Raw genomic sequence first — 144,179 nt, 5'->3', positions numbered from 1 at the left:
TATACAGCTCCATATACATACAACACGAAGTCATGTTTTGTGCAGTTAGTAGATCAGATCTCCTCTGTGGTTTGTTGGCTGGGACATTTTTGAATACCAGTGTTTTTCAGCCGCTTGTCTGTGTGCAGTGGCTTTTATCAAGGAGCTCATTCCAGCCCTAGTGGCTCCGAGCCAGACGACCTTACACTGTAAACAAGGACAAAAAGACATTTTAATTAGCACCAGCAATGTGATCCTCACAGAACCATGAGCCCCTTTCATACAGCCTGTTCAAGACGGGAACGTTGTGCCTTTCTTCAGACTCGCCATTCCGCACAAAAGGTATGAACATGGCATTGGGGGGCATTGTTGTTCCGGCAACTAGCCGCCAGTGGAGGTGGTGACAGAGCTGGATCGCACTCTGTGTAAAAGGGAGAGCCGGCGTCGCAGGCGAGACACCCCACATATCTAAATCACACACAGGGGCAGCATTATGCTGGCTTTGTTTGGTTCAGTGTAAACAAGCAAAGCTGCAAAAATGAGGGGTCTTCGTAAAGGCAATGTAGCAAGATCTCTGAAGTTTAAAAGAGGCTCTAGAGAACACTTTACCTTCATGTCTGGTGTGTCCTGCTGTGCAATGTCTTCATGTACTTTATGTGTGTAAGCAGGCCAACAAATAAATTAGTGCATGTGTGTGTGTGTGTGTGTGTGTGTGTTTGCAGCTTGAGATTGTATATATAAAGCCCTCCATCCCTTGGGCACTGTCAGCCCTTTCAGACAGTCCATGATAATCATCCATCGTCATGATGAGGGCCAGCCAGGGAGGATTAAAGCAGACCATAAGTCGTCTCCCCAAACACCATCTTTCCTTACAGGAAGTAACGTCTCCTGTCTGTTAGCCTACGTTTTTCTGCCCGCTCTCTACCAGGCCAATTCTTTGCATGTGTCACATTAAATGGGGGTTTAAGTGAGATTTGCCTGCTGTGTGGTTTCTTAGACTAGCATGTCTGTCAACCTGATACTATTTGTGTTACTCTCTGTCTACTACTTATGGTAGTTCTTACTGTTGTATACGTTGGCACACTTGCAGTGAGAGCCATTAAGATTGGGATCATGTTACATTTAGTTCTTCCTCCCATAGACAGAAAATGAATTCTCAGCTGAATTCTGCCTTTTTTTAATCCTCTCCCCTCTCTCTTGTGTTAAACTAAAATGCTGAAGGTAAGATCCCAGCCCAGACACAATCTGAGCTTTTCAGACTAGATCCCTGTCTTTGTGCCATAGACAGCATCAGGCCATGATAAGTTACTGGGACTGTCAAAGTCTGTTAAATGCAGGAACACTAAATGTCGTGCTTTATTTCACTCCAGCAGTATAAAGTATAACTTAGACTCATTCATGCCCGTTCACTTCTGTACAAAACTCAAAGCAATAACTTAATCACAAAATCCTAATTCCTTAAGAATGAATGAGTATAATCAGACTTGCAAAGCACAGAGATCCATCAAGATTAATGGAAAAGCTTTGTGCCGTGGCCGACTTAAGTTTGGTGTGTGTGTGTGTGTGTGTGTGTGTGTGTGTGTGTGTGTGTGTGTGTGTGTGTGTGTGTGTGTGCGGGTGTGTGTGTGTGTGTGTGTTTTAGAGAGACAGAGAGAGAGAGAGAGAGAGGACAGAGATAGTGTGTGTTAGATAAAAAGATTATTTGTAGCATGTAGGCCAAAAGTCACTTCTACTCAACACCATGGACACACACACACACACACACACACACACACACACACACACACACACACACACACACACACACACACACACACACACACACACAGATTCTTCTTGTGCCACTCTGGCCCTGGTACTGCCATCTGGGAGGTCTATGGATGTGACAGCCATTGTGAGAAGTTGTGTGGATACTGTTGTGGTTATCCTCTGATGCTCAGACCCCATATATTTGAATTTTCACCTCATTTGATTGATTCATGTTTCTCCATTATTTTTTCAGTCAAAGTTAATGTCATTCATTTCTGAATCATCTGAGACATACATTATCTATCCTCTTCATTCATGCAAATGTGTGTTAGTGAAGATCATTTGTGTGTTGAGATCTCATCTGTGGCTTTAGGAAAGAGGGCACAGGAGGCTTGTAGCAAGGCGACAGTCCAGATGTTGTTGAGCTCCCTACAGAGCAGCACCTCTTCCCAAGTCAGGACAGCTCTGTACACACAAGCTGCTGCTGCCAATTTGCATATCCGCTGCCGACTGGCCAAAGTCGAGAGCAGGGTGGAGCTATTTAAATGCTCCAGATGCAGAGTTGCAGAGATCGAAGGTGTACCTGTTTTAAAGAAAGATGTTTCCAGACCAAGTGTGGGGGGTCATGTGTAGAAAAAATCTGGATGCCATCTGATTGGTGAGGCAAGGAAAATAGGTGCACTTTTGTAACGCAGGGTGCTGTGGAACTAAAGAAGTGACACTCAGCCCGAGGAGCTTTCTGAGGCCTTTTCACTGCTTTCTGTCTCCTATTTCTGCTGTCTGGTGAAACTAAAGAAATATCGCTGGTTGTGAAGGGATAATATGGCAGCAAATTCAGAAACTAACAGTGATACAGAGGTATGTGCTTGTTGCTTTCCTTCTGGCTGACTCTGCAGTAAAGACTGTGTGTATCTGTGTTACTCCCTCTCTGTTTTTCCTTAACCTTCCAACATAGTCATCTGTGGCTGCATGTTTCCTCTGTGCATATACTGAGTTGTATGTGCAATTTAGATTATCCTCATAAAGCCACACGAGCTGGACCATTCACATGAATGCATGTGACCGGGTTTTGTGCTCAAATATGATTTTGCACAAGTAACAACAATTTTCTGCTAAGCTACTGAAAGAATTTAGAATATCTGTTTTCCACATGACTGCAGAACATGGTGGAGTTGATTCGTTTCTGAGCTTTTCCCTGTTCAGTTTGTAAGATGTTAAAACACACATGTATTGATACGTTGTGACAGCTTAATGCATTGAGAGTGTGGTGAATGCCTGCCTGCAAGCACCTTTAGGGTACTGGCATCTTTTTGAATTTCCTTTGACTTACATACCCTGTTAAACCAGTCTTATTAGTGTTTTATTTAGTTTTGAATATTTGGATTTTTGGTTGTGCGGAAATTTGCATGAGCTCTATAGCTGTGGGAGTGTGTGTGTGTGTGGGGGGGTATTTTTGGCGCTCTCTCTCTCTCTCATTACTGAGCCAGCATTACACAGAGCCCCTGCTATAACTATCCAAACAACCACAGCATTCACACAGAGTGCACATGGCTCACTTCACCACCTGCTACTGGCCTTGCCACAATGGGAAACCTCACTGGTATTCAGCATGTGCATTCCATAACTTTCACTTTTTAAGGAGGAATAAACATAGAGCATTATTTCTGGAAAGAAGGACCACATTTGTATTCATGCTTTTTCTTGAAAAACTGGACTAAAATTCAAGAGGAGCTTAAGATCACAGTGTATATCAGATGGTAAATGCAACCCCACTATGTGCACCATCTCCCACCCTTTACCAGCATACAGTTATGTAAGCATTCCTGCCAACACGGGTGAGGTCTGCCAAGCAAAAAGGATTTAGCATTCATTGAATAATAGCATAGTAATTATTGTAGCTGAATTATAAACGACTCAGTCGACTAAATTTCCTCTGAAGCTGAAATTTGTTATCATCATAGAAGGTCAATAACAACATGCTGTACAGTTTCATTATGACTTTTGGCAGCATCTGATTGCATTTCCCATGTCATACAGGGAGCGTTTGAAGTGGGCTTTCCCCCTGAGAGCTGTGTTTCATGCAACAAATCATCATCCATCAGCGCTGTGGCAGCCCAACCCACTACCACGATCCAACAGTAACAAAGTTGCATAGTCAACTACACAACTTGTTTATGTTGAATTGGGTTTCATGTCCTTCAATTGTTTCTCAGGGACTGTATGGGTTAGCCCTAAAGATTTTAGTCCCATTGTAAAATATGTCTCTCTGACATACTCAAAAGGTTACTTTTCATACAGTGGCCTCCTTGAAAAGCTTTGACTGAAGGACAACAAAGGACATCATTAGTTTTTGTTATTGTGCAGCAATCTTACATTCGCTTCTCAGAAGGCTTATTAAATTTCATTAAAATGATTGAATGCATTGGTCTGGACTGTATATGCAATAAACGGCTCTCCGGTGCAATTGTTGCTTTAGCCCCACTTTACTTATTTCACATGACAAACAGGACATTCCAGTCGAGGATATGTTGGACTGGGCACAAGCTGGAGGTCAGTATGGGAGTCTCTTCAGAGGCATCAACACACCACAAGCACATGTTTATCAGTATTGCAGGAAATGCCAAAGAAGTAGCTGTTGACAAAGTGAGATATTTTGTCATTACCAAAGGCTGAATTTTCCTGTCCACATACCATTGTTTAATTTCCCCTGTCTGATTTATTTGACTATGTAGAAACTGTAAATGGATTTTTAAATAATGTGAGGAAGTCTTTAAAGTCAAGTGGGCTTGAGTTGTTCTATTGTATATGAAGGCTCATTTTTTCACACAGTAGTTCCTGAGCCTCTGTGTGTCATGCCTCTTTGGACCTGAACCAGCCATACTGTGGTTTCACCTGGTCTGAGGCTTATTCATGCAGTTTCATCACTGACAAACTCTGCATGGCATCACTCATGATAAAGGTTACTTATCATTGCTCATGATGAACTAACCCTCAAGAGGAACTGAAATGTCACTTGGGCCAGTTATGGAAATTGTAATTGGTTCAGGTCTCAGCTGAGACTCATTCCAGTGAGAGACTGTGTGGTAGCCTAATGGAAACGTGTGTAATTGATGTCAGAGCCCATTACGTTTTATTCTAGTTATAGAAGGTTGTTTTCACGTCATCTAATTAATATTGCAGAATGAGGAGACATTTCTGTAAATCTTACACAAAGTTAGGCCACAGTATTATGTTGTAAAAGAGGTCAGGGTATTTGGGTGTTCTTTCCAAACTTTGAATCAACTTTTCTTTTTTTGAAGGTTTTTAATATGATAATGAATAATTTTGGGATCTTTTACTGTGCACGGTATAGCTCAATCATATGTTGCATGAGTACATTGATTTATCGGCTTCACACATGATAGCCTGACTTTGGTCTTCTGTTGGCTGTGGTCCGGAATGGGTCATGCTATTCAGCTTGGACAGGCTGACATATAACAAATACCTGCCATTGAGTCTTGTTAGAAGGAGTTTTCGTTGATCTCAGTATGTTTTTAAAACTGTTGGGCAGGGAAAAGACAGAAACATTTGACGATATTCAAACATCCTACAATTAGCACTTTTTAAAGCCAAATCACTTCATCCTGCACACTTTAATTATAGAATTCTAGATTTTGGTCATTTTTGAAGAGTCAGACTTCCACATGGATTGCAGTGGATCTTTGGAAAACAGGAGTTAAGGGAGTGACGCAAGAGAGAAGTTCAGTGGAATTAAATGCAAGTACTACTGCCTCTGTGTGACAGCAGAAACTCAAATGGCTTAATTAAGTTAGGATCTGGACTGGTAGAAATAGCTGCATGTTGAAAAAACACAGTAAAATCTGATCAAATCTCTCTTCTTTTTTGAAGATTTAAGTGTAATAATTTTCCCGTAGCCCTTTCCCTGAAACAGTGAATGGGAAGACAAATGTCAAACCCTGAGCTCCTCCTACTTCACACAGAAGTGTGCCAGGAACACCAAGCAGCTACGGACATCATGATGTCATCGATTAAAACTACACTCCATAACAAACACTTTTGTTCTTGAGCTGATCATCTTGAATATCTGCTTTCTTTTGAAATTAATTACAGCTTCTTTAGGTTTTCTTCTTCCAGCTGATTTGAGCTGATTAAATATAGAAACTAAAGAGTAGAGGTGCAATGATTAGTTGATTAATCACTTAGTTAATCAATAGAAAATTTATTGGCTGCCATTTTAACAGTCGAATAATCATTTTAGCAATTTTGTAAGCAAAAATGACAAACATTACCTGGTTCCAGCCTCTCAAATGTGAAAATTGGTTACGTTACGTTGTCATACAAAATAGGAAAGTGGATATCTTTGGATGTTGGACTGTTAGTTGGACAAAACATGACATTTGAAGACATCACCTTGGTCTGTGGGAAATTATAACAGGCATTTTTTAAAATTCTCTGGCATTTTATAGACAAGATAACTAATTGATTAATCAAAAAAATAATTAGCAGATTAATCAATAATGAAAAAACATTGTTAGTTGCAGCCCTAATTAAGAGAAGATAAATATTTTTGGCTGCTTGTGCAACCAGGCAGGTATATAAAAAAGAGAGATCCAATTTACAATGAAATACTTTCCCTGTCGTACGCCTTAAAGCATTTTCAGCTGTAACTGTGGTTTTTTTTCCCCCCAAAGACTTTAATGTCAAGGATAATCATATCATGGAATGATGGCCTGGCTGGTTCAGTTGGAGAGGAAAAAGTTGCACCATGTTCCAGTTTTGACTTGGTCCCTTTTGCTTTACAAAGCTGCTTTAGAGTGCTTAGTGGAAAGAATCTGTTACCTGCACAGAGTATTACCTGCCTCTTCACTTAGATTTAAAGACAGTGTAGCCAGATAGTATGTGCGGCTTAGAGAAGAAAACTGTGACCAAGCTCTAAAGCTAGGGTCATGTTCAGGAATGCTTAGGAAAGTGATTGGACTTCTGAATATGATGAAAAGCATAGACCCTCTCCATTAGAAAGTAACAATTATGTAAATGTATTTTTTAAGTTTATAATGTGCACACAAAAAATTAAGGAGAAGAAATGCTGGAGGACGGGCAAAGTGTCATGAAACTGTTCAAGTTGAATTATCCCAAACATTTTGTCATCAAGGTGGTGTGTGTGTGTGTGTGTGTGTGTGTGTGTGTGTGTGTGTGTGTGTGTGTGTGTGTGTGTGTGTGTGTGTGTGTGTGTGTGTGTGTGTGTGTGTGTGTGTGTGTGTGTCTGTCTGTCTGTCTTGAAAAAACACCCTGTAGAGTAGCAGAGTAGTAAGTAGTAACTTACTCCACACATTTGCATATGAATGAGGAAATCTCCTTAATGCTTAATGTGGTATGTGAAGACAAATACACAGGCATATAAATAGTTTAGAATTAATTAATGTATTAGCTTAATTAGTGAACTCATTAGCATAGCAAGTTATGTTTAATGTATAATTTGTGATTATGACGGGGTGTTGAGCAGTTTAAGTAGCTCAGCTTACAGTTTGGTGGATACACAGGTTACCTTGCTTTACAGTTTTTTCTTTTCTGTTATAATGCCACTTTACCTTCAGTATATGCTTTGTTGGGGTGAGCATCAATGTTTTAGTACGTTGTAGTGTGTATTAGAGCTGAAATGATTAGTCAAGTAACCCATTAGCCAAATGACACACAATTATTTGGCAAGAACTTTTAAATCATTTTTCAAAATAAAATGCCAAACGTTCACAGGTTTCACCCCACTGTCACCTAAACAAGAGAATCGTGGATGTGAATTGTTTTATTGTCTACAGCTCAAAGCTGTAAGTGTTAAGTAGATTCAGCATTCGAGCCTGTACTTCGTGTTTGGGTCGGTGTGTAGCCTGTGAGCGGTGACGTGTAGCTCATCAATTCTGCTGATCAGTTCCCTGGGGCACTGAGTGGCTCGATGGGGCTGAAGGACACTTTGTCCTCTGGGATAGAGGCGTATAAATGCTGGAGCCTCTGCTCTCTGCTTCCCGCTGCCCGCTGAAGTGGGCATGAAGAGCAGTTCAAACAGAGGCAAGAAGAAGAGGCTTTACACGCTGGTAAAAGGTCCCACAGGTGAGGCACTGCAAGAATGGAGGTGAGGCCCTGCATGGAGGGATGGTGTTCTTGGTTTGTGATACAACTTTTATAATCCATTTTTCTAAGGAAGATTTGGCTTGTGCTTTAATGTTGTTTCTGTAGTAGCGTGAGCTGTGATTTTAGCAAGAGATTACAACTGATACTGCTGAAAGTCTGTTTTTATGCACCAACATTAAGAATGAGACTATGAAATTGAATGACAAACTTTTGTGCATATCTGCTCCAAAGTTGTCAGAGCTTTGCGAGCCACCATCTCTTCTATGTAGGTCACAGCATCCATCATGTGGGACATTGATCTCTGTGCTTTGGTTGTAGCACAGGAAAGCAGGTCACTGATTTCATAAACTGTGAAACTATCAATTTCCTCTCTGCCCTTAAGCTCTAAATACCAGCATAATTAAAACGTTCGACCATGGATGGAGGACATAGCAAACCACAAAGGGATGACAGAGAATATTTTTTTAAGATTAAAAGAGAAGCTTTTTAACTCTGGTTGAACATTGATGGAAGGATATCCAACTTGCATCAGACTTTAAGTAGTTTCCAGTGAGGATAACATATAAGGGAATAAATCAGTTAGTAATTTTTGACTCCAGAATGGCTTAAGAGATAAATGAAATCTCAGAAGTGTGTCCCAGTGTGTTTTACTTTGGCGTTTGAATTTTCATGAAAGTTTGAATGATTCTCTGCATTATGTAACTGCAGCTAAGACAAAAAGCCTTATCTGCTGGTACTGACATCGGCTGGAGTGGTGCATTTTTTTAGTGGTGCTTGAAACACTAACTAGGATGATATCAGAGGAACTAATAACATGAGGCAGTGCTGTAGTGGCAGGAGGCCAGGTTGAGCCAATAACATGATATTACAGACGTTGGAAACAACTGCCCTCGAAATACCATTATGCATCAGTCAGTCATCTTGCTGATTACTCAATAAAGCAGTTATCTTATCTGTTCTGCAATCTTACCATTTCCTGTGGTAAATGGTACGTTCTTTCATATGTCCTTACTTTGCTTTTATTCAATCATTTAATTTTTGTTTCATCTTCCTTCTTGTTTTCATCTGTTTTGCATGAACACATCTACTCCTCTTGTCATATCCCTCCCGTCTCTTGAACCTCATGCATCTAATTTCCTCATGGCGGACTTTCTGGGGGTCCTTCTCCTTCCTTTCCTGACGTGCCCCCCCCCCTTTTTTTTTTCCTTTCGCATAAATCACTACATATGCATGCTCCCTTCTGATTGGAGATTGCAGAGTGCACTCTTGCCCCAACTGCAATGGAGGACAGTGACCATGAGGCTCACTCTTCATCAGACGAGCAGGACTCCTGCCCTGCCTCCCCTAATCACAGCAGGGACCATGATGCTGAGCAGGTACTGGTGACTTCCCCAGAAAACTCCTAACCTCCCCATTTTACACCCTGTCTGGTCACAGTCTTCGATTGATTTCGTCACAGCAAACATACTGTACAGTTACAGAGGACAAAATCATGATTCAAACACAACTCAACTTAACTTTAACTTTTGAGCCTTTTAGGTATTTTTCCATCAGACCAAACGATGGTACTCGGTGCTTCATGTGACCTGTCACAGAAAACCATTCTACTTTTACCACTCAGCTAATGTATACTTCATGAACATAACATGAGTGCAGAGTCACAGTATGGCCCCACAGCTGAATTTAAATGGCCTCATTGCTTTCTGAGGGTCACTGCATTATTTAGCTTTGTGCTCCACTAGCAGGGAGACAAGTATGTGGTACTGGGAGAGCTGTGGTAACTGGAGTCCAGAGTTGCACAGTAGCTTATGCTTCAGCGTAAGTGTAACCTCTTACAGGAAAAGCTTTACTTTATTTTTTATTCTAGCTTTTTGACAGCTTAGTGTATATTATGCCTGGAAAAATGGGGATGAAGAATACACTATGTACCTAAGGACTGATATAGTCCTTAAATAACAACCATAAAGAAAGTCTTTTTGCCTCACATTAGCACTGCAAAATTTATGAATTTATGCAATTTTCTTTGTTTGACTATGTGATTTCCACTTAAAATCCCTGAGTCCCTATGTGCAATCAATATTCACCAATGTGAATCTTGCTTCAGTAAGACAGTCGTATCTTTTCATTACTCTGTCTGCATCTCCTCTATAGAATTTAAAACTAAGCATTATTTTCCTTCTCCATAAAATATTATGACCGTTTCTAAAAGCGTGCATTTTCTGCTCCCTGGATCTCTATCCCTTCCCTTCTACATCGGCACTGTGCCTTTCCTCTTTCCTCTACCTATCTTTGCATCCACCCTCCGTTTTTTTTCCACCTGTTCCTCCGCACCGCCTCATCTGCCTCCTTCAACCATGATGTCTCTCTAGCATTCAAGCCTTTCAGACGACTCAGAGGTGGAGAACATTATGCAAGACCCTCACTACCAAGGAGGGCATGGTCACAGCCACCACCATGACCACGACCACAAGCACCACCATTACCATCATGGCCCTGAGCCTCATGATGCAGACAGGGAAGCTGAGGGCGAAGACCGCCCCCATACCCCATCTTATTTGCGTCCCCCTGTGGCAGGTAGGGCGCAGTCGGATTCAGGTTCAGACCCCAGTTTGCCGCAGAGCAGAAGTGTGGAGTTTGACTTGTCGTCCCCCATCAGTCCCTCCAGGCCCAAGAGCCCGTGGGGTCGATTTGACCCTTACAACAACAACGAGGTAATACAAAGGATCAGTCCAACAAACCCAGAGAGGATGGAGAAGATCTCTGTGGTTTAGTTCTGCTGTCAAGGCGAAGTAGTCTGTGTGCCGTAATGTGTTAAAAGTTCATCTTCAGACTGATTGATATAGCTCATAGGATGTGACAGAGCTTGTGCGAGATTCTATAAAGTCTAAAACTAATATGATGCTTTCTGCACTTTAAAAATAAAAGGTTGATTTATGCATATTTCCTTCTGGTGGAACAGGTTGTGTTTGATGCTCTGAGATGGTAGCGTTGCTTATTGTTCTTGTTGCGTTGTTGACTTTATTTATGTGTAAGAGTGCTTGTGGGAAAGTTGACATACCGTGAATGGGACAACCAGGTTTTTTGAGTGGTTGATAACAACATTGAAAAATAATTTTTACACAGTCATATCTACATGTTAATGTGTGCTTCCCTGATGTATTTGTTTATCTTTTTCTGCATTTTTAGGACCAGGACAAGGAATATGTCGGTTTTGCAACATTGCCAAACCAGGTCCATCGCAAGTCAGTCAAGAAGGGATTTGACTTCACACTCATGGTGGCAGGTAAATCCTTTTCCTGATCTTGAGCTCAACCTTTGACTTTGAAGAGACTGCTAATCACACAGTCTTAACCTCACTCTTTTTGTCTTTGTTGTTCTTTGTTCAAAGGGGAGTCTGGCCTGGGAAAGTCCACTTTGGTCAACAGTCTGTTTCTCACAGATCTTTACAAAGATAGGAAGCTGCTCAATGCTGAAGGTGAGGAAGCCGCAGCTTTTGATATATACTGTATTTTTTTCTGTTTTGTTTGATATATATTTGTTCTACAACATGTCATGGCTGATATTAAAGACAGGGGTCTGTTTGCATCTGTCCTCTAGAGCGAATCACACAAACAGTAGAAATCACCAAACACACAGTGGATATAGAAGAGAAAGGTGTCAAACTGAAGCTCACCATTGTGGACACCCCTGGATTTGGGGATGCTGTAAACAACACTGAATGGTACATGTCAAACATCTCTTCACAGAGTACAGCTGGATAACCTCATTTCACCAGCTCTACCGTGGTTAAAAAGTCATGTTTAATAGTGGAGCTATTGCCTCAGAGACTGAATGTCCTTTTGTGTGTTTTTGCTGTAGCTGGAAGTCAGTGGCTGACTACATCGACCAGCAGTTCGAGCAGTATTTCAGGGACGAGAGCGGCCTCAACCGCAAGAACATCCAGGACAACCGTGTACACTGCTGTCTCTATTTCATCTCACCCTTTGGTCATGGGTATGACAAAGCTGCAGTGCTCTTCTAGGGATTAGTTACCCCTCCCTCTCTTTTAATGGGGAAAATTAACCCCTTTACTGCAGTATGAAATCTTCTGTGCTGGCATTTAGATCATAATCAGCCTCCAGCAAAGAAAGCAGAGGAAGCTAGTGTTACCATTTCCTTTACTTTCCCCTAAATGACATACATCACAACAATTTTCATGTCTATTCACGGCCTTTTTTCTGAGCACACACAGCCACTGCGTAATTGAGATTTATCGTAAATATCTCGTATTTACTTGCAATCCACTCAGCCCCATAAATTGTTAATGCAGCGGGCTCTTTCCCAGAGTTAAAGGAATTCTCCACTGCCTTCAGGTGAATTTACATCTGGTGCCGTGCTGTGGCTCAGGAGGTAGAGCGGGTCGTCCACTAACCGGTGGTTTGATCCCCGGCTCCTCCAGTCCACATGTCAAAGTGTCCTTTGGCTGAGATACTGAACCCCAAATTGCCTCCGATGTATCATCGGTGTGTGTGTGTGTGTGTGTGTGTGTGTGTGTGTGTGTGTATAGAAAAGTGCTGTTTGTATAGAAAAGCGCTGTGTGAATGGGTGAATGTGTTATGTAGTGTAAAGTGCTTTGAGTGGTGAATAAGACTAGAAAAGCACTATATACGTGCAGTCCATTTACCATCACAATTTAGTCTAATCAATTGTTCGTGCTGAGTGCTGATGTGGTACTTTTCAGTGCATTTGTACACATGAACTGGTCCAAGTTACTGTGCTCATTAAGGAACTAATATACCATTAATGTGAAGTAATGCTGCGCTTCATTTTTCAAAGTCACAGTGGTGGAGAAACCGCTCCCTCTGTTGATGAGTTTCAGTCATTACTCATCAGGTATCACACCGAGAGGTTCATCAGGATTTATGGAAATGTCTATAAACCATATGAATGGTTGAAATATCACCTCATGTTAAACGACTCTTGACTGTTAATTTTTTTACATATAGAGAGAGTATTGTGTTTCATTGTGTATGCGTTGTATGTCTTTTAGTCTTCGGCCTTTGGACGTGGAATTTATGAAAGCTCTGCATGAGAAGGTTAACATCGTCCCCGTTTTGGCCAAAGCTGACACACTCACCCCAAGTGAGGTCAAGAAAAAGAAAATCAAGGTAAGTCAGATCTCAATCAATAAACCGTCGATCTGTACATGTGTTTCATCCCATAAATGAAACTGAAATCACACTAGAGAGATGTATTAGTTTCTTCGTGAAAAAAGATCATCACTGATAGTATTATCCACACTTTTACATTAGAAAGACGTTTTCATTCTGTACTTGTATCTATGTTTCTCTGCAGATCAGAGAGGAGATTGAACAGTATGGTATCAAGATATACCAGTTTCCTGACTGCGACTCTGATGAAGACGAGGAATTCAAGCAGCAGGACCTCGAGCTGAAGGTGAGAGCCACAGCTGCCAGGTGTTCTTGTCCCTGCTCTTTCTTTCCATTTCTTTTCTGCAGTCTATGGTCAGTACCACACTTTTTCGACATGAACATGGGTTAGGGTTAACAAGCAAACGTGAACTGGAGTTTTTGCAGTGTAGGGGGGACAATACACAGCATCAGCTAAAAACATCTGAAAACTTAATGGATCGTTCAAAAAAAAAAAAAATAGACCTAGCACCAATAGCAAGTATAACATGGTAAATGTTCATTCTTTTCATTCTATTTCGCAGGGTTTGAATTTTTAGACACAAAACTCTTTTATTGTCCTGATCATATCAAAAAGGATGACTCAATTATGTAGTGTTGTAGTGATGTTAAAATGAATACACGGTCCATATAATGCATGAGCTTGGTAGTCAAACCCCTACTGACTCTCACCACCCTTCTCACATCATAAACTGACAGTGAGGATACAGTCAGTGTGCCAGTTAATCTCTCTTTGTTTCTGTCCTTGAGTAGCCTCTGACAAAAGCATTGTGTTAACTGCAGCAGATAAATAAAATACGGGAATAAAAGATAGAAGAATTGAAAAAACGAGGAATGGGAAGATTTGAAAATGAAGCAAGTCAATGTTTAATGTTTGAGAATTGGGGTTAAAAACTATGAATTATTGCTCCAAATGAGATTAAGCAGAGATTAGGGAGAAAAGGAAAGATGTTGGAGAGAACAGGACAAAGACACTGAAGAGGCAAGTGTGGAAAGATAAAAACAAAATAGCCATAACCACATCTGCACAGATCCATCCCTACCAACCGACTCATCTACACCCTCAACTGCCAGGTATTTTTGAAACACCTTTTTAATTTTATGACCCTTTCCGTTCTCCCCACAAGGAAAGCATTCCCTTTGCGGTAATTGGCAGCAACACAGTGGTGGAGGCCAAAGGGAAGAGGGTGCGGGGCCGTCTGTACCCCTGGGGCATCGTAGAAGGTAGACCCTTTCTCCAAGTCCATCCAAAGTTAAAGTTTCATTTGTAGTATAAACATATTTTTTTTAAAAACACACAAAACAAACAATGCCAGTGCTTGTGTGTGTTCATCAATCATTTTGCCTTTTTACATTTTCAATATTAGCAGCGATTTAGTATTTGCAGTCTTTGAAGAGTGCCAGATATATTGTTGAAACCGATCTTCGCACTGTGGTTTGCAGTGGAGAACTCGGCACACTGCGATTTCGTGAAGCTGAGGAACATGCTCGTTCGCACGCACATGCAAGATCTCAAGGACGTGACCCGGGAGACCCATTACGAGAACTACAGAGCCCAGTGCATCCAGAGCATGACCCGCATGGTCGTGAAGGAACGTAACCGCAAGTATGCTCACGCTGCAGCAGGGGACGCACACAGATACACAGAACTAAACTCTGCTTGATTTGGTGGATTTCACAGACAGATTAGAAGAATGAAATGTAAGAAAGATTAAAGAAATATTAGATATCAAGATAAAGATATATCAGACACTAATTACATTTTTGTAGAGGTGGTAGTGAATTTATTAAACAATACGTTTTATTTCCTTAAAGATGTAATTCTTTATACTTAATGGGTTAGGAATTATCCTATATTTATCCTCACAGGCACATACAGTTATCTGGTATTTTTGGTTTATGTGTTAATGAGGTTTGTCAACAGCGTCAGTTGCACAGAGTTCAAGAGCTGATTACATATCACTTACTGCCCAAGGCAGATTTAAATGACCGTACATGTTGTGTGTGCCGATTATAGTTTTAGAACTTGTGATGATTGTAATCAGTGGAGTTTCAGCCTTGAAAATCAGCCGCAGCTCTGGTCTTGACCTGGTCTCTATTTAGGTAGTTTCCACTAAGACACTGATGCCTGGCCAGTATTGTACAACCATTCTCTAAACAGATACACTGCAGTGTGTTTATCTGCTACCTGAAAGTTATGGCAATTTGGGGAAAATTTGTCTTTTTCTGTGTTCAGCATCTTACAGGTAACGTCCTTAGAAGCCATGTGTCAGGCAGCCGAACACTTAACAACCACAGCTAGCTCATAACGTCAAAGCCGGCTCCATCTGTTGTGACACCTGCATAAAATATTATGGATGTAACTTGATACCGGGATTTGGCCTGAAGTAAACATGAAAAATGAAAATGGTGCCTCTTCAAAAAACCAACTGTAAATATTAAATGTTGCACTTCTCTACAACGTTTATCTCGCTGCAGTAAACTAACCAGGGAGAGCGGTACAGACTTCCCCATCCCCGTGGTGCCTGGAGTGACGGACAGCGAGACAGAAAAGCTCATCCGAGAGAAAGATGAGGAGGTACGGCACGCAGACCATGAACTGGAGTCACATCGTCACCAGCACGGTCATGACCACAAGTCTGAGCAAGGCTTTGAACACCATGAGAACTCAGACCCTCAGGCCGACCCAGAGACTCACTCAGATCAGATAAAAGATGAAGCCCTCTGACTGTCTTTAGCTCACAGATTTTGCTTCAATATAATCTCTGTATGAAGCACATGCAGTTCATGTTTTCTGAAGCTGACAATGAGTAGCCTCAAAAACATGAACTGCCGTAATTATGTATTCAAGTCTCTACTCCCCAGTCCGCGCAAGTCCTCTGGACCTTTGACTAATGGGCAGGAAAAGAGTTTGCCACATAAAATGAAGGCACTTAAGTCAAGATGAATTCCATTTTATATGCGCTCCGCCCGCTAGCAGCTGCGCACATACAATTGCTTCCAGGTAACTTCTCATTTTGAGCAACAATGATATTGGAATCCCTGAATATGTTGAATATGTTGCTTTGTACTCATCATAAAATGAGACCCTACCCAGGGAGAAGAAGTCAGAAGAAGTGTTAATCCTAGGAGGTTACCATATACAGAAAACTGCCACCTTTTGTCCAGTTTTTTATAGACCCAGATCTAACCCTGATGCTAAGCAATATTTCATAATCCCTCGTTTGAAAGAGTCAGCACTGCTTTTAGCCCTGGGTTAATGAAACCATGGCTGGTTCAACACTGCCAGTGCAGTGCAAACACCTAAGGAAAGGTACTGATATTGTTAGAATTTGACATTTATTTTCAGTACCCCAGCAATTATATTCAAAGGCTAAAAAAATAGTATGAAATAAGATATCAATTGTTTCTTTGTCAGAAAAATCAACAGAGTAGGTACTGGTTGGAAGGAATATTCTTAGACGAAATATTATTAGTTGAAATATTATTCTTTGTCGGTTCCTAATATTTTAATTCTTCACATACACTATGAGCCCAGTCACTGTTATTATTTTCCAGTTAAGGTAACTGAAAATGAGCTGAGGAGGCATACATCATTGTACATGGAGTTAGTTTTCATTCATTTCAAGTTCTTTCGCTCTTCCCCACTAAATCCTTTTTTTTTTTTTTTTGTCAAATAAAGATATCATTTGTCCTCAGTTGTTTTTTTTTGTTTGTTTATTGTGTGTAACCAACATTAAAATGTGGTTAAACATGATAATGTTGCTGTATCATCATACTATCTCAATATGTGTTGGAATGGCGGTAATGGGTGTGGTAGTCAGCTCGTATTCTGTACTACACAAAGTACGATCACAGCACAGCACAAACAGTACAATACAACAGCTAATAACTAAAATTACCAAGCAGCAAATGATTGTGTTACTTGCCTTTCACTGGTTTCCACCAAAAACCAAACATAAATCGTAGCTTTATGATGAATCTAAAACAAAACAGTTATGAGTTTGATTTGTTAACAGCTAAATGATCTTTTAATATCCTGAAATGCTGCTTTTGTAACAGTAAATATTCTGTGGGGTAGGTGAAGTGGAGCCAGTGCTTCCCCGCAGTGTGTCGGCACAAGTCACGTGATCTAGAAAGAACACACTCATCTCCCGGGTGTTATTGACTTGTTGTCTGTGCAGTCATGTCTAAATGATCAGCCTGTCGACTTGTTCAGACCTCACACCGCCACCAGCGTGAGAGCGGATGTGTAAAGCTGTGGCTGTGTCACATCAAACCGTGGCGCTAACACTTGTCTCATCTCTCCTCACAGTTGCGGCGGATGCAGGAGATGCTGCAGAGGATCCAGGATCAAATGCACACTCAGAAAGACGCCTACTAACACAGGACACCAGTCACGCTGTACACTTCTCTCTCTCACTGGGATTAAAAAAAACAAAAACCCACACCCAGGATACCTTGATTCCTCTCTAGAACATTGACATCCCTACGTGTCCACCCAACCACCGCTCAACCTCATCAGCAGCACGTTACACATGGATCAGGGACCTGCGAGGAGGTGGTAAGACGATCTGACATTTGCAGCTTCACGACTCCCTTTATCCTCTCCAGAATCTCTGACATTAGTGGCACCACTGCTGCAAAACACTCAACCCTCCTCCACCCCACTGTTTTCTGGTCTGTCAAAAGAATAAAATCATTGAAAAATGGACAGGTTTGATGTTTGAATAAATCGGTCTCTGGTTTGAGGGTTAGTTCACATATCTGAACTTTATTTAGCCACATGATCACGGGGTTATTGTTTTTTTTTTTGTTTTTTTTTTACACGAGGTCTTATATAAGGTTTACATCTAAGTACTGGTGACCTGCCTAGATTTTTTATAAGCACGCTTTTCTGGTGAAAGTGTTTATTTTTATTATCCTTATAGATCAACATGCATATATACTGTCATAATTTAATTTTCTATATTACACTCAAATATTTTTTCTACAGTTTTTCATCTTTTACTGTATTTGTTCTTGGTTTTATTTAACTACACGCTACAACACTGCTGGACATCATGTATGGAGGATTTATTTATGTAGAGGTTCCTGTTTGCTTTGATTTGAATTTTGTTTCATCGGTGTCTGCATGTTTATCGTAGTTGCCACCTCCGCTTCCTGACAGCATGGATGTTAGCGGCTCTGCTCCACGTCAGCCAGTCTGAACTCACATAAGAAGCCACCACATACTGGTTTCCACATCAACATTTAAAATAATCTAGCCTTTTAAATGACAGAGGAGTCTTTCATTATTATTTGGAGAATTCCCCAAAGTAGAGTTGTTTCAGAGTCATCTCATACGTGGTTGTATGATGACAGAACCATCCACAGGTCACATGTGAGAGCTGATGACACCGGTCGGTGGTCAGAGCCGATGACGACTTTGATAAGACAGGACCCTTGATTTGCATGAGGTGAGTGTCCAAGGGAAGGGATGCATCAGAGGCCATGCAGTGTATTTATTTTTGCATGTGTTTGTGAAGGTTACTCAGATTGCAGATCAATGTAGTGATCATAAGGTTATTTATGGGCAAAGAAAACATGTAGCTACTCAACTGTTGGGGGAAATATATTGAGAAGAGGTGGAATTTTTTTTTTTTTTTTTTGCTATAATGGTGTCCTCACTTCACGGGAAGTCATATGTTGGATGTGTGCTAACCTTAACGTTTATCTTATAACCAAAGCCAACAATGACAAACTTAATTGTCCTAAATTTTCCTTTTCAAAGTGTGAGTTTTGTTTTGTATTGACATGAAGAATATCGTTTTGGAATAACTTATCAAAGCCAAGAGTAATGATCAGAGCTGTTTAATGAACTTGATTCTCTTGCTAATCATTTCTATGTTCCGAGTACAAAGGTACAAACCTTTACTCTCTTTTTTTCAAATCAGATGACTCTGCCATGTTGTGTGACCTTTGTTTAAAAAAAAAAAAAAAAAAAAGAACATTCCTTGAGCTTCTGTCCCAGAGTCAGGTATTACTTTTTCTTTCTTTTTTTAACTCGTTTGTTTTATATTAAATTTGTCTTTTGTTGTTATACTTTTTGGAGTATATTTATGTAATAAATTTATAAATGAAATGCAGATGGAGAGGACAATATGTACAAATTCTAATATTGTAATAAAATATGAATATAATTTCATGTCTCCATCAGACAGTGGGTTTTGCTTCATGTGTGAAAACTTAAGCAGAATTGAAAACTGTGGCTTGATTTTAATAAACGAGTTTAGTTTTTAAGCTGTCACAAATTTTAATGAACTAATCCTAAACTAGAAAGGGGAACTCAGTAGAGCGCACACCTCTGCCGATGTCAAACAACATACACCAGAGCTCAGAGACAAAAAAATCAGATTCATAGTAAATGATCCAGATCTGCCCCAAAATGTAATGGCTTCCTCCCAGGGCCATGCCCCATCCCTCCGCCAAGTTTGGCACAAATCAGTTCAGTAGTTTTTGCGTAATCCTGCTGACGAACACACAAACAAACAAAGAGACACGGGCGATTACATAACCTGCTAGACAGAGAGAATGAGATTTTCATCATTTCAAACTTTGAGGTTGTATGCCTCCACCAACCAGTCAAGTTGCAGTTTAAATCCATGTCTGTGCAGGCTCATAATATCTGTAGAAAAGACTTTGAAGGAATTCATTAAAAGGTGTTAAGTGTATCTTGTCATAATTAAGGTATGACTTCTTGAGTTATGGGCAAAAACGTGTGTTGTGGGGTCTTGACCTTTGACCTTTGACCACCAAACGCTCATCAGTTCGTCCTCGAGTCCAAGTGAACGCTTGTGCCGAATTTGAAGAACTTCCCTCCAGGCGCTCCTGAGATATCGTGTTCATGAGAATGGGACTGAGAGCCTGAAAACATTACGTCCCCGGTCATGACTGTCTCCAGCACGGAGGCATAAAACCGTTGCAGAGGGGCTCGTCGTCAATGTCTGTGCGCTGCGGGGGTTGTGAGCGCCGCCACGGGGGCTATGTTTTCACCGGTGGCTGTAATTTGGTTTGTGTGTTCGTCAGCAGGATTACGCAAAAAGTAATGAACCGATTTGCACCAACCTTGGTAGAGGGATGGGGCATGGCCCGCGGGGGGCCCATTACGTTTTGGCGCAGATCCGGTTTCATGGACGGTTCCAGGAATTTTATTTCAATTTTAATAATTTAATGTCACCACTAGCAGATTATTTTATTTATTACAAAGAAGTACAGCGTCAAGTCAAGCATCTGCGGATCTGCTCGTGAGAGGGTGTGAAGCCAATGAACCACTCTGAAAATCAGCCTTGACCATCGACTCTTAAATAAGGCAGTTGTCTTCCTTAAAAACTGTCACTAACATATGGTTTCCGTCACAAAGCATTAACTTCCTTTTCCAAACTATGAGGCACCCTCGGAGGACCTCTGACCTAGGGCCTCCATGTAAACACAGCTCTACCTATGTGAACATACACCTCAACTGTGAGTCAGTTCTTACCGTTATCTTTTAAATATGAATTAATTCTTGCCTGGATTTTATACCCAATACTGAATTAACTGAAGAAACACATTTCTCATCAAATGTTAAGGCAAACAACGTTGGCAGAATTTCTGAGGTGTCTTAGGTAGCTTATTAGGCCAGGTCAGACAACGATACCTAGCCACCGATTCTGTTTTTTGCACCTCTTACTGTTATGAAATGGTGATAGATATTGCTGTTAAAGCCTTAACACTGTTACCTGTGAAATTAAGCGAGGGTCCCTATCATCTTTGATGACACCCAGCTGGTCAGGATAGTTAGATACCTGTCAGATCCCCTCCACAGTGACCCCCTCCCTGCTAGAGTCTGCAATTAATCTGTAATGACAGCGTGTTTTTTTTATAGGGAGCAGAAAGGAAAAAAAAGGAGACACAATGGCGAAGGGTAGAAGGAAAGGAGAGGCAGAAGGAAAAAGGGAGATAGGAAGGAAGGACATAAACAGTAAGGGAAAGGGAAACAATGTCAAAAGATGAGTGAATGGGAAAAGCACAGGGAACTGGAGGGGGAAGGAAATCACAAGGAAAAAGGAAGTAGAAAGGCAAAAGTAAAAAGATGGAGAAAGAACAATAGGGAAAAAGGGGGAGGCTATGCATATGACTGAGTGAGAGGGACGCAGGAATAGGGAAAGTAGGAGAGAGAAAGAAGGAGAAACAAGCAAGGAAGGAAGTCAGGAAAGTAAGAGACAAATGAGGGACGGACAGTACGACGGACAAAAGCGGGGCGTGCAAATGTCAGTTGGTCAGAAAGGAGCAAGAGGAGAGTCGGAAGAAATAAAGTGAGACTTGCAAATGGAGGTTCTAGCAGTAGTTAAAGGGCTGCGTAGGTGCTTGAAATAACAGTAATAGCAGTAGTTATATCAGGAATGCAGCCAGAGTTGGAGCAGTACTTGGACGGGAAACTGAGAAAACTCACAGACTCAAAAAGCAGGAGCATTAAAAACCGTTTATTTTGTCAGCAGGCATAACACAGGGCACCAACAGGCGGAATATCTGCAGGTTATAGGCGGGCAAAAATCACAATTACAGGCAGGCGGATTCAGGCCAAACAAAAGGGCTACAATGCTACGACTAAGAGACACAAAAGGAACAGTGTAAAACAACTAGGCTACTGTGCAGATCTAGAGTGTGAACACTTTGGATAAGAGGGTAGTGAGGATCGTGTCAGCAGGCAGGTGTGAGGTCAGGTTACTGGCAAAGGCAGGAACACAACCAGGACAGCTGGTGGGCAGGAGAAGAGGAGCAGGGTCTGAAATGAGGGCAGATGTTACTGGACAGATAAACCAGATGAATTCTGTTCCTCTCTCAAATGTTGATAATTGTGAGGGTGAAGTATTGACAGAGAGCTTTTCATAAAAATATCTTCATATATAGATCAAATGAAGAACAAGCACACTAATGGACGAATTGTGGTTCTAAGACAGGCCACAGTAAAGGCTTTGCCAAAAATGAGGAAAATGACCTTGGAAGAAGCAGTGAGACAGGTTAGATGTGACCAGTTAGAGGGAAGGTAAGAGAACAACACTCATTTTTATTTGAGGAAGAATTCGAAGATTAAATGAACCAAATTAAATAAATGAAGATGTGATTGTATTTCAAAAGGTACAAATAACTTTTCTGCTTTTGGTTTGACGGGAGAAGGGAGATTGTGGCAGCCGCAAACGAAATGGAGAAGCATGGACTTGGAAACTGAATTTGTAGCCATGTTGTTTTTGGCAGTACTGTAAAACTGAAAATGCTATTTTCTTGCATTTTCACTAACAGATTAAAGGTTTCACAAATCTGAAACTGTGTTTTAAAGAGTCTTTGGCTTGTCTGGGATTACATATTATGTCGTCGAGATTTATTATTAAGTGTAGTGGTTTTTGATTTAGACCTGGTCCAATGTGGTGTGTGTGTGTGTGTGTGAAGGGGGGTCTCCCTTTCTTTCATAAATAAAGTTTTCACAAATTTGAAAGTGGGTTTCAAACGTAATAGTATCAACTACAGTGTTAAATACCCTTTCAAAACTGTAAGAGGTGCAAAAAACATAGAAAGTCGTTCAGTGTTGAAGGTAAAGTTTCCCTTAATTTTCCCCTTAACTGCTGCATCAGAAGCGAACTCCAGCGTTGTGGCCAGTACCATGTACGACAGTAGTGTGAACAGCAGGGCTGCAACTAATTATTATTTGATTATTGATTAGTCATAATGCAATAGTCTAGTCAAAGAAATGTCAAAAAATGCCCATTACAACTTTGCAGAGCTGAACATGACGTCTTCAGACGTTGTGACTGAAACGAGTAATCGTTGGTTCATCCTTTGAAGATGAAACGCATCTCTTCAAACTGATACATGCGACCTGCGTGTCTTCTGTGCTGCCAATGAACTCTTCCTGAAGAGAAACACCTTTGAATAACTTTTTTTTTTTTTTTATTTACTCTTATTTTATATTTACTCTTGTTAAATCTGTTTTTAGAGAGGTGTTGATTCAACTGTGTGATCTTTTTTGGAAGGCGTAGTCTGTTCTGCAATTGTATTGAGTTTCATATATATATATATATATATATTTATTTCATCTTCGATCATTGTTTCTCCCATTTACATCTACGTATTAGAATCACTTCAGTATTATTGACCTCTCAAACTCCAAATACAATACTGTCTTTGTATGGCTGCAATACAAAATAAAAAAAGAATAAAAATGCGGGTTCAGACATTTGTAAACATAATACAATTTATTAAGTTTTTTTTTTTTTATAAATTTTTAAATTTGACATATGTTGCCCAGCTTTTTACATAATACAGTTAGATCTAAATGCAGCCCAATATTTACAGGCTATATACAACTTAGACTTTCTCCATAGGGAAAACAAACAAGTATATTGTTGCTTCTTCAAGTATTTGAACCCCTTTAACTTTTACACATTTTGCTTTGCTACAATATGATTTCATAATGCATTTGTTCAGGATCATTTGCATAAACACTGAAGGTGAACAAAGGGTTGCTTTATCTTTGTACTTAAGAGCTTTGGAGAAAAAAAAAAAGTCCTCGCTGTAATCATATTGCATCAGAACAAAATACAAAAATTAAGGGGAGAATACTTTCCAAAGTGGCCGAATGTGATATCAACATGGGAGGAGGTCTGTGTAGTCATTACCCCATATACACAGCACTGTACATGGTCCCAGGGAGGAGAAAAAAAAAAAACTATTATAAAAGTTACACTGAACAGAAGAAGTTATTCTCCAGATGAAACAAGCAACAGCAAATCTTAAAAAACACAGTCAGTTTTAAATGTTACACTTTACATACACATGATGCTTCAATATAGTAATCGCATTTTCTTTAAAAACAAAAGGGCTAAACTTCTGGTGAGTGAGCTACTCTGTATCCTTTCACAGGTCAGTACATTCAGATTAAATTAGAGCCCAGCATGTTGCTGTTCCAGCAAGTGCTATGCTAAACTGTAGGTTTACTGCTCATTGAGACTAACAGAAATTCATTTTCACAGTGCTAGCTTTGGAAAAGGATGGTATTTGGAAAAAAAAAACAAAGAAAAAACCAAAAAAAAAAAACCACACACATTGATTGGATTTGTCAGCTGCTGAAATCGCTTTGTATTGATCGCAACCAAAAGTTATGGATGACAGAGCTTCAGCCCTGCACCAAACAAATCTTAAATTCCTACTGCAACTTGTCCAAGTTCGCAGAGCACAACAGACGGCACTGCTACGAGTCCTCACTTTCAAAATATTAACTACATTAACACAGCCATGGCATGCATTGACAGCATGCAAACACACATCCTACTACCATTTGTTCTACAAGACAGCATAGAAAAACATTTTACTGTATTTCATGGACCTTTTTGAGGTTTTCACATTCAAAATCTCAAAGCACTCAACTCAGACCGAGTTTTTATCTCCGACACGTTTAGTATTTCAACACACCACCGTCTGCTGTGGCATTTACATGTAGGGGCCATGTAGATGTAGAAACTGATCCTATTTGGCAAAAATATTTTTAAAATATATTAGCAGCTGTGACAAAACAAAAACCTTATCCTAAAACACTAACTTGTACTTGTGCTCAGTGTACAGTCGCTAGTATGTCTGCAGGACAAATACTACAGATAAGTAACAGATTGATTGTCCTTTAATACCAACGCTAAAAACCAAACCCTGATAAAACTGCATGTTTTCTTACTTTAAGTGGCCGTTGTTTCAATCACATCGATAAGCAATATACTTCATTGTAGGACTTTTTTTCATCGTCACAGGGATAATAGTATTACAATAAACCCATACAGCCAGCAGGTGGAGCTACTGCTGCCGGTGTCATCACTGAGGACTGCAGCTCCTGTGCAGGAGGTAGTTCAGGCCATGATTTAGCTCCAGCCCTGCAGCATGTGCCTCTGCTAGAGAGGAGGGGCTCTATGAAATCACATTCCCAATGTGCTGGCTATGGCTGGTCCAGCACTCTGATCTTACAGTGTCACAGCTGTCAAAAGCCGATGTAGCCTCTCCAGTACATGATCCGCTATTGGTTAATCCACAGCAGCCGAAGTGATATGAGGGAGTCTAGCCATCAACCAACATAAACAGTCTCACAGGACGCTGTCATGGACACTGTACTAGCAGTGCAGGATTTCCCAATATGAAGCTGTTTCTGTAAAGCTCATGTGAAAATGACTACTGCTCCTTCATCTTCAATAACAAATGTCAAGTGAGGGTCTAAAACTGCAGATCTGCCCACCGTGTACTGCCACACACACACACTCACACTCGACATGACGACTATCAACCAACATGCAGCCTGGCATATCCCAATTTCCGGATCAAGATTTCAGGACTCTGTGGTAGTACTGAACGGGGTTTGCAGTTTGTTTTAGGAATGTTCCCGGTTGCGTTTCAACAGCTGTAATGCTTAATGTACTGTAATGTACTCTGTGGAGCAGCGAGGTGTTCGGCAGCTCCCCTGCCGTCGCTCTGGGCTTGTCGATGACCTGGTCTGAGGCCTGTGGTTCTCCCCTGCCGTCAGACATATTTGTCTGCAGCCCGGTGGTCCCGTTGGCAGTGTTCAGGCCAGTTTCAGAGTGCTGATGGGGAAGGAGGGCATGGTCACCATTGTCACGGGGTTGAGCACCGTCTGACCTACCAGCTGCGGGTGATGAGCCACCATTTGGGTGCTCACTGCTGTCTGCTTGCCAATGATGGTGGCAGCTGGTTGGCTAGGTGTGGTGCCGTTCATCTGGGGGTGGGCGTGGTTTAATGTGTGGGTGATGTGACCAACCACAGCTGGCTGTGTGACAGCCACTGGTTGGGGATAGAGGGCAGGTAGATGTTGGCTCAAGTGTGCCACCGGGTGAACGGTAATGTGGCCGATGGGCTGGTGGCTGGGGGCTAACTGGACAGAGCTGGTGGTGGTGGAGGGAGCCAGGTGGGCAATGTGTTTGGGGCCCCCTCCCTGGATGACGTGGTTGACTGCTTGGATGACTGAGGGATGGGAGACTGAAGCATGGGCAATAACTGTGGGGTGTAAGCTGGGTGTGGTCACCATCTGTGTCTGGGTGGGAATCAAGGGCTGACTGGGAGTGCTGGATGTCGCTGCTGTGAGTGCAGGTGGAGCTGAAGGCTTGGACACTGGCTGTGGAGGAGTCACTGGCAGCGGCTGAGGCTGGTGCAGACGGGCTTTGTGCTGGATGGAGATGTGTTGAGTGATGAAGGAGGTAGTGGTGGTGGGGGGTGTCAGGGTTGGGGTCTGAGCGGGTGTTGCAGTCTTGTGCAGCTCGGGTTTCACAGTTTGAGGCACGGTGGGTAAGGCAGTCTGTGCTCTCGGTGCAGTCTCTTCATCTAGGTCATCGTCCATAATGTCTTCACCCTCTGCAACAACAGATGAGAGAATTAACTCAATTACTAGATGCAATGTGATTTCGCACCTAGATTTTAAAAAAATAAATAAAGAAAAAAAATAAATTGTTTGGCGCTGTTTTTTTGTTTGCCAGTCAAAAACTATTACAAATTTACACAGGAATGACATTACCTTAAATATATTCTTGATATTTCTATAGGGGCCAGACTGCAGAAGTCCCTCCCTGACTGTCAGCCTACCTGAGGCAGTAGAGGTCGAGGCCTGGTCCTCTTCAGGCTGCACTGTCTGTCGGAGGACGCGGTCGATCTCAATCACATCCATCCACTGGCTCAGCTCATTCTTCAGCTCTGCTAATCGCTGCTGCGTGGCTATCTTCTCTCTGGCCAATCGCTCCATGTCGTGCTCATACTCCTTCTCTTTCCGCTTCAACGTCTGAAAGGAGAAAGGAGAAAAAGATGTTAAAACTCTGAAGTCACTGGTTTGTAAAATCATGAACTGAGTGACTTCACGATACTGTGAGGTGACACCGATAAATGTACACCAAGTTAACGGTTTATTAGGTTCACATGTACAATGTCATGCAATAATCCAATACAACAGCCCCACAATAAATTCTGTCTTTGTGAAGCTGTGCTCTTGTTGACACCGTCAGAGAGGTGTTGACGGAATTCCAGCGATATACTGGTTTATGTGCTCCTTGTGAAGTATGTCAACGCAGTTGGACAAATCACCAGAGGCGCTTTTGAATATAATGGATTGGACTACAACCTCAAAATGTAGCATTGAGTTGACAAAGACCACAAAGACAGGGTTTTTTGCAGAGCTGCAGGGCTACATTAGGTGTGACATGTGTTGATAAAACACCCCCACTAATTTACAACACCTCAGCACTCGTACTTTACTTGAATATAAATCCATCTCATGCTACCTTCTACGTCTTTTTCACTACATTTCAGAGGGAAATATTGTACTTCTTATACCACTGCATTTATGTGATCATTTAAGTTACTGTGATATTGCAGAGTCAGATTATTACAAAATATAAATCGACAAATAAATGATGTAATATCACATATTAAGCCCCCTGAATTATAAAAAGCAGTTAAAAATCAGCTCCACCTTTAACAGCTGCAACATTTTTGATGCATATGCAGTAATTCATCAAATTACAATTCAGTACTAAAATATACACTCAGTTGTCAATTTATTAGGTACACCTAGCTAAAACTAATGTGGTCTAATACAACAGTCCTACAATCAATCCTCCTTCATGAAGGTTGTAACGTTCAGTTTGTGTTAAAATAGTTTCAAACAGATGTTGATTCAACGTTATGGATGCATCCATTTTGGATGCTGCAGTTTGTTATGCTGTTGAATTGTTGTGTGTTAAATGGGCAGTATTTTCTATTACTTCGTCCACCCCATTTTATAATCAGTGAGGATGTAATGCAATACAGTTCAACAGCATCGCAAACCACAGCCTCCAGATCAATCAAAGTTGAATCAACACCTCTCTAAAACAGTTTAAACTAAAACTGAACATTATAACCTTCAGGAAGGAGGACTGTGATCCATATCTATCCATTATCCATTACTGTACTGTACTAATTGTATGAACTATATCCATTACATTGTACTCCATCTTTTTTGTTGGATTATTTGAACAATAACATGATTTAAAGGGCTCCACTGCAAAAACAGTATCATCATCCTCCTCACATAGACACGTAATTTCAGAAAATTAAACATTAAGCTTTAGTCAGCCACTAAAGGAAGAGTGAGTTTGTTTCATTACTTCATCTATAAAATCATGTTAATTCACTGTGGTTCCTGTGTGTTTACTGCTCAACAACAAAAGGCACATCACCTCCAATAAGCCTCTGAAAAAGCCTGTGCAAAACCCATACTGATTAATCGGGAATTTGTCCGACAAGTAATGATTTAAAAATAAACCTAAGACCAGTGCCTGTGTGCAGGGAGCAAAATAACAGAGCTAGAGAAGCATGAGGGAGGGGGGAGGAATCCAGTATGGAAAGTAAGAGGTGCTTCCTGGCAGTCGCTCTCTTTGACCCATTTCCCTCAACCCGTCAGCTGACACAAGGCAAAACCAAACAAACTGAGCTGGACTTCCCTGTACACAGCAACAGGAGGAAAAGTTTAAAGTATGAAAATTCAAAAAAAGTCAAGAATTATGTATATACAGACCAACACTAAGCACCTAAAATACTCACTATGCAGACTTCTTATTTCTAAATAAACATCTGAGGGAAAACCAACAGGATAGAGTTATGTTGTTACGGATTAGTGCTTTGAAATCAAACACTTCATATAATTTACTGTCAACTTCTGCTTGGTCAAACTATCCAGCACACTCTCTGGCCTCAGTGAGAGACGTTCAGGGACATGACAGTGTGAAATGTGTGACCGGCAACCTGATGATTCAGGATCATAAAACCCTGAAGGGTGGACTTCCTGTTAGTGCTCATTCCACTCTGTGTGTGTGTGCTTTTTTTCATATCCCGGTGGGGACTTAAAGCTGACTACACACTAACTCATGGGGACTCATGTCACTTGTGGGGACAAAATTGAGGTCCCCGCCGGTCAAGACTGTTTTTGTAGGGTTGAGGCTTGGTTTTAGGGTTCAGGTTAGAATTAGGGTAAGGTTTAAAGTTAGGCATTTAGTTATGATGGTTAAGGTTAGGGTAAGGGGCTCGGGAATGCATTATGTCAATGAGTTGCCCCCACGGGGATGGTGAAACGTGTGTGTGTGTGTGTGTGTGTGTGTGTTAGTGAGAGTTTGAGAGAGAGAGAGAAAATATGAATGTGAGAATATGAGTCTGAGACAGAGGTATCCCTGTGTGGATTTAGGCTTACCGTATGTTTAAGTGTGAGCAAGATTGCTGGTGGCATGGTCTGTGCGTGCATCTAAGGTACAATACACACGCACAAAAATAGTAATGGGGGACAAAAGGCAGGCCTTGTGTAATTCGGCACCTGTCTCTAGTCCTTATCCAGGATTACAAATGCACGGGCCAAGCGGTCTGTACTTGGGCTGCGTACCACTGTGGGTGCTCACGAACACAAGCATGCAGGTCGCACTAACATCAGCGATAATAGAAAAAAGAAAATTCTGCAAGACGTCTAAGATGTTACTTACAGTTTTCAGGTGAATGGCCAAACCCGTTGTAGATTTGTGATATGCCTGTTTCCTTTGGCATATCTGGCACTGGACTTTTGGGGCTCATCTTCGCAAATTTGGAAGTTATTCCAGATGCTTGACTTTTTCAACATCTTCCTAGCGTAGTTGTAACTTGTACGCCTGTCTGTGGTCACGTGTCACTGCCCAGGTGTCTGTGCTAGGAACATTAGACGCACAAAACTGTGACTAAGATTAAATGTCCTTGTCTGAAAATAACTAATAATTATTGTTGATGCATAGTGAATAATGTTGGATTACTATTTCTTATTTCATGGGCTATTTGGGATTTTTGTGGTAATGCATATATAATAATAATAATAATAATAATAATAATAATAATAATAATAACTTTTGTAACTAATAATAATAATAATAATAATAATAATAATAATAAACTTTTGTAACTAATAATAATAATAATAATAATAATAATAATAACTAAAAAAAAACCCTGCAGCATTCGAATACTGATTTGGACGTCGATTACTAGCTTTGAGGCCGTTGGGTCAGCCCAGGAAATTATAGGCCAATACTGATAGATATTTGTTTAAAAAAAATACAGTATCGCTTAACAGTTTTGATGTGTATCCCTCAGATTTTGTTTTCTTTTTGTGACCAAGATACATACTGAGCAGGACATTTTACAGCTGAAAAATCCCATAGTCAGTGCTCTCACGTGGACAAACTATTTGTACAAGTGAACTACTTCCAAATTACCTCCAACTTAGTTTGGCATGTCAGTACTGCAATTTCTTGTTACCTCTTGGCTGACATATACAAAGTTACCGATATCTGTAATGAGCTAATATCAACCCAGCAGCTTTATCGGTTTTGCTCTACTTTAAATGCTTACATCCAAATAGGGACCAACACCAAATGAGAATCAAAATGGTCTTCACTCAGTGCAGTTAAAAAGATGAATATTGAGGAAACACTGCCACGTCATTACTCACTGGTCAAGTTAAACACAAATATTCAAGCATCCTCGACACTGTCATTCAAACAATAAAGACACTAATTGTTAAGGGGCTTTTTAAGCATGGTACTCCAATACTGTAGATATGCACTCATTTTACAGTTTAATGAACAACACAAATCATAGACATATACTCCACTGATTAATGAACAACATTTGTTCCTTACCACGCACTTATAAACATCTGGACATAGATGTATAACTCAGGACTAGTCATCAACAGTGCCTCTCTGTCAACTAGAAGAGCTGAGAATACCCATATTTCAGTCTGAACACGCTAACAGTGTTGTCGGTCTCAACACATGATGTACTGAAATGCCCCCATCTTTGGTTGTCATGGAAACAGCTGAAAAACCCCTGAGGTTTCCTCAGTAACCTAAAAGACCACGCACACCTTCATGTGCCAAAAGGTGCCATTTAGTTTTCCCTGGCATTGTTTCAACATGTAAAGATTTAACACTCAATCTTGGTGTAATCATGAAATTTACTATTCACATGCATGGAGAGTAGACTTTCTGACATATATACTAAGCACCTATCTCAAAAAGATTTTCAGCAGGGCAGAAGGAAATGATATAAAGAGTGTACAAAATGTGACACGTCAACCAAAAGACTGGCTGCCTCCCTTTTACCCTAATGTATTAACAGGCAGCTGTACATGAGTGGCGCCACAACTGTGCGTGCCACAAACTATGACTCATGGAGAGAGAAAACGAGACAGGAGAGAAATGCTCCACAAACACCAAGACCCACTGAACTCTCCCTGTTACAGTGCTGATGGTGGACAGAACAAACACCAAGCTTGTCTCTTTAGAAACAGCGATCAGAGAGCAGAGATCAACCATGTACACCTGATAACCAAGTCTGTAGCAGATGGATCTCACATGACTTCATCACCCTCTTAATCAAGTCACCAGGCCGGTAGGACGTGCCAAGTACCTTTTGTTTCTTCGCACATGGCCGCACCCACTGAGCCTCCAAAACTCCACCTTCCACAGAGACAAGGCAACACCACGGCCTTGTCTGTGTGTGTGAAAATCTAGATCAGTACAGGGATAGGCTGCATTGTGTGTGAGCGAGTGTCTGTGCTTGCATGTGTAAGGTAAACACTGCTCAAGCGCTGTCACAAGCAATGCGAGTGCCGAGCACATGGCCCCACAGAGAACGGGAGAGGGAGGGTGGCAGATAGCGGGGGATTGAAAGAGTGCAATACAAGCTGTACTCACTGACTCACTTTTGCAGCAGCCAGAACAGACGGCACAAGGCTGGGTTTTCTTAAAGGGCCAGGAGCTCAGGAGGCCACGTTGTGGACACGCTGCTCAGCCTGCCTGACTGATCAGACTTCTGCACGGAAGTCTTGTGACAGTGTGGTAACCATAAACCCTTGTCTTACCATGCCTTCAGGCTGGAACAGAAAGCTTCACGTGGTGTCTGACTTCAACAATAAAAGTCTTGTCTGTGGAAAAAATACCTACTTTTGCAAATCATTCCTTGTGTGCAACCTTGTGCTGCTCATAACTGACCTGATTACTTCATCTTGACTAAGAACTAACTGGCTGATAGTCTGGACCATGCTGCAATACAGTCAAAGATTATTGTTAGACTGCTCTGAGGTAACTCTGACAAAGACAACAAATCTGCACGACAACTAATATAGCTGAGTTGTGGTTCTCATGTCATGTCATGTAGGTGTTCATAATGCAAAAAAAAGAACAACAGAGCAGGAAACAACCCTGCTGATTAAGATATTTTTCTTTTTCCACTGAAAATCATCATTTTCCGAGAGGATGATGCTATACATAGTTACGTACCACAGGAAATGTTATGGTCAATTGTCTGGTTTGACTGTGGTGTTGACTCAAAACCAGAAAGGAAGAAACTGAGTTTAACTGAGACTTTCATAAACCTAAGTGAGCTGAGACCTTAAAAAAAACCTTGAAATATTCAAGAAAAGGGACCTCGACTGCCAAGGAAGACTGATTATTTTTAATGTTCAAGGCTGAGTGAACACTAAAATGTCAAAGCAATCAGTGCAGCTATGTTTTAAGGCTAGGCTTCAAAGGAAATATGCCATTATGTGCACAATGAAATGTCATTAACCAACAGTGTAGGAAATATTAAAACAGACATCCCCTCTTTTTCTAATCTTATCTGTCGTCAGTTTCCCCACTAGATGGCACAACATGCTTCAGACTGGCATTTGGGGACAAGCAATGGAGGAACAAGTTCAGTCAGCTTTGAGGGGGAAATGAAGCGCGAGCGGAGTAAAATGAGCCTTGTGTTTACCGCTCCATGTTCCCTCCCTGTTGCTGAAAGCTAAACCCGGTGGTACGACGAGTCCTGCCTGTTGCAGTGCTGGGCGGGGGCCCTGCACGGGAGGGGGGGTGACGTCACGCGGTTCGGGCTAGCCATGTGCTTGCTGCTCATGTGGCCTTAAAAGCTCAGAGAGGCAAGATGGAAGGAGGGAGGGAGGGCGAGTAAAGGAGAGGCGCTGTAATGCATCAGGAATTATTTTACAGCCCCAGCTTTTGCAGTGCCACTACAGGCTCAGGGGAAAGCCTTTAGAAAAGAGATGTAATACATTTAAAGTAAAAAACCCACACCGATGTGTCGCTCTGTTAATTTAAAAACTCAGACACGGCAAGGAAACAATATAATCTGTATGCATGCATTCTGGTCAAAGTTAGTTGCTGAGTCACTTGCGCTTGAAATGAAATGAGGAAGTGGAACTTGAACTACATAGCAGTTGGCCCAGATAGTCACTCTTTGTGGGAAACTGAAAATTCAGCCACAAAGGCCACTACTACCGAGGTACTCATTTTCAAATTAAAACTAGAGATAACAGGCAAGATAAATCAAATGAAATGTGATGCTGAGCCCAAAGCCTCTTATTTGAACCTCTCCTCAACTGAGTATTTTTGTGTGCATGCTGCTTCTTTGCTGCCAGCCCAGAGGAGGGCAAGGACAGGGGCGGGGAGAGAGGTGAATGCAGGCAGGAAAACGTGTCTGTACAAGCCATGTCAATATGTCACTGTGTACACGGTTTGTTTGTTTGTTTGTTTGTTTGCTTGCTTGTTTGTTTGTTTTTGTGGTTTCCCATCACTTAAAGTTCCTTTCGCCTTTTACTCCACCCAAAACAAAACAACACCAGCCTGGCCAGTGAAAAAAGGCCACCTTGTGACCGTGGGAGCAACAAAACTGTTCTGACCTACAATAGATAAACGGTTATAGCACCTGTCTTTGCTAAGAATTTAGCTTAAATTGCTGCACAGTTGTCTCAGCTCTGCTTCAGGAGCTCAGTTTTTGTCAGCATGTATCAACTAACATATTTGAAAAGGCACATTAACTACTGTATCCCTTGTCCGTCTCAACTGTTGATAGGAGATAAAGGGAGAATGATCAGCCTGCCAGTCGAACACAACACCCTGAACACCGTGTTGCTTAATCACACAGAGAGGGGCCAGAGGGAGGGAGATTGGGTGACGAGCTGTGCACCCACGCTGTCCTAGTTTCCCTCAGTATCCACGCGCAGAGAGGAATAACCAGATTGCTTCTACTCAGAGCATCAGATCAGCAGCACACTGTCCTCTGCAACATTGACATGAGTAAATCTCCACCACAGTTGTATCATTTTAATAATTACAGCACAAATACACACAAACATATGGTAGCCATTCTTAAACTGCAACACCCAATGCCAGCTTGGACCCATGGGTGAACTTGTGTCTCAGATTTAAAACTGCCACTCCACAGGATCTTTCTATTGGAGAAGGAAAAAAAAGAAAAAAAAAGACCCACAGTAAACACTATGACGTGCTAAGCAGCACAGTCACAGTCTGAAAGATTTAAACTAGGCCAGTGGTGGATCTTTGCACTACCTGTTTACAACCAGGATGCTCTCCCACTGAGTGCCTGACTCAAGCATATGGTGAGTCATTTGTGGACATGACAGACATTCCCAATATTAAACAGAGTCACTTAACAGTGGCACAATTAGGAAGTGTTCACAGTTCCTCAGTAAATTAGGATCTTAACACAGAAACACAAAAGGCCGAAACTGCTACAAAAAGCAGAATGGGACTAAAGCTGAAATATTCCCCAAACATTTTAATTCAAATCTCACCGTCTGTAGTGTGACTTTTGGTAGTAAATACTTATTAGGGACATTTTTTTTCCTGAAACTTAGATTTAAAAAAGTGGGGGTTGTCCTATATTTTAGGGCTACTCTTTTACAGAGTGCAGCCTTATTAGGTTGCTAGGCTAGTGAGTGTCTTTGAGTCCATCGATAGTGAGTCTTTCGGAGTTAATCAGCCTGAAAAAAATTGTTTTGTTAGTCCAGTTTAACCCGCAAGACCTTCTGAAGACTGGTGTAACATGTTCTGCGGCCGAGGAAAAAAAATTGGTAATGAGTGAAAATTAGTTCTTAGTGTCTCCCGATAGCTTTACTGCAGAAATCAACCAGGGAGAAAATCTATCAAATAGCCAAGAATTACGTCTTTCACACATGATGAACTCAAAAAGACTTAAGTATGACAAATGTTAACAGTCAGAGAAATAATTATGCGAGAGGAATGAGAGTGAGAGGAATCAGGTTGCTACAGAAACTCAGTTAGCTGACTAGTGGCCACTGGGAATGTGAGCTGTCTAGAGACGTCCAACTGAACAAAGATTTTGGTAAACAGCCAAATGCAGCCAAATGCGGTTGCATTGTCAGTTGAGAATGAGAAAAATTGCAGATCAAATCCATTCAGTATAAGTTTTGTTTAACCAATGTGCAATGGCGCACAGTGCGCTCACTAACAAAAATGTGAAGGATTACTTCACATAGCGCGTGACATAGCACTCACTTCATCAGTGAGTATATTTGTTTCGCCTCTCTTATAGCTAGTGTCTGAGTTACTGTGAAAAACAATAATGGTCAAAATGATGTAAAAATTATGCCATAGATTTCCGCATGCTCCTAGACTGATGGGACAACCAATTTGGCATCTCTGGCCTGGCTCTCACATGGTTAAAGTCTTACTTATCTGAAAGAACACAGTGCATTTCCTAAAATACTACTGCATCAATATTTTCTGATTTGAAATATGGAGTACCCCAGGGCTCTGTTCTTGGCCTTCTGCAATTCTCTCTCTCTATATTTCACCTCTTTGCCAAATTACATGCAGTCTTTTCATTCGGACTCTCGCTGTTCGACCCTCGGCCATACTGGCAACTCTCTCGTGGCTGTTGGTGTCTCTTTCCAGATGTTTTGGAAAATAAGGAACAGTTTAACTGATAATGGAAATAATTAGTAGTTTCAGCTCTATAAATAACCATGGCTTGGGGGAAAAATGCGTAAATTACTATCTTGTCAAATTGTTTTGATAATTATAGTGGTGATCACGCTTATACTACAAAAGGAGCATACTTTTGTTGTGAACTGAATGGCACACATGGAAAGGTGTGCCTGCAGAGGGAAATTCCAACCTCGTGCTCACAATACTGACGACTCTTCTAGGGATAGTAGAGGAGAGAAAAACTTCGAAAAAAGTCGCTAAAGGGTTTTGACAGGTCAGTAAATCTGCAACAAAGGTGCTAAGTAGGCAACACTTCTTGTAAGCACCCCGCTGATGACATATTAGAAACTGTTTATGCCAATTAATTTTGAAAGAGCAGCTTCCATTGGGGAAACTCCAGCACTCGGCCGGACAATTAATGGCGTAACTTCATCACTCAGTCAGCGACAGGCATTTGCCCTGCTGTTGCGGTCCAGCCAAAAAAAAAAAAAAAAAATCAGAGCTATTGATTAGGATGAAAAGCCCTGATATGACCTTAATGGTGAAATATTTTATAGCCTTGCAACAGTCAGCTTTATCAGACATCCCACTACATTTTAAAATCCCTCACAAAGTTTACACATTTAGCGGTAAGACTTAGTCAAAATCAACCCCCAGACACCAGCAGCTTACCTGAATGTATCTCAGCGCACTTCTCAGCACACTCAGATTGGAGGTTTTCTTCTCGTCGATGTTGGGGATGTTCTTTTTCAGCGTCTCAAAGCACTCCTTCAAGTGTGCTCGTCTGACAGATACAAAACACAGAAGGGACTTGAGATGGCAGAAATGGTAGAGCCACACTGGGCATTATTTTAATGACAAATGATTACACAACAAAATTTTCAGTTGGTGTTCTCGACTAAAAAACATCAAGCATAGCATTAAAATTAAAGTGTTAGATACAAACAAAGGCATCAGTTTTGGAGTAATCTATAGAACAAAAGCCACTGGGGAAAAAACAAACTATCATTCAAATATAACAATACATATAACCTCAGATCTGTCTCTTTTTAAGGAGGCCCTGTGGTAGACAGGTTAAACCCACCTGTTTTTCTCAAGCTTGTTATGCACTTCTCTTGTGCCTGCCCTGTAAGAGCACAGATATGAGCACAGTAAGAATTTGGTGTCCAAAAGGGCAGTGTGACAAGAATAATAAAAATCAACCAAGGAAGGGTTTTCTTGCTTTACTGCTAGCAGAAACTGTGGTGACAATACTCAGTCATAGATGTCCATAACCAAATTAAAGTTGAATTTATCATCTAGGCTGAATAATGATACTCTCACATGCATGTAAATTATACTCTAAAAAGGAAGGTCTCAGTTTAGTGCCTAGAAATAATTTTATTAATAATTTTAGTCTTTTAGGATTGAAATACCAATAATGTAACAGCTACACAAATTCTCAATTTTGCTTGTGCGTTTAGGTGTTTTAGGGGGCTACAAGCCGAAAGTACATCTGGACTTCTCGTAATTACTTTTGACATTTTAAAGGTTGATATTGATTGACAAAACTAAACAGATTGATTAAAACCAATACTCAGCTGCAGCCCTATTTCAGTTATAATGTAAAAAAGTTAACAGGTTTAGGCTTACCCTCCAGGCCTCTTCTTGTTGTCCAGCTGGCGCCCATCATCAGGAGGACTCCCACGGCTAATGGGGCCATTCTGTAGAGGAGCCTGCTGGAGCACAGGGCCCGACTGTGGGAGTAAGGCATGTTGCTGTGAGGGTGACACGATGGAGCTGGGATAGCGTTGGACCAGCTGCTGGTGTGTCTGCGGCTGTAGTTTAGTGTTAGTTTGGGCGATGAGCTGTGGTTGGTGGTGGTTCTGTATCGGCTGATTGTGGCTGGCAGTCAGCACAGAAGTCGGGTGGTCAAGTTTGGGCTGTGGAGAGCGTGGCTGAGCAGCAGCACTCTGCTCATGGGGGGAATGAGGGTCTCTCCTTGGGGAGGCCAGTGGAGGAGCAGCTGGAGGGGAGAGCGTGGCAACAGGCAGAGTGGGTGAGCCTGTAGGGTTGGGTGTGACCACAGGGATGGGGATGACAGTAATGGGGATGATGGGGGGAGGCAGAGAGGTTGGTATGGGGGCCGGGCGGCGCTCAGTGCGGAGCTCCTCTGCTTTAGAAACATTGTTGATGTGGACTGTTGAGTCATAGTTCACGTCAGAGTGCCTCTGCCCTGTCAGCTGCTCCAGACGAAGCTTTTCCTTTAGTTCATCCTCTGAGGAAGAAAACAATACAGGTTAACAGAACAAATACCACAGTCTCCTCTTGTACACACTTCAGCTGCTATAAACATTATATATTGATATTAGATATATTATATCTGAATAACCTTTAGGCTTATTGTATGTAATAATAACAACAACACTTGGTTAAGTCATTCAGGAGAGTATATGAAAGGCATAAAATGACAACTGACAAAAAAGCTGACAACAAAAAACCATTAAAAAAAATTTAATAAATCATAAAACACACAATCCAAGGCCTTCTACCTGCCACATTAGTCCTGATTGTCCTGGTTATAGTAAAGTAGAGTAACAGCCACAGGTATCTCCACACATGGCAGCAACAGAAAATTTTGAACTTCAAAACTCATGTAACATGACATCACTGAAAGGTTTGTGTTTATCAACCAAGCAGTAATGCCAAATAAATGATTCAACAAAGGACAAAGATCTTAAAGCAACAGCAATGACTGCTCAATTATTAGGCGATAGCTTATACTTCTCCGTACATTTGCATATGATGACTGTGAGTGATCAAGTATTGACCAAAAGCATTAGCAGAATTTCGTATGGGCAAACAGGGGAATATCAATGTCTCCATTTGTGGGGACGGAAGCACTGTCTAGCATTTACTTTTGTAAAAGGTGTCCGAAAGCATTTTACCTTTGTGAAAAGTAAAATGAAAAGACATTTGGGAGGTCGACTGTTACTGGAGATCACTTCTGAATCTATATTAGTTAGTAACCCCAAATTGATGTTTTGAAAAAAAAAAAAAAAATTAAAAAAAAATTATATTATATATATATATATATATATATATATATATATATATATATATATATATATATATATATATATATATATATATATATATATATATTTAAAAAAAAAATAAAAAATAAAAAAAATAATAATAATAATCTCATTTGGTGCCCAATAAATGCAACAAACAATGGGACTTGCCTGGACAGACTGCAGAAAAACTGACATGCTCAGTAATTTATGCATTTTACAGTATTTGGCAATAATAGCGGAGTTGAAATCAAAGAGCATTGTAGTACTATCTATTCATATTCAAGACACCCCCTACATAATGTATGGATGCAGGAGGAAGGGGCTGTCTTGTTGCTATGGTAGCTGTGATGTTCAGAGTTAGAGATGTCAGATACAAGTAGCTGTCATTAACACCATCATGAAGGAGACCAGGGTCACTGCAGCACTACACACAGTGGTGTCTTCCCTGCAGACTCACTGCCAGTGAATCTGCACCTAATCAGGAGGTTTGTTACAAGCCACTGAAAACATTAACATATCAGTGTTGAGGATTATAATTAAAAGAAACTAGGTTCCCAAAAAGCGACACAATGGAAATATCAATACTATAAAGATAATGACAAAGGATCCTTTGTCGACACTGTATCATCATTTTACAACAGTTACAATGCAAACTGAACATTATAGCCTTCATAAGGGTAGGATTTAATGCAGGACTGTTGATTTGGTGTTCCTAATAAACTGGCAACCGAGCCTACAATATTATGTCTGCCTCTGTAATCAATTAGTTAGACTTAAAGCAGGTTAAATATTTGGGTTATTAAACAATATTTTTGCCTTGAAAATTACAATAAATGTTTTTTGAGCTTTACATAAATCAGTTCTTCATACTAATCATTTGGTTTAAGGTAAACCTTTTGCAAAAATAGCATAGTAAGTTCCCTATTACAAAACAAAAAGCTGCCATTTCGTTATGTGAAGGAGAGCTATATATTCAATTTTTTTTTTTGGGTAATATGAAACTATTTGTATGGAAAGTGTCACAACTTTCATGAAGATGTTTGTCACTGTTAAAAAAAAAAGTGAAAGAGGGAACAGATATTTCCAGCTCTAAATAGCTCTGGAGAACATTTTATTGGTATCAGATTAAACAGGCCAGTATGTCACTTCTTGCTGTGTATAAATTTTATCTTACACTGAAAAAAAGTATTTTCATATATTATAATATTGTCTTCAAATAAAAAAAAATAAAAAAGAACAAGATGTACTGGTTACTGTGCAAGCAAGCTTTCATAAGATGTTGCATTCCTTGTAATGAGAGACTGATCATTTAGTATCGTAGTTCTGACACACACTAGACTGAGGGGTCCTTTCCTTAAGCAAAAAACCTATGAAAAACTTGGAAAAACAAGGGTTTTCTATAGACATTATATAACTGCAGCAGCACATAGAGAAACACTGGCCTACTTTCCTCCACACATTGACCTGCTCTACAGTAGCAGAGCTGGTTAAGGAGGGGGAGGGAGAGAGGAGGCCTCTGCTCTCCCAATGCAGCAAGGTGGGAGGAGCCGGGAGAGGGGAAAGAGGTAGGAGCTCCCACTCTGACCCTGTTCTGAATATCACATCAATATTGGCTTTCAGACATAGGTCTCCTATATGTACAATTTCTCTTACAACTGTTTAAACATCAGGTGACCTTTACAGAGAGAGAAACAATGCTTGTGCAAGTTTCGCACAAGCCTACACATTACAGGAAATAATAGTATAACGTACAAGGTGATATTGTTTACAGCATCATGACTAAGCTGTCGTGGTACCTTGTCTTTAGCATGGAGGGGGAGAAGTTCCCCAAACTCTGCGTTGAGCCAATTTCAAGCCTTTTACAAAAGTAATTCGGGCTATGTAACTTAAAATCAGTTGTCTGGGTCATATCTGCAGGGACACAAGAATCTCCATGGTCCACGTGCAGCATATACAGCTTCAGTTCCTTGTAACAGGGTCACGTTAGGCACACAAGCACGTCATAATCTTGTGTTTGACTTTACCGGTAATATAGCTGCTTTTATTCCAATCTGAGCCACGAACAAAGTGTTACAAAACATTGCAAGGGCCCTAGTAGGCAGGTGGGTCCTTTTCAAACATGAAGGCAACGTGTAGGTTCGGTATTTACTGCAAAATTTACTGTTTACAATCCATGTGTGAAAGAGGCCTAATGTGTCCATGGCTTTCGAAACTCTAATAACAGAAGGAAGGTTGAAGGATATGTTCCACTGTCACAAATATGTCTGATGTAACAGATATCAGGTTTTTTTTTTTTTTTTTTTGAATCAGCTTACTCACAAAGCAAAAGTACCATTTAATTCCAGAGAACCTGTTTTAGTAAAGTTTTTTCCTAATGCTCATTTTTTCCTAATACTAACGTCTGAATATGTGTATTTGTGAGGGTAATAGTTATACATATGGTAATTATGGTGGATGCAATATAGAAGAACAGAGCTTCCATTATTACGTAAAATTACTTGAGCAGGAGGGTCATATTCTGCTCACACGATCTGTAGATCGCTCCTAATGTGAGTCTACTATCCATACTTAACACACCACATGCAATATATGATATGCATATAATTGCAAATTATAGGCCATTTTCTTTGGGTGACTATTAGCATCCAAACACAGACCATAGCTGTACCCCCAATTCCATACTACATACTAATTTTTAAAAGAACTGCATGAAGTGTGATAACACTAGAAAAGCAAACTCAAAGACTGCATGCATCCTAAAAACACTTGATTTTTGAGTGTGCTGCTGATGTGCACTATTGTCCAACAATGCAGTGCATTATAGAAATGGAGGACCTTTTAACAGCTGCAAAAAAGAAAATAAATTGTGGATGTTAATAAAACAGCTACAGGAAATCTCTTGGTGTAGTTTAATCAGCAGTCCCATTTTGATTGACATCAAACAACTCATGAATAGCTTCATTTTCTTTTAATACAAAACTGTACAGCAGGCAAATAGCAGCCTTACAACAAAAATATTTACATCAAATTTACCGCCGGTTCCAATTTAAGTAACAGGTTAATAGGAAACAGGTTCATTTAAATCACAATAAACATGATCAATTTAAAATCCTTTAATAATCGAAATTTGCATTTCCAATCATAAGTAGTCAGCAGACTGATAGACACGGTGTGCCGATAAAAATATATTACTAAGTCAACAATGAATGGTCAATGTCAACGTTTAATGAGTGTGCATAACCAAACCATTAAATCAAGTCTCGTAGTACAACACAAAGCAAACATTTGTGTTTAATGCGTCATTTTATTACCAAGAATAAAATTGAAAATCTTACAATGCTGAGAAAACTGGCATGAGTTGAACTTAATTGCTGAACTTTTTTGTATATTAATTAAATATTGAAATTGATACTGTTAATATAGAAAGGGAATAATGGGAAAGGGTGCTTTTTAAATGTTTTGGTTAATGAGCTTTTTGTTGTCTGTGTCTAGTTCGTAACAAAAACTGCACTTTTTTTTTTCCAGAAAATTAGAGCGGGAGAGCACGCACAGTAGCGAGTCATCTTCCTCATAGACAATCTTTGGGAGGGGTTGCCCGGCACGCACGTGGTGAAATGGGCGCCCCCCCCCCCCCACCACCACCACCACCAAAGTTGTTAACGTGTGGGGGCGTGGTTGGAGGCCACACGTCATCGACAGACACTCAAAGCTCTCCACGAGCGTCTGAAAGGCCATGGAGTTTGTTCGATTTATTTATTTTTTATTTTTTATTTTACGAGACACAGACGAGCGGGCTGAGACACGTAGGTTCACGGTGGTTTTTTTCGGCTCACAAACCAGCTAACACCTCTGGGCAGCGGGCGTCTTGGAGGAGCGGGGCAGGGGGAGCCTGAAAGCCCCAGTCACTTGATCCCACGGCGGACGATGTCAGGTCATTATGTAAAGCAAGCCTGCCCCCCCCCCCCTTCGCGCGCCACCGCCCTTTACACCCCCCCTCGTTTTGGTTATATGGTGTTAAGCGTTTCCTAGCAGTGCGTGCAGCGGGTCATAAATACAGTGACGGGCGAGAGCAGAAAGGGGACATGATCTGACAACTTCACGGTGACGCCGCCGCTGCCGCCGCTGCACATTAACAATCCTGTCTGTGCGGCCGATTTCAATGCAGTGACTCTTGAGACCGATGCAGCCCGTGTATGTTTAAATAGCTATTGGGGGACAGCTGTGATTTAACTTTTGACCCGTGCCGACCAAAGCAAGAGTCGACAGAACTCTGCAACGCGCCTGCACACCAAAACCGAATATGAAAGTAAAACCGAAATGTTGCTTGTTTACCGAAACACTTCCCCCTCAGTAGTGGTAGTTATATTTTCATTTAAAAGCAACAGACCGGTCCAATTAGTTCATGAATGGGGCTGATAGATCAACGATAAATACTGTCTTTGGCTCAGAAAATACATCTTTAATAGACACATTTTGCTGAATTACTGAGCGAGGAACTATTAATATCTCCAAGTTACCACAGTAGGAAAAACATAAACTATATTTAATTGTAATAAAATACCAACTTACCACGTGCTTTCTGTTGTTGCTGGGCTTGCAATTCCAAAAACTTGGCTGCTTCCAGGAGCGTTTCGATGCTCATTTCTGTCCAGTTCGAAAAACTGTCTTAGTTTTTTTTTTTTTAAAGGGGAAAGGCGAAAGAACAAATGCAATACGCGCCCGCGTAGCACAGGGAGAGGTCCCCAGTCTAAAGCTGGAGAAAAAGGCTAATCGGACACCCCCTCAATTGAAACTCTACCACTTACGTAGAGGAGTTACAAACAAGATGGCGCTCAAAGTAGTAGGAACAAATAAGGTTTGTGAATCACGCAGCATTTGTAACCGCCCACAGACAGACGACACACTCCCTCCCAGCGACAAAACACGGAGCACGGTTGGGATGGGATTCACCCAGTCATGAGCTGCGGGGCTGAGTCACGTCCCACACGGTTTTAGGAAACTCGTGTCACACTCGCCGGGCCCGCTGTAAGGTGGTTAGAGAAAGTCTGACAAAATGTCGCCAAAGAAGCCGACCTGCTCCCATTGCTGCTTGTCATGTGTCGCTTAGCAACCGCTTCAGTCCAGCCCCTGAGCTTAACCGACATGACAGCACAGACACGGCCAGTGACGGTTTATAATCACGGTTTACGGCTTTTCTTTTTCTTCCTTTTCTTTTCTTTTCTTCTTCTTTTTTCCCCCCCCCACAACTAACATTTTCAGTTCACACCCTGGTTTTCGTCACACTTGTGAAAACCCTGCCACGTCATGCCTGCTAAGTGGTTTATTCGTGAAAATTCACTCTCACGGCTATTTTCTCCCGAACAGGCTTGAAGCGTGATGGAAATACAGCACTCGTTGCCCTTTGACCCATCCAAATGGAAAACCAAACGCGACACCGTTGTCTCCGTAATTTACAAGTAACCACGACTGCAGCAAATCTACATCTCATTAACGTGCTTGTTCGACCGCCAATCAGCGTGAAGAACAACAAGGTATGGCGCCGGCACACATGGATACAAGCGATGCAGTGTGTTGTACCGCGTATCCCGCGTCCTAGCTGCGGAGGCAAGCGCATATTACGACACAGATTACAATGCGGAGACATCGGAAAGAGTCAAGGCTCAAAACGAAACCAAGTTGCGAGAGGGGAGACGGTGCTGACCTGCGTTCTTCTCTGTTTGCACTGTGACCTTTTTAAACCTTCAACCAATGACAAAAAAAAAAAAAAGGAAGGGATTCAAGTTGAGTAAGCAGCAAAAAAAAAATACAAGCACACAGGCAGTAGTGGAAGGTAACTAAGCACGTTTAGTCAAGTGCTGCACTGAATTACAATTTTGAGGTACCTCACTTAGGTACTTCTATTTTCTGGTACTGTAATTAGTTGTACTCGACTATATTTCAAAGGGAAAATGTTGCACTTTGAACTCAACTGAATTTATCTGACAACTCTAGTAACCTTACACATTCAGATTAACAATCCAAAATAAAATTAAACAAATAAATTATAATTAATAGGTTAAGGATAAAACTGTATTGATCCCCAGGGGTATCCATTATAATCCACTGTATATTGTACAGTGTTCTGAAATGGGCCATTTTGCATAACGAGTACTTTTACATTGAATACTTAAATAAGTTTTAGCATCAAAATAAACTACGGACGCGATTTTTACTTGTAACAGAGTATTTTTACACTTTTCTGAGTACTTATTTCAGCACTGCACATAGGGCAACAAATTAAGAATATTAATGCCACTTCACAAACATTTATAAAAGTAGGATGTTCTAAAACACAGATTTATTTTGAGGGGAAATACAGTAATTAGATAAGTAAGAAATATTCGATTTATTCATGTAATTACTCCTATTACATTCCAGTCATGGTCCAAGAGTAGCCAGACTGATTTGTAAGCTCTGGGTTTACCTATGGATCAACTCCTCTTCATGTGTAAATGTGAAAAAATAACTATTAAGCCAGGTGTATATTTTCTTAAACAATTTTGAAAGTGCACATCATTATCAGTTGCCTAATGTGACAAAAGGACAAAGTGCCTGTTTTTAATGCGGCTGTTGCTCTACTTTCCCCAGCTCTCACATGACTCTCTCACACACACACGCGCACACACACAGGCTGGTCGAGTCAAAGTCCTGGCACAACCCAGGGGCAGGTCAATACAACCGGGAACTGTGTTTTCGCCTGCGACACTCCCACAGTGAACATGCACGTACGTATGCATGGCCCTGGATATTTAGGTCTCTCTTCCTGTTATTCACTCAGCTCTGAAGTGTTTTGGCTACAACAGAGTAATAATAGCAGCTACGATACCGTAGGTTGTCCAAGCACAGGAAAGGCTGAGGGCCTCCAGGAACATCCTGAATTACGCAGAGGCCTGGCGACTGCCAAGCCAAAGCCATTCACACATACAATGTCTAAAACGCAGCAATTAAAGGATTTAATCGTCATTCAACAGGCCATGACAGGAATTGTCCTTTATAGAAGAAGCACAAACACTGTCCTCTTGTGGCCATTTAAAGGCACTCCATCGTCTTTAAAACACACAACATACTAAAAATTCTTGACTGTGTATAAAAAAAAAACCATGACGTGGCAAACATGTTATAAAAATGTACATTTATTACAAATGTTTTGACAGCTTTGAGGACAAAATACCAGTGTATTTTGTCCTATGTACTAACTTAAAAGCTAAACTAACAAGTAGAAGGAAATCCTAAATGAATTAATGGCAACACGTAATTGTAATTTTCTACTGGTAAAAAACTTACAGTAGTCAAACTGGAATCAGCATTTTCCAAACTTCTCAAAAGCTGCGTACAGTTATAAACAGAAAAATCATTTTAACTGTCCAAAAAGAAACTTCCCAACAGACAGGCTCTCAGCACTAATCTCTAAAAATAACGTTTGCTAAAATTTACTTGCTGTCGTTTCACCCCTGAATATCCTTTATTCTTTCTGATCACTTAGGACTTTGCAATAGACTTTAAAAGTGTATTCTTCAGGTAAGTGCACAGTTGATTCATCAGGTCTTTGTTCTGACCCTCGACCCAGTGCATCTCAATCACCACATCACTCTCCTCCAGCATTACATTCAGCAGACACTTAAATAGGAAGTGGTCCACCACACCGGGACTCAGGGGTCGCTTTGAGGGCGGTTCACTTGCTGCGGCAGGTGTTTTCTTTGGGCCTGAAGACTCCATGTCCACATCTTCACCAGTTACATCTTCTGAGACCTCTTTTGGTTCTCCAGTTGTGTTCTGTGTTACATCTTTACTTGGGTCATTTGAAGAGAAGCCATTGCCCGTCTCCTCTTCAGGCTGCTGTTCAGCTAGCTCCTGTGCAGATGTGGTTTTGTTTTGAGCGCAATCCCCCGGGGTGTTGCTGTTTTGTGTGGAGGCGGGCTGGTTTTGGGAGGGTGGGGTCGCGGCAGGAGCAGCTGAGGCCACAGCGGTTTGAGAGCTGGTTCCAGCACAGTGAGGTGCTCTGGGAAGCTCTCGCAACTGACGCTTCTGTTCACGTCGTTTCTGTCGACCGTGGATCCATGTGTTCTCCACAGCTGTCAGAAAGAGACTCTGCTCCTGCTTTCTGCAGGGGACACGTTTGTGCAGCACCTGTCACGCAAGAAGATTAAAAAGACATATGTTGAGGTAACAGGAGAGAGTGCGATTTACCAAGCTGATCACTTACTTTTACTGAATTAATTTAATTCTGTTAAATAAAGGGGACGAACAGAGGTATTCCCCATGTAGGGAGGGCAAAATTCAACACCAGTGCAATTTGGGACCAAACACACCACATATAAGAGTCTGAGCAACAGATCATTGAGTATGAAGGCTTATAACACGGCACAGCAATTTATAATACTCTGAGACAGGATGTTACAACTCTGGAAGGCTTACCCTCAGGTCAGTGAGTGTCCTCTCCAGCAGAGCGGCTATGCTGTCCACAGGGCTGCAGGCAGTACAGCCGATCGCCAAGGCTTTGACCTGGAGCTCCTTCAGCCCTGCCTCTGGAAGTGTGAACGACAGGGGTTTCCGTGACTTCTCCAGTTTACGCTTCTTACTGGGTGGAGACTGAGGGAGAACCGGAGAGAATGAAACAATCGATACCAGAGATTATTCTGGACATGTTAAACAAAATACAGAGCATACAAATTAAATGTGTTTTCTTATTAAAAGTATATTTTAATGGCGAAACAGAGCGGCAGAGAGTCAGACCGATAAATATGGGTAAGTGGTTGAGGCTCGTCAATGCCATGGATACCTGTGATATCATAGTCAATAACATTATTTTATAATAATTGGCACATGAGGAATTCTGAAATATTAAGATAAATTAGTTAAAATTACACGACAATAGAAGTGAATTTTTTTTCAGCCAAAGAAACACAGTATTACTTTCTTTAGATTCAATATCAGAGGAACATTTCCAGCTCTTTAGTTGTTATTCTTATCCAACTGTTTGTTTCTCCTTCTCCCACTTTACTTATATGATATGTTTTATACAATCTTGTGCACATTGTTATTCTCACTCTCTTTATCTCTTTATTCTCAGACTCTTTATCTAGTCTGTTCTGTTATTCTGTTCTTGTGGTCTTCGTTTTCAGACGACGACATCAGAGGCTGGAAATTACTTGAGTGATAGCAGTAGTCCAAAAAATACTACATCAAGAGCGAGGCCACCAGCAGGGGGCAGCGAAGGGTGGTGGTTTACACACTAAAAGCTGTGTCATGTCTATTTGGCAAATTTTAAAGTCTGTGATGAGAGAAAGTGTCTGTTTATAACCAGCATGATTAATAAAGAGACACCTGAACAAAATTCAATTATTCCTGTAACTTAAAAGTGAAAATCGCTAAACCAAAGAACCCATACTACTCATGATATCACAGAGAGTCATCTGTGAAAATGAAACTAAAAACTAAACGAATACTCAAACATCAACCTTGGTAACCTCATTTTGCTGTGGTTTTACCTCCATACCGTGGGTGACACGAAATATTCACAAACTCACAACCTGTGTGGCATTTCGCTGAGTTTTGTCTCCCCTTTAAAAAAAACGCAGCTGTCAGTCTCATATCCTTTTGTTTGAACCCACGACTGATCACCTCGGGTCTGCTCCTCGTGCATTATCTTGTATTTCTGCCATAGCTCATAAAGGGTCATGAGTTTACACTGACACAAAGATATACAAAAAAGTACACACACTCACGCGCGCGCGCGCACACACACACACACGGATAAAACAGCAAACTTTAGACATTAGGTATATGCAAAGAAATAATGCAAAGAAGACAAGTTCATATTCATTTTTAAACAACACAATACTCATGTTTTAACTAAGGAAGAGTTCAGACATCAATATTTGGTGGAATAACCCTGATTTTCAATCACAGCTTTCATGCGTCTTGGCATGTTCTCCACCAGTCTTTCACATTGTTGTTGGGAGACTTTATGCCACTCCTGGTGCACACATTCAAGCAGCTCAGCTTTGTTTGATGGCTTGTGACCATCCATCTTCCTCTTGATCACATTCCAGAGGTATTCAATGGGGTTCAGGTCTTTAGATTGGGCTGGCCATGACAGGGTCTTGATCTGGCTGTCATACATGTAGAGATGCTGATTTCAGAAAAATTTGCAGTGGTCTCTTAATTTTTTCCAGAGCTGTATTACACTGTGTGAGTGAGGAACAGGCAGTAAGTCACTTTTTAAGTGTAAAAGTCAGAGGGGAACAAAAAAATAGTGACAATGACTGAGCTATATTTGGATGGCTGAAGCGAGAGAGAATTCAGCACAGGTTGCAGGAGATGAGTTGTATCTCACAGATGTGTCTAAGTAGAGACTTTTCTTTAAATCTCCAACTTTTTGAGCACCTCTCTCTAAGTGACATACTACTATCAATAACTTTAGACCCAATGACGAGCAGGGGATGGACACATTGTGGTAACCAGCAGTAACGTGTCAACTTAAATCATTCCCTATACCTCTAATTCACAGTCTAATTAGTATGTTTTCAAATTCTAAACAGCTTAGTATCCTAAACTCACGGCTATATATAGTTTATCACTTTATTTCCACTGCTGAACTCTGTTACATTTACAGTAGCTACAATCCATAATTGTTTTATTATCTTATGAGATACAGTGTAAAACAAATGAGAAAGGAGAGTAGTATGCATGAGGGAAATGGCATCAGATGTGATATGCAGTGTTTTAAAAACCCTGGCAAAACAATTTGCCGACCATGAACCGCAAAGTCCTCAGTGTGAGTGTGGCTCGGAACGGCTCGCTCGGCTGCACACCTGAATGTGTGACAGGAGGAGAACACAACTTGAATAAAAATGAGAAAACTCCTGCATACTGCGCCTCCTTTACTGCTGGAATACTTATTAACTTGCAACGTTTCGACCCGTTCGACCTTCATCAGGTATGTGGACAAGCATGACAACAGTTCCATATATACACACAAAGAAGCTGCCTCAATTATCCAGTCAGAAGACCACAGATATTAGTTCAACTTGAGCGGACACAGACACACACACCTGCACGCACGCACACACACACATTTTGCCCTCCAGTATCTAACCTTGATGGTGTGTGATTTTTCTCATTTTGTGTTTCTCTACAAAGGCTTAAAATATCCAAAAATACTTAGAAAAAAAAATCATGAGCTAGTGTTAATGATTACTCATTATATACACAGGACTGTGCAAAGGTTGTAGGCGCTGTTTCATGATTATCCAGCATTCGGCCAATGTAGGAAGAATGGGAAGAACAGGAAAAATACCCCTCGTTTGACTTGGGAGTCTTCATGCATTATTACAAGATGTTTAGTCACAACAGCCTAAATTAAATTCTTTTGTTGTTCCAAGTATTTGTAGCAGTTTGTTACCAAGTGAAACCAGATACAAAAGCTGTGTATAGCTCCTTTAAAATGAGCTGACTCAATTGTATTAGTGATAATGTTGGTTTTTATTTTGATGTACTTCCAGTGATGGCGCATTTTCAGCCATTCTGCCAACACTTTGTTGATATGTCTTTAGTTCATTTCACTGAGTGAGAGAAATGGGTGGTGTCAGAAATTCTCAACATCTCCAATTTGGAATTACAAGTCAGAGGCTGACGTGAGTGGTTTTTCCCACTCAGCTGCTCTTAATCACTGTTTAAACGGTGTGACATGAAGGCGGCATTACATTCTTAGCCATCATTCAGCACCATCAGGGAGGCGTCTGATTGGTCCCAAATTCACTCTCATGACAACAAGCCCAAACACACAGCCAGAGTCCCAAAGAACTATCTTTAGAGACAAGAAGAACAAGGACTCCTGCAACAGCTGGTCTGGTCCCAACAGAGACCTGATCTAAACGGACCCAGTCTGGCATTGCACGAAGAGACAGAAGACACTGAGACAGCCTGAATCAACAGAAGAACTGTGACGAGTTTCAGTTGCTATCACCACGGTGCACTGTGCACAAAAAGCTTTCCTCTCTTTTTCAACTATTCTAATGATGAAAGTAGTTCACTGTTAACTGAGATATAGATCATTACTCCTTATGAGCTGACACTTAAAGCTGGGATGAGTTATCTGTGTTGCATCAACAGTTGCATAGATGCTCGCTTATAGAAATCAACACTAGATGGATGTTCATTACACACCACAAGAGGGCGCTCAAACCATGTGAGCTGCACCCGAGCCTGCAATGAATTAAACACCGTTCCTTATCTCTAATCCCCTCTAATGTCACGCTATAATGGCGGTGGAGGTCGTTACCCAGCCGTGTCTGAATACAGCAGACGCTCTGCAGCGATCGTCCGCTACACCTCCACTGCAGCCAATATTTCAAAAGCTGCTCTCGCACGTCACTGCAGGCTGACTGAAAGAAGGGAGACAGCGGGGGGGGGGTCCTGCAGCAGCAGCACTGTACAGTGACAGAGCAGACAGCATGGCCGACTGACCTACAAACAGCAGAGGGAAGGAGCAGACTGTGACCTTCACACTGCTGCACTGATCTGGAGACAACTTTTGATTACTCATTCATGTCATTGCACCGGACTATAAATTTGTAGTCTTTTTTATTACAGTTTATGATATGTAGTTGTTTTCTCTTTCTCTAGTGGCTCTAAGAGTAATAGAGGAATCTGGAATACAGTATAATAAATAAATCCACATATATTCCCTGGATCTGCCTCATTATCATTGGAAAAAAGCTAAATTTTTCAGTAAAAGGTTTTTTAAGGCTTGATCATCTATTGATTTTTAGTTGAAATTATGGTTCTAGTAAATGTATGTTTAGAGGAGCTGGACATATTTAATCAATGGGCTGACAACTTACGCTGCCTTGTCTGGCTGCTTGTTAGAGGTTCTTTTATTTCTTATTGTTTCTCACAGACGCGGCTCCCCCATTTTCTCCACGCCCCACAAGCCCTGCAGCTCAAAGTAGAAGGAAAGGAAATCAATAAAATCCATCAAGCCAAACCTGTCTGTTTGTACCGAGCATCCTTGACACAAATTCTTTGATTAATATACCGGTATATAAACACAGACAAACACACACAGTCAACATGGACTGACACAAACACAGATTCAAAGACAAAGAGCATGAGACCTACACACCTCTCCACTGAATTACATACTCTTCTGACTCTGCTGCTCTTTCACTCCATTATTAATCCCACTTACCCACTCTCTACTCACTGCATGTTCTCTCTCTCACACACACACACACACACACACACACACACAATATGGGTAGATGGCAACCTCACAATAAAAGCTCAGTCCAATTTTGAAAACTAGGCACTGTAAAGGACCTTCAAGTCCAGCAAGAGCTGTCCTCTCCAGATATAATGTCATTCAGTCATCTATCTTGACCTGATAGTGCATTTGCGCGCACACTCTAGCAAGAAAATGTTGCTGATTACACCTTCAGGCAAATGCTGTAAATCATATTCTGATCACCCCCTCTCCTCCCAACCCCCATTTTCCCTTTTGTCAAGTCCCAAATCCCCCTGCATGGACTCGTGAACTCTGGACCCTCTTGAACCTCCCCCTGCCAGAGGCCTGTATGAGCAACAACAATAACAAGAACCTGCCTCAGGGCTCAGATAAAGCCTGGCAGTCTTACGCAGTCTATTCTGTCTACTAGTCTTTTTATTCTGTCTGTGTGTGCACATCTCTATCCTCCTCTTTTGTCAGTATTTAATGGATTTATTTACCTGCTTCTAGTTTTCTTTCACTGTGATCCATCCTCTGCATCCTTACTTTTTGGTAATGAGAAGCCAGAATAAAAAGAGATTTTTTTAATTCAACCTTTAAAACAATAGTTCAACATTTTGAGAAATAGGGTTTTTTTGGTTTTTTTTGCGCTGTCTTGTCTGTACAGTAAACATACAGCCACAGCCAGCAGCTGGACAGCTTAGCTTAGCATAAAGACTGTCAACAGGAGGAAACAGCCTGGCTCTGTCCAAACGTAACAAAGTCTGCTTACCAGCTCCTATGAAGCTCACTAATTAAAACGTTATATCTCATTTGTTTAATCTGTAAAAAAAAAAAGGAGATAGAAAGAAAACCATTACATGGTGTTTTTAATCCCCACAATAACTGAAGTTTAAACAAACATGATATAACCTATAGTGAGGTTTATAGGTGCTGGTAGGCAGATTTATTTTACCCTTTGAGCAGAACCAGGCTATCTTAATGCTAAGCTAAGATAAGCTAACTGGCCGTGGCTTCATATTTAGCATACAGATATAAGCATAAACCTAACTCTTGGCAGGAAAGCAAATAAGTGTCTTTCCCAAAATGTCAAACTATTCATTTAAAAGTACAACACAATGTTGATTTTCCTCTGAACACGCCAGAAAAAGCTATGTTCTAGTTATGTTTTAGTGCTAATGTCACATTTCCAGATTTGAACAGCCAGTAAAAAGTCGTTTAAAAAGTATTAAAAATGGGTACAAGCAATTTTCTTTAAAAAAAAGAATGCAATGTTTATTATTTCCTGCATTAATTTGAAAACTGATTAATTTAAGTCTATTTATGTCAAAGATCATTCTGAAGAAACCTTCCTGGATGAGATTTAGGTCAACCTTGTGAATCCAGAGGTTTAGATTGGTTTATTAACTGTATACTTTGTTTAAGTGTCCCCTGTGGAGGAAAACTTCTCACCTGTCTGTTTAAATAAACAAACAAGAGGGAGGAATATTGGAGAAATAAAAGAGACAGAGAAGTAATGGTAGTAATAGTAGTTTGCAGGCTGACCTGGTAATAAGCGTGTTAAGTAGGTCACAGCTGCATGCATGTCACATATGTTATAGTCTATATGTAACGTTAATGAGCCCCCCTATGCACATACATTAAAGCAGACGACCATAGGAGCACATGCATGCTGACAGAATTAGGTAGTCAACCTTGCTAGGAATTACACATGCAGGAACTTCTGTCATGTAAACAGACAGAAACATACACACACACACACACACACACACACACACACACACACACACACACACACACACACACACACACACACACACACACAGAGTAAACACGTGCTCGAGAGGTCTGCCTGGTAATGATGGCAAGCAGCTCCCGAGCATAAATGACGGTGTATCTGCATGAAAGTGAAGGAAGAGGGGGAGAAAATATAGGCCAATGTTTCTGCTCAACTACTTTCATGCTGAAGAGTCCTAAACACAAACTGTCCTCATTGTACATTCAGCCTCTCCTGCACCTGCTGACCACCTCCACCTTCCTTCATTTGTTTCTTTTCGCGTGAGAAAAGAAACATACACTGCATACACTGTCATGCCCTGGCAACTGCTGCCTGGCTACGGCATATTTAAAATCACATAAACAGCCCCGTTCCATTGGAATAAGCGCTTCTAATGGAATGGGGCAGGGTAACAAGATGCAGTCTGGAGAGGGGCGAGAGGCGGTGCATTATGGAGGCCGTTTTGGAAACAGACGTGCATGTGTGGAGCAGCTCAGGGAGCATATTTACCAATGCTGACGAGATTACCTCCTTGGGCGCTGATCTGTGGTACTATTTTTCAGTACTCAGTAGAATCGAAGCATAACATACCATAAAAGGTACTGAATTTCATTACTCAGCCATAACGACCACAAAACAATCTGTTGAGTCTGCAGCGGGCAGAAGGACTGGAGTTCGCACAGGGAACAGAAATAAAATCTGCAAAGACTTACCGGAACAATCACATCATCATAGAAACTCCAGGCCAGTGCCCACCGCATTGTCCGTCCCTGGCAGAACTCTGTGTGCGTCACTTTTGGAACCTGAGCAAAAAAAAAAAAAAAAAGAAAAGAAAAAGAAACAGACTCAGAAAGGACAGCTGCATGCAGCAGATGATTCCACAAAGGAAACGTTTTATTTCAGAATCTACAATGTTTGGCTGGCCATGTCTGATGTGATGAGCAAAACATTTAATACCATAGGAACTGATCACACATTTAGTCAAAAATGTGATTCCCCTCTTCTACCAATAATTAAATTTTCGTTTCTGACTAAATGGTCGAATCCTGGCAATTCAATGTAAATATAATGTATTATAAAGGCTTGTAAAGCTGCTCGTATGCTTCTTTAGAGGTGCTTGTCGAAAGTGTGTGGTCAAATAGCTTCGGAACCCCCCCCCACACACACACATACACAGAAAATGTGAGCTGTTATCCCTGCAAGAGGCGCTTGGACTGCCTTATGTCGCGCCACGACCAGAACATGTATATTCATAGTACCAGTGCCAGTGCCAGTACAGAGTCAATTTTTTATCCATGAAAACAAGGGAATTTCCGTTGCTCCCGTCCTAATCATCCAAACCAGATTACAAAACATAGGAAATTAATAACTTTAAAATAAAAGCACATAGAAAGTATATTCCATAATAGTAACATCTAACAGCTGGAGCCATTGAACTAATAGGCTGCCTTGAGTGAGGGTTGAGTGATATGCAGAGTGTGTGTGATAAAATGTAAAACAGCTCTACATAACCAAATCATTTTCATCAGTTTAATCTAAAACTTGATCCTAGAAAGTGAATCCTCAACATGCAACAACCTCTGATAGTGTAGAGAGTCCACTGCCACATTTTCTCACTGTGAACTTCGGCTCCATGTCTCTAATTTTGGGCAAGAAAATAAAGAATATGGATCCACGATGTGAACAACACATGCATGTGGTGTGAAAACCCTTGTGCTAACAGAGCACGCTAACAGTCTCTCAGAACTGCTTCAGTAAATAGGAGGAGCGGGGTCACTTAGACAAAAGTCAAAGGTCAAACAGCTCTGTATCTGAGGCAGGTTTTTATAAATTAAAAACACAAAGAGACACAAGGGGACACTGGAGTGAAAATCGAGTAATGGGTGATAAAGGCATTAGCATATTAACTAGGCTGGGTTTACTTTTTAGACACACTTTCAAATGAGCCAACATACTCCTCCCTGGACGTCAGCCAAGGCTGCACTCACTCTGATGAGCAGCGACAGTAGACAGAAACCTCTGGAGGAGATGTGATGGGTGGCAGGTGCGGGGTAATGGGGCGGGGCGGAGGGGGGCCTGGGGTCTCTCTCCGTTTTTCGTTTTGAGCACACGAGGGAAGCGAGGGGCACAGGACCCGAGGCCTGCAGCAGCTGGGAGTCATGTGCTGGGCTATCAGTTAGGCTAATGATGCTAAAGCACGTTAGCTACAGAGTGCCGTGTGAAACGGTCGTGCACTGCAGACAGAAACCGGCGCATTCGTGGCTCCCCTGTGCTCTTTCTGATATGCTTAGCTGGCATATCAGAAAGAGCTGATCTGTTATAGTTCTCTGGGTATCTGGTCCCTCCACAGCAGTGACCTTCTGCTTCTAACATCAATACTCCCCAGAAGAGGTGTTGGTTTGAGATGGGAGGCAAAGATTATTTTAACAAGCCACTACGAAGCCCTGCACAGGGTGGCACAAACAAACTGAGACCAAAAGGCTGTGGCTGCTTTGTAATATACTCATTGAAAGAGTGGATGCAGATGTTTGTTTGCCTTTGTTCTGGGTCTCACTGGCTACTTACCCCTTGCTTCCTCAGCTCCTCTTTCAAAGGTGCCAGGCTGCATTTCTTCCCCAACATGCAGCTGTACCACCTGCGGAAAGAAAGATCCATATTAACCAGCTGTGTGTGACTGCGCCAGCGGCTGACGGCGCGGGCGTGAACTGTCAAGCAGAGATCAAATGGGCCGAGGTGGGCTTAAGGGAGCAGCACAAAGACAAAGTAAGACACGACAGCTGGAAAAACATCCGTGTGGGTACAGTCCACCGCGGAGGAAAAAAATGATTTGACGTGTTCCGGTGGTGGAGGCCTGATCAATAATCTCTGCTGTGCAATAAAGACATGAGGCTTGTCTTGATCAATAAGCAGTAGAGTCCAGCCGGGATAGATGGAGGAACGATAAACACATCAAGGAGTCAGTCTGGAAGAACTGTTAGTCAGTTTCAAAAACCTTGTCTGGGTCTGTTAATTTTTCAGTAAATAAAAGTTCATAATTAGGTCCTTTTTCAATGGATGCAGCTTAAAAACATATAAATAAATTGTGGAAAGTAATTATGTAAAGCACGTGAATATCCATCCAAAGCTGAGGGTGTTAAATTCCACTGGGGTAATCTTTGTTTTGTCACCTTCCCTCTTATGCGTGAGTTTTATTTACTCACTAAAACCTCCCTAAACACTTTCCTTTCACTGTCCAGCTGCCAAAAATCTGGATGAAGGAAGCTCCGAGTTTATTGAAATGTTGATTCACTCATCTGAATCGCCTTTGAAAGTCACAGCAATAAGCTTTTCGAGCAGGAACAAGTAATTTATGTTTTTTTCCCTCTCAGGCTTCATGCTGTACAGGAAGGAGGTTGTGGAGAAACCGCAGACAATACTCAGGCCTGGAAAAAGTACTTACACCTCCTCTGCATGTTTTTTGGATTTTACAATAATGTAGTCTATTTTTTAAATTTTTCTTATTACTGAAATTTTTTAAATGGTTGAAACAATTAGTCACTGTATTTTTTGATCAACAGAAAATTAATCAAAAAACAAAATTGATGGCTGTTTAATCATCTAAACAATTTATGAAGCAAAAGTGTTAAATATTTTGTGATTCCAGCTTCTCAGATGTGATGATCATTTCATTGTAAGTCGAATATTTTGTGAATTGTAGACTGTTCGTCGGACAAAATAAGAAATCTGAAGACCTCACTTTGAGCTCTGGTACATTTTGATGGGCATTTTTCACTCCTTTCTGCCATTTCATAGACAGTTAAATACATTAATCAAGTAAATAATCAACAGATTAAGCAAAATGAAAATAATTGTTATTTGTAGCCCTCGATAATATTTCGATGTCTATCAAAGCTAAAGGACACTGTTCTCTGTAGTTAAGATGCAAATAAAACAAACTCATAATCGAGAACATTATCATTAAGTATCAGGTCTATATCAAGGAAACTAACTATGATTTTAAGGTTAGGTTAGGACATCAATAATGCAGAAATTTCCATTGCATTTCTGTTTTTATTTTTGTCATACCAAACCTATGGCCTTGTACACAGCCACATGCTTAACTGTAATTCGGTACAAAGCTGCAGACACACCCAGCTCGACAAAAATACATCTTAAAAACCATTTAAACTCGTGACTGAGAGTAAGAAAGGGCACTGATATGTAATAAGGTTCGGGAGGTATGAGGATGTCCAGAGGGGTGAAGGGGTGTGGAGAGCAACACGTCAGCCTCAGTGGCCACAATGAAATACAGAACAGCTCTAATATTCCCAGATGTTTCCCACCTTTCGACACAGAGCTGCCCTGAATTCCCTCCTCCACCAGACGGCTTTTTCAAACATCCCAAAGTATGCAGCCGCATTAGCATCCATATTCAATTTACTCTATTCACATGTTTCTGAAGCACAGACATGTGATTACAATCTTATAACCAGAGATTGTAATTTTCATATCAATGGCAGGACAAATGAGGAGTCTTGCCTCATTTTCGAACGGGGGTTTTGGGCATTTGGATCTGTGTTACACTGGGAACTGAGATGGCTCGGCCCTTTCCGACAGTAATTACACTTCAGTGGAAAGAAGACGGAAGGAAAAGCAGGGCGTGGCAGTGGAGCGTCTCAAAGGACCAATCTGAGAGGCTGGCGGTGTTTCCATGGACACCTGGAGGCTCTGGTGCCCCAGCATGCTTGTGGGAGTGACAGCCAGCCCTGGTTGGTTTGGCCCGAGCCTCAAACCTAAATGAGTCTGGGTTCATTCTCACTTTCTCTCTTCACTACATGAGTGTAACACCGAGCCACACAAGAGCAGGCAGGTGTTAACATCAGCGCCTCTCAGGGCCGCTCATCTTTCCACTGAAGCATTATGCAAACACACACCGCTGCATGCTGCATACAACACACACACACACACACAAGCTCACACACACACACACACACACACACACACACACACACACACACACACGCACACGCACACACGCACACACACACACACACACACACACACACACACACACACACCCAAACACAGCTGTTCCCTGTGGGCTCCCGGATACAGCACAGGGTGAGCATGTGCCAAAATCATTAAACCAAATGTGGGTGACAGCTCCATCAATGTGCAGCAACCCATCTGCCCACTTCCCCTCCTGGTGTCTCTCCTTCACTGGTGCTCTCAGTGGCCATTTAAACCTCTCACAGCCTCTCCAGAAAGAGCAAAACTGCAGCGCTTTTTAAACTCCATCTGCCAAATTAAATACTGTATGTGGCTCTGTAGTCCTGAACACTTACAGTTTCTGTATACAATTGGGCTTGATGAATCTGGTTTATATTTGTTTGCAACTAGTGAGAAAAATCACATTTGAGTCAGGGTTAATTGTGAAGGTTAAAGTCCTGCTCTCTCCCCCACCGCAGGCGTTTCTTGAGCTGCAGACTGTCATGAATGATCCTCTTGACAAACTCCAGTTCTCCGCCCTCCGCCATGATCTCCGTCACCCCGCCTGTGTTCACTGAACTGGGAGGAGGTCGGCGTGAGTTCCTGGAGTTTACCCCCTGGTGAGAGCAACAAGACAGACAGAGATTAAGATAAAATCCTATTAGAAGACTGTTACTGTCGTGTAAATAAACAGTGTTTCATGTTGGAGCTGCTCTGGTCAGTGAACAAGTGCTGTGTTTATTCACCATGAGAGAAATGAAGATGTGTTAAGAAATCCAACCTTTCAAAATTGAAATGTTTAAGATTCAAACAGAGCGGCAGTAAATTATTCATGGTGGTGGAACACTTACCTTTGCTTCTAGCTGGTTTGCAAAAAAAGGAGGGTTGCACATGCAAAAGTCGTATATGATCTCTGTCTCTTCTTTCAAGGCATCCATCAGTAAAGTCTTCTGAGGAACTTTGACAACTGGGGAAAGCAAAAAACAATGAGATGAGATGAGGATTGTAAGTTGGATGTTTTTAGTCATCATGACAGCTCTTGGGAAAAACAAAACAAAGGTAAAATGCCCACACAAACTGTGACACACTGTGGGACTCTTTGATGACCAAAAAAAAAATTTCTGGCTGTGTGTGAAATTTAGGACCAAAGTTTCAGAATATGATAGATGCCAACGATCCACATCTACAAAGCAAGCAATAAGAACACGCATGAAACAGAGATGAACAGGTGGCTGATGCAACACAAGGCAGATTTCCATCCGCCTGTTTTTATGCGCATTTTCAATTTGAGCATTGAAAAACCTGAGTGGAAACATCGCAAAAAAGCTTTTACAATTGGCCAAGGTGGAAAAGTTGGTGTATTGATAAAAGCAAAACCAACAATGGAGGCGCAATGGAAGTGCATTTAAATGCGCATTAATTAGCATTTTATTTTAGAGATTTTCTAGAAATCCGATTAAAATTTGCACTTGATTTGGGCGGAAACCTGGCTATTGTACACACTATTTGTTTTGGTTTTGCGGCATTTCAAAACATGACAGTAGCATAGATCAATGATATTGACTGCATTTTTTTCCCTATTCACAGTGTAGCACTACAATACAAAAAGGCACAATTTGAAATACCTCAAAATTGATACAGTACAGCCTAAGGCTACAAATAACAATTTGTTCTATTATCAATTATGCTGGGTCAGTTTAATGTCTTCATGACTCTTCTCTACTTGTTGTACTGCTACTCTACACACTAGGTGAGACAACATAAAAATACCATACTGAAACACAGCTGTTTGAATGTAATGTCCTGAGATACATTGTTCTTCAGGATGAGGGGACCACACTTACCTTTAATGAGGTCAGACAGGTTGTTCTGCTCCACGTTTTTCGTAGCGTAGTCAAAACAGATGTCATCCACCTCTGTGGCGAGGAAATACCAGCCATTCATCGTGGCACCCAGCAAGGGGTAGATACAGGACGCCCCAGTGCCTGAGGAAACGCATACAACACACAGCGTGACAATTATGTATGTATGTATTACTGATGATGAATGGTTATGACTGAGTGATCAGTATAGAAATATTCTGGGCTGTTTGAAGTAAATGATTGTATGAAGGGAAGGTTGTCCCAGAACGTGTGATGGTGTGTTTCTAAAGCATTATCTTTAACTTAGTGGCCATAATTGTCAATAAATGTCAGTTCCAGCAGCTATTACTGAATCATTCACGTCTAACAAGGAGCAAAGGTGCATAATTCAGTCAAGGCTCAAGACAGAGGTGGCATCCGTTAGTGGAAAGAAATGCCCAGTGGTGATCCATCAGGGAGTAGACAGCTTCAATCTGTTTACAGAAAGGTTCAGGGCCAGCAATCAGTGACCTGAGGCTCTATAGAGGACACACACACACACACACACACACACACACACACACACACACACACACACACACACACACACACACACACACACACACACGGCTCTTTCTCTGACAGACAAGATGGCAAACAAACTGTGACATGTGGATGGGGATTTGGTTGGTACGTGCTGGGAACACTGGGAACACTGGGGGTGACTGGGCTCATGTGTACCAGCTGGAAGCATCAACTGACATTTCATGGGCAGCTCTAAGCTGCTGGTAATCACATCAAGAATAAACAAGAACAGGGGTCTCCGACTCAAATTAACTCCGGGCCAATCACTTGAACTCTAAAAAAGGATTTTTTTTTCTTCTTCTTCTCTACACTGAATTTCAACTATATCCAACCCAAAGCTGAGCAACTTGTCTTCTCCTCTCCTATTTCCTGTATCTGCTGTTTATTTAAGTTTAGCTTCTGCTTGAGATCATAATCCTGGAGAACCACAACTCTCTCCTTGAAGATGAGACATGCAGGGGTCAGATTAAACAAATCAAAACAACAAATCAGTAGTGTACCTCCTTTGAAACTTTCTGTGCTCTTTTCTTTGTTTAAGTAGAGACATTTTAGTGACAGGGGGGCCATGGTAAAACAGAGTGCTGCTGGTTTTTGCCATATTGTTTAAAGGAGACCTAGGTTTTAATGAGGAGTAGGAAAGGATGGAGAGAGAGAAAAAAAAAATTTCTTTGGTTCTGCTGCATTGATTTTGATCCTTTTTCTAAACTGTCCATTGGGAGTCAGACTATGTTATAGGACTACAATGTTAAATCTGTGTAGTACTCTTATAAGTTGCACAGTTAGAGCCAGCTTGATAAATGGAGTGCCAATTTTAAGGCTCCGATTTTCTCTGACCTTCAAATAACTTGCAGGCCAGTCACAAATATTACATAACTTAATTTAACATTTAATGATAATGAATATTAAATTACAGAGGAAACCACGGAGGCCAGGACTGAAAGAGTTTAGGAGATCCCTTGGTTACATGAAAAGTAATGTCAGCAAGTTTTGGAGCATCGTCACCACATGATAATGTAAGTGATACCTATCGCACAAACACTGTAAGATGACACGTGTACAGCAAATGACACCAACAGTAGTGGTGGTACCGATGTCGATTCCCCTGCGTGGCTGTTTCTGGCCGTCGATGAGGTCCTCCACCCAGTGGATGTAGTTGAGGCGCAGGGGGACGGTGGGTATGAGGCGCTCCAGAGGGATCTCGATGGTCAAACCAAAGTCCTCCTTCAGCAGGGTGCAGGTCAGCGCTCGTACTGCCTCTGGCTCTTTGAAATTCACACTAGAGGAGAAACAAACATAGATGAACCTGTTCATGTAAACATTTCAATCCTACAGAAGTGTGTCCGTAGCACTGAGTATGGAAAACTGTCAAGTATCAAAGCCTGGGAATGTCTGGTCAGCACCATAATCCTGTTTGCGTGATCAGACATTTTGCCGATTTTATACTATTTCATTTATATTAAAATAAGAAATTTAGTTTAGTTAGTAACTTTTGAGAATTTTGGATTCTTGGGTTTGTAAAATAAATAAATGAATAAATAAATGCAGGTTTAAATGTCACAAAGTGATGTGGCATTATATAAAAAATGTTCAAGTAATATGCAGCCCTGGAGATTCCAGTTTAGAACAGACAGTTTAGGTAATACTCTACTGTTCACCTTTGTTTTTTTTCCTCCAAATAAGTCTGGTTAACATTACCCTGAAGGTTTAAAAGGTTTAAAACCTGCATAACCTGCATCCCGTTTCTTGCTGTTTCTGATCTCCTTGTCTTCTCCCACTAGAGATGGCGCCAAGTTCCCAGATCTCGGCAGTTAACTCGGTGAACTCAATACAACACTAATATTACTGATAGGAATAGTGGCTAAAGCTAGAAAAATAAGTCAGAGGTTGTATGAATTTCCCTTTAAGGATGATTTCAATCTAGTGACTTGCTGATCCTATTGTTTTACCAGCAAGGCGACCTGACAGCAATTTCCCAAACTGCTCTTAATACAGCACTTCATCAAGCTCTGCTACTCCATCGTGGTTCACCACTCTCACACTCTCACTCTCTCACACTCACTCTCACACTCACTCTCACACTCACTCTCACACTCACTCTCACACTCACTCTCACACTCACTCTCTCTCACTCCCTCTCTCACTCCCTCTCTCACTCCCTCTCACTCTCACGAAGGACAACAGGGAGATAAGCAGCCCATCAGTTCACAGTCCCAATAATGACAATGGAATGCACATTTTCAACACTACTGAGACCTCCCACTTTTTATTCCTAAATCTCAGTCCCACTCGTTTGGCTCTCCTGTGTTTTCCCCTCGACATGTTTAATGATTTCAGCTGTCACAAAAGAAGGCCCAAGTGTGGCACACAAAACGAGTGGGTTAGACAGGTATAATTAAAGCTTCCCTGAGCGCTTTCGCACCTTGGCAATTAGACACATCCTAGTGATGGGAGAGTCTGGCACCTCACAGGTTTGGTGTGAGCTTATTCCAGCGGAGGCAGAGATGGAGCTACAACTCTGAGATCCAAAGCAGTCAACCTCTGATTTTTTCTTTTATTTTCAGTTTATGTTTCCTTTCACAAATCAATGAGACATGAACAACTGAAATGTTTTACTCTCTCCACATTCAGTTCCTTCCCAGTGATACTTCACACCAAATCGAAGTGCATCCCAATGTAAATTTTCTGCTTGCTTCCAGGCCTGTGTAATGACCCGAATGAGTGCACCAATAAAAAATTCAGTGAGTGTTCAGACTGGAAACAGTCCTGTGTTAAAAAACAAAAAGTGCGAAAGGCTGTGTTGCCCTAGAAGCCAGAACACTGCACAGTGGTTTATACTATACTATGATTTTACTCTGCAAAGTTAACATGGCGGTAATCGTTTCATCTTTTGTTGCACTGATATCAAGGTAAACAGTAGAAATAAAATGTTCACTAGGGCCGTCACGTTTTTATCATTAAACTAAGCTAATCAATAAAAATGTAGGAGGACGCTAGTGAGCAAAGCCATGCCGATGGGATAATCACAACACCGAAGCATCTGAGGAGCAGTGTGTGGCAGTCTTTAGGCTGCAATACACTGTATGGGTTACGTTTAAATTAGTTTAAACAAACTGTGTTAGTACGTGATTTTAGCCATGGTTTTTCACAAGTTTTTCACGAGTGTGAGGATTTTCCGAGATAAATAAAGTTAAAAGATGTTGGTGTGTTGCATTTGTGTCCTGCTCCATATGTTTTGGCAATGCATATTGTTTTCCTTAGTCTGGACAAACTGAACCAAACTACTGAAAGCAATGTAAATACTGGTGAAGGGGTCTGGTTTGAGGTGCTGACCATTGGCTGCAACATCCCCAGTTCACATCCATCTGGGAACTTATGTTGCATTTCATTTCCTATCTCTCTTTCCCCTTACTTCCTCTCACCTCTAAACTGTCACTGTTTGATAAAATACAATTTTTAGAAAAAAAAAAAAAAAAAAAAAACGCGCAGGTAAACCCAATCTTTCTGATTTTCAATTCTTAAGTAGGACTGATTGCAAAACAGTGGAAAAAACCTGCCCCGTTGTTGAGGTGATTCTGGTCACTGAACTCAGCATTTTCATTCAGGAGTGATAACAAAAACAAACGACCCTCCTACAGCGAGGTGTGAGACAGATACAAATGAGAAGTGCTTTACCTGTAGACATCTGACATCAATCTTACCCAGTGTCTCTTCACCTAATGAACATATTAAGTTTATGGTCATGTTTAATGAGCTACTGAAAGAGTGTGACCTCTCAGAAAAAAACTAACAGCTGGCTCCTCTGAGGACATCCGACACGTTTACAAAACGACTAACCAGGGGATAATCTGCACTTTAACAATGGCGTAAGTTTCGGGGAGGAATCGGGCAGAAGTGATACATCAGTATAACGCTCACACTCAAAATGAAAGCTAGCCTCTCTCATCTGTCCGGCTCTCAGATATTCTGCCCCCTTTCATTTCTCCTCAGAGGCATCATTAGATAAGGATCAATATTCAGAGAGGGAGGCTGCTCAGGCCAGCCGTCTATTTTTAGCCCTTGATGAGCGTGTGTGCACGGTAGTGTATGTGTGTGTGTGCAATGCAGACCAATCGCTCCCATCAGCAGCACTGCGAATGTCTCCATGGCAACCCCACCTACTGAACAGATGAGGAGAGCACGCAAATCCGGCCACGCTGGAGCAATGGCTGATGCCAGACGGAGCGTGAGAGTGCCCGCGATTTACGTCTCTGCTGCCACATAGGTGCACCGCTGCGTGCTTACGACATTAACGTGGCAGACGGGATACAATGTGGGACAAACCTGAGTGAAAAAAAGTTGTGACGAGACAACATATAGTGCACTGTAACGATATTAAAAAGACTGAGGAAAAGAGGCAGGAATCAGGAGTCAATCAGGGCTCAAAACTTGATTCTAGCTTGTGTTCAGGTAAAATACAACTGGACCTGAGCAGAGAGATGTGTACAGTGAGACTCTGCAGGTGAAGAAAGGAAGAGATTTAAGCACTGAGAAGCAGAAAAGTCCTTGTTTCAGGTTCAGATGGATGAAGAGGATGACATCATTAAACCGGAGGGGAGCTAACTGCTGAGACAAACAGCTTGCTCTTATCTCCATGTGACATGATCAGCATGAAAGCGCGCACGCGCACACACACAGGCTCTTTCAATCTCTGTCCACAGAGGGGTGATCTTTAAGTTACATCTACCTCACTCTGAAGATGCTGGGAAAAATGTTGTGCTGATCAGCAGCAACTTCTTCTCTCCTGTCAGATTTTTTTCTTTTAAAAACACTGAATGAAACCCATTACCAAGCAGATTTAACATGTTAAATTTAACAGAGAATATAAGATACAAAATAAGACGAAGAGCTGGGCTGAGGTCAGAAGTCAGAGTTTAGTTGCATGTGCCCCTAAAATATTGAAACAAATAATTAAACAAAAGAGTAGAAAAATTATCTAAATTAAAAACCTCAAGGTGAAAATGTCTGATTTTTGATTGTGGAAATGAAAAGCAAAAATTAATCGTTTAGATTAATCGACTAATCAGTAAAATAGACGATAGACTAATCAATAGAAAAATAGTTGTTAGTGCCAGCCCTAGTGACAAAAGAACAATGTTAAAATAATTTCTGTTTAGGTTTTGGGGGGGAAGTTTAATCATCAGCTGACAACCTTTTAACCAGTGACAAGTTTAGATAATGTGGTCTGTTCATGTCAGCTCAAGAAAGCTAACTGGATCTGCTTACCAGAAACCCTGTGGCCAGCCTCAACACAAGCTCAACTATTGTTCATAATTAACTGGTTTTCAGATAAATGATTTGGAGTACAGTGACGGTTCTACCTGGATATTAAGGGCAGATTTAGTGGATGAAATATGTAAAAATAGTGTCCTACCTAAGGCAGTGACTTTTCCTTATCTCTCTCCCATCACATTGTAAAAAAAAAAAAAAGTATGTTAATGGCTCTGCCGGGCTTTCCAGTGAGAGAAGTTCATTGTAGGTCATTGTAGGTTTACATTTATCAATTTAAAGGGTGGCATCAGAGGTCACAATTATTCATTAAATTATCTTTTATTGCCATGAAAATGTTTAATAATAAATCTCTGAACAAAACTGGTGTGAAAATTGAACATTTCATCAATTACGGAGGTGAAAGTCCTTCCACAGATGATCGTCTCCCAGCCCATAAAAAATATGGCTACCAAATTAAATGTCACCAGGGCTGTTGCATTTTTAATACCCATTCATGCCTCTAAATCCCACCCTTCTAATTCCCTGATCTGAGCCCCTTTTTCTCCTTCCCCAAAAACTGAAACAAACCAACACTCAGACTATTTGGGGGCTTATCTGTTCCTCACTTCAATTCCAATCACATCCACCATATTTCTTCTCCAGCTGCCTCTGGTCTTAGCTCGACTCTCTGCCCACTGCTATCAGTCCTCTCCACTGACGATCCCTAAATGAGGGGAGACGTATCTCCCCCGAGGATTGAGTGAGTGTCTCCCCAAGATTACTCTCATCCCCTAACTCACTGCTTAAATACTTAAAAACCCAGGAGATGAATTCATTGGGAAGTATAAAACCACGCTAATCCCTCCACTGATGGAATGACAGACTGACGGGGAAGAAGAGCCAAATTTCTGCAGACGGTTAACCAGAGCTGATACCACACACACAAAGTTAGACGCAAATCCTGGACATCCGTTCATCAAACTGGCAGCTGACTCCAGCTAGTACTCCTGTTTTGAGTCAATGTCTGATCAATGTACAATGTTGCTTTAACAATGGCTTATATGATTTGTCAACAAATCATCAGATTAGAGGTACAAATATTAGTTGATTAGTCAATTGAAAAAAAATTAATTGTCAGCTTTTGATAATCGATTAATCATTTAACTAAATTTTAAGGCAAAAAGGGCAAACATTTTGTTGTTCCAGCTTCTCAATTGTGACAATTTAATCAAATTAATCATCTTGCATGATAGTAAATCAAATATTTCTGAGGTATGGCACTGACACAATACAGGTTTTTCCGATGGTTTATCAACCAAATAATTAATCGAGAAAATAACTGGCCGATTAATCAATAATGAAAATAACTCTTGGTTCACATCATAAAGATCGTCAAAAAGACCAAGGAGAATCAATGAAGTCCTGACCTGTGATAATACATCAAAAAAAATCTTTTGAACATTTTTTATATTATTAATCTGAAACTACAAAGCAACTTAAGTTATGAAATAAATGTAGTGGAGTAAAAAGTATAGTAGAAGTATGTAGAATTATGTGGTGTAGAAGTATAAAGTAGCAGAAAATGCAAATAATCAGGCAGAAGTATCTCAAACGTACTTGTTTACTTTCCACCACTGTAAACATTAACATGTTAGCATTTAGGTCAAAGCATCGCTGTGCTTAAGTAAAACCTCACAGAGCTGCTAGCTCGGCCTCAGACTCTTAGCCTTTTTTTTGATAAATGAATCATGTGATTAATCAATCAAAATTGTTGTCCAATAATTTTGTGTCAATCAACGAATCAGCTCTACTAATGGTTAAACCACTGAATAGACCAATTTTTAATGACAGTACACTCACTGAGCCATTTATTAGGAACACGTGTACACCTGCTTGTGGCAGCAGTGCAATGCATAAAATCCTGCAGACACAGATCAAGAGCTTCAGTTAAAGTTCACATCAAACGTCAGAATGGGGAAAAACTGTGATCTCAGTGACTCTGACCGTGGCATGATTGTTGGTGCCAGACGAGCTGGTTTGAGTATTTCTGAAACTGCTGATCTCCTGGAGTTTTCACACACAACAGTCTGTTTAGAGTTTTTACTCAGAATGGTGCGAAAAACACAAAACATCCAGTGAGCGGCAGCTCTGTGGACAGAGACGTCTTGTTGATGAGAGAGGTCCTAGGAGAATGGCCACACTGGTCGGAGCTGACAGAAAGGCTACGCTAACTCAGATAACCACTCGTTACAACTGTGGTGAGCAGAAAAGCATCTCAGAATGAACAACACGTCAAACCTTCAGGTGGATGAGCTACAACATCAGAAGACCACATCAGGTTCCACTCCTGTCAGCCAAGAACAGAAATCTGAGGCTGCAGTGGGAACAGGCTCACCACAACTGGACTGGAAAAATGTAGTCTGGTCTGATGAATCTGGATTTCTGCTGAGGCACACAGATGGTAGGGTCTGAATTTGGCTTCAACAGCGTGAATCCATGGACCCAACATGCCTTGTGTCAGCAATTCAGGCTGGTGGTGGTGGTGTAATGGTGTGGGGAATGTTTTCTTGGCTCACTTTAGGCCCTTTAATACCAATCAATCATGGTTTGAATGCCACAGTCTGTCAGAGTTTTGTTGCTGACCATGTTCATGCCTTTATGGTCATAATTTACCATCTTCTAATGGCTACTTCCAGCAAGATAATGCACCACGTCATGAAGACAAACTCATCTCAAACTGGTTTCATGAACATGACACTGAGTTCAGTGAACTTCAATGGCCTCCTCAGTCACCAGATCTGAATCCAGTAGAACACCTTTGGGATGTGGTAGAACAGGAGATTGGCAGCATGAATGTGCAGCTGACAAATCTGCCAAAATGACGTGATGCAACCATGTCAACATGGACCAGAACCTCAAAGGAAGGTTTCCAACATCTTGTGGAATCAATGCCACGAAGAACTGAGGCTGTTTTGAGAGCAAAAGGAGGCCGTACCCATTAGTAGTACGGCGTTCCTAATAAAGTGCACGGTGAGTGTAGATCATGCAGCCTGCTTCGCTAATGACTCTTTTCACAGTTTTCTATTGTCTTAAAAAAATGGCGCACACACAACTATTGGCTAGGTGTCTAATACTCTCAGTGTCTTCAACTTCCACAGACCAGACACTACCAGCCCATTGTCTATTTGTTGTCTTTCTGTCTTTCCGTCAGGGAACCACAGACAGACACTGTGACACCATAAACTGATAATTAACACCTTTCACAAACAGACAAGTCGGGTTTTGCAGCGGGCCCACACATGCACGTTCGGCCCGCCATAATATGATTGACTGGCCACCTCACAACCACAAAGGATCAGCCCACACCAATATGCTCGCAGTCACACACAGATGTTCAGACTCGCTGCAGTGACACCATGTCGGCATTCATCTGCATAACACTGACAATAACAAGCGATTTCCTCACTCAGCAGACATGGTACTTGTTTCATACAACACAAACGAAGAGGGAGGAGAGTGTCTCAGTCCTGACAGATGAACGGCAGATCTCAAGTCCAACAATAACTGTCAGCTCTTACATTCATTCTGGTGGTTCCTTTGTTTTTGACAGATGTTTGTACCAACTGAGAATCTAAAAAAATTAAAAAAAAAAAAAAAAAAAGAGTCAAAATTAATAAAAAAAAATGAAAATCAGACATGTCAAAGACTAGAACCTAATTAAAATAAGTAGGGCTGGGTGTTATTTTTAATTTATTTAAAACTACTGTTTCCATTTGGAATATAAACTTTTTTTGTACAAAACCATTTATACAAAGCAGCTGCACAAGAACATTGATTACATATAATACAGTCTAAAACTAGCAGAATTATTATTTAAATGAGGAAACATATAATCAAAAAATAAGTAACCAACTATTATCTAACTTTTGACACTTGACAGTTATTGATACTTGACAATAGTAACACTTTTCTGTTGGTACCAAAGAAGTCTGATAAGCCGTTCTAACAATAAACTGGAAAACTGGAAATATACACTCAGCTGGCAGTTTATTAGGTACACTTGGATAAAACTAATGTCTAATACAACAGTCCTGTAGTTGCTGGTTATTGTCATAAACTGAAATCTGGACTTTATTAATTAAAGGTTATTAGTTGCACCTGTTCTTTTCCTGCTATAACACTGTCAAAATGTTTATCAAATTAGAAAACATGCGAAGAAGGATGCCAATAAATTATAATGACATTTTAACGAAATTCAGGACACCTTCATTCAACCACCCAATCCAGAGCCAGGTTGTCTCGGGCTTAAATATAGGGCTGCAACAAACGATGGCATTAAATGTCTTGTTCATTCCATTATCCAAAAATATTCAATTTACTATAATGTCCAAAGACCAAGAAAAGTAGCACATTCTCACATTCGAGGACTTGGAGCCAACAAATTTTTGGCATTTTTGCTGTAAACAGAAAAAAAATTAATCAATTATCAAAATCGTTGCTGATTAATTTTCTTTCGATCTACTAGTCATTGAAGCTCTGTTTACATATCCTCCAACTCATCTTCTACCACTCATCTACATTTTCCTTTATGAGGGTTTTATTAGTCAAAAATGTAGTAGAAACAGAAACATGTACCTAGATTCAAGGGCATGACAGGGAGAGGTGGTTTACTAACTACACAGGAACTCATAGCAACAACACCAACAACAACAACAAAAAGATGTAGTGCTGTACTAGTTCATGATTCTTGCCCACAACTGCAGCAATCATGGGCTCTCACTGTGTGACGTCAACATCACTAATCCCACCAGACGTTCTTCCTTTATTATCCTGCCTGGACTTTTCGCATTATGACTTCTCAGCAGCATCTCGCTGTGTAAGGCGCATAGACACGCACTCACGCACATACACACACGCACGTACGCACAGACAGACAGACAGATTAATTAATTTGTGTCCGGTCTGAGTGCAAGGTGAAACTGGAAGCTTACTGGTCCGTTTTTGATTGACACACTTGCCTATTTTTGAAATTGGGGATTTGATTGAAACTGTCACTCATACGTACTTTGTGAAGTCTCTCTAATGAAGAAAAAGAGCAGCAAACAGAAGATGGAGTGAAAAGGAAAAAAATCTCTTGTGATGTTGGGGCCATTAATTATTTGTCTGGTGTTGTTCTTCCTACTTCAGATCGAGTCAACCGGGACATTAACGGTGCTGAAGGGGATCCTCAGGGCTTGACTGAGTCATGCTGGCACATTGTTGAGAAGGTGTTTGTGTACACAGCTTCAGTAAGTGTAGTATATGGCCAGAAGTATGTGGACACCTGATCATCTCATTCTAAAACCATGGACATGAGTAAGCTGCTATAACAGCCTCCACTCCTCTGGTTTCAGGCTTTACACTAAATTTTAAAACCTGGCTGCAGGGATGTGCTACAGTTCAGCCACAAGAGCATTAGTGAAGTCGGTCACTGATGTTAGGTGATAATATGGCATTCAGGTGGGACAGATTCCTGTAGGCTTAAGTTTGGTCCAATTATTACTAATACATTAGCTAGTTTTAAGGTAATAGAGAAAAATGTTAAAAGCAAACAGTCGGGGCATTTTCACACACACCACAATGGCATAGTAGAACAATCATGTGTTGTAAAACACATGATTTGGGAGCGTCCTCCTTTATATTCATTCCGCAAAATGGTCGAGTGTATCCTTTCTAAGCTGACAAAGTGAAGGTTTCGTTTGCATCCTAAATTGCTGTTGCTGATTGCTGGCTCAGATGTGGACCTGAAAAGAGGCACAGTGCTGGTTGCTGCCGGTTGACCTAACAGCAGCGAGGAAATTAACTGTTCAAAAATCAATTCAGCCACCAAATCGCTTTGCAACTAAGTTGTTACAGTATTTGTCTTTTCATATTTGTATGTCATTTCGTTCAACATTACTTGTCCCTCTCTTGATATAATTCCTCCCTGTCACTGTTTTTACTTTTTGTATTTTTGGTTTTTGGATATCTCTTAATACATGCTTTTTTTCCAAATGTTTCAAATGAGATGATTTGAGGTGCAGGACTGGGTTGGAAGAGTGCGGAGGGAGGGGGTGGGTGATTTTTTGTATGTTTTTTTAATGTATGTTTTGTATTCCCTCTGCTTTATTTGTTAAAAAACTAAAAACTTTCAATGGAACAGTTGTTAGTGAATTGCCATGTTGTTGTTATTGAACTGCCATGGCAGTGGAAGATGAGCGATTAGCCATTTAAAAGTCACACGCCGCATTGGCGTATCATAATAAGCCGTGGCATATGTCAGTAAGAACTGGTGTATGACTGTTTAATGAGGCAGCAGCGTACCACTCAGAATCGACAAATTCCGCTAGAACCAGAGTGGCTTTTATTTGACATTTTGCCTTTATTTGACATCTTACAAGGGTTCACATAGATGTTGACGGGGGACTAGAGCTGCCGTGTGATCACCTCTCGTTCAGAAACTTAGCTGATGATGACGGTCAGAGATTTGAGATCAAGCATGGAGAACTCAGAGAATAACAACGCAGATTACTTCAGAAGGAGAAATACTAAACCCACAGTCTGTGCAGTCCCAGGTACTTACACAGGTCGTCCTGTCAGGCTGGTGTGGACGTGGTGCTGGAAGTCTGGATACTTGGAGGCCAGGTAAGCAAAGTCAGGTGGTCTGTCTTTGTACCGGTTCCGAGGATGCATGGACTTGTTCAGAGCCATGTTCAGAGCCCTGATTTAAGGTGAACCATAAAAACCACAGACATGGTTGTGTGTGGGTTTGGAGCATCAACAGACACAGAGACATTACAAAAACACTGGCTTATTTTAAAAAAATTAAACGTTAACACAATAAACTGACACTTGCTATGGCTCTGACTTTGAAACCGGTAACTTTGGAATATATGAACATTAGATATCCACCAAACAGCATATGCTGTTTACAGTAGCACTGCTACTATAACACAGCGTCTCCTAAATAACTACAGTTACTTTATTTCACGTTAAGGATGGGAACAAATATTTTTTCATTTCTCAAACTTGAGTATAAAACTAACAAATTCACGGAAATGGTTTGGTGCAGTAAGCTAAATCTGGAAGCTAATACATAGACAATAGTACTGGCTCCTTACCTTTCTAGTAGCTTTAGCTTGTTGTGATAATGCCTGTCAATATTTTACGACTGGCGCTGACTTTCTAGACTGAAAAAAATGTGTAGAAAACTCACACACAACTCACGTTGTCCAAACGTTTTCCACTTTCTTAGATTCACTTCCTGGATGCCCTCGACGTCACGGCTGTACGCCGATGCGTTATTACGTCATGAAAAGACGTTTCCCCATGTAAAAAAGTTGCAGTTGTTCAACTTACAAACGTTATTTTACTGAATTCCCAACATCATAAGCACTAATCAAAGCTGCCTGTTTAAGATATCATTGTATATATTGAATGTAAAGATTAATTTTATTGTAAAAGTGTTTCGTCACAAAAGTCCATTTCTAAAAACAAAACCCAACATATGTTTAATATTTCCATTCAAGACTTTACACTTTTGTAAAACTCGCTAAATTAACATAAAAACAGTCACATAACAAATGTTGGGATTGCACATTTTAAAGTCAATCTGCCACTTTTTTGTTTTCAGTTTTTTCTTTACTTTACTTTACTCTTCATTGTTATTTTTTATTTTATTTCCCTATATAAGCTTTTACATTGTTTTGGGAGGTTTTAGGAAAAAATACAATAAAACAATTATTATTTAAAAAAAGATTCTGGATATGTCGGTCAACTCTTTGTCATTTATTTAATCTTTATAGATGTTATGATTTTACTGGAAATAATTGTAACTGTCAATCGTAATTTGACAAATGGACTGCTGTAGTTTATTTGATGGTGTTGATGATGTGAAGAGGATGAAGGAGACTCCGCTGACACTGTCTTGATTGCATATAAAGGTTTATTACAAAGAAGAACAGCGTCAAGTCAAGCATCTGCAGATCTGCTTGTGAGAGGGTGTGAAGCCGATGAACCACTCTGAAATTCAGCCTTGGTCACCGACTCTTAAATAGGACAGTTGTTTTCCTAAAAACTGTCACTCACATATGGTTTTAGTTACAAAGCATTACCTGCCTTTGGGAACTGCAAGACCCCTTCTGAGGACCTTTGACCTATGGCCTCTGAGCCATATCTCTATTTTCACACATGGTTTATATCTACATATATCTACATTATCTACATATATGACCATACACCTCAATGCAACTCACACAAGCAAAATTTAAATTTAACTCATGTTTGTACAAATATACTATTATTTAAAATATACTGGTCGTCAGTATAGTACCTGACAGTTCAAAACAAATGAGCCGGAAACACGAATGCAGATTTTACTTCTTTTATTATATTGCAAACAATAATGACATCCAGGTATATTGTTAACAGTTTGCTGAGTGAAGAGTGAGACCATAGTGGTGAAAACATCATGAGCTCTCCTGTAGGAGCTTGTTGTGCAGTCTGAAGCCCTCGGATGTGGTTCACGGGCAGGTTACAGAGAACAGGTGGACTTGAGGCCAGAGGAAACGACCTACAGACAGTCAAAACCTGTCTGTCAGTCCCTTCACACACACCACACCAGTGCAGCACAGGGATTGCTTGGGACCTGCGAATGGCAAAAGGGGATTTTCTTCAACTGAGTGCACACCTGCATACAACACCAGCTGCCGTGTTGTAGCTTTTATCTGCTTTTTCTTACAAAAGAAACAGAACACACATCGTCCTGACCTTTGATTAACCACCTTCCTTGAGTAAAACCAAGGAAGGTGAAGAAGTTTTTAATTTACATTTTATGGTCTGGCATGTCATAGCGTGATCCTGAGGAGACAAGCATCCTTTTTTTTTTTAAAAGTTGGTCAAACAGTGTTGGACCACCAAAAGAAGACAGATTTCTTAAGATAAACCAGATTGTACCGACAAAAAGTCTCCATTTTTGGCTTCAGCTAGAACATTTAACACAGTGGCATATTCGTTGGCCATGCAAATAGTACTACAAAATTAGCTGATTTTCCATCCGAGAGAAAACAGCTTGTAGAAAAAAAATAATAAGAATAAAACCTTTGTATGGGGCAGGCAGGGAGGGGGGCACACCCAAGGGAGGCATCAGTAATATTCCCTGACAGAGAGGGTTTTCTCTTTTGGGACATCCTAGTCTGCCACAATCCCACTGCATTTACAGAAGACGGAGGTGGTAAAACTCCTTCAAATAGCATCACACACACAACAAAACCAGCCTTTCTACAACCAAAGAACGGAGCTGTCTGAACTCAACCAATGACACAGTCGAATGTGAAAGGAATAGCTTGACATTTTGGCAAATTAGCCCCTTCACTTTCTTGCCGAGAGTTAGATGAGAAGATGGATAGCCGGTTTAGCTTAGCTTTGCATAAAGACTGGAAACGGATGGAAACAGCTAGCCTGGCAGAGAGCAGTTGCCAGGCAACCAGGGGGGGAATCCAGCAAGTTACTGACACGCATGGCGCATTCACGTGATATTGCTTTAACTGTAATTTTGAGCTGCTGAGTGGGGGAAAAAAAAAGAAAAAAGCCACATCAGCCTCCATGTAATTAGGAGTAGGGAGATAGGAGTCAGATGTTCTGACAACAACAGCGATATCTTCCACTTGATGAAAAGAAACTACAGACATGTCAACAGACCGTCGGCAGAATGGCTGCAAATGCACCACCGCTGGCCCATACAATCCATTCAGTTCATTTTATAGGTTTTCGCTTGGTGTTAAAACACTGCTGAAAATACGTAACGATTCAAAACTAGCTGATTTAGGCTGTTTATCTGCTGCGTTTACAAGGTTAGCGTTAGGGCTAAATCCTTCAGAGCAACGTGTGAACGCTCCCAAGTCGGAATAATGGGTGTTTTCCACGTTCTTCCCATTTTGCCGACATTGCCTGAAGGCAGCACCACCCAATACAAGCCGTTGTCGTGTGAACAATTTCTGGTTTATCAACTGTACTTTCTTAAAAAAAACAAAAAAACAATCTCACCGCATTTTCAACCTTACGAGCACAACTTGAAGCTCTCTGTCGTGTATAATGTCTATCATGGAATATCTGAATGTACAGACCCAAAGATTATTATTTGCAAATGTTTTGATTTTACTTGGCTATTCTAAAAAGACTACCAGTGTTTACTACTGCCCTTCTAGACTTGACATTTGTTTTTGCAAAACTCTTTTAAAACTATACGGAAAATACAGAGTATCTTCAAAAATATTATAATTGCACTTTTGGAGTATCCAACCCCAATAAAACGTATTTAATTGTGTAAATATGAAGCTGTATCTTCGTATTTACAGCACAAACATGGGTCGTATGACATTCTCATCTAACTCTCCCCCCAGAAGAGCAAATATTTCCCAAAATGTCAAGCTACTTTAAACACAGCTTCTCACCTCATTATTCAATCCAACTGGTCTCTGATGAGAAGGCTCCAGTATTTTAAGCTTTTTTTTTTTTTTTTTTTTTTAAAGAAAACAAAAAAACAAAAACAATAACCAAAAAAAAACAAAAACTGTTCTGACAGCTCTGCCTCTGGTGCTGATTTACATGCAGCAGTGCTACGTCAACAGGTCACATTAGGCTCAGTGGCCACTAGCAGGAGCTTGAGCAGCAGATCACCACATCCAGTACACACAGGAAGAGGAAAACTGGGCAAAGAAGCTAAGATAAGAAGATCAGTTAAGCAGTGGAATTCTTTATTAGCCAAGAACTGTATTGGAATGAAAAAGGCTAATCAGAAATGATAGGTTTATGCATTTAGCAACATCATTAAATTTTAATGTCGTCTTTGATCATCATTAAAAGGACCAAAGATTTAATGAAAACAGGGATGTGCAAGATTAATGAATCACCTTGCCTGCTACAGTTAGAAGCAAGATGGTCCATTATTTTTTTATTTTTATTTATTTTTTTTGGTCCTCGAAGCGGAGTGGAATGGTTGTTTCTACAGCATGGACTGGTTTACAGATATCTCCCAGTCTTTCCCGAAGATCACCCTGCTTTACAGTTACAGCTCCACAAAGATCAACGGCTTAACATTTGAGGAAAGCCACTCAGAAGACCTTTTGCGCATGTGTGAGGTGGTCTGTGGGTTTTGTCTGCAGAGATCCTCGTTGCTCAGGCTTTAGCACTCTCCCCCCTCTATCTGATTCAGGGGCTGCACCGCCTTTTACAGCTAGGAGCTCTTCACAATAAAACTCAGCATCAGACCCCTCTACAGGAAAATCAGCATCAGCAGATCACTGAACACGCCTGCTGCTAGCGTTTCCTCACCAATCATAAATTCCCATCCAGTTCATCCTTTAGTGTGATACTACAAAATTGCCAAATCTCTTAATAACAAGCTAAATTTACATTTCATATTTTCACAGAAAACTGATTTATTTTTTTTTATTCATTTATTTTTTTTTTATACTCAAAACCATTTTTATTATGCAGAACATATAATTCACCCCTCAGAAATTAAGAGATCTTTGCACATCCCAGAAAACAAACCCGGGGGGCTCACTTTGACTCCTCGTCATGCCTTTGTTTTCTCTTTAGCAAGTTTATTTCACACGAGGTTTCTGTATGTAGCTTTCCGAGGTGCCATGGGTCAGCTGAGCATTCTCTGACTTTACATAATTCGTTTGGTACACCAATCCCCGCCGAGATTGCCTGGACAGGGGACTAGAAGTGGACAGAGGGTTTAGTCCATCAAAAGTCTGACACGCAAGGTCACAGGAGATCGTCTCGTAAAGGGAGACACGCCCCAGGCCTTTATCAAGTGCTTGAGATTAAACAGGTGTAATCCCTGAACTCTGCTCAGGTGCTGTTGTGACCCAGGGAGTTTACTGACAGCAAAAGCCACACAAACTTGCTCGCTACACTGGGCTTCTTGTGAAAAACTTTGTTCAGTTATAGACAAAGCCACTTTCAAAGATTTCAACTTTTTATTCTTTGCTGCAGATTCATTAAATGCGATAATTTATCTAAAGCCTAGCAGTGGTTCATGTGCCACCATGACAAGAGTACAAAGCTGTTTGTAAGCCCCCGAGGTCCAAGGACAACAGTTTGAAACATTCGTATATACAGCCATTAAAATATTACCTAGTTCCACATGAAGAGAAATGGTATGCACACTTGAAAAGTGACGTTATAAAGCTACAGATTATTTCAATAACAAAGCCCCACAGACAATCGTATCTTGACGCGTCATATATGCTTTTCCTGCCTTATCTCTCGGGAGTTTCACCAAGCTAGGCACCAACAGACTACGACAGTGAAGGAGAGAAATAACAGAAAAAAAATTCTAAATAAAAAAATAGACAAAAATAAATCTTACACATAAAGACACTGTCATTTCTTAAATTATTGGTTTTTAGTGCCCTACATTTTACACCCAGTCAAAAACATCTGCCTTCGGTTGGTCGGTAAGGCTGCGTGACAGACGGCCAGCCCCATGTTAAACCTATGGTACTTCTAGACAATGTTATGTAAATTTACAGTATACAATTTTGGATTACCATGCAAGAATACTTTTTTGTGTAACATTTAATAGCTCGATCTACATCCAGGAATAATTTACATAGAAGGACAAAAGTTATTGGACCAGAGAGCGCGATGGGTAAATAACCATGGTGGCAATTACAGCCGGAGGAGATGAAGATGTGTGGGTGAGATTTTATGTTAGGGGGGGGTGGGGGTGGAATGAAACAGGAGGTGGGATGGCAGGAGGGGAGGTGGGATCCAGAGGAGTGCCTGGGTAATTGGGGTGGTGGTCCAATCCTCCAAGGTCCAGATCAGCGGCACTCCCACACTTTTACTGTTTGATCTACGCTCCCGGTGACGACGTAGGGAGCAGCCTTGTGGAAATCTGTAGAAGAAACAAAAAGATGATCAGGACAAAGCACAAGAGAGGAAATAAACTCTGCTTACAATGACAAGTACTAAAGATGAACGCAACACAACTGCTGCCAACAAATTTCCAGCGCAATAATAAAACATGCCTCTGAATGGAGCACAGAGAGGGCGGCTGAAGTGTAGATTCAGTAGATAGAAAAATAAAGACATATTTATAAATAATCGATAGACAAGTTCCAGTTTGGTACCCTGACCTGTCCATGAAACAGCCAGCTTTCCAGTGTCATGACTGTCAGGTGTTCGGGCTGCCGTACACATGCTGATTCTATTTGAGTTAACAAGAGCAGACATAGACACGCACTGTTCCCTGTAACAGGAGTTACGATCGTGTCCTATATGGAGCCAACTGGGTTAAGTCCAACTAAATTTATGACCCCATGCTACGGTCACCATATCAAACTTGACTTATAGATGTAACAACTTGTAAATCTGCGTATTCCTCCAATCGTCATGAAAAACAACATTGTGTCGAGTGAAAATGATGTCAGTGGCACTGATAAATCACTAACTACTGACTGGTTAGGGAAAAGCCAAACAAATTAATCCCCTCTCCCAAACATAAATCAGCAAAAACACATTTGGGGGAAAGCACTTGGTATTGTATTATACATACAGACAGGGCAATACTTTTTAGAAGGGGGGGGTATTTTTTTTTTTTTTTCTGTTTCCCCAGTGATTTCAAACAAAGGTGCTTTGTCTTTTCCACACCGCTCAAACATTCATCACATCAATAGCTCACAGCAATATCCTCTTTGGCTGAAGCAGGATTTAAGAGGACTGGGTTTCAAACGGCTTGCCAAGGAAAAGTTGGCTGAAGAGCTCCTCAAGAGAGTTCTCAAGCATTGATCTGCTGAAAAGCCACAGATACGAGGAGGGGGAGGTGGGAAAATCCTGGAGCGCTTGTCTATTTCTTAAACCCCTGCTGCCAGCAAGCCTCGTGATGCTCAACACACTGCCGGTGGAGAAGCTTCCTCTGAAGCAGGTATTTGTGAGCCCAGCTCCACTATCCCATGAGGGTTGAATAGAGAGGTTTTCTGCTGCACCTCAAGGGACCAACTTGTAAAACAATAACAAGGACGAAACCTTTATTGGGAGGAGAGGCTGCTTACCCAGAGAGGTAACGAAGTGTTCGTGGGCACACAGGGTTTTCATGCAGCGCTTGTTCTTGTAGTCCCAGATCCTTAAGGTCTTGTCATCTGCACAGGTCACAATGAACTTGCCTCCTGGGTGGAAGAGGATCCCACGCACCCAGTTGTCATGGCCAACCTGTGAGACAGACAGATGCTGCTAAAGACACCAGTCGCAACCCACTTCATCTCACTCAAAGAGCAAAATGTTTTCAGTCTAGACATTTAAATATACACACAAATAAAAAAAAGGCTATTAGCTTAAGATCGCACTCACCAGTGTCATAAGGCACATGCCGGTGCTGACATCCCACATCTTGATGGTTTTGTCTCTGGAGCCAGACAGCAGGAAGGGGCCTGGCTTACCACTCTTCTTGATCTGGTTAGGCACAAAGAGACGCAAAACTAATGCAGCACAAGTATAGTTCATTTTTTCTAGTTTTGAAGAAAACATTTTATGGTCAAGCACAGAACACAGACAATAATATAAATTTATCTGAATAGATGGATTTTTGTCAGAAACATCAAGTCTCAGAATTGTCAGCCTATTTTTAAAGCAGTATCAAATTACTAATTATTTTTATAAATCATTTTTTTTTTTAAATCTACTTAATTAAGTATATCTAATTTTTAAAGAACTGTAATGCGGCTTTGCATCAATTCCTGTTTCACTGGAATAAAAACAATAATAATAAACAACAATAATAATAATAATAATAATACATTTTATTTATGCTGAAATTTTAAAAGGGCAGTCGAAGACATTTTATTTATATAAAAAAATAAAGTAAAATAAAATACACTTTAAAACCCCTCCCCATCCAACACTATGTGGAAAGAAAGAGATTCAGTTAAATAAACTCATAAACTGCTACATTAACCAGGAGTGTTGTTAACACAATAACAGCAATGTTTAAAGCTGTGTCTGGCACAATGGACTCAACAGTCATTACAACAGTTTTAAATTCATCAGTGGAGATTGTGTTCAAACAGGCTGGCAGGTGCATCTAAGCAATAACCAGAAGTGTTTCACTGCTTTGGTCTGTTTCAATGTTGTAGTTTAAAAGATCGGAGAAGAAAGATCACTGTACAAGAACATATAGAGCAGCAGAACATCCCAAATAAAATACCTCAGGGTGACTGAGTGTTATATTGCTGACAACTAGATTGAGAACACACTCAAACATCTGTGAGACAACAGCTGTCTCTGAGAGTTCAGGTCTGTCGAAAGTCAACAACTCCATCAGTCCATTCAACTGGCAGGGATGTGTAACTTCTGTGCATGTTTTACCCCAGTTAAGATATAAAAACAACCAACACCAAAAATCAGCTTCCACGCAAGTAAAGACTGTTTTTCATCACACACAGGTTAGACTGGGACAACTGCTATGAGGGAAAATATTGCTTTAATCTGACAAGGCTACAATTGGACACACTCGAGATCACAAGGCATGAGGAAGGAGTGTGAGCTGACCCTAGGCCATGCTCTGTATATGCACGCACATGCACTTCATTTCATTTCATTTCCAGTTGGTCTGTTCACATGGCCGTCGGTCTGAGCAGTGACACCAAAACGGGTTTGTGTGGACATATTTTGCATTTGACGTGGATCATCAGGGAAAAATTGTAGACAACCAGAAGTCATTATGCAAACTGTGCCACAGAGCATTTAAACAGACAGGAGGAAACACCTAAACCTTTCTAAGCACCTCAAAGTGAGGCATACAGGTCTGTACACAGAATACAGGGTGAGTGAGTTTCAATTGTTAACTTTATATTAACGTGTCATCAAAATATTCATATCCTGAAATGTTACCATTATTGTTTGCGAATAGTGACAGCTGACATCTGTTGTGCCAAAGCTCCACACACACTTCCACAAAGGATAATGTTATCTTGGATAATGTTATCTAGGATAATGTTATCTTGTTTAGGCTAATGTAGCGACAGCTCATAACGTGAGCTGGTCGCTCACAACATTAGTAGGGGACCCTCATGACCGTTCAGTCTGTCAAAATATAAAATTGGCTTTTTAAATGAATATTTTCACACTAATGGTTTGTCACTTTTTTTATTCAATATAAACTACTGCTCGCACACTGCATAGGGGTGGGTGTGTGTGTGCATGCGCGCGTGCGCATGTGTTAGCACACTATGTGTGCAGCAGCCTTTGTTGTTTTTTTCTATTTTTTTGCTGTGGTATTTCGAATTTGGTATCGAGAATCAAAGAATTTCAATGTTATTGGTACCAACTACCAAAAAACCGGTATCACGGTGTCCTTAGGCACAAGCTACTGAAAAGCAGCATCAGTGACAAAAAAGTAATGGCTGCCCACTGACTCAGAACTGACTTTATTGGGTTATATACCATATTTCCTCCTTTTCCATAAAACTGGTTTTCAATTAAAAGACGGGTCCCATATAATGGCCGGGGGCGTGGTCGACAGCAAAAACAAATAAAGGCTGGCCCCCAAAATACAGTGAGGGGAAAAAAAACAAGGGCAGATAATGGCTGATAACAATGGTGCCTTGCAATACTGTAATCTACTCTCTGCTGTGCTTCATGATCAATCAAACTGGACGCCACCTAATACCAAACAGATGCCATCAAATACAAAGTGAGTTGACCTCTGAGCTACTTGTCCAATTACTAAAAAGGGAGGAAAAAATCCTCACATTGAAGACTACATGAGAAAAGGTCTGATCCGTTCTTTACCTCAGAGCCTGTGGCCTCTAGGATGGTGGGGTAGGCGCTCTCTGGTGCCCAGGAGATGCACTCCACCACGTGTTCATGCTCCCGCAGTTCAGCCTTGCACTCTTTGGTGGCCACGACCCACACACGCACTGTCTGGTCGTTGGAACAGCTGGCAATCAGTGTGCCGTCCTGGTTGGGCCGCACCATACGGACCCACTCCCTGTGGCCCGTGAAGGTCTTCACACAGTAGCTGACAGGCAAATGACAATAAAGGAGTTATCAGGTTGTCGGAGCAGATGTGATTTATGAAAAACAATATCATCCTTAAACAAACAAACAAAAAAATTAAAACAAACAAACAAAATACTGGTTTTGAGGATTGTTTAAAGGTGTCTTTGAATTTTGCATACCCAGTTGCCACCTCCCACATTTTTATGGTTTTGTCCCTTGAGGCAGAAACGATGTGATCTCCATTGGGCATAATGGCTACAGACGAAACATTGTGGTCATGGCCTGAAAAACAGAAAAGACAAAAATAAGATCTCAGTTACAGCCAGAGACCATTATAGAAGCTTTCTTAGCAAAACAACCCAACGTAACATTTAAAGCTGGTGTCAAATGCAATTTTATCATTTGAGATGGCAACACATGATCCCTTTAATCTTTACTTTAACCAGAGGAATCATACTCAAAATTTAGCAGTGATTTTCCTTTAAAAAAAAAATAAAATCACATCTTCAGCCACCAACAGCACCAGAAAACGATGGGTTTGGTCGTAATTAGCCAATTAAATGACAAGCGAGGCAGCCAATTTGCTGGGGCTTACTCTGTTCCACAGAGAATAAGAGATGCCTAATTACCTAGACGCTGGGCCATATTTAAGCTGCTAAACAGATGAAGACAACACTAAGTATACTCTAAAAGGCCAGCTTAGCTGTGTGTGTGTTTGTGTGGGTGCGCGCGCGTACACATGCCATCAGGCTATAATAATGGGTGGCAGCTACACAGAAAAGTGCTATCTGGTGCTGAAGAGGATAATTAAACTGCTGTCCAAATCGGCACTAATCTACTTCACCAGTTGGGTTTTTTTTTTTTTTTTTTTTAAAGATGTGTAAAAAGGAGGAATGGATGGAAGAAAAGGAGAAAAGGTTGAGTAGATGAATTAAAAGTGAATGGAGACGGGGGTAAAAAGAAGGATGGAGGGGAAATGGTGGGGAACAAATCAAGAGAGTGGGCTCAGTTTATTAGAAGGTTTTAGACAGTAATCTCTGCATTTATATGTTTTTCTGCACAGTTTGAACGCAGCTCATCTGTTTGAAGAAGTGTGCCAGCAGCTCACACCCTCAGTTTCAACAACAAACATAGGCCACCAGTGAAATCTGTTGCTCACTTGCACAAAATGCAGGATTTACAACTCCAGCATAAATTTAAGAATGCCAGAGCTCTTTGTGTTCGCTAAGTAGGCTTATTTAATTCATCAATATTCATTCATGTCTGCTTCACAGGCAGACATTAATGGGCACTTCTAGCAGACTTGTGAAGAGGATAACAAAATTTGTGATGCTGAAGCTTCATATTGTTTGCACGGCTGCTGGCTTGTGGGTGGGGGGGCTTCTCTCAATTCCGACAAGGAAATAAAAATTATTCATATGGTGGTACCTAACATCATTAGGGCCTGAGGGTACATGTAGACTAAGCTGCCATCATTTACTTGGCAATTAGGGTCTAAAAGAGGGGGTGTATGCCTAAGGACTGCTTCAGTGATTACAGGACTAATGATGGAGTACATTCTCAGATGAGAAAAAGAATATTAAAAACCTGAACCAATTCTTTACCATTTAAATAATTGTAAATGATTACATTTTAAGAAGAGATGGCTCAAAGAGCCTGTAAGAGTACACTGTCGTGGGAAGTACTGTGGGTACTAAGACAAACAAGATGGCTAAAACAGTCCATTTGTCAGAGCTGGTCGTAGATCTCAGCATAGGGTGCAGTAGACTGGAGCAGATTGAGGCTCATCGGGAGCATCAAATGTGATAACGAACAGCATCTGCACCACCTGAGCCCTGTGAACAGTCACAAGCTCATTTATACAGCTATGATGTGTAAACCATAACAAAGCATAGGAGCTGTATTGCACGTCGGCAAATTTCTGCCATCGAAGGGGGAGAGGAGAAAAAAGAAAAAAAGAAAAAGAAAAAAAAAATTCAGCACAAATTCATCAGCATCAGATTTTTTTCTTCTTCTCTTCCCTCCAAGAAATAAACAGTTTATCTTCTTACCATGCATGGTCCTGATGCACTCAAAGCCTTGGAAATCCCACAGCTTGATAGTCATGTCTGCAGAGCAAGATGCTAACAGTTTGCCAGTCTGGTCAAAAGAAATGTCCTGCACAGAATCTGTGTGGCCTTTCAGTGTGCGTTCAAAGTCTCCCGTTTCATAGTCCCACACCTGAAGAACAGAGCATATTCACACATTATATTGAGAGGTACCTAAAAATGTTGCTGACAGACACACCTAACCACAGTCAGGATATCACTGAGAAACATGAGTATGTTATTCACTTCAGACTCAATCCTTTTCCAGACCCCAGGAAAGCCCCAAAATGTCAGATCATCTGTGACCCCAAGTCACTTCATGTCTCAGCTGAGCAGCCCAGAAGCCAAAACAAGCTGATGAGACAGAGGCAAGCTGCCAAGGGAAGTTACATTTTAGTCCTAACAATAAGATGTACTGATGGCAGAATTATTACAAAAAAAGACAACACATTGCCATTACATTCGAGCTCATACAGGCCTCACACACCCTTTGTGTATTGAATTACAGAATCCATGATGCATTAGTGTTGCTAATGGCAGGGATACATGTGACAAGATGCTGATTAAGGTTACAGTTAGGCCTGATAAAAGCCAAGAGACGGTTTATTGTGCTGAGTACAGCGAAGCCAGTTGGAGTAAAGACAGAATATGGGGTGAACAGTAGTAAGCCTGATTTTCTAGCTTGAGAAAGCTGTTGCGTCTCTGGCTTTCAAGCGGACAGACGCTTTGTCACGGAGGGATAAACCCTCCTTGGTTCCTCTCTGGGGTGGGGGATTTTGGGCAGACGTTGACAGGAGAACCCCACCCTCTCCTCCCCCCTACCCCAAAAGAAGCTACAGACAGTGCAGATGGCCTTTAGGTACAATGTACACTGGGGGATTTATCATGGAGAAGATCAATGCAGTTAATGTGTTTGGAGGTACACCTGGTCTACCAGTCTACAGGCATATTAACAGTATTCAGCAGCAGCAGCAGCAATATCCAAACCACACGTAACCCATTAACTACCTGTAACTCAATGCTAAGACTTATGATTCTCATTCTGGAACTTCTCCAGGACATTATTTAAGCACCTGCCAAAAAACTTAACCCTATTTCACGATGATAAACAGTTTTCATTCTCTCAGAGAAAATGCCTCTTTGTCAATCTTTGTCATTCAAAGACCAAAAGTAATACCAAGACTTTCTTTGTATGTCCCTTTAATGAAGTAAGCAATGGGTAAGCTGACACGCAAGCTCCATGGCCTTGTTTAAATTAACCTAGCCGCTGGTTGCCATGTCTGAGGGAGTACAGCTCAGGACCTGCTAATTTACATATTGTGAAAGGTTAGAGCTGAGCTCAAGGTAACATCTGCTGTCCAAAGATCCGCAACGTTAGCAGAGGAGAGACAGCAAGGAAACAGAGAGGGAGCCCGAGGGCCAGAGAATGGCAAAACTAACAGTGAGGGATGACAAAGAGGAGTCAGTAAGAAGAGTAAGGGCAAAAAAGGAGAATGGTTTGGCGATAGGCAACAAAACCTTAGGATACTTCACACATTACATGCTGATGACGTATTCAGTGAATAAGACATTAGCCTGGTTCCTGATTTTGCTTCTCCAATTTGTTCAGCTATTTACACAGGTCTAATAATTTGCCCCCTAACAGCTGTTTAAAGAAGTTAGAGAAACAACTGACCAATCAGAGCTTTTGTAGGTGGGACTGACAATATAAAAGTCATCTTCCTGTATCACTCGCTATGTAGGTAGCTTAATACATCCATGAGCTACATCAAGAAGCTACAAAAATAGTGACAAGCTGTAGTAAGTAACCCTGTATAAAACAATGAATTTCTGCTTTAACTTTTCAGTTTTTGTACAGATTAAATAAACCACACACAAACATGTTAATAAGTGAGCTTTAGAGTTCATGGTAGAAAGACTTACCTTTCGACAAAGCCAGGCTAGCTGTCAGTCCCTGTTTCCAGTCTTTATGCTAAGCTACCTGCCGGTTCCAGCTACATATTTACCGTACAGACCTTAGAGTTTTATCAATCTTTTCATCTAATGCCTCAACCAATTAGCTAATTTCAGAAAATGCTGAATGAATATAGATATTGAATGAATATTTTAATTATCCATTAATGGCAATTATTTTTGTTTATTCGATTAAACGTTTGGTCTATTAAACATTAAATTGAAAAAAAACAAAACAAAACAAAAAAAACCCCACAACCCATTAAAAAAATGCCTCACAATTTGGTGACATCTTCTCATTGCTTGTTTTGTCCGACTTAAAAACCAGAAAATACTTAATTTACTGTAGAAAGAAAAACAAAAGAACAAATAGACAAAGAAAAGCATCAAATCCTTACTAGCAAGATGCTGAAGCTAGCGAATGTTGGGTATTTCTGCAATTAATTGTTTACTCTATTAAAAATAGGGAAAAATGGGATTTATGAATTTCTCAGAGCCCGAGGTGGTGTCTTTAATAAGCTTGTTTTGTCCGACTAACCGTCCAACATCCAAAAGACATTCAATTTACTGTAATACATGACAAAGAAAAGTCATCACATTTGAGAAGCTGGAGGTGTTGGGCATTTTTGTTTGGAAAATTACTAAAATTATCATTTTTTTGTCAATATAGTTAGTATAGATTAATTTTCTTTTAAAATCGATTAATCAACTAATCATTGCTGCTCTAAGTATCACAAAGTTTAATAGATTAATTTTATGTTGATTGACTAGTCATATGATCGATTAACTGTTTCTGATATTAACTGTTTTAATGGTTCGCTACCGCAACTTCTGTAACGTCTTAAAATAACAGTGGCAGGATGAATATTTCAATTGCTACTGATTGGTTAGGGCAAACAAAACAAAACACCTAACCTCTTAACAAAAAATCTACTAACTTGAACACAAAGTCAGGCTGACTGAAAGACATGAAACAAAACGGTCGTTCAGTCTGATTATCAGGCACTAGGAAGAGCTGGAACTTCTCAGTCTGTGCTACTCAGTGTAAAGAGAAAAAGGTCTATTCCCCAGTTAAAAATTTAATGGAGCTGTTCAGGAGAAAAAAAGTAGGACACAGGGGGAGTCAGGCCAGGCCGCAGAGACGAGGCAGCCAGGAAAGAGGTGCAAGAAAGCAGGGCTGAATTTTAGATTTGGGCCCAGGCCGGCCTCCCCCTAAGGGATGGATGGCTCTGATGGTGGGCAGTCATGGTGGGGCAGCTGAAGCGTTAGGTGGAAGATAAATGAGGCAGGATGCTAGAAAGTGGGGTGCAGAGGGAGGAAGGGAGGAGAAGTGAGGTTGGAAGAGGAAGAACATGCCAAAACGTAGAGATGGGTCCCTGCTGTGTGGGTGTAGCCAAGGAGGAGATGTACATGTGTCTCTTATTGCCTCATGAATAAAACACACAGAACAAACAGCTCAGCAGAGTATTGGCATTGTGCAGTGAGGCAAGGAAAATAAGCTGCTGCAAAAATAGCCCAGAGACACACCATGAAGTGTACATATGGAATCTAGGGATACACGGATGACAGAGAGAGATAAACTTTTGTAATCCAGGACATGTCTAGGAAGAGGAGTTAGAGTAGAGGAGGAAATGCTGAAGAGCGAGGCAAAATAGATGGAAAGTAGGTGGAGAGAAGAGTGGCATTCAACAGCACAAGCTGCCACCAAGCTGGCACTAAATTAAAAAAGACCACTCTATTGATTTAAACCTGAATCCTATTATTGTAATGTGAGGAGGGGGTTTGAAAACAAGCAAAGGACTCTGCAGTCTCTTTCCTAAAAATCAGACAGTTGATAAATCTTTATTAAGGTTTTTTGCCTTTGAAAACCATACTGTACATGCAATACAATGTTAACAAAGTTCTCACAATGCCCACTTTAGTCCAAACATCTTCAATGAAAACATTAACATACTCAAATAATACTGGTGTCGAACCAAAGCTGTACTATCCCTCATAGCTGGGAATGGAAGGCTGAATAATGGGTTTTGTAGAAATAGGAGAAACAGTCAGAGCTGACTATAAGCATTACAGAATGCTTTTTCCTTGTCTTGTGTGACTAAATGTTGTACACCAAAGCTCAGCTTATACGGAAGTGAAAGTGTCACGTGACAACGTGTGGGCTGGCAGAAATGTCACATGATATTTTGTATTCAAAGATAAGTTGTTACTTCAGCAACCAGTCCAGCACAGTTAACATTCCCTGAAACAAATGACAGCACATGCTGGATGTGTTGAACAAGGATGACAGTTGATGTTTTCTTCTTTTTTCTTATGTTTCTTTATGAGAGAACAAGGCAAAAGTGAATGTAATCTCACTGTATTCTAGCTGAAAAAGATTAGGATCCACAGAGAATTTGTCCGTTTATCAGACAGATGAGGGAAACTGAATAGAATGCATTGAAGTCAGTTTGCCTGCTAACTGTTTTCCCAACTCATCTATGCATCAATCACCAGGGCACTCAAACCCGTCTGCCAGATGTCTCAGAAAATCTTAGCCTCAACATCTATGTTCTCAGCAGTTAAACACTTATGAATCCCTAGTTCTAGGAACCAGCTCTGCAACACATGACGGCATCAGTGACCTCAGCTTGACATCAATACTTTTGTCTCGTCATCATTAATGTCTGACAACATATTAGCTGACAATATTTCACTTAATTATAAATTAGTTTGAAACAAAAACAGAAAAAAAATAATCTTGTCCTTATTCCCTAATCATTGTCACACAAAATTTAATCTGTTATGCTGCATCATTTGAGGATTTAGATGTCCACAGTGAATAATATCCTAAAACCCAAGATATCAGATAAGCATGGCGGCTGCTTTTCATCCTTGAATAACTGAAAGGCTACATGCTAATCATAAGACTTGTGTGGGGTTATCATCAGTTTCCATAATCTAGTGTGACTTTGGAAGTCTTGAAGTGTACAGAAAGTACATACTGTACATATGTTACACTGGAAACAAACATCAACAGATACAAAGAAAAGATCAAGGTTATCTGATCATGTGCAAAGGAGGAGCACAATCCTGCAGGTTTTATTACAGACTTCAGAAGTGATTTCAGTTATTTACACACCTTCAGTCCAAGAGGATAAACTATTCAGTGAAATCACATGCTGCAGCTTTTATTTGGGAAACCTGCAGACCTTGGACATTAGTTCCAAAACCCCATTTGAACACATCCTCTGCAACAAATCCAATGTCAAACCACTATTTCCACCATCCGGCAGCACTGACCTTTATTGTGGCATCCTCAGAAGCTGACACCATGACACTGAAGACTGGGTGGAAGATGACGCGGGTGACTGGACTGCGGTGGCCACTCAGCGCGTACCTTTCTGGTGGGCGTGGGATCCACTCTTTGGGATCGCGCTTCTGACTGACCGGCCCTCCCAGGGTGATCTCCTCTTTAGCTTCATTCAGTTTGGATTCAAGTTCCATCACCTGTTCGGAGCGGTACAGGTACAAGTTAACAGTGTAGAGGCAGAAAGTAAAGTATATAGAAATATGCACATGTCTAGATAATTATACCAGGGAGGAAATACATAGATTCAAATAACATAGGCTTTTAAGGGTGTAAAATTTGCTAGAGTCTGTGTTTGTGTAAGTTAATGATTACACATTAACAGTCAGGTTAATGTTTTCTCAGCAGTAATGTCATGAACCATTCACAAGACTACAATCCCCACAAGCATTCTTTGAGGAGGGGGGGAAAAAAAAAAAAAAAAAAAAAACCTACAAACCTTCTTTTGTAATCTGATGACTGAGGTCCATTTTTTTTCCAAAAGGCCAGCATACTTCTTATCCAATTCTTCATTCTGTGGAGATTTTTTTTTTGGGGGGGAGAGAAGGATATCAGCAAACAGGCGAAGAAAGCCAATCAAAGTCGTGGGCTCAGCATAATCTGTGAAGTCTCTGTGTGTGTGTGTGTGTGTGTGTGTGTGTGTGTGTGTGTGTGTGTGTGTGTGTGTGTGTGTGTGTGGCGGGGCGCGCATGTTGAGGTCTTTGGCTATAGTAAGAAAGAACAGGGAATTATTTACACACCCCTCACAGGCCAACGCTGACTGCCAGACACCGCCAACCTACTGTACCCAACACACACCCACACCCGCACAAACACACACCCTAGTCCTAATCCTTCTCACACAAGCTAATCTCCTGCAGACAAGGAAGACTTAGGCATCTTACAGCCACACACCCGGTACTGGAGGTAGTGGTGGAAGTTAACTTGTGGCAGTCCTGGCAGACAGAGGCCTGATTCCACCTGCAGGCTAATACCACTAGCTGGCAGCTACCTTTTACATAATGGACCTCAAGGCACACACAATCTGTTTCTTACTGCCAGAATGATTTTCCCAAAAAAGATGAAATTCTGACAGTTCCAGCTTCTTAAATAGGAAAATTAGCTTCTTTTCTTTTGTCTGGCATTATAATAAACTGAATATATTTAGTTTTTGGACTTTTGATCAGACAAAACAAGGCATTTAATGACATCACCTGGTGCTGCTAGATTCTGGGATGAGCATTTAATCACTGTTCTTTTTGATGTTTTACAGACCAAACTAATAAAACTAATAATCATTAGTTGCAGCCCTAATTCCATGATATTTAAATAACTGAAGAAAAAGAAAAGCAGCAAAACTCCACATCTGAAAAAACAGAATCCGGGAATTTAGGGAATTTCTACTTGGAAAAATTATTTAAACGATTAATTGCCTACCAAATTTGCTGCCAATTCAATTTGACATTCTCAACAAAACCAAAAAGTCAATTTAGCTTTATTTAGGTCTATAGCCTCAACTGACTTGTTAATGTTAAAAAACATAATGACTTAATTATAACATTTTATAACGTCGAAAAGGACCTCCTTCTTTTCCTTAAATGTAATTAAAATACAAAAGGCAAAAAATAGTCAAATAAAATCACATTTTGCCTTTTGTAGTCTTATACTACACCCAGTACAACAGTTCTGGTGGCACTAGGTGTATATCCATGCTTTGAGGCTGTTTCTAACTATCAAAGCATCAAAAACCCACATTGACAGACACCCATGAGTGTCATTGAGGTAGAAAATTAGTGTTTCACTCCAATTTCACAACTAGCTTCTAAAGCCTCGGTTGGAAACAAAAGCAACCATCCTGGAGGTGTGGAGAGACGCAAGCAAAACCGATGCATATATTTAACACGTCTCAATGACAAAAGGTGATTCCTTGGTATATAACATGAGGTGTATAAAAAGACAAAGACATGAACTGAGGCACTGGGGAGAAATGGAGTAGAAAGAAAACAGAGGGAGAGGGAAGGGAACCCAGTTTGGACAAGTCTGCCATCATCTAATCTGCCATCTGCCTGGACACTCTGCCCATTACATCCACACACACACATCCACACACACACACACACACACACACACACACACACACACACACATCCACACACATCCACACACACACACACACACACACACACACACACACACACACACACACACAAAGAGACAGAGAGAGACACAGAAACACACAAAGTGCCAGACTTCATTGCAGCCTGCCAGCCTATTGGCTATGGGTAATAAGCGTGTGTGTGTGTGTGTGTGTGTGTGGTGTGGTTGTCTGTGTGTGTGTGTGTGTGTGTGTGTGTGTGTGTGTGTGTGTGTGTGTGTGTGTGTGTGTGTGTGTGTGTGTGCGTGCATACAGGTATGTACATTTTCTTTAACAAGGCAATATAAAACGAGAGCATGACCTCTATGAATTATTCCTGCTATGAAAACCTACTAGTGCACACCACCTCACATAGAATTAAACTTAAAAACTACTACTCAAATAGCCACAAAGAGCCAAGGTTAGGAACATTTAATTCACTCTGAACAAAATCTATCCACATTCAGTAGAAATAGAAAACCAACTAGGCAATGACTGCCTAACAATGTGGCCTCAGGGAAATGGTGCTAAAAATCACTTGGTTGTTTAGCACGGTCGTGCCAAGGTGTGCGTTTGGCTGAGCGGCAATATCAAACAGGGTGAACCTATCCCTCTGTGCCATACATCTATTATTCAGCCTGCTTGCACAGGGCTACCGCAGAGAAAACGTCTGGAAGAAGAATGAATAAAAACATAGAGGACAAGGGGGTGGGGTGTCATGTGAAGGCAGGGTGAAAGAAGTGATGCTGCAGAGAGGTAGAGCAAAAAAGTGAAAATAAAACAAGTCATAGATGAAAAGGGCTTGAAATGACTCAGTAATAACATGATAAACAGGAACATGAGTTAACAGTCTGCCAAAGAGTGCTGGAGCTCCTAAATCAAATTTAGGGGCACAATATGTTAAGATACTTCAAATTCCCACCTCTATGCTTTAATTTCCAGGGTGCAGGCAGTGGTGACAACAGTGCATTTTCATTCATATTTTGGCTCTTTACTTCAGCACATCATATATGAAAAAAATTACATAGAATAAACATGAGGTTTAAAGTTGCAATCTCGAAGATTTTCATTTCAATGTCATTACATCACAATGACATTTACAATACACTGTGTATTGTAAATGTCATATTTACAAGTTGAAAAAACGTATAAACTTATAAATATGACAAGTTAGCAGGAGCATTTAGCAAAGACCCCTTAGTCAGATAGACCACCATAATTGGAGGCAGGTGCTCCCAGTTACACTTGTGAACATGTTGACTCAAATGAGAAATAAAGTGGAAATCAAGGCATATTGTTTGTATAAATTGGTCTGATTGGTTGTGCGGATGTATGTGCCCGTCCTTAATCTACTTACATTATCTAATTCCGCCTCCTTCTTGAAAGTGGAATATGCCTCTTCGTATCCATTGGAACGTAGATAATCGGCTATCGCTCGATTTCTGAAACAGACAAAGGGAACCCTTAATTAGTTCTCCTGATCAGCAGACAAGATAGTTGTTAAAGTGCCAAGAGAAATGACATGAGTAATGAAGTTGTATTCAACACTGTAAAACAAAAGACAGAAAATGAGCATGTTCAAGAAACGTGTCAGACAAAGATGTAAATTTAACATGCTTTTCACACAGACTGTTTTATCAAGCTTTTAGCTATATAATAGAAATGCGTTGCATGCATAAAGTCAGACACATAGCCCTAACCTTACCAATTCACAGACAGACAGTCTGCTACTCGCTTTCTCTCTCACACACACACACACACACACACACACACACACACACACACACACACACACACACACACACACACACACACACACACACACACACACACACACACACCCATTTGACACAAATCGAGAACACATCTGTCTGGCTTCTATAATGAGCTCTTGTTGCTGTGGGCAAATAATAGGAAGGGATGACTCCCCATGGTGTAGATATCGGGAAAAGGCGAGTCAGTGTACATCCTACCATCACCTACAGACACACAAGACAGACAAATCACTGAGAAGCAGGATAATACCAGTGAACTGAATAAGCTTTTGGCTACTGATATTTTCTCCAGTACATCTCCTTTTCAGTTAGATGTTTGTGGACAAACACAAGCAGACAGTCAAAGACACAGACAGAGAGCCAACACCAAAGATGGTGGGGATGGCAGCAGTGGTGTGCAATTGTTCTACTATCTAAAATGTGTGAGGAGAGATGTCCAGATAGGACAGACAATAGACCAGACAGGCAGAGCTGAAAGCAAGAACAGATCAGGCTACCTTCACTCGGTTTTTGTCTCCTGGCTGCCATAAGGAAGACCCGACCACTTACAACACACACAGCTAATACGCACACACACACACACACACACACACACACGCTACACACACACGCTCACACACACACACACGCTAACACACACACACACGCTAACACACACACACACGCTAACACACACACACACACACACACACACACACACACACACACACACACACACACACACACACACAGTTTATGACTGCAGCCTCAGCAGCAGCTCAATTTACCAAGAGTTATTAATGAGGTTCAAGTCAGTCTCAATAGTTCAGGTTTTTATTCTCCATCTAATTAGATTCTCATGAGGGTGCAGAAAAGTGAATTATTTATTTGACTTTTTTCTTTCTTAACCAAAATGTTCCACTTAGTGTTTATGTAGTACATGCACTCTTGTAATTCTACTACTGTACGTAGAGTAAGGAAAAACTTTGATTTAGGGCTGAACGTATTTAAGTATTATCTTATATCAAGTTTATTTGCATTGTTACAATATGATAATATTGTGTTATTTTAAAAAATTCTGTTGTTAAAATCAATGATTCTCAGCAAAATTATAACAAAACCAAACGAGTTGACATTGTTGTGTGAAGAGTTGTATGTACACTTTTTACCTGTGTACCTAATAACGTGGCCACAGTCTAATGCAATCCAAAGAAACCCCTCTCAATATAATGTAGTCCAGTACAACACCACCTTTAACTATGACCTCATTAATAAAAATATAATTGAATTTACACACTTTTGACAATGTCACCAAAACTGAATATGATGAGCTCTGCTTAAACTCCCCAGTTGCTTAAACTCCCCTCAAACTTTCTAAATGTAAACTATCATAACATAATTGTGAATAATGTAAAAATTTTACGCTATTCACAAAGTCTACTTTTCAGTCTGTGAAAACAGCTGTATAATGTTGTCTTCGGCTCTGGAGCTCTGAGGTTTGTCCCATTTTAAGGACTAAAAGTCAGGATATCTTGGCCTCTGCTGCTTTGATTATGACAGTTTTTGTTTTTAATGTCCATCTCTTCTTAGTCTCCCAGCTTTATCTACATGCAATGATTAACCACTGGAACAGCCCCCTAAAAAAGTTTCACTACAAAAACAACTCACGTGAACATTGTTTTTGGCTGGATGCGACAGTAAGGCCAGCCCTAGAAAAGTGAATGTCCGTGACTGACTGACTGACTGAGTGCGTTCTGGTGTTACACCATTGGTCGTTGTCTTGCTCTTTCAAAATGACTTGGTGTAAACAGTTTCTAATACATCACCAGGGGGCTGTTTACAGGCAGTGTTGCCAAATTAGCGCCTTTGTGACTAGATTCGCCTACTTCACAAAAGCACATAGCAACAAATCTAACCACTTTTTGGACAGACCTTAGCTACTTTTCATGGAAGAAAGTCACCAGTATTGCCCCGCAAGCAAGAGGTTGGGTTTTCCCTCCACAGACACACCTCTCTCGTCAACTGACCACACGACAGCTGACACAGACGTGACTGAGCTCCTAACTTTCTCACTGAGTGATTATTTTACAAGTAAATATAGCTGAAATCACATCAAAGCTGTTGTCTTTAACTTGTGTGTGATTTTGTCAGCTGATGTCGCAGATATAAAAATCAGGATTTTAGCAGTGCAGAGTAGCAGCTTGGAAATGGCTTGGAAGTGTCTGCTGGTTAACATGTAGTCACTATCTCATACTTGTTCCATTGTGTGGCAACAGAAATAGAAAAACATGTAAATGAGAACAGCTTTATTGGGAATTCAGCTGTATTATAATACTGTATGTGAGCACAGAGAATAGGAGAGAAGCAAACAGATAAAGGGTGGTTCAGCCATATACTAAGTTTTGTTTAGGCTTGTTTTCTTCAGGACTGGTTCTGGATTTGTTTTTCCATTGCACCTTCAGTGTTTTCTGTGAATTTTAGTGAATTCATTAATGTCTGATAAAATGCAATTTTCCTCTAATAGTAACACGATATTTCCTTGATTCCAGCCCTCCTGTGTTTGTGCCAAGCAAACCTCACCATTAATGCCAGAAGTCATACAAGCTGTCAGGCAGCAATGCTTTGAGGTGCCAATATGAAGGGGGTGGGGGGTACAATCTGTCAGCCCAGCCTGTGCCCCTGTGCTCTCTTGGTCAGTATTGAGCACTGAAAACCCCCTCTTCCTCTGCCCACCTGAATCCCCATCAACAGGACCAGACCTTATTACAGCTCAAGGTTAGCAAGAGGTTATCTGCTCCTCTGACAGTCTGCCTGCTGGAGGTCTACAAAACTAGTGGGGAGGGCTGAGGCATGCTAGTATGTCTGAGAGAAAGTGTATAAGCAGGGGAAGGAATCTGAAGCACAGAGGAAGCTTTGATGTGGTGTGGGTGTGTCAGTAGAGTGTGTATGACTAGTAGTTCTTCCACCAAGCCCATCAACAAGTTGCACCAGAATGCCAGAATTTCAGGAAGACAACCCAGGCTCCAATACCAACTACATGCACCTACACCTACAAGTCTTAAATGTCACGACTAAATTTATAGTAAGAAATTAAGGAGATGCCTATGTTTGTGAGGCCAAGAACCAGGGCAATATGTAGGATCTGGATTATACATATATATTAATTTTTTAGGAAGGATCCTTTATCTAAGAGAGCAAAGTAGGCCCAACAAGTTCCTAACAAACCTTTTAGTTGATGGACACAGTAATATTACAGTAATGCTGTAACAGACTGCATATGGTTGAAGACAAAAGTCATTTTGATGTAAGGTTTATAATCAACTTTCTATGTCTCATGTAAACCACATGGTGGAGCAGTTCCTGTAGTAGCAGGTGATGTCTTTTATGGGGATTTTAAAGTCTTTTTGCATAATGTTAACAATAGAGCGCACACAACCAAGTTGGTTGTACAAAACAACTAGAGCTGAAACGATTAGCTAATTAATCAATTAGTCGATCAACAAAAAATTAATCAACTATTAGTAAACTATTTTGATAATTGATTAATCATTTTAGTAATTTTTTCAAGCAAAAATGCTAAACATTTGCTGGTTCCAGCTTCTCAAATATGAGGATTTAATGCTTTTCTTCGTCATATATGACTGTATACTGAATATCTCAGAGTTTTTGACTGTTGGCCAAACAAAACAAGGCATCTGAATACATCTACTTGGGCTGTGGTAATTATAACTGGCATGTATCAGTATTTTCTGACATTTTAAAGACTAAATTAATTAATTGAGAAAATAATCGGTAGATTGATTAATTAATAATGAAAATAGTTGTTAGTTGTAGACCTAAAAACAACACAACCACAGAGCAAAACAAAGTGAAGAAAATTGGGGCCGATATTTGTATACAACATCTCCTGTTTCTATTTTTGAATGCATACTGTTTCAAATATATGCACTCAAAAGCATAGTAGCGAAGCAGCAGTGGACAATTTAGTCAGAGTGGACATCTGTCAATGAGCCTCTGGGCTGAAAGCAGACATCAACACAGATGATCCACCACTCCCATGACCCCCACTTTACTCTGAATGTGCCAAACAAATATACACCAATATGCAGTTTTCAATATGTGGAGTCCCCAAAGACTGAGGGAAAAAAAGAAGAAAAGATGGAGATGTGTAGTGATGTCGACAGAAGGAGAGCAAACCGGTGGGTTTCCATGGTTACTAGCAGCCCACAGCAAGATGACGTGATGGGGAAATATTGAGAAAGAGGGCAGGGAAAGTATGTGGACAAAGGACAGACCGAAGAGGGGGAAAGCTGTAAACTTGCTCTGCTTCAATGAGATCAAAAGGCTTTCTCTGTGAGAAAACATCGTGACTGAATATCATACTCATGTTACAACACAGTCTTACAAGTGCAAGTAATCTTAGTTCATGTGAGCCTCAAATGGGTTAAATCTGTGCTGTGGTTGGTCAGACCTCTGGTACTCTGTTCTCTCAAGTACTATAAAACATTAATGGGGTGACACAAAGAGAGTGAAAGGGATGAGATGAAGTAGAGATGCATGACCTCATCCTTCTGAGAAGAGATGTGAGTCAGACATCCAGCAGGTCTGCCAGTGGCATCCCTTCCTCCCAGTTCCTGCTCCATATACTTTCATATCACTGTAGAGATGAGCAACACTTACTAATAGAGCCTCCACCTACTGACAGACTTCACTATATACTGTGTAAATGATAAAATTTGTTACCAGATGTATCGACTGCATCTTATGTAGTTAAATGCAGGATAAACTGTACCTGGTGCTGGCCAGGCCACTCTGTGCAATTAAACCCAACCCACAGTAGAGGAGAAAACAATTCATCACTCTCCATTAACTTTGTATTACGTGAAGGTGCCGTTCGAGTTGGCTGTTTGTGGTTGTACACAACTTGCACCCATCCACTAACAAAAATTTGTGGGCATTCAAAGAACGATAATTTTTCATTGTTGTATGAGTGTACATTCTCAACTAAAGGTAAGACAAAGAACAAGCAATCAGCTTTCACTGGATACTCTTCTTATCTCAGTTAACTAAACTATGCAAGGCATGATTTTGATGTTTGTTAGGTTAAATGATGATCTTACCCAATGATTCCATCAAACAAATGTAAATATCAAAGTATTTTACCTCTGGCCATTCAGTGGAATCATTTCTCCAAGAAAAGCAAGGTATGGAGAGGGGGCACTGAAGTAGACTGAAAATACTGAGTTTGTCAATATAACTTTTCCTCTCTGGTAGAAATACGGTGCAAAATAATCATTTGATATATCAAATGTTTTTAAGCTAGATCCAGGCATATTGTTAGGGTCTCAGCCCTTGGTTGCATACTGTGGCACCAATTGTTCCTCCTCCAGTGGGTGTGGTTTTCAGAGTATGATGAGTTGCGCTCTGTCTCTATGGTCAGTGGATTGTTGGATTATCCAGCATTTCTAACCCATGTTTTACACTTTTTTTATTAGACTTTAATAGCATGATACAGTTGAATGAATAAAACTGAATGTTTAAGTTGCAAGTTGAATGAGTAATAGCTTCTCTGGAGTAAGAATTTCTATACCAAAAAACTACAAACTGTAAAAGAGCTGTAACAATTTAGTCAATTAATTGACTTCTTGATCAACAGAAAATTAATTTGCAACTATTTTGATAACTGAATAATTGCTTAAAAAATTTTTAAGCAAAAATGCAAAATATTTGCTGGTTCCAGCTTCTAAAATGAGTAGAATTGATGCTTTTCTTTTTCATACCAGATAGTAAACTGAATATTTTTAGATTTTGGACTGTTAGATAAAATAAGACATTTGAACATACCAACTTAGACTGTGGGGAATTATAACAGATTTTTCACTTTATTCTGACATTTTAAAGGCAAAACAATTAATCAATTAATCGAGAAAATAATATGCAGATAAAGCAATAATGAAAATATTCATTAGTTGCATCCCTAATTAACGAAAACATTTCTTGTAAAGATACTAACCAAAAAAGAAAATAGTATATTACAGACTTGCTACTCATACAATAACACAATTTCTGGTCATATCAATTTCTTGATAAATACTAACACTAACACTGTGCAAGGACAAATAGAGGGCTGCTACTAATTATTTTTCTAAATACTGATTAATGCTTTCAGTTTTTTTTTTTTTTTTGGGGATTATTCAATCATTTAGTCTAAAAAAATGTGAAAAAACGACAGTTCACAATAACCCGATGTCATAGCAAATTTGTGGTTGCCCAGGTCTTATTTTCATGCAAGGCTCATACGTGTAAATGCCCATAAATACACTAGCAGAGTACAGAAATTAATCGGATAAACACCCTCTTGTTAAAACTCACATCATGATATTTTTAAGGCACATTAAACACACAACGCTAACATCATCTACAGACTCTAAATGTTCCAATTAATCAGAGAAAGGGGAGTTTTGCTTGGCAGGCCAGGCCACTGCTCTGTGCCATATATCTATCTATGGGCACAAACCTTACAAAGGAGTATTTCTGGACCTGACAATGTATGTACCCGTTCAATCGTTCAAAACTGCTGATAAATGTTTAACAGGAATAAGCTCAAGTGTACACTCTCAAAGATTCCTTGGCACATATAAAATTAACCTTCCTCAGGATTATGTCAGCATATGTCATTATTTAAGCATGTATCACAGTCAGTTTTGTTTTCTGTGAGCAGGTTGCCTACACCCTTAGACATGTACTGTTTGAAAACAACTGTATTACCACCTCCACATGAGGCTTAAGATTTTCTGGTGGCCCTGATTGTGCTCCAAAAAGCTTACAGAGGTTGTACCAGTAGTTTTTCTCTGAGATGATAAACACTGCAAACATCAGAGGATGACAGGCCAGTGCTGTGTGGTGATGTAACCACTGCCTCTGCTAAGTTCACATACTTATGGCAATAGTGCTAAAGAAAAACACTGTCTTCAGAGATTTAAAAAAAAAAAGTTTGTCATACAAACTGCTAATTTCCTTTTTCTTTTATCCTGATGCTCAAGTAAAGACTGCACCAACCTGGCAAAGTGTGGGACTTCCTTTCAGGACTAAAACAGACTGCCACTCATGCAGCTTTATCTAGATATTTTACAGATTATTTTATATTTTAGCTTCATGTGTGAACAAGGGCAACACTCCCATGTCATTATTTCAGTTCCCCTTTTCAAGACCTAAAGAGGCAGGAGATCTTGTTTTAGAAATGATACTATCAAAAGCTCTGCAATTTACCCAAGGAACACATTTGTTTGGAGTTGATGGAAAACCTAAAAACCAGTGAGGTGAGCCTTTTTTCAGGCTTGATAACTGAAAAAGCCACAAGATATCAGTGCTACTACTCAATAAAAACAAAAGAACTGATTAATCTGCACATTAACAGTAGGAGAAACACCAGAGACTCAAAAATCAGGTACAACAGGCTTCTATTCACATGTCCAGGACAGCCATGTAATCAAACTCTACACTGAATCTTACAGATAATAAACCACTACTTCTGCTGAAAGATTCTTTGTGTGAAAGTAACAACAGACAGATTCAGCAAAGCAGAGGGTATGTAAAGCGAAGTGGGGAGCCGGTAGAGAGCTAAAAAAGTTAAGCTTATTCCACCGTCTTAACAGCTGAGTACTGAACAGCTGATAACTTCTCAGGCAGAACTTGCTACCAGAGTCATTCCACAAAAATCACATGACAGGATTACGTAATTGCCCTGCTCCAGCTGGATTTCCATGAAAACTGTAACCAATCTACTATTTCTGTTGCGTGACTGTTGGAGAGGGTTACTGAGACATGAAGCATCACACCTGAAGGCAATCACAACTCAGATTAACCAGCCAATTAAACCAGCACATAGTTTAAAACAGAAAATTGGATTTACATATAGCAGTTTATGCCCTTTACTTGATTCCCAACTTTTATTCAACACAAAGCCACTAATAAGGTCGTATATCATAATGCAGTTAATTTCAATGTTAAAAACGTAGGCTGTGAAGGGGAACAAGGGCAGTCTGCTTTCATGAAAGTGAAGAGCCACTGCACTGAGGATCAACCTTAAACCCAAAGAGAACTTTAAAGGGGGAAATCTCCTTTCAACTGCGATCCAGAGAAGACAAATCTTCATTCCTGGACTGTCTTTTTACTAAATTCAGACTTAATAAAACACTGACTATTCTTCATTACGGAGAATGTGCCTGTGTGTGCACGCAGGAAGAGCTTCAGATCAAAAAACAACATGGGGCTCAAAAACCAGTTGTCTGGTCTACACACAAAAATACACTTAAAGTCAAACACTTTTCTATAATGGGTGTGTCGCATGTACACATTTTCTGTCACGTGGTGATGGTGGAGCTTTATTGACTGAGCTTAGACCAATGCTTTAACGAGTCAAGTGTACTTTCTTAAACCCCATGAGGCTATGTATAATTCAAGCTTGGATAAACAAAAGGTTAACAAGGCTAGACACAGCACAGATGTGACACTAGCCTTCCCATCACACATACAAAAAGGTTGGTTTTTTTTTTTTTTCTCTAAATCATTTCTACTGGAGGTGGCAATCCACTGAAATATTTCTGGATGTACTAATGTTATTGTGGGCAGTGCTGCAAATGAGAAGGACGACTTTTTCCAATAATGGATTTACAAAATGTTTTATTTTTTATTTAATCATTGACAAGACACACAACAACATAATTACTGATGATTTCTAGAGATGCATTATTCAACCAACAGAAAAATAATTTATAATTATCAGTAATGCAAACTAATCAGGGGTGGAAAAGATCTGGTTGTTCTAGGGGTTTTTTTTGGAATCTTGGTCAAACAAAGACTAATTATTAATAATTAATAAATGATTGATAATGAAAATAGTTGCATCCTTAATAATAATAATGATTATTAATCGATTAGTTTGTCAATATAATGTGAGAAAATTGTGAAAAACACCTGTTATAATTTCCAAAGTGATGTGTTGAGATAGCTAGTTAAATTCAGCCACAGTCCAGAAACCCAAAGATAGTCAGTTTTTAATTTTATTTTAGAAGCTGGTACGAGCAAATGTTTGGCAGTTTTACTTTACAAATTACTAGCACAATTAATAAAAATAGTTGCATATTGTTTTTCTGGCGACTGACTAGTCAATTAATCAACTAATCGCATGTATTATCATATTATCAAATGTAAAAAGGAAAGATGCTGTTGGCAAGAAAAGCAAGTGGTCAGAAAATGATTTGGTGCTGTGTTTTTAAAAAAAAAAAAAAAAAAACCTCATACCACTAATGACACACACAATGTGCAACGTTTTTCGGTGTATATATTTCAGTTGGCTGCTCTTCTTCCTAAAATCAAGTCCCCTTTATATGGGGATGGAGAATGAAGCATCCAGAACACAGACAATGTTACAGTGCCAGTCCATCTGTATTTCAGTACCAAGGCAAAATCGGATCTGTACTGCTGACAGAACCCCTGCAGATGCACCCGGCCATGTTCAGTACACTAAGCATGAATGGAGAGATTCGGGAATACATCATGCAATGCAAAGCGCCTGTGTGTGCCAGCAACAAATGTCTGTATGGAAACCTCTCCCCCTCAGGAAACACCTGTCACAGCCAACCACTACAGTGCTACCACAGATATATGACACTGTTTGATTTACTGCATTTGTTGGACCCAGTTCAGGCAGAATAAATGCAAACAGTGCAATTACTCAAAAGGGGAGAAGCTTTGGACTTTAAGACACAAATCTGACACTCAGTGACACTTAAAACTGGCAACTGAACAACTCACAGCACAAGAATATCCTGGGTTTTTTGGGTGGGCTAATACAAAGTTTGACAGAAATTCAAACTTACCCTAATCCTGGAGAAAATAAGTGTGTAATCAGTGTATGTTGGTCATTATTTTAATCATGTAACTAAGATAATACGTTTATTAAAAAAACTTTCTGTACTTTAACGAAACTTGTGCTTTCAATTTTCGGGGGGAAATCCATTGTCTTTGTGTGGAAAAAAATTAACCTCCCTGTGTATCAAGAGCAGCTGCTTCGTGTTTTATCACTCACTGAACCTAGTATTGCTTTCTCCATTGTTGCTTTCTCCAATTTTTAAGAATCATAATTTGGATAGCCAGGACATGTAAACTTGTACAACTTATTTGTTCCAGAGCTCAGGATAACAAAGTGAAACCAGAAAAGGACAGAAGGCCGAGCTTTAGATAATTCAGCTTATTTTAATGTGCATGAATATTAGAAGACTAGTAAATGTGTATACAATAAACATAACATTTGTTCTGGGACAGATGCTCTCGGCCACTTTAACTCCTCATGCCATAGCTTTGACTCTCCTGAATTCTTGGTCTTTCATTGTAGCTTGTATAAATCACCTTTATGTCTTCTGAATGGCAGAGGTCTTGGCATTTCATCTGTTATGTCATCACATTCACAGCCAGGGGACAATGGAAGAAGAACAAAAAAATCACATGAATAAGCTTGTACCCTAAGGTGGGGGGCAAAGGCCCATCTGTACATGGGTGCCCCCAGGTATTTCAAGGGAGCAGAGAATTTGTGCTCTGTATCTATTTCTACTGCACGCCAGCGGGGACGAGTCCCCTGACCCTGGAAAGAAACACAACTGTGCTTTTCATTGGCTATGCTCATAAAGATAGTTGTTGTGAAGATGCTGCGTAATCACAGCATCTGACTTCCGTGCTGACAAAATAGCACCAGTTTAGGGGACAGAGATTATTTCTCTTTTTAGAATATGTTTTTGTCTGGAAAGACAAAAACAACAAGGAAGGATAAACTGTCCTCTCTTGCCTTCTCTTGTACCATTTTCATGCTTTATGATTTAAAGTTAATAAATAAAAATTTCATGCGAAAATCAGGGCACTTTTTCATATAGAGCAGGTTTAGACTGTACTCTTTATAGTTATATTCACAGAGACCCAATATTCCCCCATGAGCAAGCAATTGGCGACAGCAGCAAGGAAAAATTCCCTTTTAACAGGTAGAAACCTTGAACAGAGCCCGGCTCATGGTATGCAGCCATCTGCCTCGACCGACAGGGTTGAGAGAGAAACAGAAGGGGGGGCACATAGCACAGTACAGGTACCACATAAAGATGTATAATAATAACGAGACATAATAATTGAAGCAGTGGGTGTTGAGCAGGATCATGGGGGCAGTAGGTGTCTTGCAGTCACAGATCCAGACTCTGCAGCACCAGGGGCAGAAATACCTGGAGGCATTACTACTTTTACTTAAACAAAGGACCTGAGTACTTCTTACACCTCTGAAGTCAGTGCAGATTTATCATTTTTCCTGCAGTTATTTGATGGCTTCTGACAGCTCTTTTCCTCATCCAAATGTGGAAGAGGAAAAGAGAACCTTCAAAGAAAGAAGGGAGCCCAATGAAAAATCAGAGTTAATAGCTGACAGTGAACTGGTCCATGTTTCCATTACCCCCTCTGCTATATTGCTGAATTCAAAGTCGGCTGCTAGGTTTCCAAGCAGGCTTCCCAAAATGAGGCTGCTAGAGATAAGATAAGATCTTAGTGACACTTTATAAAACAACAAACTCCATGAGAGCACCAACAAGGCAAGTGACATCTCCAACGGGTATAATGTATCAAATTCTTTAATGTGACTCAAGTGGTCCCACATCAGTTTTCTGTAAGCTATGGGGCCAGAGACTTGTGCAACAGAGGAGAAAAGGGGGGTACATGCGGGGGGGGGGGGGTCCTGGCAGCTTCCTCTGAACAACACGTAGCATGAAAGATTAGCATTCCAATAGACCTCTCCATACCAACAGACCCCTCCCACAGTGCTAATCTAAAAACACAGAAACATTGTTGGGAATGTAAAGAGTCTCGTCATGTGAGCGTTGATGCATTTCTCAGACAATTCAAGGGAGAAAACAGGGAGAAAAATGACAATCTACAGGGTCGTCATCGAATCTCATTGCAAGTCAGAGGCAAATATCTCTATTGTATCCGTTTTAAAATATGCAGTTTTAACATGCTTCTAAAGCTCAACAAGATCATCTCATCTCCCTTTCATGACCTTGTATCTCACATTGAGAAGCCTTCACTTTTTATCCCTTGCCTCAGGGGTTAATTACCAAGCACAGAGACTCAGCAGGGCCAAATTACAGTACCCCCCTTTATGACAGTCTCTCTCACTTTTCCCACATGCTTAATATATACACTTCACAGCACATGTGCTGATATTTCTTTGTCTGTATGCCCCTTCTATGCCTGCTCCAGATGATTTTGTAGGCAGATTTAAGACATCTTGGGCACGTGGTTTCCCTGTGGACGGACAGTGTGCATAAAGCCGGTCCATAAAGCTTGGTAAAACACTGGACCCCAATTTGTGAATGCTAAACATTTTCAGGGGTAGGTACTGTAGTTGGAGGATCGATAAATTTGTGCTGCAAGACCTCAGGGGAGCTTGGAAACCTTCAACCAGTCACTGAATCTTCTTGAGGGGTACCAAGGAGAAAAAAATTGTTAAAAATGTCTAGTTTAAACCAATTCCCTGAGTCAATACCCATCCTTGCCTGAAAGCAAACAGATTGTCTGCCGTCATAAGAAGGACAACTATTACAGGGGGCGTTGCTGTTTAGGCTTTGAAAACAATTATAAACAAATAATACAAAATATATTATAAACATTTATAAATAAAATATCAATGGTTTGCTTGGGTACAGGTATACAAACAGAGCTGTATGGAGCCAGACCACATTAAGCCATTCATTAAGGTCTTTCATACTATAATTGGCAATCGTGTAATTGGGCAGCTTTAAGGGACATCTGATTCAGATCAACACAACAGCAGCTCTGCTCACTTGGCCCTCATATTCAATTAGATGAAATACACAATAACCCGGCCTGTCACGATGTATCAGCAAAATAGTCAGCAAACAGAAGCTTAAAGAATAAGAGTGGAGACCCGATGGATCAAACATGTTGACATGCCACCCACATTCTCATAAAGCATGGTTATCATGGTAATTTTTTCTCCCCTTATCTCTCCACTGAAGACCCTCCCCAAAAATGCTAAAGAAAAATTTTTATTTTTTACTGCAGCTGAAGTTTTATTTCTGATTAAGAGAAATGATGATGTACTAAATTCAACTCTGTACAATTGCCAAACAGCATGAAGTGATGGCATTTGGTAGAACTTTAATTGCTTGAAGACAAATACATGTTTTTATACTTTTGGGGGTCATCGTCGAAACTTTTTCAACATCTTGCTAGCATAGCTGTAACTTGTAAGCCTGTCACGTGGTGACGCGTCACAGTCCCAATGTCAGTGCCGGTAACGTTAGACGAGAGCTGTGATGCACAAAACTATCACTAAAATTAAATATCCTTGTCTGAAAATAACTAATTATAATTAATGATGATGCATAATGAATGATGCTGGATCACTATTTCGTATTTCATAGGCTATTTGGGATTTTTCCTGTAGTGCTTATATAATAATAATAATAATAATAATAATAATAAATAATAACACCCTTGCAGCTTTCGAATATTTTTGATAATGGATTCATCGCTATAATTGCTTTAATTGTTACTTTTCAAGCAAAAATGCCAAACTTTTCCCCAGTTCCAGCTTCTCTTTTGTCATATACCATACTACTTTTCTTAGTGTTGTGTGATAGTGAACTTCACATGTTTGGATTTTGGAAGGTTGGTCAGACAAAATAAACAATTTGATGACATTATCTTTTAGTTTAGGAGACTGCATTGGGCATTATTTCAGTATTTTCTGTAGATATTCTATAGACCAAATGATTAATCAAAAATAAATAAATAAGTAAATATAAAATAAAATCAGATTAAGTCAAATATGCATTAGTTCCGGCCTTGAATGAACACTGCTCTCTCCCCCTTGGAAAAATATCTTGCCTAAAAGAAGAGCACCTAATCATGTTCAATCCTTCAAAGCTGCACAGTAACATCAGAAGAATGTGGTTGCACCGTGCAGCTGAGCAGTTGTCAGTGTGTGATAGTAAATGAAAGTGACGGTGAAATTAAACAATTCTCATCCCATGACATGAGCAACACTGAGACCAGTGTATAAATCCATAAATCTTGAACCTTACATCTAAATATCTGAGCCAATTGTTGTGAAAGGTGTGTTGGCAACTTACAGTTCATCTCGTTGCCGTTGTGACAGCACCATGGTGATTGGGAAGTGTGGGCAGGGCTAGGAGGGATCAGTTGGTAGAAGGTGAGTCTTGTGCAGCTGCTGCGCTCTCCTCAGTCAGGAGATGAGCTGTGCTGATCCAGGCAACACGGGCAAGGACGAGCTGTGTACTCCAATAGCAGGCGGTTGGTTTTGTCCAGACAAAGACTCAGACTGAGAAGAGGGGAGCGCAGGAATCTGCCCCCCAACTGGCTGACTCCAGGGACAACAGAAGTGGAGAGCCTGCAGACCAGTCACCAGCCAAGTCTACACTGCATCTGAAGAGGAGAGAGAGGGAATGTCAACATTAGGTATGCATGACAGATAACATGAAGAGTGGGTGGGGATGAAAATGTTTATAGGCCAAAGGAATGCTGCATCAATGTCTGCACCATTTCATACACAGAAAAAATGGCTGAAGAATCTGTTAACAAATAAAAAATAGAAAAAACAGAAGCAAAAAACAGTACATACGCTGTATTTTCTATCAGAAAGAACTCCCACAGAGAAGATTCAACAGCAATCACTATCGAACAAATAAAAGACAGCATAAAGTCATCTATCAGACATTTCATAAAAACCATCTCCTTTCAATAAAGCACTCCCTCATTTGCTTTTCAGCCTCTCTCTTGCTATCTACCTTCATAATCCATCTGTCATGTCACCAGTCTGGTCTGAGAGGTCTAGTCTGCTCTTGCAGCAAATTCCCTTTTACGCGCACATACAAGAACTGACCCATATTCTGAGCAACGTACTTCTCCTCCCAGGTTGCCAACAGAAAAGAAAAACAGGACACAGCCGAGTGGGCTCGGGCAACGGCTGAGCACTTGTTAAATTCCCCCGACCCTTTCATCTCAATATGACACCTGCTTAAGAGCTGGCTGGCCGAGCTGATGGCAAGATGAAATCACCACGACCATTTGTGTCAGCAAAAAATGTATTGGTGTTATTGTGAAAATTAATTTATTGTTAAAAGTTGAGTACTGGTGTGAAGAATAATAAATGTGCAATGCAACAAACAATGATGTGATGAAGTCTATTTTTACACTGCATCTTAGTCTTGAAACCAAAGCAGGTATCCACTAGAATACTAACTGTGAGCTACAATAAGCCTCTTAGTCTACTGGGACCAGCCTGCCTAAATCTCTGCCAGACCAGTAAACAAAAGTACAAACAAAGCCAATTTACTTCCTCCTAGAGACCCGCAACAAACTGACAAAACTACAACATGGCACAGACGTCCAGACACATTTACAAGAGACAATGTGTGAAGGCATGAGGATTGGAAACACTCCAGGAGGTTGCAATGAAGGAAAATACACACATTCCTCATTTCAGCTGATGATGCAGGAGGGACATTACCTCAAGGGAAAACCATTCCTTTTCACTCCTGCTTTTGTTTGCACAAATAGAGCAAAGCAGCTTAGGGACCTAGTACATACATACTGTACATACTGTATACTCAAAACATGAAGGCTGCAGATGTAAAACTGTCCTACCTGGCACAGAGTCTATTCTGTTGAATGCATAAGATAAAACTGTGGTGTTTGCTTATTTATTTGCATATCTGACACTTACATTGCAGAAAAACTGTTCAACAGAAAGCATTCTGACGTAGCCAACAGCTAACCTCTGGACCCTGATGTCACCACCTGACAGCCGTCCAAATGTCTGCTTACCTCTGACTGTGTGTGGATTACAGTGCGCTGGGAGTTTCTGGACGCTGCCCAGCAGCACAACAACACAATAAGAAGGTGGAACTGAAGCTAAAAATGGCTCTTTCTAAAACTCCCCATACAAAACATCCATTAAAAGCATCTACATCAACCTTTACAACCGCTATCGTGTGGGAAATTAGGTCATCTACAATATACTGATACTTCCCTCTGTGCTGTTGGCGGCTGTCATCGCTGTGTGTCTATCCATTAATGTGTTATACTCCCCTCTCTACAAATCTCATTTGCGGCTTCAGTATTGTGCTAAATGTTTGATTATGTGATTGTGCAGACTAATTGCCACAGCACAAAAATGGTCATATATTTAGGAGGGGGGAATGGGCTGCAGCCATGGTGCATCTATAAATCAGCTCAATGACAGTTAATAAGGGTTATGTGTCTTCCTGCCATTGATTCTCTTGTCTTTGTGCAGCAGCAGGATTGTACAGTAAAGGGCCCCTTACAGTAATGGCGCTGTCTGTTTTGAGAGATGTCGTTTAATTTCATATTGTGATTTCATCTGTTGTAAAAATGCTATTTTTAATGAATAGTGGAAAACGTCCTCTGTCTCTGTTGATTGAAGAATGCAACAGACAAGCGTAAAACTGTAATGAACGACATTCACTGTATCACTGTCTTTGCCCAAACCTTCTGCTTTTGTGAAGTCAAGCATAAGAGCTGGGCCAACATATTTCAAAAATGTGGACCCTCAAACATAAGATTTCAGTCAAAACACTCAAATCAAACCAGGTAACTAAAAACAGGAACACCACGTTAGAAAATTTCAGAGTAATGTGTTAGCAAACTTTTCAAAGAGAATGTTACAGAAAAGATGTTAACTCCTATAGCAGTTTGAGACAAACTCTCAACACTCAACCAAAAGTCAATGTACATGTAAAATCAGTGAAGCTAATCAATTAGGCATCTGCTCAAAATGTAACATATGACAGACGAGGTATGTGTATAACATTTTTTAATAATCAACACTTTCATGTCTGAACAAAGAAACACACCCCTGAGGAATGCATCGCAGGAGGAGAATAAAAACACCAGTAACTAAAGTAAAGTCTAACTGCCAGTGTGAAACTGTGTCCAAGCGGCTCGTCACAAAACATACCATCACAGCTATGACAATGCTGACAACTATCATCTCACTGTCACCTCTGATTCATAGCTCTGAGTTTTCTGCTGGTGTCATTATGTCACCTCTTTCAAAACCAAGCATCTCAAACTGTTGGAATCTGGAGCGCCATCATTTTTTTTCTGGTGACTTCACCTCCATATCACCTGTGTCCTGGGAAAGTTGCATTACAACCACAGTTTTTACAAACAACATGGTGCAATCTGACACGGTACATCCACCTATGGCATTCAGAAACAGCTAAATTGCTAAATGATGCATGAAAATAATAGCAAAGGCTGATTCCACATGTATTTCAGGACACTGCTTCTAATGTGGGGAGTCACTGTGAGGCGACACGAAAGTGGTCTCTTCATGTTAACAAACACTCAAGGTCAAGACAATGGGGAGGCAAAAGTCTTCTGTCCAGTGACTGACATCATTTTGAATTAGGGCAAAAAAAATACTGTTGTTGCTTCTTCTGTGATTTATCTATTTCTGTTAACAATTGTAATATAGATTTTTAAAACATAAGACTGCATCTTTTTGACATTACTGAAGAGGATTAAAACTATTCCACTGTAGTTATAGCACTTTTCAGGACTTTCTGCAGTGGGGATTTAAATAGAACCATTAGTCGAGATAAAGGAAAATCTGTTCCAACTCCTCAGCCCTGAACTTGGCCAACACCGATGTCATAACCAAAACACACAACCAAAAGCGCCATGTGATCTCAACACTGCATAGCAAATGTTTACTGTACTGAGATGTGCATTGACATTTTTCTCAGACAGTGACTTAACTCTTGTTTCAACGGTGGCACCATCCCTATTAACATTTTGATTAAGATAATTTTTTAGGATAATATGTCCCTATCAGGAGACAACTAAACACACAGTAAATTACATGCCTAGAACACATCAGCTGGATCAACATGGATGATTTATAATGCCAAGCAATGAAGTAGTTAAGGTGATGCTGCCCTTTCCTTAGCCGGTGTAGAAGCCTGTTCATCAGAAATTGTCAAGATGCTTAATAAAAGATAATTTTTAGGAATCTGAACTGGAAGAACCTGTAACAGAAGCTTCGGAGCTGAAAGGCTGAATATTCTGTGAAACACATCCAGTTTCTGTGAATGGTTGTTCTTGGTAAAGCTCTCTGACAGAAATCATCCAAAGAGCTTTATCAGTAGCTGATGATGAAAATGAGTGAACATCTGACTAAGCTTTCTATCTGCTGCTGTTACGACCTGTAAGGTGCCTGTGTCAGTTACTCTAGTAACAATCGGGTAACCTTATTAAATTACACAGCTTGTAACATAACATCTTTCTTCTGTGACTAATAAAAGATATTCTATTAGCACACCAAAGCAGCAGCAGCATGGACTCCACAGATGTAAAGATTCAATCTGTATGACACAAAAACTACATTTTGATCACTGTAGACACCAGATGGGGAAAAAAAAATACTCTGTCAATCAAGTTGCCAGGCCATCATCTTAACACAGGTTTTCAGCAGGGTTCACCAGGTTAAATTAAAACCCTTTTAATACTACATAGAATGAAATTTAATAACCATTTCTCAGTCATACTGGCCAAAGTATGAAAGAAAGAAAATCTAGAATCAGTTGCCAAGTGCATGGATTTTATTGACTTTTGTATCACACTTTTGTCAGTTCTTCCCATCAATATATAAAAATATTTACTAATAATATCTTTAAACACGACCTGGTTAAGCAGCAGAAAATGGATTGATGGATTAACTAATTCAAAAAAAAATTAGTTAATTTTTTAATTAATATAAGATCCATATATTTTACATGAGGGCAGAGGTCTGAAACAACAGTACTGGGGATTTCTATAGCTAATGTCACTGCCTACAGCAGGCTAGAAAAGAAAATTTTCTTTGTAAAATAAATATGAGACTTATTAATACTTCCTATGGCCTTTTTTTAAAAGAGGAAACTGGAACTAATTCTTTGTAAGACATTTCAAGACCCACGGATACCCTGTGACAGTTGCATTACCTGTGGGAAGACGCCTGATTGGTAGATCAGAGCCCACATCGACTGACAAAGCCAACAAACAAAAGTGACAAGACACTGAGTAAGCAGGAAGCTCACAGGAACAACAGATCAATCACATGCATCTAAAAACCTGAACACAGGTGGGAACAACACAGTCCAGACTAGTTAGCCTCCTTCATTTAAACATGTTTGAATTAACTGTACAATGCAAGCAAAGTCCCACAGCCATAATATGCTTGTTAAACTCAACATGATTTGAATCTCTCTGGGCCATTCACTTCATGCCAACAAGTTGGTAATTTAAATTATTATAGATCTAATGGTAGACTGGATGTGTATACAGGGTCTGTCAGTTGTTTTTGCCAAGTATGAAACATGTTAAATCAAACCTTTGAATTCTCCAAAAGCTATTTTGGCAACCAGTAAAATATATATTCGACAGCATCTTGAGATTGTTGACAGTGGTGTTAGTTTCACTCCAACACTCTAAGACGTTTCTTAAAAAATGACAAAACGTATTTATGCAAACAATGTGTCAAAGCGGTCATTTGTAGGTTGACAGGCAGCTGCTATTGGCAGCAGGTCAGTAATGACCAGTCAGCTAGCTGGTAGGCAAGCTGTCTGGAAGGACAACCTCTGTGCAACTGTCAGCTCAAGGAAGGAGTGCAACAAGGGTATCTGCCCTTCAGCTTGCCATAATCACAAAGAGAAACCGCCTCTCGCTCTCATTGCCTGTTGACATAAAATTAAGAGGATGCTCCCTCAACAAAACAGTACATTCTACTTATTTCAGGCAATACCTCCAACAATCCTGTCAGTCTTTACTTTCACAAAACTACCCCAATGACATTAGAAAAGAACGCGCTAAAAGATCTGTGAATTGAATTTCCTCAAGTCTCCTGTTTACTGAACAGAAACAAGTCCCAGCGAAGCAACACTTGCAACTGCTGAAGCTTTCTGTTGCAGTGATGTACAACTGGAGTTGCTGTGTTTCCAGTGCTGACAGCACTGAATGGAGCCTGGCTGCAGGGATGCATTTATTCAAATCAACCTCTGATAAAACTCTGGACTGACTAAGAACGCTTTCAAGTAAAACCAGCTGACTGCAACCACGGGCTCCTGCAGCTACTGCTAGAGAAATGAAGCATGACCGTATTTTACAAAAAACAGGGAGCTGTTGTAATCATATTAGCTCCTTTTTCCAACTACTCAAACAAAGAAAACTGGTCTACCAGACAAAATTTGAAACTAACTTGAACTTTGAGCTTTTTCAACATCACTGTTAGTCTATCATTTTGGCTTTTCTAACAGGTGACATATTGTCAAACGGTACTACAGAACTTCATTACATTATATATTCAAACCGTAAAGCATTTTAATTTAGGAAAGACAACAACCAAGGCTTACACTAAAGAAAAATAAACAATCAATTAATGCTGACTAGTCTGTCAGAAACAGGCTTGCCTTTAATAACAAATGTGAGAATCATGTGTTTATAGTTAAACAGAATATCAGGGATAACAAAATATAGGCTGATGTCAAAGACAGAAAGCAACATTGAAACAGTAGAGTAAACCATGCAGAAAATCATCCTAAACTGAGAGGAAATCTAAGAATCTCTCAGCTTTGACAAACCACAGATAGCAAGATATTCCTCATCTGTAATATTAGAAATCAAACAAGCATTAGTGCTGCTTGAGTAACACCATTTCTGTCATTTGTTTGAGGGATAGTTGTGTTTATGCTAGTATGACTAGATTCATAAAAGCCCCAACAAACGCTAAGATTATAGCTGTCAAAATAAATTCAAGTCTTAAACACAAATACTCTTACCTGAGAAGAGAGCACATAGTTAATTGTTTTGTTTTTGAAGCTGAAAACGGTTTTCAAAAATAAAAAATTATTTTCATTATCCCATAATTCCAGTTTATCAACACAGTTGCAAGGCAGTCCTTACAGGCGTGGCTGGGGGAAAATAAACCAGCCAAGGATCCGGGCTTTACCGAGTGCTTTATATCCAATATATCCGGGACAAGCTTGCCCAAAATTACGAGGGAGAATCGCTTGTCGTATTCAGTACACAACCTTGTGAGCCACCGGAGCGATGATTTGCATTCATCTCAGTGTAAGCCCTGGGTCCACAAATTCCTTACCCGAATCACTCAATCATACATCCACACAACAAGGGAGAAAAGACTTGAATACTGGGTAGACGCAATTCATACAAACTCATCGCCTCGGATGTGCTCCACCCTGATTTTCTAACACCGTGCCAACAAACCGCGTAAGGCAGGGACGCTGGGAGGTTCGGCCGAGCATCCTCCGGTGTAACAGCCAAGAAAACTGAAGCACGTACAGTTGCAATGATATGTGCACAAAAATATACAGCGCAAACCAGATGACGACTATCACTTTACGCCCTTTTCAAACGGTAACACTGAACACAGCATCGATGTGGAGCTGCAGAGACTAACAACAAAATATCAATACGTTGATGGCAGTAAAATGTTCAAACGAGTGTCCGATGACAGAGATAATGTAACGTAGTGTGAGCAACATCTGATTTGGTCGTCTAGATTTTTTAAACAAGGTTGACAGGCAGAGACTCTGCACTGTTGCTGCCTCACACTGTACGAATTACTGAATATTACTATCTTGAAATGGACGCCGAATGTAACTGTAATGTACTCTGGCCTTGCCTTACCTAACACACTGACGTTTTCCTGACTATGGTAACGTCGTAATTTCGGTCGAGCTGACAGCCGGTAGCTTCACGTTATCATTAGCTGAAGTTAACGCTAGCCAAGTTAGCTCAGGTCAGAAAGTTAGCTTCTCTCTATAATAAAGACTCATAAGGTGCATTCAAGCTCAGTAAGCGACAGTTAACTTATGCAGTAGCTAACGTTCGCCGACTTCATTTTTTTTAAGTGCAATAGATTGTTTAACTGGAGGATAAACTCCGCTGACACGGTACCTGCTGCTCCGGTCCAAGCGGCCTATCCGCCATTTTGAGACATAGAAAGGAGGCGCAGACGTTACAGCCACATCGTCATTTTCCCACCTAACTGCCGTTTCCTTCGCCCCCGACCGGCTCCGTGACTGGAAACTGTTTGAACTCACCCTATTGATTCTGTCCGTGAGTATCCTCAGCCGTCTTCGACGGTAACACGACCCGACAGGGCGTGAAATTTCCGCTCCAAAATAAGGTCTTGTGATGTGGAGGTGAGCCGTGAGTCTCCGCCGTCGCTTGTTTTCTCGTCGCCTACCGCATTCGCCTTCAACCTGGAGCGCGCACGAAGCTCGCGTTCACGGTCTGACGGGAGCGCGCACGCCCTTGATAGCAGAAAAAAAATGTTTTATACGTTTTTTTTTTTTTGTTTGTTTTAAATATTAACTCTTACATTGCTTCTCATCAGTACACGTGAACTGCAGAAATGTATTTAAATGGGACGCTTTTAAATGCTGAATTAATCCAGTGGCGGGGTTAGGAAACGTTTGAATGGGGGGTGGTCCCCAAATGAACAATTCAAAAAATTCTAATATAAAATAATAGCTATTTATAACTCTAAATAGCCTAAAGCAATGGATGGATTATGAGACAAGAGCCCCCTGGACATACATTTAAATGACAAACAGACGAAACTGAAAGAGGCGACATATGACCTGGAATCGTTTTGCGTGTCTTTGCGGTCATTCTGGACATCTTTGTTGCTGTATTTCTTCTCTTAATAGTAGTTTAGCGTCTATTTCTGGTTGTTATTTTGTCCCTTTGGAGTCATTTTGCTTTTCTGTGTGATCATTTTGTTTTTCCTTGTTGTGGTTTTGTGTCTCTTTGTGGTCACTTGTGTTTTGTTTCATTTACTTTCCTACCAGAATTGTTAATAATCACTTAATACACAGGTTATGAAACCAACAAGCCCACTATCTATTACCTAATACCTTTTTACTCGCGGGCCGAGTCTTGCCATTATAAGACCACTTCTAATTTTGCACATGCAAGAAGTGGTTTGGATTGTACACTGAAAATGTACACTATGCTGAATGCAATCTGCAGTGGTAAAAGTAACTATGAACATCTACTAGTACTGTACTACTGCGTACTATTCTATGGTACTTAATACTTCCACTCCACTACATTTATCTGACAGTTATGGCTACTTTGCAAATTAATAATATACGTATAAAACATGTTGTCAGACTATAAAATATGATACACTCTTAAATCTCAAACTCCCCAACAGTTTATAGTAGTAAGTACTTGGTTCAAGGGTTCAAACTTATCCAGCTATAATATAATGCCACTTGACAGGACCCATTCTGCTGCCCGCTGGGTGCTTTTACTTTAAATACTTGTGGTAAATTTTGATACTAATACTTTTGTGCTTCTACATAAGTAAAATTTTGATGGGAGTATTTTTACTGAGTTGTATTACTACATGTACTTAAGTAAAAGATCTCGGATCTCATCATTGTTCCACCACTGGTGACCCAGTTGTCAAAACCTCAAATTAAACATTTATTAATTTTATTCATTTTAATATTAAAGCTAATCAGACCAAGATATAATAAAAATTTGTAAAGAGCAACACACATCATGAGGGAAGCAGACTCAAACACTCAGGCTAAGAAGCCTTTGTGCAGAAGAAAGGTTCATCAGCTGAGAAAACACAAAACCCTCAGGCAATCATCATTACAGGCATCACACAGAGACAGTAAATACAATACGACCAGTGGGCAGCAAAGTGCATCATATTTGGGATAGATGTTTTTTTTCCTGTGCAATAAAGACCTTTTTTCCCCCTCACAAAACTATGTTTTAAAATACAGTTCTTTGTAACTTTTAATTTTTATTTGGTACAAGATCAATATCTGAAATGAAATGAATATTTCATATTCATTTTCTATATTTGTCATTTAACGTACTTTGCAGTCTGAATGCATTCAGCCTGCAAAGGTACTGCAAATGGTTTATTTGCAAATTAAGTGTAATAGAAGTCACTTCAAGCTTAATTTTGCATTATACCATATCCTTCCCCACTTCTGACGCTAATGTCTGATAACATGAAATAATATCTCATGCACTTCTAACAGCTACAACTATTCAATATTTAGAATTGTTACACTGAACACTAACATGTCTACAACTAAATAGAAACACTGTGTTAAAAGAGCATAAAATAGCAAGATAGAGTATCTCCGCAGACAAATAGTTTGATCATTCTCAATGAATTTATTCTATATCATACACTATTAAAATACCCAAACAACAGACACACTGCTGTTGGGATTTCAACAGGTTCAGAACATATTCAACAGGTAGCAGTCATTATTTTTAGCCATTGGACTACTGCTAAAAATTAAAATTTCCCTCTTTTGTAATTTGTCTAATACAACTGAAGCATGTGTTTATTTGTGTGCACTTGCACTACAATATCTCCTGTAATTTAGGTCAGTGCATGTCCTTCACAATGAGACAAATATTAGTGTGCCATCGTCTGGTCACTGTTGGTATTACTGTTGAGCAAGACTTGTGTAGCAGGGGTAAAAGTAAATAAAGAAACTGAAAAAGAAGTATGATACAAGGAACCCCCCGGAACAAAAAAAAAAACAAAAAAAACAAAACAAAATCAAAGGGCATATTTCACCTTTATAAATTGTAAAATTTTTACCTGTTATCACCCTTGTTCCATTCAGAAGCATAAATAATAGGCACAATACACACCACGCTCTGCTACCGATGTTATGACATCATGTTTTAGGAGCACAGTCGCGAAGAATCACTGTAATAACTTCTTCTGCCTTTTTTTTTTTTTTTAATACGGCTCCCTTATTCGCAGGTAATTCAACCAGTACAGTAAGTAGTCCATGTTGCACGTCTTGTGCCACGTAAAAACTGCATTTTCTGAAAACAATCAGTTCCAGCACCATCTCTCTATTGCTTTAATCACAGAACATTTAGACACGGCAACAATTAAGTAACAAATTGCCATGGGAGGGATACATTGCATGTATACAAGCGCTAACAAACCTTTATCAGTCTTTTTTGGTACATCACATTGAGGCAGCCCTTCTTTTGTCCACTTTTGGTGGTGCTGTGAATATGTTAACACGTCCAAACAGCACAAGAAAGTGCACTAAATACTGCTCAATGAACAGACACTCCTGGCTGGTTTGTGTCTCAGTTACATATGAAAAGATGACATGACCCAATAATGGAAAATGAAAATGAAAAAAAAACCCAAAACAAACAAAAACACCCAGCAACAATAAAATCACTCACTACTGCCAATGTTGAACACCCGTCCTGTACCAATTCATACATAAACAGATTGACAACATTGGTGGCCATGAATGTTTTAAGAAACGAGGCATCAGCCATCCAACAGGTTTACTATGTGTAGAAAAATAAAACATCTGGAAAGCCAATGTTCGCTTAGCCTCTATTCCAACTATGCGGCAGCAAAAGCAGCAACAGCCCTGGCCAATAGATTTTCAGCTGGACTACACAAAGACACACACACTGTCACACATACAAACATACATGCACATATTTTCTTTCAATGTGTAAAAATAGAAGGTTGAACACAGCTAGTATATAGATCGGTAAATCTACTGCGTAAAGTGGACGTTTTTCAAATCTGCCTTTTCCATTAACATCAATCGAGTACCTGTCTAAATCCGATAGATTTATACATCTTTTTCCACTTCTGTACATTTTCTATAAAACAGGCATGGCTTAAATTAACTGATGATCAACAGGCCTAAAATACCTTCTTAATTATCCTGTGCGTTTTTACAAAAATTCATTTACTTAAAAAAAAAAAAAAAAAAAAAAATTAAATCAAACTGGTTGAAAGCTCACTAATGTTTCACTGTATTATTTGCTTGCTTACTTGCATGGAGAAACAGGAACCATGGGACACAGCAGGCACCCACCTGGGATGTCGTAAGTACAAGTGATAGAACGATTAAATGAAATAACCATTGGGGACATATAAGAATGATGGGTGATTTCTGCAAAGTGGCTTGAATAAAGCCACTAAGAGGGGAATTTACATTCTGAAGCCCCACTGGAGAAAATCTCAAATTTATTGACTGTATTCTGGTCTTAGTGCACAGTAGAAAGTACCCCTGAGTTCTAGGACAGGGTAGGTGCTTTATTATTTAGAGCACCGTTGGAGGGGGGATGGTAACATGCCCGGGGGTCTTCAAGGCTCTTTAGGGTTTTGCGGGGCAAAATGTGGTCCTGGGCTAACAGTACTGTGGAAAGTTGAGGAGGAGCATTGCATGGGGACTATGGTACAGTGGATAAGGCTCTGGTATACAATGTCATGGTCATCCTTGGTCTCTCTCGCCCCGGCTGCAACCACTCTTACATATATAATCATATTTCTAAGCAGCTAACACCTCAAGTGATTTCATCACCAGGTTCTTGGGCCGGGGATTTTTCAGATTGCACGTTAACATTGATTCTATGTTGTTTGTACTTTCTCCTCCCTCCCTTCCTACCTTGTAGGAAATTCCTGCTCTGTATTCCTTTGTCCTACAGTTCATGCAGTTTGTTCTCTGGACTGCCCTGACCCATCCCTCCCCCTTTTTTTTATTCCAATGCTGATTTAGACTGCTTGGCTCTCGGGTCCACAGGCCCAGTGACATGGCTGTTACGTCACGGCGCGCCCCCCCCCCCCCATATAGCAGAAAGTAGCTGTGTGTTGAGGGCTTTTGGATATTAATCAATGGGAATTTTGTCCTCTAGTTCCAGTGGGCTGTCCTCAGTGGGCTCCTCACTCTTTCCCAGCTCTTGCAGCTGCTGCCGCCTCTGAACCTCTGCCTTCAGGTTCTCCAGATCCTTTTGACTGAAAAGAAATACAAAAAGGGATCAACTCTGGACTCGTGTAGACTTTCTATAGGAGAAACTTCTAGTATAGCGAAACCATTTAAAATTTGTGCGTTTTATATTTCTCTCAACTTTATTAAAAAGTAGCTTATTTGAACTCCTTTGGCTTGTTACCAGTTTCAAAAGAAATTCACAACTCAAAATTCATTCATCATCTACTTAGCCTTTTTTCAAAGAAATTGTGGTAACTTTTTCACAATTTAATTTTAAAGAGTAGTTTGGAAATATGCTTGGTTGCTTTCTTGCCAACAGTTGGATGAGTGTATCAGTCACTCATGTCTGAATGTTAAATATAAAACACCAGGCGAAACATTTCAGTTTCTGTACAGTTTAAAGAAAGGATATATAAAATGTTATTTAGTGAGCTTTAGAGCTGGTAGGTGGATTTTGTTACTTTTGGACAGAGCCAGACCAAGCATTATGAATCCCAATACACTTATAATGCTTTTTTCTGACTCTACCTGAGAGGTATGAAGATGATGCCATTGATGATGTTGAGCTGTTCCAGGACGCTGGCCATGCTGGGGGCAGTGAACTGGAGAACAGGAGGAAATAAAAACATCAGTACTTAAGTTCCTTGGGGCTTTAACAGACTGAAACACAAAAACATGTCTGACTCAGAGCAGTCACCTTGAGGGGCATGATGCTGGCGTTGGAGCCGTTCTTGTAGATCTCATTCATGGTTCTCTGCAGAGCCACGGCCTGTTGGGTGAGATACTTCAGGTACTCTGAGCTCTCCTTGGTTTTCTCATGTGCCTCGCCCATCTGAGAAGAAAAAAAAAAATAAAATAGAGTTCAAAATATCACTTCATCACATTTGATAAAGAAAAAGTGTGTCAGGTCCCAGCAGTGTGGAGTCCTGCAGGGCCTACCTGGTTCTTGTAAATAGTGTAGCCCTCCTTTTCATGCTGTAGTGCAGAGCGGAACTCGGCCTTGCTCTCATAAACCCTTGCAACCAAATGATGACTGGGGGGGAAAAAAAAAAAAAAAGACATTTAAATCATCATGGAAGTCAGTCTTTTGCCAACTTATGGATAATGAATAAATCCCCACCTGAGGGCCACTTTGAGGGACCGGGGTCCATGGTACTTTGTGTTGATGGTCAAGGCATTCTCCAGGAATCTCAGAGATAAATCATACTCCATTACTCCGTGCAGCACCAGTCCAATGTTACTCTGTGGATGGAGAACCATTAACAAGAAGTATTAAATCTGTTACGAGAGCACCAGTACACCAACAGTAGTTATTTATTTTTTATTTTTTTGATGATGTAGTTTGTTATATAAATCTCAAGAAAAGACTGCACTCACGTCTAGCAGCGCCATCTCCGGGTGGTCCTCCCCGCAAACCAACAACATGAGGTAACGGGCGCGATAAAGCAGCTTCAGGGCGGTCGACAGCTGGCCGTTGGCAAAGCAGTACAGAGCCAAGTGCATCTAAGAAGTGGACGGAGGCACACAGGAAATAAAATGTAGGTGAGAGGGATATTGAACGTCTTTTACATGACCTAAAGAGATCCTTCTCTGGGCCTGATAACTTACATATTCTTGAATGGTGTTGGGGTGCTCGATGCCGAGGACTCTTTCACTCATCAGAACAGCTTTTTGCTGGTTGCTCAGAGCCTGCAGGTAAACACAAAAATGCCGTTTAGTGATATAAAATCAAAAAGGGCACTGGTGTAACAGTTACAGACAAGGTAAGAGTATATTATGCCTACCTCAGGGTGGTCTCCCATGATGTAATTAAGGCGTGCCAGCAGGCGCAGGCAGGCACAGATCTCTACGTGCATGGGTCCGTACACATTGTTGAAGAGGTTGAGAGCCTCGTTGATCAGCTCACAGCCCTCCTTCAGAAAACCTTGGAATGAAAAGGAAGGGTAGCAAGACAGGTCTCCATTTAGTCAAGTCAGAGCTAGCGGCTAGCTTGCTTCATCAGTACATAGTTTCTGTTAAACGATTATTCATTACAAAGGTTTTGGTTTTTAAATTGGTCATTATAACTCAGTCTGTTGGAGTAAATATGCAAGTCTCACCTTGCTGTACTTTGGCCTGTCCACTCTGGAAGAAGTGGAAGGCATCGGAGGCTTTGGGGTTTACGTGCTTCACAACAGGGAAAATATTCAGGATGTCCTCCTCTGTGAAGGCAGGCTTGTGGCGGCTGTCAAAGTTGTACTCCTTTATCAGAATCTACAAGGCAAATGACAAGATGATATACATTAAAAGTAGAGGAAACATCATAATGGTCATTTGGTAAAGTGGCGCGGGGGGGGGTTTCGCGATAGACTAAACGAATGTTACCTGGATGCCAGTTTTGACAGAAATTTCTCTGAGCAGAGTGGTCTTCTGGAGGCCATATTTCTCCACCACCTGATCCACACTTTCACTGAGCAAAAGAACATTTCAAGACAGAATATTCGTCACCAAAAGAAAAAAGAAAAAAAGAAAACCACACACAAAATGGAAGTGCAAAAAGAGGGTCTTCATGCTAGCTTTAACATTTTTTAACAATAACAGATGCGTCTGTTACCACTGTATGGTGAAGTGATAGTAGCTCTGGGCCTCGGAGGCAATGTTCTTCCAAAGCTCGCTGGGTGTCAGGCTGGCCCACGCCGTGTTGTCTCCGCTGCCGGGAACCCTGTTTCGACGCTTGCGGCTCTTGCGGCGTGACACCAGCTCGTCAGGAGGCAGGTGGGCGACGGCGTCGGGGAAGGAGCTCAGGAAACAGTTAAGGAAATGACTTACAGCGGCGGAGAGGGCAGACAACTCCACACCCTACATGATGACAAAAATGAGGAAAACATTAATTAAAATAAAAGTAGGTTTGTCTTTTCAAGAGCATAGATATCATATAACGAAAGTCACAAACCTGGAGGTATGTCTTGAAGATATGTTTCGCACATCTGGTGATCAGCTCACTGATTCCTATTCTCTAAGATTTGGGAGAAGAAAAAAAAAAAAAAAGATGTTAGAATGACTAAACACGAGGAAGAACAGTGTGGAATAGTCAGATCTGGGTAATCAGACTCACATAGAAATGCTCCAGCTGGGCTTTAGCAGGTGTTTTGTCCACAAACTCCAGAACAGTGCCCAAATAGCGAACATTGATGCCTCTCTGGCGCAAGGCCTCTGTTAGTGTGGCTCCATCCATGGGTAGAGCGCTGTGGTCCAAACAGTCTTTAACCTGATCAAACAACACACACACACACACACACGCACGGCTTTAAACTCAGACGGACAAGCTTAAAAAAATTCAACCCCTGTATGACCTGGATCTGTCGTAGTATGTGTGTAACTGACCAGTGATGGGATCTGACAGGACACCAGGAAGGCAGCAGCATCTTTAAGTAGCTGTTTCTGCTTCTGGATGTCGTATGTGCTGTCATCTGGGAAACGTACTCCTGTTTGAACACCGCACGTGCGCACACACACACACACACACACACACACACACAATATTCTCCTATGAACAAGTGTCATTCACTTTCTCTTATCACCCCAGAGATAATTTTGAGCCTCATGTGCTAAAAACGACTACATGCAATAAGGAAATTAAACCCTGACGAATTTGACAGTTCAGGGAGTGAAGGTGGATGAAATACTACTTTTATCTTTGCTTTTCTTCTATTAAAAAGGATAACGGTTTGATCATTTTAGTATTAGTTTTCTTTTTATACACTGCAGTGTCATGTTACTTTTTCAGTTTTTTTTTCCTCTTTTTACCACCTTACATCAGACATTATCATTTCAAATATATTTTGAGCGGAGCACTGGTCACCTGATTTCATTTTTTTGTTTTGACTGGTTGGTCTTGAAATACAATTTTTTTTTACTTTAGCCATTTTAAAATATTTTACAAATTCTAAAGCTACCCTTAAATCTTCCCCATGCATCATCACTTATCAGCCTGAATTACCCACTAAAACAGGATCTAAAGGTCTAAAGGTCTAAAGGTCTAAAAGGCGAGTGCTTCAGCTCTTGGCAGTCAAGGTTTCATGCCTGAGAAGCAAAATAATCCAAATATTTCTCAGCCTCTACGGGCTTTATATTATATTTATATTATTTTACTTTCATTGTTTTTACACTGTAAAACTATTGTGAAGCTTTTTCATAGTCAATATAAGATTTCATCATCGCTGTCATGCTCACCTGGGGAGAAGATGTCGGGGTTGAAGCGAATGTCAAACGACGTGTTGCTGATGGAGCCTACTGCCTTGCATGCATTGAGGACAACCTCACGGCTTTTGGGATCTGTTTTTGATCAGGATCACATACGAGGAAAAGATGCAAATGTGTTAAAAGCACTGGCGACAGACACATCATTTCAACGTATCTGAAAAGTCAAAGTTTAAACCATGTCCACATCAAGCCACTGTCTTTTCAAAACCGCTCTTCTTAGTCTCTATGGGGAAAACAGAGCTACAATGGCTCAAACTCAGCTGGGTGCTGTGGCTCGTTATTGTAAAGAAGCCAATTTTCTGTCATCTCCAACACCCTGAGCAATCAATGTATTGCTGTATCGTACTGTATTGTGTTATTATTGGCATATTACTTGCAAATGCAGCTGATCACACAATACAGACGTTATTCAATGATCTTGTAATTTCATTTATTTTTTCAGACTACTTCAATCACAAAAGTAGTGACTGATCTATCTGATCAACAGTGTCAGTGCAGCTGAACAGATGTTACTGTTAGTTTTGGTTAAGCTTGCTGTAGACATGGCCTTGGACGAGCACCCACCACCATTTCAAAGCTGTTGACCATACACTACTTACAAACACTACAGATTAGGTCAGTGTATTTGAAAAGCAGATTACTGTGATTTAGGATCAGTTGAGCGGTGCACAAATCACTGAACATGGTCATTTTTTGAATTTCAAAAACACATTTGGATTAAATGGACACTGCAAATGATTATTCAGTTCATATCCCACAGCAGAGGCATCGCAGGCAGGAAGAGGGAGAGATGGGTTAATTGGGTGCCAACACTCTTCCCCACAGCAGGCTGAGGACTGAGCAGGGACAGCTAGCCAGGTGGAGAGAAGCCACTATGACCCAGTGCTCGATACTTAATGCTCTACCTGTTACTCTAATGCTACGGACACAGACGCGCACACACACTCTCTCTAAAACTAGCTGCATCGAGACACCAAATTTTTGGTTCAATACTACTTCTCTCTGAATAAACACTACTTTTTTTTCTATGCAGTTATCCACCAGCGTAGCTCCCCCTGCATTGTCCTGGCTCTGCTTTTAGGGGTATTTTTGGACGTACCAATACCAGATCCATCTTCGGCAACTAAGGTCTCCGCCAGCTCTTTGGCCTGAGCTAATCCTGGAATACTTTCCTCAAGCTCCTTACCCTCCAGTGGGCTCTTGCACTCGCCATTCTGGGTGGCTGCGGGGTCTAGAGGCCCGTTTGTGGCGGGCTTCGAGGAGTTTTCTTCACTGTCAGTCGCTGCCTGTGAGGCAGCAGATGTGCTGTTGTCTGTCTGGCTTGTGCTGTCTGTGGAGACCTCTGTTGCGTGAGCAGAATCTGAAGCTGTGGTCTCTGTCTGGCTTGTATCAGCATTGCGTTCTGTGGAAGTTTCTGAGGTTTCTGTGATGGCGGGTGTATCAGTCTTAGTGTCCTTGTTTGCCTTCTGTTGCATGAGCTGTAATGCTGCCATCTTCATGAAGAGAAGATATCTGAAGGGGGACAGAAACAACAGTTAAACAGATGTGGAAACTCGCCACATGTGACGATGGAAACGTGATCATGCACGCCAGCGCAGACAGCTACCTGTGCTCAACAAAGGCCTCAATGAGCTCTTGACGGAGACAAGCCAGGCGGTGGCGGTGCTGGCGGGGGAATCCTTGGCGCTGACTCTCTGGGGGCAGCTCCTCTCCGCCCACAGGCAGGAAATTGAGGTCAGGGGGGAAAGTACGCAGAAGGTCCAGAATATAGTGTCGGCCATCATTTCCGATGATGCCTTTACACTCGACAGAGGAGCACAGCTCCACTGTGTCGTTCTTCTCGTTCAGCACGCCGTGTCTCTGGACCTAAAATTTACATCCAGTATGTGGCAAAATGAACTTGCTGGACAGACAGAGGATCTGAATACACAGTTTCTCTGTGGTGGCATTTGTCAGGCCTTAAAGGATGAAGCTGGCAATATTCTATATTTTTGCAAGTGTCAGCAAATGCCATGAAAACACAAAAACGATGTGTTATTCTGTCTTTCACACTCCATGAGTTGACTACCCTGTCTGGGCCTCTCAGCTTTCAACAGTGTTATCATTTAACACAAAAGCTACAGTATGTACTTTGAAATAACTGGATTATCCAACAAGTTAATCATCACTTAGACTACAGTCGTGTTACTGACCTTGAGTGGCCTGCTGGTCTTCTCCAGCAGCTCCAGATATTTGCTGTGAGACACAACAGTCTTTCCAAAGTCAATGGAGCCATAGATGACGCTCTGCTCCTGCTCACGCTCCAGGATACCTGGGATGATGGACTGGGCGGTGACGCGGTACCCTCTGTAGTCCACCACTACTGTCCCCAGGGTGTAGAGACCCTCCACATCCACCGCCCCGTAAGCTCGTACTCCGTTCAAGTCATTGGTCGGCGCAGCATGGGCGGCGGCATCTCCACCCAGCTCACGATAGTGGTCCCGCACATCGAAGCCGAGGCTGAAGAAGATGTTGTTCCAGATGAACATCTGCATGCGTGTCTCCTCGCCGGGGTTGATGGCCATTACGTTGCCATCAATTACTGCCATAGCTCCTCGAGTGGCAGCTGCAGCAAAGTCACTGTGGACCTACAGGAGAAAAAACAAGGAGGTAGCCGTGATTGAGAAGAAGAAGAAAAGCTACACATTTTGTGTGAATCAGCTTCATCTGGTCTCCACGGCTTATACTGTAAAGACAGATTCAGCGCCAGAGGGCTGATCTTACACCATCTGCAAAGTTGCTCAAACAGGGTTTCTGCAGGGCTCACCAAGTTACAATTATGACTTTTTAAAGACCCTTTTAATACCACATAAATTAAAATTTAAAACCCATTTCACAGTCTTACCAACCGAAGTATGAAGACCAGTAGGGATGATAAGACCCAGAATTATTTACCAAATACATTAATTTATTGGCTCAACAGTACCTTGAATATGGCCCGCTCCCTCAGCAGCCGCTCAGGCAGGTTCTTCCGGGGCAGCTCTCTGGTGGTCTGCAGCTCCTCGTTCCAATCTCTGGTCTGGAGACATGTCAAGCATATACAACTTATTAACACTGAGAAAAAGAAAAAAAAAAAAAAACACACTATTTATCTGCCTGGTTTGCTGCTGTGTTCAGCTGTCCCCACCTGTCCAGGTATGTGCTCCTCATAACCCAGGCGGGAGGTGTAGGCGTCCTCAGCTCGAACACAGTCCATAGCATGGTCTACCTGTGGAGCTGTCCAGCTGTACACCTGGAAGGGCGTGGCTATCCTCTCAAAGGGGTGTCTCTGGACCCTGCAGCGAGCACACAGCACAAAAGTAACAACGAGTGATCAGTTGCGTGGTCTTTTCCCCATGCATTTCAGGAAGTTTATCTGAAATTTGCTCTTGTTGTCCTCACCAAAATTACAACCACTAAATGACAAGGATCACAGAGTCCAGACCGTACTCTTGAAATTACTTTGTCTTTTTTTAGTTTGTTTTCTAATTGTGCTTTAAGACTTTGACCTGCTGCCTCCTGGACAGATCTTTACTGGAAAAGACAATGTGTTCTCACATGGTTAAATTAAGTTAATGAATAAATGAATGAAATGAATGAATGATTACAGAAAAGAAACATTTCAAAGAGAAACAGTAAAGAAGAGAAGCTTTTGTTAAGTACAAACTGAGTAGAGAAGAGAGACTGTGAACCTCTGGCGTAGGAAAGATACGCTTCATCCAACCACAGATGATGATCATTGACTTTCTTGCTCTGAATTGCTCAAACAAACTAAAGTTGTTCGGTATGAAAGGAAGTTGACCGCTGGCAGGAGAACAGATTTAGTGAAACTAAAGGCACAGAGGTTTCTTCACCTTTTCTTTTGCAGGGCAGTGAAGTTCTTCTTGAAGGCAGGGCTGATCTGGCTCAGCAGCTCCACCAGTGAATGGCTCAGGAAACTGGGATTGGCTGGTTTGGGGTTGAAAGTGTATGTAGTAGATCTGGAATATACACACACACACACACATTTTACCATCATAGCTCACATTAATACAACCTGAAGTCTCCTTACTGGGGAGAAAAGATCAAGAACTAAATAAGCCAGGGTTAGGGGGTAGTTTTCCTGTAGGGAGGTAGCAGTTCTCTCTCACAGATGCCCATGTAGAAACTGCAAAAAATTAAAACATGACAGGAACTTAAAGTTGAATGCAAATGTTGGATAGCTACAAAAAGTGTTTACAAAGGGGGGGGGCTTAGCAGGGTGACCAAACTTTTGCATATGCTACTATAATCCACAAAAAACAAACAAACAAACAAAAAAAAAAAAAACAAAAAAAAAAAAACACATTTACTTCTTTTCACTTGAAAATAAATATAATGGCTGTGATCAAGTTGTTAGAAACAGAAAGAAAATCCTGCTCTGAGCACAACAATATTCTTCCCAATTCTACTTTCCAGTGTAATCTCATTCATTTGACTGCTAAGCTTTTGTTGGAATCTAAAATTATGACCCTGAAACTGCTAATAAACCACTGTGCTTGTATCTCTTATCAGCACCTAACACACTATCCCCCATTTAAAATGTACTCTAGACCTGTTCTATTTAAATGGAAAGAACTACCAGAGAAATTGGGAAGCGAATGTCTCCAGCATAACTTTACTCACAGTAGCACCTCTTGCACCTATGATCGGCTAATCGTGGTCTGACTGCTGCCCACTGCCTTTACTTGAGCTGATGGTGTCTTAGGCTGTGAATACTGAAGAAGCTGCTCTGCGTGATAGCAACTGCCAAATGCATTGTGTATTAACGGGCACTGAAGGTAGAGTGTCCTCTGCAGTGAAACCATGGAGCTGTGAGAAGGTACGAGGCTGAAATGTCGACTGACTGGTTGAGGTAGAAGCCGCGTGTAGAGGCAGTGACGCTGACATGGCGTTCCTCCACAGTCACGATGTACAGGTACATGAGGTCTCCGTGCATCTTCCTGTTTCCAGGGGGGGGGTTCCAGCCACTCATGGTCAGGACCTTCAGGCACTGCATAGGCTGTTGAGGATGTTAAAAACCATCAGCCCGAGGAAAAAGTTTAAGCCATTACATTTTAAATTACCATCTTTTATAGGATTACTGACAAATTTGCACTCGGTTTTCGTCTTCGTATTTTTTTGCATGACTATTTTTCAAAAAAGCCCTCAAGTTTCAATGACAAAATGTTTTTTGCCCCCCCCCCAATATTACGCCTACATGTCGAGCCAAACCTGGGCTGCTCCTCACCTTCCAGTCCTTGTTCTGTGGCTGGAGGGGCACCAGGGGACGCTCTTTGCTGCCGGGCAAGATGTGCTCTGGGGGGGTGCAGTCAATCTGCTCCAGCTCGTTGCCCTTTTTCTTTCGCTTACCACTATCTGAAACCGCATAAGAAGGAGCAAGGTGAGAGTTTTTTTTTTTTTCTGTTCATGGAAGTGCAGATGGCTGAACATGTCTGTGCAGGACGCCCGCTGTCCATCTACCCCTTCTGCGTTATACTCAGCAACACAGGAGGCTACTGTGAACGTACGTAAGCCCGTTTGGGCTGTCGTGTCTGAATCAAGCTGTAAGGATCATTAACGAAAGAGACACCCAAGTCTGAATGACAAAAAGCCACCACTTCAAAAGACTGATGAAGCCAAAAATACTTCATGTCTGAAAAGGGCTATGGTGTCATACCTCCGAGGTCTCCATCGGTGAAGATGCTGAGGAAGGAGAGGGAGTTGCAGTCCACTCCATTGTAGGCATCTGATGGGTCCAGACTTTTCAGCAGGTCTCTGATGTGACGCACATGGATGCGAGCCTCACGCACGGTGTAGGGCTCTGCAGCAAAGAGATACAAACGAAACCCAAAGCTTATAAATAGTAGGCACTGAGTGGTTTGACAAGCAACAGATCGAGCTAATGAACATTTGTAATGAAAATATGACTCAATTCAGTTTAGTCTTTGCCAGCAGCTACGTTAACAGTAAGACCTCATCAAGCGAGATATTGTGCCAGGCTGTAGCTGGAGGCTATGTCACTGAGGCTAAAGTCCATAATGTTTTGTAATTTAATATATCCTTACTACATCCATCTGCATGATGATGACACATTACAAACACGCCACTTGCTGTGGCTGATGTTGAGTAATGTTTATCAGGTTTGTCAGGCTGCACCTGCCAATGTCGTCTGACTTTATCGCTGTCATTAGGATTTTTTTTTTTTTTTTTTTTTCCCCCCACACCGCCGTGTTTAGTCAATGACATTTTCATTGCAAGACAACAAGGTGAAAGAACAGGCTAAATTCTTTGCCATCTCCACTGTAGCTTCAAAACACAGATGGTTAAACTCTGCAGCTACATATTTGACAGTTAGTACAACAACACAGATTGATAAAGCCTCCAAAAAACAAAAAACAGGAGCTGAAAATACAGGAGGTACTGAACTGTTTTGGTACATTGTCTCTCTTATACAAGTTGCGTGCTTTACATACCGGGCTAAAACAAGGGAAGCGTAATGGTAACAGCCTGACTTTTCGGAGCTAACGAAGAAGTAAGTTCCAACACGTTTCTTTAATTTCTCTATTTGCACCAAAACAACGCGACAAATTGCTGAAAGGACTCGGTGTCTGACCTTCCACCACTTTCAGCAGAGAGCCCTCCTGGAGGCCCTCGATGGACTTGAGCTCGGCAAAGTTGTCCAGCACGTTTCCATCCAGCTGCAGAGAGAAGCAGGTGCGGTGGCAGGTGTCCTCGCGGTCCATCAACACCTGATGGATTTCCTGTACCATTTCCTGGGGAGACACCTGAAGGAGGGGAGGGAATAGGGGAGATGAAACAATGTAGATGAGCAGAGCTTCAGAGATATTTGCAGCATGAGACATATCGGATGCTTTGGTTCAGCTGGATTGTCTTTATTTTCTAGGCTGAGGGAAAAACTGGTTTACATACAGTACAGTATTTTTTTTTATGCTCACACTACAGAGTAACCTGTTGTTCAGACCCAAAACAGCCCTGAACCAGCACCAATTCAGTTTTATATGATCCAGGAAGGACAAAAAAAAGGCACAGTATTTTATGATTTTATAAGGAAGGATTTACGAATCTGCTGCTCGTATTGAGCTTAAACCTTACCTGCAGGTCAAACGGCTCTGTTCCAGGGGCCTGGATCTTAACGGTGAAGCCTGTGTCCTGGATCACTATCACTTCCTGTTCGTTAGACTCCTCTCCTCCGTCCGCCTCGCCGTTCCCATCCTGCTTCAACTCTGCCTCCTCCGTGTGCTCATGAGCCCCGTCCCCATTCACCATGGCTGTATCTGCGCTGTGCTCTGCAATGGAAGAAAGGCAGGGGTCATAAGTTTTATGGGCCATTCGTTCAAAAATACTACTCAGACTATTCGTTTAAGTCTGAGAATATAATACAAAGCAGAGCATCTACACCTAAAATCCTTTATTACAGTTAAGGTAGGTGAAGCAACAGCTCTGTTCATCTCACCTTTTTTACAACCATCAACTGTACTGCTGCCATGAGTCAATAATCTGAGCAACAGTGAACGGCACCTTCAGACACTCAGCCATGCAAAGCAAGTCATCCTGATAACAGACTTCTCTACAGAGACGCTGCCAGGCAGCCAGGTCCCAAACAAAGCACAGAGATCCAGAGGCTGCATTACCTTTCCAATAACCCAATGAAATATTTATTATGGGTGAACATAGCCGACAAAGCTAAGCTACAGTATGCTAGTGCTGCGGTGTTACTGCAATTAATTCTAATACAACTGAATTCAACACAAACTACAGAAAAAGGGTGATAGAGTCAATCAATCAGCAGAGGTAGAAGAATTTTCTGTCCGCGTGCAAACTCCTCCAAAAAAATAAATAAATAAAATAAATAAATAAAAAGTAAATTTGACAATAGGTAACTGATTTTGAAAGAAAGGACCTTTTTTCCAAACACCAACCTGCTAAAACGAACACTGTTGCAACACTGGAGGGAGTTTAGCCCGGGAGCTTTGCAGGGCTGAATACAAAAGATTTCAGCATTCACAAGAGGGAATTACTGGTCACTTGCATGGCTAATTGTGACTGATGCAATAAAGCAACTCAGCTAGTAAACCACTTGGTAGCTACTTCTTTAACGGACATTCATCCTCCTCAAATTTACAGTTATTAATCTTTATAACAACTACAAGCAATAACGACGGAAGGGCCCGCTATTACACGCCTCATTTCATTATAAACACTATGCACGGGTTGAATTTCCCACTTTTTCGAGAGGTAAGATGAGAAAAAGAATGACATGAATAAAAATGGGGCTCTCAGGTACATTAATTCAGAGGAGCAGGGCCAAGTATGTTGATGTCAGACAACTGTTTTCTCTCACAGGGACACCACTGCTGCCAGCCAGTGTGTCCTTGCTCACTTGTCAAGGTCAACACAGCGTCAGGGTTACTGAAGAGAAGGGCCAACAGGGAGGGGTGGGGCCTCATAACTGGACTACGACCCGGAGTGGGAATGAATGCTCTAAAATGGTGGGTAGGGTTGGGTTTTTTTTTTTTTGGGGGGGGCACAGGAGAGAGGAGCACCAGGCCACGCTCTGAATAACACACACAATGGCTCCAAAGCAGACACACAAGTTAATAATGTTACAGACCAGAAGAGAACGAGGGTTTGGTGTCAAGTGTTTCAGTGTAGCTGTCTGTGTTTTCAGTGTCAGGGCAGAAACGTTATCAGATGGTTGCTTCAACTGCTTAGATCGGACAGTTGAAAGTTTGTCTGAGAGGTTGAAACTTTGTTTCAGGAGTTGAGCCGGACATGCGGACTAGACAGGAAGGTCTCCTTCGATTGTCTACCAGTGGTTCTCAAACTTCTTCTGTCATGAAAATAATCCTCTGATTAATCGAAAATGAAATGAACTGTTAGCTCCAGCGTCTTTAACTACATTGGGGAAACTATTGGTAAAACAAGCCAAAGGTACCCTTGCTAGAATTAAGGTACTCTGGTTTGTTTATTGTCCCCACAAAAGCCACATTCACCCCCCCCCCGTCATCCTCTAGCCCCCCAGTTTGAGAACAACTGTTCTAGAGAAACTCAGACAGATAGGACAGTGACAGCGACCCCGTCAATTCCACATTTAGTGGTGCTAGTCAATCACTGTTAGTTCAATGCCAAACATTCACTGCATCCAGCTTTCTCAAATGTGAAGATTTGCCCGACAATTAATAGACCAAATGATTAAATCGATCGATCAAAAGATAAAAAGCAGTTTAACAGAACGTGAAAATAACAGCCCCTATATAAATGCCTCACTTAAGCAATTCTTCTTCAGAACAGGCACTGTCGGGAGTTTCAGTGCCTGTCTTTTATTCCATCAAATTATGCTGCAGTTGTAAGGGACAAAGAGTGAAAGGGCTGTTAGATGAGGGAAAGGGGTAGTTTTAGTTTGTAGCTCGTAGCTTTCACAACATCGGACAGGCGTGACTAGAAAGTGCTGGAAGCACTGATTGATGAGACGAGTCAAGCAGCCTGTGTGTTGAAGGAGAGAAGGGAATGGTGAAGCTACCGTTCAAGAGTCAACGGTACCAATACTGTGCAGTACAATCTGCTATTGTTTTAGAGGGAAAGAAGCATAAATTTAGATGTGTCAAGCTTTTTTTTTATCATTTCCTGTTCAAGTGCGCTACGGTGGTGAGACGTAATACGGTGTTAGTCAGGATGAGACAGCATTTTAATCTGATGGGAGAGGCAGGATAGCCAGAAATCTGATGTCTCTGGTCAGGGTTTTCATTAAGGGCCATTTAGTGGTAATCCATTACAGATACTCTGACTTCCTTAGAGCAAACTGTTTTTTGTTTTTTTATTAAAATGTAAATTATGAAGTATATATTTAGGAAGAAACGCATACATACATAAATTCAACACTGGCACGCAGGGTTGAGTGACATGATGATATGTATCATGGGAAGATTTGTCAGAGATTTTAGGTATGGTTTCTAATGGGGCAGCTATCCCTGCAATATCTCTGGTTACAGTAGGCTATTGTGTGCACTGTTGTCAATTCTTGACTGGATTGTTTTATGGCAATGCTGGATTTGTCGGAGTATCAAGTCTGTCACAGCTGCTTCAGGTTATTTAATTCATCTTCCCACCGAGATATTTTAACTATTTCATCCATCAGTTAAACCCTGAATCCACCCAGGCTCCGGGAATTTTACTCTCGCCTGTGTCTGTAAAGCGGGTGATGTCCACAGTATATGACACTTAATAAAAGTATTCAGTGTATCACAATATATATATTCATTTTTCTATATAAAAATCAGATTCTGTGTTAAAGATATTTTTCTGCGTCATGCCATGATATTGAAATATAATTTTACCTCACTCAACAGAAGGACTTGTGCTCTCTCTTCTGGCCTCAAAGATTATCCATTCAACTTTAAATTCTTAAATCCTTAGTTAAAAGTTGTACCAGAGCTAGACTAACTCTCCATCAGTAATTTGCAGCAGGGTTCCAATGGAAACAAACCAGTCACATCTGAAACCTCAGGCAATAACAACAGTAACCAGCAACAGACAAAACAACACTTCTGAGAAGCCCTTTCAACCGAAATCATTAAGATCATCATGATCTTTCAGACAACGGGATACTTAGAAATAAGCTTTTCTTTAGGTCGTTACTGAAGCCCACTTCTCTTGCCGACAACAAAATAATAAACCCAGCAGCCAGCTATCTCTCCACTCTGCAGCCCTTGACACAGGGACCCTGACTGCTGCCATGGCAACATTAACCTGCCAGCCAGACAACCCTGAAAACAACAAACAAACAACAAAAAAACACAAGGTCTCTGTAATCATGTTTGCTGCACCACAAGGTGGCAACCTCCTGGTGTACAGACAGACCCTGAGTCATGCATCTGCAATCTGATTTTACAGCCAAGACTGAATAGAAAGCCTGTCTGACTTGATATATCAATTACTAAATAGTTACCGGTAATGAAGGGTGTTTACATTCCTCAACTGCAGAATAAAATGTAATGAGAACATGCAAATCCATCTGAAGATAGTTTTATCATACAATTATGTGGTGACAAACATTCTCTGGTTTCAGCTTCTTTGGTTTTGCTGCCTTTCTTCGTTTTATATCACTGTCAATTAAATATCTTTGAGTTTTCAACTGGTGATCAAATAAAATGAGCAATTTAAAGATGTTATCTCATGCTCTGGGAACTTCTGATGGTCATTTTTAAATATTTTTTTTGATATTTTTTAAGACTAATATATTTAACAATAACATCCAGAATGTTTATTGATAATGAGAATGATCATTAGTTGCAGATTTACACTATACAAATCCACGGGGAAGCCAAAAATCCAGATGTTTATTTAACATGGGGGTCAGGACCCCGACAAAGGGGTTGCAAGATGGATTTCAAGGGTTAAAAGATGATTACTGGAACAGCTTATAAGAAAAACAGCTACTTCTACAAAAAAAAAAAAAAAAAAAAAAAAAATTTTTATCTAAATTAATCTGCAACTATTTTGATGATGGAATAATTGTTTTAGTCATTTTTTTAAAATCCAAAAATACTCAACATTTGCTGGTTCTAAAAAGTGTGGCTTTGCTTGTTTATCTTAGTCAGATATGATAACCTGAATATCTTTGGATTTTGGACTGTTGGTCAGACAAAGCTGGACATTTGAAGAAATCACCTTGGGCTGACTATAACAGGCTTTTTCACTCTTTAGTGACATCTTACAGAGAAAACAATGAACAATCCATCGATTAATTGAGAAAATAATGAGCAGATTAATAAATAATGAAAATAACAGTTAGTTTAAGACCAAAAATTACGTTTGTTTTACACATTTCTCCAACCTTTGCTGTTTTCTTATGAAGTACTGCACAATTGCATCGCCTCAAAAATACTCGATATTAGCTGCTTACAACTCAACAATGTGCAATGAAAGTTCAATAGCAGGTGTTTCCTCATATTAAGAGGTTGGGAACCACTAGTATTGGTGATGTACACAGTAAAATTGTGTAGACGTTGGGTGTCTGGGATTAACCACGGTACACTCTTCACCCTATGAAAGCACTAAACCCCTTCACTCCAGTAACAGTGACCCTCAACTCGATCTGTCTGCACTGCCATTCACGCTCATACGTCCTGTTACAACTCACTGACCAAAAGTCAGTGTTAGCCTTGGCATCAGACGTTTTTAGGCTCTCAGTCCTGTCACTGTCTCTCATATGTGAAAGACTTTTTTTTTTTATGGCAGGTCACGACTACGGCTGCAGCTAATGATTATTTTTTTGGAGCTGCAACGAGTAGTCGATTAATCGCTCAATATAAAATTAATCTGCAACTATTTAGAAAATTGATTAATAATTCAAGTCCTTTTACTTGCAAAAATTTCAAATATTTTGTTGTTCGAGTCACTCAATTGTGAAGATTTGCCATTTTTCTTTGTCAAATATGATATCCATTATTTTTTGACATTTTATGGACCAAACGATTAATAGAAGAAATAATCCATAGATTATGTAATCTTTTGGTAAATAAAAATATCAGAAAACTGAAGAATTCCCAACACATTTTCCTAGAGCACAATATGACTCAATGTCTTGCTTTTTCTGATCAGTGTATGTATGTATATATACATAAATACACACACACAAATATTATAAATGATATTTTTGTGTATATCAGTAGTTTGGACATTTTTACTTGAAAAATTGATGCCGATTAATATTTTTCCAATCGACTAATCGATTCATCGGCTAATCGTTGCAGCTTTAGCTGCAGCTAATGATATTTTTGATGATCAATTCATGATTCATTCATTATCGTTTGGGCCATAAAATGTCCATCTAATGCCCATGACAGTTCCTAAAGTGCAAGGTAATACCATCAGGTTGCTTGTTTTGTCTGACCGACACTTCAAAACTTAACATATTAGGTTTATTATCACATAAAACAAAGAGTAAGCAGCAAATCTTCACAACCGAGAAGATGGTGCCAGAGACCATAAGGCGTTTGTGCATCAAAAATGACCAAAACTATTAAACACATATCATAATTGCTGCTAATTGTTGTTTTGCCTGTCGACTAATCGATCAATGGAATATTTATTTCTGTACTAAAATGGTGTGGGTTTGTGGAGGGACTCGTAGACTGGACAGCACATACAAAAGTAACCCTCCAGCCCAAGAAACACAGGAATTAACCCGCAATCAGACACTGCCAGCAGTAAGACGCTCTCGTTAGTGTTTTCCTACAAAATGAGGCAGGCAGAGACAATTCAAGGTCCCACATGTGACACACAGAGACAGGCTGCAGTGACTTTTGTTGCTCTACAAGTTGTGTAACATCAACTCCACCGGCTGACACTCCTCATCTCGGTTTAATCTTCCTCTGCCGACACCCGATCTGCTGCTGCTACTACTTCACAACAACTTTTATCCGGCAGGATACTCACCAGCTTACACGGCCGTTAGTGTATCATGAGCGTAACCTTCCCTCTCACCGTGCGTGCACCATCATGACTTTTTCTGCGACAACCAGCTTCCGCTTCCCGGTCGAGGAGGAACACTCGATTTGAGCTTCCCCGGTGGGGGGGGGGCGGTTAGAGGTTTATTACTGGCCGCCGGGCGCTTCATCCACCTGACATCTCTTAAAGTGCACTTTTAACAACAAAACAAGGTGGCAACACATCCCTCCCATAGCATTATGCACATATACACTATAGCTAAAAAGAGACCGTGTGCATGAACCCCCTCCCCTGTGTTCACGCGGACAGTGAGCAGCTCCACTGAAGGTGACCTTCAGTTCATGGCTCTCACATGTTGTTGCCAGAAATGTCCGTTGGTACGAGTTTGTATAACACAAGCTGCTGCACTGTGTTAACTCGACGAATCATGGGTCACACAGTCGGCTCATGCTACACCCGAAAAAACACCAGGCCTCACTGCCCGTGCTCGGGTTTGGGGCATGAAACGACACGCCGACAGTCACAGGAGCGGTTGCTTGCTAGTTAGCCGACTAGCCAGTGAGCTAACTAGCTGCATACTGAATGAGGATGCTAATGCTAGCATGCCGGCTCACTTGTTTGGGTTAGCCTTGTTTGCTCGCGGTGTCAGTGTCAGGTTTGACCAACAGCTGTGACCCACGGATGTAGACACGGATTTGATCCTTTGGAGAGAGTTGCCTTGCTAATTAGCACAGATGAGTCAAGACATACCCATTTATCATGCTGATTAGCAGATGATGCTAGGTGCAAGGTGGACCCCTCTAAACAGGAGAGGCAACCAAGGGGATGGTTGGGGAAGGAGGAGGAGGAGAGGGGTCAACCCCAAAGACCACCACCTAGAGTCGGAGGACTTTTAAGTCACATAACAAAGCATAGACGTGAATGTCACCAGCTTTAGTGAATGCTAAAGGTGAAAATATCCAATAAACCACGTTTAAAATAGTTAATGCACAGGGATGTTGGTTATATGAAGATGTACTGTTAATGTATTATTATTATTCTGTTAATGTATTAAGATAGGTGTAATTAGTGTATGTATGGCAGCAGATATCAAGCAGTCTGTAGCTGCAGAGTCTCACCACAACCGCAGGAATCCTTCAGACGTGCCTTGCTGGGTTCCTGGGCTCCATCCCCTGCTTCATCCGCAAGATCAACCGGATTACAGTTAGGCACTGACGCCGGGATGTCATCTGTCTTGCTCACCATGGTCGGGTGTCAGTGTGGCGACAGAAATCCCCCAGCAGCTTTGCTTGAATATGTGAGTCTGTAAAAGAAATACAAAAAGAAAAAGCCCAATCTGCTTCTCCGGCTAACGCAGGCTAGCTGGCTACATGCGAAGGGTACAAGCTTACAAAAACAAGTCTACGGAGGAAGGACAGTGCTGTACATGGTGGGGATCACACGTGGTTTTCTCCTCCCCTCCCCTTGACCTCTTTGCCTTTGCGTTGCACTTCCCCACCCACCCAGCGTGGCGCTACGGAAAGCCACATGTGACAAATAGGATTTGTTTTTTGTTTTTTTTTTATTTCTTTTTTTTGTACAAACTCCTCCGGATTTTACAGACCTTGAGCTGAAGATTAAAAGACGCGTGTTTGGAAAGACAAAGAACCACAACACAGTTACTGTTATCAACACTACAAATAGGGATTTCACTGAGTGGACCGACCGTTTACAGGTTGACCCAGATGTCATCAGCTCCTGTCGGTCACACAGGCTTTTCACTCCTGGTTGACCAAAATATGGATGTTTGACCGTGGCCAAATTGCCCTGCTGGTCCAGGCTCCAGGGCTAAAATGAGCTAATAGGCCGCTGCTGTCTGTGCATTATGTACAGTTGTACTGGAATGGCACCTGACCCCAGATTTGCAGTATGAAACTGTGATGAAACACATTAATCTAGGAATACGCAATACAGAAACAAAAAACTGAAGCAATGAATGTCTTAAAACTAGATTTTTCAGGGTATCTGCAGGTACTGAGAAGGCTTAAACACTGATTTTCTTTTCCTCAAAAAAAAAAAAAGGCCTTCAAAGTTATTAAAACATCTTACATGTAGATTACAAAGGTGTTAAATATTTTTCTAGCCTGACACTAACAGTAGACAGTAACATTAATTATAAAATATTTTTCATGTGATTTAAGCAAAAACTGTTGGGAAAATCCAGTTCTTCCTTTCCAGACCTCTAACCGCATGTAAAATTAATATGAGGACCTTAAATTAAAAAACAAGTAATTTTATCAACCATCTCATTCCTGCTTGCTTATCCAGGTTGTGTTTGATAATCAATTAATTATATTATTCGAATTTTTTGTTACAGTTGGGAAATACCGAAAAATGTGATATAAATGTCAATATATTCATGCACTTTGGCCCTAATAAACACAAAATACAAATTACATTTACTATTCATAATCATCCTCATTCAATGATAAGTTCAGTACTTGTTTTCCACAAACTGAAAATATGTAAGCACCTTCACCTCAGACTGAAAATGCACAAATTCATATTGTCCAGGTTATGACGCAGAAAAGCAAAAAACTGATTTTTGTCTCCCACATGAACACTGTCCCTTTAAATTCTTTTCCATTATTGTATAAAAAAAAAGGGGGGTTTCAAGTCCAGTTTGTCTCTTGGTCAATTACAGAGGAATCAATTCCTCTCTACATACCAAAGGGCCAATTTCGGCTTGAAACTCTTCATATAATTAAGAAGAAATTTTACAGGACCAATTAACGGTGTTAGGAGTCATTCAGGAAAAGAAGCTCCTTCTCTTACAAAAAAAAAAAACGTTGGCCTGAATACTTCCTTAGAGGGATCCAAAGCACATTACTTTTATAATTAGAGAGTTGTAAATTGTTCATATCTAACTGGCTAGTATTTTATTATTCACACCGAATTACTCTAGATAATTAATAGAGAATAATGTATAAAAAGATCTCAGTTAAATAATTTAAGTACCATGTTTTCAAAACATATACTATCCCAAACCATGTATTGTATCCCATATATCATTATTTTTGTTATATTATATGTGTTTGTTGAAGGTCAAAGTGACATTATAGAATCCAACCACATGGACCTCAGATTTCTCATCTATCAAAGCTAATTGTGGCATGAATGAGATAAATGATCCAATTCTATATTTCTGTGAAAAAGTATTCTCTGTTTCAATAACAAGGAGGCGGCAGACTAGACAATCTTTCATTTTATTCCAATTATGTGTATAGTAGATCACTATAGGAGGCTAACACAGTATATGCGGTAATCAGTCAATAGTTTATGCTCACCCAAGGACCAAAACCACACAAAGACCAAGAGCAACACCGCTCTGCTTCTCATGTTGGGTACCACACAGCATTATTGCTAGAGACCACATAACATGTCAAACAAGATGTTTTACAGTGCCACCTACAGTCCACTGAAATGTTTCTGTAAGATGCAAAATAAACGTATTTCACCTCAACTAGGACAAGACCTGCCCAAGAAAAAAATAACAGACGTTGCTGCTGCTGCAATTCGTTAGCATTATTATTATGAGGATTAGGGTTATTATATAGCCGTTTAGAAAGATGGAAGACATTCTCTGTGGGTATGAGTGAATTATCTACTTTCTTGCTATGTTTGAGTGACTTTAGATGTGCTCTGAAAAGTGGAAAAAGCAAATCAGGCAGTGTAGGTTTTGTTCCCTTTAGCTGAAATATTCATGAAAAGACATCTTCATTAAGGCATCACACCATTTGTCTTCATGTTAATTTTAGTGGTGGGCCTCTTTGGCTCATTAGCGTTTTGCCTTAAAGCAGACAAACAAGTCATCAGTCTCTGAGTTGATATAAACTGTAGCAAAGAGGCATACAGCAGCCAGTATTTTGATTATTTATCTACGATGTTACATAATAGCGAAGTATAGATCATGTAAAATGTGAAATGAAGGTACGGTGTGGTATGCAGGATGTTAAACTGAATATGAAAGGTGGATGGAGAGTTTAATCTACCTGCCGTTTCATTTGGATGAATAGTGGAGTGATGAAGTCATGAAGTCTAACAGTCTAAGTTCAGGATTCCTGTTGGGGGAAAAAAACTGTTTTAAACAAGACAGCTTAGTGCTTTTATCCCCTTCTGTCTCATAAAACTTGAGGAAGAATAGTGCACACAGTTATGCTCATGGCTTACAAGCTGAGAGGTGAATGAAAACCCTCGTCACATTTGCATTTTTGCTTAAAAGAAGACACGTTTTTCATCCAGACAGTCTCATGTGGCATAATAATATGCCCATCTGCTTAATGCTGCTTCACATACGGCACGTCCTTGATTCCTCTACTTGGATATGCCTCCTAATAACAGTAACATAACAATTAATCGTGTAAAGATTCAGTGACAATCAGAACAAAAAAAAATCAAACAATGCATTAGGCAATTCAGAAAAATATTAAGCAAAACGTACTGAGCTCAACAATTACAAAATACAAATTTAAACAATCATAAAATCTATTTTAACACCTTAAGTGTACTTAAACCAGTTGACGTGACCCACTAATAATATATAAATATATTGATATATTGCT

The 144,179-nt window shown here is 40.7% G+C and overlaps 5 protein-coding genes across 13 annotated transcripts in view; 1 reads left to right on the top strand and 4 right to left on the bottom strand.

Moving 5' to 3' along the window:
• sept4b (septin 4b) overlaps positions 1 to 19,153 on the top strand; it is a 47,148-nt gene extending 27,995 nt beyond the window's left edge. The window contains exons 1-12 of one of the 3 annotated variants that reach the window (XM_040130727.1): positions 9,108 to 9,227; positions 10,221 to 10,562; positions 11,038 to 11,134; positions 11,240 to 11,326; positions 11,449 to 11,572; positions 11,710 to 11,844; positions 12,881 to 12,998; positions 13,186 to 13,287; positions 14,168 to 14,264; positions 14,484 to 14,646; positions 15,519 to 15,618; positions 17,356 to 19,153. In XM_040130727.1, coding sequence (XP_039986661.1) covers positions 9,132 to 9,227; positions 10,221 to 10,562; positions 11,038 to 11,134; positions 11,240 to 11,326; positions 11,449 to 11,572; positions 11,710 to 11,844; positions 12,881 to 12,998; positions 13,186 to 13,287; positions 14,168 to 14,264; positions 14,484 to 14,646; positions 15,519 to 15,618; positions 17,356 to 17,424 — 1,530 coding nt within the window. In that variant the 5' untranslated portion in view covers positions 9,108 to 9,131 and the 3' untranslated portion in view covers positions 17,425 to 19,153. Of the gene's footprint in view, positions 1 to 3,765; positions 3,867 to 9,107; positions 9,228 to 10,220; positions 10,563 to 11,037; positions 11,135 to 11,239; positions 11,327 to 11,448; positions 11,573 to 11,709; positions 11,845 to 12,880; positions 12,999 to 13,185; positions 13,288 to 14,167; positions 14,265 to 14,483; positions 14,647 to 15,518; positions 15,619 to 17,355 lie in introns of those variants that run through there. The other 2 variants (XM_040130726.1, XM_040130725.1) reach the window with 2 other exon arrangements.
• Positions 19,154 to 23,365: 4,212 nt separating this feature from the next.
• Positions 23,366 to 43,767, bottom strand: mnta (MAX network transcriptional repressor a). 2 transcript variants are annotated; one of them, XM_040131706.1, is made up of 6 exons: positions 43,531 to 43,767; positions 37,535 to 38,159; positions 36,987 to 37,028; positions 36,575 to 36,686; positions 26,688 to 26,880; positions 23,366 to 26,459 (listed from the first exon to the last, which is right to left on the bottom strand). In XM_040131706.1, exons 1-6 carry the CDS (start codon positions 43,601 to 43,603, stop codon positions 25,657 to 25,659), a joined length of 1,848 nt encoding a protein of 615 aa, XP_039987640.1. In that variant the 5' UTR covers positions 43,604 to 43,767; the 3' UTR covers positions 23,366 to 25,656. The 2 variants fall into 2 exon arrangements, with proteins under 2 accessions (XP_039987640.1, XP_039987641.1); XM_040131707.1 differs by lacking the exon at positions 36,987 to 37,028.
• Positions 43,768 to 46,115: 2,348 nt separating this feature from the next.
• On the bottom strand, positions 46,116 to 73,965 carry mettl16 (methyltransferase like 16). 3 transcript variants are annotated; one of them, XM_040131656.1, is made up of 10 exons: positions 73,881 to 73,965; positions 73,248 to 73,385; positions 62,488 to 62,675; positions 60,818 to 60,958; positions 59,825 to 59,940; positions 59,448 to 59,590; positions 56,571 to 56,640; positions 54,719 to 54,808; positions 47,416 to 47,589; positions 46,116 to 47,127 (listed from the first exon to the last, which is right to left on the bottom strand). In XM_040131656.1, the coding sequence occupies exons 2-10, from the start codon at positions 73,373 to 73,375 to the stop codon at positions 46,480 to 46,482; spliced, it is 1,698 nt and encodes a 565-aa protein (XP_039987590.1). In that variant the 5' UTR covers positions 73,376 to 73,385; positions 73,881 to 73,965; the 3' UTR covers positions 46,116 to 46,479. The 3 variants fall into 3 exon arrangements, with proteins under 3 accessions (XP_039987590.1, XP_039987589.1, XP_039987588.1); XM_040131655.1 differs by having other exon boundaries at positions 73,892 to 73,960; XM_040131654.1 differs by having other exon boundaries at positions 73,786 to 73,942.
• Positions 73,966 to 78,123: 4,158 nt separating this feature from the next.
• On the bottom strand, positions 78,124 to 117,342 carry LOC120791688 (lissencephaly-1 homolog). 2 transcript variants are annotated; one of them, XM_040130256.1, is made up of 11 exons: positions 117,139 to 117,342; positions 109,123 to 109,435; positions 94,537 to 94,621; positions 91,506 to 91,580; positions 91,000 to 91,206; positions 85,729 to 85,897; positions 83,857 to 83,959; positions 83,468 to 83,696; positions 81,029 to 81,130; positions 80,734 to 80,890; positions 78,124 to 79,577 (listed from the first exon to the last, which is right to left on the bottom strand). In XM_040130256.1, the coding sequence occupies exons 2-11, from the start codon at positions 109,152 to 109,154 to the stop codon at positions 79,504 to 79,506; spliced, it is 1,233 nt and encodes a 410-aa protein (XP_039986190.1). In that variant the 5' UTR covers positions 109,155 to 109,435; positions 117,139 to 117,342; the 3' UTR covers positions 78,124 to 79,503. The 2 variants fall into 2 exon arrangements, with proteins under 2 accessions (XP_039986190.1, XP_039986191.1); XM_040130257.1 differs by lacking the exon at positions 117,139 to 117,342 and adding an exon at positions 116,993 to 117,117.
• A 2,476-nt stretch (positions 117,343 to 119,818) lies between these two features.
• cluha (clustered mitochondria (cluA/CLU1) homolog a) lies at positions 119,819 to 141,046 on the bottom strand. Of its 3 annotated transcripts, none has more exons than XM_040130527.1 (27): positions 140,697 to 141,046; positions 133,222 to 133,415; positions 132,722 to 132,893; positions 131,786 to 131,929; positions 131,357 to 131,484; positions 130,974 to 131,128; positions 129,963 to 130,088; positions 129,257 to 129,404; positions 129,056 to 129,148; positions 128,283 to 128,717; positions 127,697 to 127,956; positions 127,190 to 127,602; positions 126,061 to 126,162; positions 125,212 to 125,312; positions 124,943 to 125,095; positions 124,781 to 124,843; positions 124,442 to 124,686; positions 124,213 to 124,297; positions 123,948 to 124,101; positions 123,633 to 123,772; positions 123,457 to 123,537; positions 123,226 to 123,351; positions 122,969 to 123,090; positions 122,788 to 122,881; positions 122,546 to 122,680; positions 122,377 to 122,450; positions 119,819 to 121,874 (listed from the first exon to the last, which is right to left on the bottom strand). In XM_040130527.1, exons 1-27 carry the CDS (start codon positions 140,821 to 140,823, stop codon positions 121,748 to 121,750), a joined length of 4,197 nt encoding a protein of 1,398 aa, XP_039986461.1. In that variant the 5' UTR covers positions 140,824 to 141,046; the 3' UTR covers positions 119,819 to 121,747. The 3 variants fall into 3 exon arrangements, with proteins under 3 accessions (XP_039986461.1, XP_039986462.1, XP_039986463.1); XM_040130528.1 differs by having other exon boundaries at positions 127,277 to 127,602; XM_040130529.1 differs by lacking the exon at positions 140,697 to 141,046 and adding an exon at positions 139,567 to 139,649.
• Between the last annotated feature and the right edge of the window lie 3,133 nt (positions 141,047 to 144,179).

Source organism: Xiphias gladius, chromosome 7 (assembly GCF_016859285.1).
Source record: "Xiphias gladius isolate SHS-SW01 ecotype Sanya breed wild chromosome 7, ASM1685928v1, whole genome shotgun sequence".
Taxonomy (NCBI): Eukaryota; Metazoa; Chordata; class Actinopteri; order Istiophoriformes; family Xiphiidae; genus Xiphias; species Xiphias gladius.
Note: the sequence above shows the minus strand (reverse complement) of the source record. Positions and strands in the feature narration are given on the sequence as shown.

Bases quoted from the DNA above. Each gene is read 5' to 3' on its own strand.
- mettl16 (XM_040131656.1), bottom strand. From the start codon at position 73,375: ATGGCTCTGAACAAGTCCATGCATCCTCGGAACCGGTACAAAGACAGA. The intron at 59,591-59,824 runs GTAAGTGTTCCA...TGCTCTCACCAG, and splicing joins CAAACCAGCTAGAAGCAAAG to GGGGTAAACTCCAGGAACTC. The intron at 47,590-54,718 runs GTAAGTCTTTGC...GTTCTCCCTCAG, and splicing joins ATGATGATGTGATTGTTCCG to TCTCCACCCAGTAAGAAGCG.
- mnta (XM_040131706.1), bottom strand. From the start codon at position 43,603: ATGAGCATCGAAACGCTCCTGGAAGCAGCCAAGTTTTTGGAATTGCAA. The intron at 37,029-37,534 runs GTAAGCCTAAAC...GTGCTCTTACAG, and splicing joins AACAAGAAGAGGCCTGGAGG to GGCAGGCACAAGAGAAGTGC. The intron at 36,687-36,986 runs GTGGGTTTAACC...TGTATCTGTCAG, and splicing joins AACAAGCTTGAGAAAAACAG to ACGAGCACACTTGAAGGAGT.
- cluha (XM_040130527.1), bottom strand. From the start codon at position 140,823: ATGGTGAGCAAGACAGATGACATCCCGGCGTCAGTGCCTAACTGTAAT. The intron at 130,089-130,973 runs GTCAGTCGACAT...TGTATATTCCAG, and splicing joins CGCGGCTTCTACCTCAACCA to ATCTACTACATACACTTTCA. The intron at 126,163-127,189 runs GTACGTCCAAAA...GATCAAAAACAG, and splicing joins CGAAGATGGATCTGGTATTG to ATCCCAAAAGCCGTGAGGTT.
- LOC120791688 (XM_040130256.1), bottom strand. From the start codon at position 109,154: ATGGTGCTGTCACAACGGCAACGAGATGAACT. The intron at 83,960-85,728 runs GTAAGAAGATAA...TCTGTTTTTCAG, and splicing joins GTGCATCAGGACCATGCATG to GCCATGACCACAATGTTTCG. The intron at 79,578-80,733 runs GTAAGCAGCCTC...TTTCTTCTACAG, and splicing joins ACACTTCGTTACCTCTCTGG to ATTTCCACAAGGCTGCTCCC.